The sequence below is a fragment of the Micromys minutus genome, assembly GCF_963924665.1.
Source record: "Micromys minutus genome assembly, chromosome: 1".
In the NCBI taxonomy this organism is placed as follows: domain Eukaryota; kingdom Metazoa; phylum Chordata; class Mammalia; order Rodentia; family Muridae; genus Micromys; species Micromys minutus.
The window spans coordinates 169295747-169439925 of record NC_137969.1 but is presented as its reverse complement, the minus strand read 5'-3'; the positions used below and the strand labels follow the sequence as shown (position 1 = coordinate 169439925).

Here is a 144179-nt window from a genome sequence, read left to right as displayed (position 1 = left end):
GCTTCCAGGTTCCTGCGATGTTTGAGTTTCTGTCATTACTCCCTTCAGTGATAGACTACAATGTAGAAGTGTGAGCCAGATAAACCCTTTCTCCTCAGCTTGCTGTTTCATCACAGAATTAACAACCCTAATGCTTCTTGGAGTCTGCAGATGCATGACCATAGCTAAGGCAGACTGTTTGACTGCTCTGGGGATGGAATCTCCCCCTATCTCCAGAACTTCCAGCATCAAGATTTACTTGTAGTCTCCAGTCTTTACCCCTCTTGAGATAGAGAGAGGTCTCATGCATCCCAGGTTGGCTTTGAACTTGTTACTTGCCCAAGGATGACTTTGAACTCTTCATTTCCTTGACAGTATTTCCCAAGTTCTGGGACATGTATCACTATTCTCGGTTTATGTGGGGCTGGAGAACAAATCTAGGCAAGTCCTCAGTGTTGTCTTAAAAACAAAGTGTTTATGTTCCTTTAAATTAGTGAAAGAATGTGTACATTTTGAAACAAAATTGTATAATAATCGATAATCTATTAAACTGAGAAATTTAAGAGTTGTAATTCCTCCCTACACACCAGTTTGGCTATGTACTCACTTCTCTTGCTGTTGTAAAGCAAGCTGTCAAAAGCATCTTAAGGAAGGTAGGACTTGTTCTGGCTCACAGGTCAAGGTTATAGTACATCATGGCTATAGAAGCCTGAGGCAGCTGATCACATTGTATCCTTAGTCAGGAAGCAGGAAATGATGGGTGCTTATACTGTCCTAATTCCTGGGAGACCAGGATCCCAGCTCAGTATGGTAGCTTGAATTAGAAACACTGTCTCCCACCCCGAGGCTATTGGTGAAGCCTAGTTGCAGCAGAAGACAGCAGTGTTTTGGAGATGCCAGTATCATGAGATGACCACCAAGAACAGCAACAGCAGTGGAGTACAGACAGCTGGAGCCTAGAAGACAAGGTGTGTGCTACAAAGGGAGGAGCTGGAGAAGTGACCCAAGTCCTTGGAGGAGTCCAGAAGATCGTGAGTGGATCCCAGACATTGGATGGTTAGAATTTAAAATTTTGGTTTTGATTGAGACTGTTCCCTGATATTTTTCCCTCTTGAAGGAAGAAAGTATTTCAGTGAAGGAAGAAAGTTTCAGTTAAAAAACTTTGAATTGTAAAATGCTTTGAATTTTAAAAGAGATTGGATATTTTAAAAGGATTGAAATTTTAATATGTAAGAATTTGTAAAGACTGCTGGATCTGAATTCATTTAGCTCTTAGGGATGAATAAGAAAATAAGGGTTGAGGCTTAATAGTAATGTGTTTGTGTGTCAAGTTGACAAGGGGTCAATTGTACTGGCTGGTTTTGTGTGTCAGCTTGACATAAGCTGGAGCTATCACAGAGAAAGGAGCCTCAGTTGAGGAAATGCCTCCATGAGATCCAGCTGTACGGTATTTTCTCATTTAGTGATCAAAGAGGGAGGGCCCCTTTTGGGTGGTGCCATCCCTGGGCTGGTAGACCTGGGTTCTATAAGAAAGCACGTTGAGCAAACCAGGGGAAGCAAGCCAGTACCATCCCTCCATGGCCTCTGCATCAGCTTCTGCTTCCTGACCTGCTTGAGTTCCAGTCCTGACTTCCTTTGGTGATGAACAGCAATGTGGAAAGTGTAAGCTGAATAAACCCTTTCCTCCTCACCTTGCTTCTTGGTCATAATGTTTTTTTGTGCAGGAATAGAAACCCTGACTAAGACAGGGGCGTAAATCTCTTTAGACTGCTTCCTGCTGATTAGGGGTGTCAAGTTCCTTGGGGCAAGTCAATCTTCATCATTAGGATATCTCCAACCAGCAATCTAGCAATCCAGCAAAAGCACTAGGAACCAGAAGCAGTGGGAACAACAGCTGTTGCAGCATCTTGGGGTGCTGGCATTTTTATACCCACTCAAGAGTCCCCAAAATGCTAAACATACCCTATCTTTGTCTAGCAGAATCATGTCCCTATCAGAGCACAAGACAAATCATAGCTGCCGTGGACAATCTGAAGCAGTCCTGGATCCCACACCTGGGATTAAAACCAAAGCATATTCATAGAACATAACTAGGGTTTAAAGAAACCAGAATTCTCCCCTTCAGGGAAGAGCTTTGAGAGTTCATGCTCTCACCCTACTTCCAGTGGGTGCTCTCTGCTTCATGTTTGTGGTTAGACATGTGATCTCTTAGCTCCAGCCACCTGATGCTGTGCCTCCCCTGCCATTATGGGCTCTCCCTTTGGAACTGTAAGCGAAACTAAATTCATAAGTTGCCTTGGTCATGATTGTTGTGTTTTCTATAAAAGATAAAAAAGTCAGGGCTGTGTTTGGAGGCGTGGTATGGTGTTGGAGAAGAGGGTGCCTCTCATGCTGCGGCTTCTCTTCCTCTGAGGTACTAGCCACACAATGGAATAGTAGAGAATAGAGGGCATGGGGAGGGGAGTTGGGGTGGGTAGTTTAGGCAGAGAAAAGCAGAGGGAGAAAGAGAGAGAGAGAGAGGGGAGAGAGAGAGAGAGAGAGAGAGAGAGAGAGAGAGAGAGAGAGAGGGAGGGAGGGAGAGAGGGAGAGAGAGAGAAGGAGAGAGAGAGAAAGAGAAGAGCATGTGGAGAGAGAAGGGGCGGGGAAGGGAAATGGGGAGAGGGGGGAAGAGGGTAAGGGAACAAGAGTAAGGAAAAGAGAGTAAGGAGGGAGCAAGCATCTCCTTTTATAGTAAGTCAGCAACATCTGGCTGTTGCCAGGTAACTGTGGGGGCAGAGCCTAGATGAAATGTTAACAATGGTAATTTAGCACAACAGTAGAAAACAAACACACTAAGGAATGATACCACACCCAGGGGAATGGTCTTCTCACTTCAATTTATCAAGATAGTCAACTTTCAAGTGATTCTGAATCTCAGCAGTTTGAGGTGAGACTAATATCACAGCAGATGTTAAGTGTTGGTGTTTTCTGGTGATGAACCACAGTAACAATGACAATACTAGCTATGCCCCAAAATTGACTTTTTGGGAGTGCTCCCTGGTTTGATTAGATACCTTACATTTGGTATCAAGAAACCAACAGAGAATAGGCACAATGCATTTAACAGTCCAGTTCTTGTGCAATGGGTATTATTCTAGCATTGGAGTCTCCTGGTTCCAGGGTCCCACCTTGCTCTTTAGAGCTCCTGTGCCTCTTTGGGGGTTTGTGTGGTCCTCTGCACTGGTCACAGAGGCCATGAAACTCGTTCCTTAGTTGTCATTCTTGCTCCCACATTGGCTTTGCAGTTACAGAAAGAATAGTTTTCTGTTTCCCTTGAGTTATTGTAGCTGAGGATCCTGGAAACTTCCCTAATTCTTCCACAAATTTCCCTAAGATCGTGCTGTATTATTTTATGGTAGTGCATTGGAATGGCCTCAGGAAGGAGCAGTAGTCTGCCAAGCATAAGCCCTTTACTATGCCAGGTGGGAGTGGCAACTATGCTGGGTGGTGATGTCATACAGCATTCAATCTTTAGAGGATAGGAGGTGGGGGAGTGGGGGTGGGGCACAACTTTAATCCCAGTGCTCGGGAGACAAAGTCAGGCAGATCTCTGTGAGTTTGAAGCCAACCTGGTCTACAGAATGACATTCAGGGCTACATAGACAAACCCTGTCTTGAAAAATCAACAACAACAATAACAAAACACAAACCAAAATCACAGATGGAACCCTCTCACCCTTTACTAGATGGGGTTATTTTCAGAGCTTTTTACGCATTAAGAGCTCATATCTCTCTGGGACAGATCAGTCCTCATAATGTAGAAGGCAGAGAAGCGTCCTCTGGGTTCTTCCTGTATTTCTAGTTCCTGTCCCCAGCTTGACCTCCTTGGATATTTTCCATCACTAGACAGTGCCCTCCAAGAATTATTGACAGTTGGAAATTATGTTTCCTTGAGCAGATCCCCCAACTCCCTACAACTTAGAGCTTGACTCCATCTTTCTTTCATTTCTGTGCACCCCTCTATCTGGGGTCCAGGAGTCTGGCACTGTCTGTTCTTCTGAGCCTCCTCTTCTTGTCTGAGCCGGATGAAGCCCTGTAGCTTTTTGGCAGCATGGTCTCAGCCTCCTGCTTCTGCCCTTCCTCTGGTCCTCACCCATCCTGCCCAAAGCATTGTTTTTCCACCCTTCCCTCTCTCCACTTGCTTCTCCCTGCTGTATGGCAGTCGCCTGAACAAGAACACGCACAGCCTTTCAAGAACAAACAGTTATTTTCCAGGACAGCTAGTCTAAACTCAAATTTAGAAGAAAAGAAAACAAAACAAAACATTCCTTTAAAGCCAACATAAACGATAGAGATTTAGCTTCAGAGAGAGATTTGGCAAAAGATGATTTTTTTTTTCTATCTAGATCTGCCACATTCACATTTCTTCCAAACTAGACTCTCTACCATTACTCTTTCTGTCTCTCCCTCCTTCTCACCGCCCAGTGCACATTGGGTGTGGGCGTGGGCATGTGCCTTGGTGCTGACCTTCACTTTCTTTATTGTTTTGAAGTCCTGGGTTCAACCCTCAGGACTTGAGGAAACTAGTACAGTGGTAGATGCCTATATTCTCAGCACTGGGTAGATAGAAGCAGAAAGATTAGAAGTTCAAGGCCATCCTTAGCTACATGGATAGAGCCTTGGAGGTCAATCTGGGCCACTTGCAACCTTATATTAAACAGATGATGCTCTCTGCCCCTAAGAATCCAAGGCCAGTGAGATGACTCAGAGGGCAAAGGCTCTTGCTGGTGTGAACCTGACAACCTGAGTTCATTTCACAGGACCCACATGGTGGGAGGAGATAGCTAACTCCCACCATGTGCACTCCCCATGCACACACTAAATAAATAAAGCAGAGGTAATAAGGTAACTTTAAAATGCTACACATTGGAAGCTAGTCCCCAGGATGGTGGCATTGACAGGTGGGGCCTTCGGGGATTGATAGTCCCACCAATATGATTGGCATTTCTTATAAAAGAGGTCTTGACTTTGTGCTGTGTGTGGACACAGTAAGAAGGTGCTGTTTTTAAATGGGAGACTGAGCTATTGTCTGACATGGATGGAGCTGTACTTTGATCTTGGACTTCTGGCCCCCGGCATCTGAGCAGTAGGTTTCATTGTCTGAGGTGCTCTGCTATCTGTTGAATGATAGGATTAAATGAGTGTGTCACCACACAAATATTTGGGTTTTTTTTTTTTTTTTGATTTGTGTGTTCCTGTGCATGTGTGCATGCATGTGCATGCAGGTATGTGTGGCTCTGTGTACACATGCGTGTGGTGGCTAGAGGCAGATGACAGACAGGTGTCTTTCTCAATCACTCCCCACCTTGCTTTTTGAGACAGGGGCTCTGGCTGAGCATGGAATTTGCTGACTTGGTTAGATTAGTACTCAGTATCCTATAACTATGCACAGGGACAGGGCTGACCTCTGCCAAACAGAGATTACAGGCACAACCCAGGTGCCTGGCTTTTATAAGGTTCTGGTGAGCTGAACAGGTCCTGTGCTTTCTTGGCAGGCTTCCTATTGACTGAGCCAGCTCCCCAGCCCCAGGCACTGGCCTTGTTACTAAGTTGAATAGGCTTTTTTTGATCCATAGCAATTATTCCTTGACATTTCTTTGTTGAAACCACCGGGTCATTGTTCCCTTGGAATTGCTGAGTTCTTTCTCATTATGTGCCTTTGCCCGTGTATATTAGGCAACACTAATTAGATATAGAAGCTTGATCAGATTTAGGCTCATTGTTGGGATGGTAAATGTCCGAGTGACACTGGGGGCTTACATTTCAGAATGCTCTATGTCAGCTTGCTATCTTCGAGGTACTAGGACTGGCCAGTGTTTAAGTAAGTACACTGTAGCAGTTCAGACACACCCGAAAAGGGTATTGGATCCCATTATAGATGGTTGTGAGACACCATGTGGTTGCTGGGAATATAACTCAGACTGCTGAGCCATCTCTTCAGCCCCATCATTCTGATTTTTATATTTAAAATTTCCCCACCAATCTAAGCCTACCATCACAGGTTGATAGTCCTAGTGACTCAGGAGGCTGAGGCAGGAGGATCTCAAGTTCACAACCTGCCAAGGCCATATAGTGAGTTCAAGTTTATCTTGGGCATCTAAATGAGTTCCTGTCTCAAAATTTAAAGGTTAAAAAAAAAAAAAAAAGGTCTGGGATAGTGGTCAAGTACTTGCCCATCATGGAGGGAACCCCTAGGTTTAATCCCTAGTTCTACAAAAATCACTCAACCCTCCATCCCTCCTACCGGATCAAGGCACTATTGACAGTGATTTCACAGAGATGGTAATATATCCTGATTTACAATTCTTTCTCTTTCCTTCCTTCCTTCCTTCCTTCCTTCCTTCTCTCCTTCTTTTCTTTTTTTTCTCCTTCCTTCTTTTGGGAAGGTGGCTCACGTGCCACAGTGTGCATATGGAGGTCAGAGGACAGCTTTCAGAAGTTTGTTCTTTCAACCCACCATGTGGGTTCCAGGGACCGAGTTCAGGTTGGTGAAACACCCTTCCCCACTGAGTCATCTTACCAGCTCCATCCTTTGCACTCATTACAAAGGCCTTTTTCTGTAGTCCCCGTGGGCAAGGTAGAAGAAGTGTGCAGCTTCTTTCTTCTTCTAGAACAATCTTCACAAGCTGACTCACCATTGTTAGCTCGGCAGCTGGCAGTTAGTTAGAATCATGCCCTGTGTTATGCTTTAACACATCTGTTGTGTCCAGTCTTGCAACATAGCGATTCTTCTTGCTCACCAGGGACCACTGGCTACTGTACACTCAAGCATTTGGCAAGAGCACAGGACTAAGGGGCTGGACTCACTGTCACCAAGCTGAGAACAAAGCTGTCCTCTAGAGCAGTGCTTTTCAACCTAGGGGGTGTCATGACTCATATTCTACACATCAGATATTTACTTATGATTAATAACAGTAGTAAAACTACAGTTATAAAGTAGCAACAAAAATAATTTTATGGTTGGGGGGTCACCATAACACGAGGGACTGTGTTAAAGGGTTGCAGCACTAGGAAGGTTGAGAAGCACTGCCTTAGTGAATGTTTGGCTGTGGACACCCATGAGTTGATGGAACAGCATTAGCAGGTCACATTGTCCATTTCTCAGAAGACATTTTTCTAGAGGTCATGACATTCATGACATTGTGCAAGCTCCTCACTTTATGACTGGAGAGCGGAGACACGGAAAACTAAAGCCCCCCCTTCCTATTCCCCAGCTGGGGGAGTCAACAAAGACATCCGGGCAAACAAACTTTGGCCTTGGGTTCCTGGGAGCCAATAAAGGAGTGAGCATGGGGTGGGGAGAGCATACCAGGTATCAGGAGACACTTAGTAAGCTCAACAGAGAACACAGGAGTGAATTCAGAGCAGGCTGCCTTCAACCAGGAACAGCCCTATGGAGTAGGAGAGGCAACAGCAGCACCATATTGGAAAACTGGGATGTCTCCATGACAAAGAAGTAGCTTACAGACCTGAAGGTGACTACTAGGGCCAGCTGAAGGGTTTGTATAGGTAAACACACTGGTTTCCCATAGACCTCGTTTATGGATTTGTTAGCCGCTTACCTCCTTGGGGCCTCAGCACCCTGAGAATGGAGAGTTCCCAGTGACTCAGTGGCTCTAAACAAATACCCCGTACCATTCTTAGCTGTTCCTACGTCTTGGGGTTGTGTGGTCTAACACCTGCCTGTCCCCACCAGGGGTACCCTTCTCCCTTCCTTTGCTTTGCTCTTTGTATTTCTAAGAAGGGTTGTCTGTTCCCAGGTGGTTTCTAACTTGCGGCATGAAGGTGTCTCTGTGGGGCAGAGTACAAACTTTTCTATTCAAAAGCAGTGTTGGGAAAGTCTCAGTGAGCCACTGACATCTCTCAAGGTCCAGTCTACAGCAATGACCTTGAACACTGCTCCCGGACAAATTGCTGTAATCTCAAGCTGCATAAATTGAAGTTTTTAAGTATGAGCATTATATTTATACTATATGTTATAATTTATACTATACACTGTATATATAGTATAATTTATACAGCTTATAATTCTTATGGCATAAAATTTATCATTTTGAAATGAAGAGTTAGGGGCTCCCGAGTTGGCTCAGTGATTAAGGGTACTTGTTACCCTGGCCGAAGACTCAGCACCAACACAGTGGTTCACAATGGTCTGTATTAATTCCAGTCCCCGGGGATCTGACACTCTCCTATGACCTCTGAAGGCATCAGGCACGAGCAAGGGGCACAGGCACACAGGAAGGCAGAACGCCCATACAAATAAAGTAATACAATAAACGAAGCTAAAGACCTTGAAAATGAGTGAGCAGCGAGCGGTGTTTCATGTGTTCACTGTGCTGAGCCACGGCACCTCTAGCAAAAGCAGCTTCTGTATTTACTTCTCATTTAAAAACTTATTTAGGGATACAGATGTACTAAACTTCTGGGGAACCTTGTGAAAAAGCAACGACTGTCTCAGACATGATCACACCACTTTTTTTTTTTTTTTTTCTGCCAAAGATCACTGACCAACCACTGACAAATGACAATTATCTTGTGCACTGCATGGCCTTTGGCCACCTTCCTCCTTCCTGGTACACATTCCTTTCTAGGAACTGCATTTAATTTAGGAGAGCCTGAAGAAGGAATTTATAATTCTTTAAAAGTCATCTTGATGCAATTTAATTCTGTGTATACGTATGTCTCTGTGTGGTCCATGCTTGTAAGCATGAGCACACATATGTCTCTGTGTGATCCGTGCACGTGAACATGAACACCCGTAGAGTTCAGAATGAGGCTGCAGATCTCTGGGAGCTACAGTTCGAGGTGGTTGCAATAACTAGAATTTTACATGAAGTTGTGAGCTGCCTAATGTGGGTGATGGGCGCCAAATTCAAATTCTCTGCAACAGCAGCGATTCTGTTTGTTTGTTTGTTTGTTTAATTTACATTTCAAATGTTATCTTCTTTCCTGGTTTCCCCTGCACAAATCCCCAATCCCACACCCCCTTCCCTGCTTCTATGCGGGTGCCCCCTACCCACCCACCCACTCTCTCCCACCTCCCTGCCCTGGCATTCCCCTACAGTGGGGCATCGAGTCTTCACAGGACCAAGGGCCTCTCCTCCCACTGATGCCAAGTAAAGTCATCCTCTACTACATATGCAGCTGGAGCCATGCATACCCCTTCAGCTCCTTCAGTCCATTCTCTAACTCCTCCATTGTTCAGTCCAATGGTTGGCTGCCAGCATCCGAATCTGTATTTGTCAGGCTCTAGCAGAAGCTCTCAGGAGACAGCTCTATCAGCAAGCACTTCTTTGTGTCCACAATAGTGTCTGGGTTTGTTGTCTTTAAATGGGATGGATCCTCAGGTGGGGCAGTCTCTGGATGGCCTTTCCTTCAGTCTCTGCTCCATACTTTGTCCCTGTATTACCTTTAGACAGGAGCAATTCTCGGTTAAAAATTTGGGGATGAGTGGGTGGCCCCATCCTCCAACCAGGGGCCTTTCCAAACCTATGGATATGATCTCTACAGGTTCCCCCTCCCCTTTGTTCGGCAGTTTAGCTAATCTTATCCCTGTTAGGTCCTGGGAGCCTCTTGCTTTCCTGGCAACTGGGACTTTCTGTAGGCTACCCACAGTTCCCCATACCCCTTTGCTACACACCTCTGTTCAATCTCCTGACCCTCTGTATATAATCCCTGTGTCCTCCTATACCTGATCCTGTTTCCCCTTTTCCTCCCCCCTTCCTCTCTTTCTCCCAAGTACCTTCCACCCTCTAACTCCCGTGAGTATTTTGTTCCTCCTCCTGAGAAGGACTGAAGAAGCATTCACACTTTAGTCTTCCTTCTTCTCGAGCTTCATATGGTTTGTGAATTGTGTATCACAGGTATTCCAAGCTTTTTGCCTAAAATCCACTTAACAGGGAGTGCATACCATGTGTGTTCTTTTGTGACTGGGTTACCTCACTCAGGATGATATTTTCTAGTTCTATCCATTTGCCTGTGAATTTCATGAAGTCATTGCTTTTAATAGCCCAGTAGTACTTTATTGTGTAAATGTACCACATTTTCTGTATCCATTCCTCTGTTGAAGGACATCTTAGTTCTTTCCAGCTTCTGGCTATTATAAATAAGGCTGCTATGAACATAGTGGAGCATGTGTCCTTGTTATAGGTTGGAACATCTTTTTGGTATATGCCCAGGTATGGTATAGCTGGATGCTCAGGTAGTATTATGTCCAATTTTCTGAGGAACTACCAGACTGATTTTCACAGTGGTTGTACTAGCTTGCAATTCCAACTGACAATGGAGGAGTGTTCCTCTTTTATCACATCCTCGCCAGCATCTGCTATCACCTGAGTTTTTTATCTTAGTCATTCTGACTGGTGTGAGGTGGAATCTCGGGGTTGTTTTGATTTACATTTCGCTGATGACAAAAGAATGTGGAACATTTCTTTAGGTGCTTATCAGCCATTCAATATTCCTCAGTTGAGAATTCTTTATTTAGCTCTGTACCCCATTTTTGATAGGGTTATTTGGTTCTCTGGAGTCTATCTTCTTGAGCTCTTTGTATCTATTAGTTATTAGCCCTCCATCTGATATGGGATTGGTAAAGATCTTTTCCCAATCTGTTGGTTGCGTTTTGTCTTCTTAACAGTGTCCTTTGCCTTACAGAAGCTTTGCAATTTCATGAGGTCCCATTTGTCCATTCTTGATCTTAGAGCATAAACCATTGGTGTTCTGTTCAGGAATACTTCCCCTGTGCCTATGTATTCAAGGCTCTTCCCGACTTTCTCTTCTATTAGATTCAGTGCATTTGGTTTTACGTGGAGGTTCTTGATCCACTTGGACTTGACCTTTGTACAAGGAGATAAGAATGGGTCAATTTGCATTCTACATGCTGACTGATGGTTGAACCAGCATCATTTGTTGAAAATGCTATCTTTTTTCCACTGGTTGGTTTTAGCTCCTTTGTCAAAGACCAAGTGAGCTTAGGTGTGTGGGTTCGTTTCTGGTTCTTCAGTTCTATTCCATTGATTTACCTGCCTGTCTCTGTACCAATACCATGCAGTTTTTTTTTTTTTTTTTTTTTTTTTTTTTTTTTTTTTTTTTTTAAATCATGATTGTAATACACAGCTTGAGGTCAGGGATGGTGATTGCCCCAGAAGTTCTTTTATTGTTGAGCATAGTTTTACTATCCTGGGTTTTTTGTTATTCCAAATGAAATTGTGAATTGTTCTTCTTAACTCTATGAAGAATTAAGTTGGAATTGGCATTGAATCTGTAGATTGCTTTTGGCAAGATGGCCATTTTTACTATATTAGTTCTGCCAATCCATGAGCATGGGAGATCTTCCCACCTTCTGAGATCATCTTTAATTTTTTTTTTCTTCAGAGACTTGAAGTTCTTGTCATACAGTTCTTGCACTTGCTTGGTTAGAATCATACCACAATATTTTATATTATTTGTGTCTATTGTGAAGAGTGTTATTCCCCCAGTTTTTTTCTCAGCTGGTTTATCCTTTAAGTAGAGGGAGGCTTCTGTTTGTTTGAGTTAATTTTATATTCAGCCACTTTACTGAAGTTATATATCAGATTTAGAAGTTCTCTGGTGGAATTTTTGGGGTCACTTAAGTCATCTGCAAATAGTGATATTTTAACTTTCCAATTTGTATCCCTTTGAGTTCCTTTTGTTGTCTAATTGCTCTGGCTAAAACTTTGAGCACTATATTAAAAAGGTAGGGAGAGAGTGGGCAGCCTTGTCTAGTTTCTGATGTTAGTGGGATTGCTTCAAGTTTCTCTCCATTTAGTTTAATGTTGGCTACTAGTTTGCTGTATATTGGTTTTACTATGTGTTGGCATGGGCCTTGAATTCCTGATCTTTCTAGGACTTTTAACATGAAGGGGTGTTGAATATTGTCAAATGCTTTCTTAGCATCTAAATGAGATGACCATGTGGTTCTTTTTTTCTTTGAGTTTGTTTATACACTGTATTACATTGATGGATTTTCTTATATTGAACTATCTCTGCATTCCTGGAATGAAGCCTACCTGATCGTGGTGTGTGATTCTTGGATTTGGTTTTTATTGACTATTTTTGCATCAATATTCTTAAGGAAGAGTGGTTTGAAGCTCTCTTTTTTTGTTGCATCTTTGTGTGGTTTAGGCATAATCATAATTGTGGCTTCATAGAATGAAGTGGGTAGTGTTCCTTCTGTTTCCTGTGTGCAGCAAAATGCTGTATCCTGTTTATGCATCCTCTTAGTCGATGTCCTTTTGTTGGGGAATTGAGTCCAATGATGTTAAGAAATATTAGGGAAAAACTTTTTTGTTGTTTCCTGTTATTTTTTTGTTGTTAGAGGTGGAATTAAGTTTGTGTGGTTATCTTCTTTTGGGTTTGTTGAAAGATTACTTTCTTACTTTTTCTAGGGTTTGGTTTCCCTCTTTGTGTTGGAGTTTTCCATTTATTATCCTTTGTAGGGCTGGTTTTGTGGAAATATATTGTGTACATTTGGTTTTGTCATGGAATATCTTGTTTTTTTATCTATGGTAATTGAGAGTTTTGTTGATATAGGAGGCTGGGCTGGCATTTGTATTCTCTTAGTGTCTGCATGCCATCTGCCCAGGATCTTCTGGAGTTTAGAGTTTCTATTGAGAAGTCTGGTGTAATTCTGATAGGTCTGCCCTTATATGCTACTTGACCTTTTTTTTTTTTTTTTTTTTTTTTTTTTTTTACTACTTTTTAATATTTTTTGTTTTGTGCATTTTGTGTTTTGGTTATTATGTGATGAGAAGTATTTCTTTTCTGCTCTAATCTATTTGAGGTTTGTTGGCTTCTGTGTGTTTATAGGCATCCCTTTCTTTAGGTTAGGGAAATTTTCTTCTATAATTTCGTTGAAGATATTTACTGGCCCTTTGAGTTGGGAATTTTTGCTCTCTTCTATACCTAATATCCTTATGTTTGGTCTTCTCATTGTGTCCTGGATTTTCTGGATGTTTTGGGTTAGGAGATTTTTGCATTTTGCATTTTCATTGACTGTTGTGTCAATGTTTTCTATGGTATCTTTTGTCCCTGAGATTCTCACTTCTAGATCTTGTATTCTGTTGGTGATGATTGCATCTATGCTTCCTATCTCTTTCCTAGGTTTTCTATCTTTAGGGTTGTCCCCCTTTGTGATTTAATTTTTTTTTCTATTTCCATTTTTAGATCTTGGCTGGTTATTTTTCAATTCATTCACCTGTTGGGTTGTGTTTTCCTGTATTTCTTTAAGGGATTTACGTGTTTCCTCTTTAAGGGATTCTATTTATCTGTGTTCTCCTGTATTTTTTTAGGGGAGTTATTTATACCCTTATTAAAGTATTTTATCATTATTATGAGATGTGATTTTAAATCAGAATCTTGCTTTTCTGGTGTGTTGGTATTCAGGGCTTGCTGTGGTGGGAGAACTGTTTTCTGAAGATGCTACGTAGCCTTGGTTTCTGTTGCTTAGATTCTTGCACTTGCCTCTTGCCGTCTAGTTATCTCTGATGGTAGGTGGTTTTGCTGTTTCTTACTGGAGCCTGTCCCTCCAGTGAGACTGTGTGTCTGTGATCTAAGGTGTGTCAACACTCCTAGGAGACCAGCTCTCTCCGGGTGGGGAATGGTGAGCTGTGACACAGGTTTAGCTCTAGGGCACAGATGAAAACCAGAAGCAGCAGGAATACTTTTAACCACTGAGCCATCTTTAGAGCCCCAAATTATAAGTCTTATGTAAATAAAGAAGCTAGTTAACATCCCACACCACGAAACTAACTCTATACATAAAAGAACTAATAATAGTAAAAGAAATTAATTCATTCACTGTATATGTATTTAGATTTGCCATGTTATATACTTTCAGTCTATAGTAATGAACAAAGCAGACATGAATTCTGCCAACATTTTCTTTACAACAATCAAGCAAGAGAACGTATATGTTTACTAACCCCCCCCCCCAAAAAAAACAAAAACAAATTTTGTGCCTTTGCTGTACAGGATTGTTGATGACAACTTTAATTGGCAGTAGATGCTGTGAGTTATAAGTAGGTAACCAATGTCTTAGTTTTATCGCTGTGAAGAGACATCCTGATCATGGCAATTCTGATCAAGATAAACAATTTTCGGACAATAGTCTTTTTCATTATTGCCATGGCTGGAAAAGGCACACATGGTGCTGGAAGAGCTGAGAGTTCTACATCTGGAGCAGCAGGCAGTGTAAAAAGAGTGATGCTATGCCTGCCTTGAGCTTATGAGACCTTAAAGCCCCCAGTGACATACTTCCCCTAGCAAGGCCACACCTCCTGATAGTACCACTCCCTATGAGCCTGTGGGAGCCATTTTCATTCAGGTAGGGGTGTTTGGGACCTTCACTGTTGCAGGAGTCAGGTTTTCAGCCTCAGGAGCATCCTTCACATTGAGTGACAAAAGGAAAGTCTTTGGGTCTCATGTGTCAAGTGGAAGGTTTCTGTAAGACACAGCTGTGCCTGGCACAGGAATAGTGTGTTGTGACCCTTCTGGAATCCAAAGAATTCTCAGGATGTTTTACGTAACCTAACTAGTTTTGAGTTTTACTAAATTATCATTTAAGATCTGTAGACAAGGCTGGAGAATTAGCTCAGTGGTTAAGAGCACTGGCTGTTCTTCTAAAGTACCTGGGTTCAGTTCCCAGCATTTATATGACAGCTCATAGCTGTCTGTAAGTCTAGGTCCAGGAAATCTGAGACATATACATGCAGGCAGGACACTAAAACAGCAAGATGATAGTCTGGCACACCTTCAATCCCAGTACTCAGGAGGCAGAGGCAGGTGAATCTCTGAGTTTTAGGCCAGCCTGGTCTACAGAGAAAGTTCCAGGACAACCAGGGATATATAGGAAAAACTCTTGGGTGGCAGAGGTATGGGATTTGTAGACAAAGATAGTCAGGTCTTTCAACTACAGGGCAGCAAGGGAGAAGGCATCTATGGGGGCAGAAAGAATGTCAGATGCCTACAAGACACCCCTGGGATGGAGAAGTAGATGAACAGACTGTCTCTGTTTTTGAGCCAAATGGAAGAACTTTTAAAGGTTTTTGTGGGGTCAATATTTTTCCTCTTTGTAGCTCTAGTGGACAAGCAGCCCAGGGCAGCTGGTTGATCTTGGCAGCTGCCTGACATTTTCTGTTTTTTTTCCCCAGTGGTTCTGGGGGCTTCTTAGAATTCCTAGATCATCTTGGAGGGGTGTGATTTTGTTCTAGGATGTGAAGAGTTGGAGGGTGGGGTCTGGGGAAGCTCCCATCAGCCGGAGCTCATTGTCTCTGAGCTGCCTCAGGCAATCTTTTAGTCCTTTAAGGACAAGTCATCCAGGAAGATCTCCCTGGTTCCCTTGGGGCTGGGGGTTTCTTCTGATTCCCAAATGTTTCGGTGAACAAGAACATCCATTTCCTGATCATTTTGGATCATTGTTAGTTCTTACTCCTACCTAATAAATGTAAGAACAGTGGCTTCCTTGAAATAATTCACATCTAATAATTTCATGCCAAGTGTTCATGCTGTACTATTCCTAGGTTTGGTCCTTTGTGTATCAAAAACTTAGATGTTGGCTGAGGACATCCTGGCTTGGTATTTGTAGCCTCCCTTACCCGGGTTTGTGGGGCAGTTACTCTATGTTTCATTTAGCCAGCAATGCATGCAGCTCTCCTGCCTTCTCTTCCAGAATTCATGCATCACAGACAGCCTTAGACTTGTTATGTAGCTCAGAAAGATCTTAAACTTCTGACCTTCCTGCCTCTACATTTTTGGTGCTAGGATTACCAGCATACACCATCATGGCCAGTTTTATGCTGTTCTAGGGGTTCAGCCCAGAGCTTCATGTGTGCCAGTCAAGCATTCTGCCCACTGAGCTACAACCCCAGCCTCTCAGCCAGTGATTTCTGAGTGATACTCTGGCAAGTGCTGAACTAAGCTTTAGGGTTGAGTATAGCCTGGGTTCATCTGTAAAGGAACTCACAATCTAAAGGAGGATGGCAAGACAGGTGGGGTGAGAGCAGGGAGTCCTTATGATTGGGAGACTGGGCCAGATGAGATGGAAGTGATCTATATGCCAAAGGCAGTGGGAAATAAATGATGTCCCCAAACCCAGGGAGTGGGATTTAGGCTTAGATTAACATGGAAGCCAAATTGTGTGTGTGTGTGTGTGTGTGTGTGTGTGTGTGTGTGTGTGTGTGTGTGTGACACTGTAGTTATTTGTATGTAATTCCCACAGAATCCTTATGCATGTATGTATGTATGTATGTATGTATGTATGTATGTATGTATATGTATAGACTGGATCTCACTATGTTACCTTGGCTGGTCTGGAACTCAAAATGAAAGCCAGGCTGGCCTCCAACTCACAGAGATCTGCTTGTGTTTGCCTTGGTGTGTGCATGTGTGCCATCATATCCAACTTCTAAAACTTACTTTTTGAGACAGGGTCTCATGATGTGATGTCATTGAATCCTTTAACCAGTGTTGTTATATATTTCGGCACCTCTTCGTGCCTTCATGTGCACAAGGGACTCAGGGTCTGAGAAAATATTTTCTCCAAGTCAGAGATGGCATTGTTGAACCTGGCCTTCACTGGTTTGGAGACCATGACTCCAAATCCTAGATCACCCCTGCACCCTTTGTCAACCACCGTTTTACCGTGTCACCTCCTATTACTGCTGCTACTGTTGGTGTGGTGTTCTTGGGTTTCTATGCTTCTTGGTTACTGTTTGGGGAGGAGAAGATAAAGAAGATAGGTCTTGACTGCAGAAGGCTCATTAGTGGTGAAGAACTAGAGATTACAACCAAAGGAATGACTCCAAAGGCTCAGGAAAACGAGAGACAACCCCCAAAGACCAAAGAACACTTGCACAGTCTTTGTGGCTCAACCTATGTAGTTTTTCTCTGTGCTGAGTCCTTTGCTCCCTCCTCCATGTTGTATGACTTACTATGCACTGGTTTATCAGTGGTGTTTCCCCTCGTTATGCTATGAGTGCCTTTGAAGTTGGATTCAGGTGCTATCCACTGGGGCTCACACTGGGCTTGGCACACGATAGATACTTGAGGACCATTTGTTGAGCTCATTTATCTACCCTCCCTCCTGCTCATCCATCTGTCATCCATCCACCCACCCATCCACCCACCCATCCACCCACCCATCCACCCACCCATCCACCCACCCATCCACCCACCCATCCACCCACCCATCCATCTACCCACCCATCCACCCACCCATCTACCCACCCATCCACCCACCCATCCATCTACCCACCCATCTACCCACCCATCCACCCACCCATCCATCCACCCACCCACCCACCCATCCATCCATCCATCCATCCATCCATTCATCCATTCACTTATTATCCATCTATCTGCATGCCCACATGCCAATTCCTCAATCAGCTATTTAATATCTACCCATCCATATGCATCCATTCAGGGTTTATTTATTTATTTATCTTTAAAAAGGATGAGGATATCAGTAGTGACAACCAGAGGGAACAGATCAAATCCGACACAGACTGTGCTCACGGAGAGCTCACAGGGGTGAGAGGAAAACCTTATGAACAGAAGAGAAAGTGTGGTTGGGATGACTGGAAGACAGTGTTTGTTCTATACCTGAGATGCTTCAAGAAGAAATCATTTTTTAAAAATTCATTTTTTGTCCTGAGTGAGGCAGCTCTGACCCCATCCTGCTCTCTCCATACCCTCCCATGGAGATGGTGGCAGCACCATCTGGCCCTTAGCCTTGAGTGAGGCAGCTCTGACCCTGTTCTGTTTCCTCTGTACCCTCCCATGGAGATGGTGACCACACCATCTGGCCCTCCCTCAGTTGGAATCCCAGTATGACATGTGGCTCTCCATGGGGGCTTGAGTATGGAGGAAGGGGAGGGGGCCATTGACTTGGTAGCTTCAAGGTGGCCAAATCCCTGTCTCCTTCTGTGTCTCTCAGGAGGGATTCTGTCTGAAAGGACCAGGCAAATGTTCTGTGGCTGGAGTGATCACTCACTAGCCCTCTTCTGGGAACAGAAGGTGACAGCAAACTTTTCTGCCAACAAAGACAGGGTGCTTTGACAGTATGCTTGATCCAACCCACTAGGCGTTTGTGACACATTCAGACTCCCAGAGGTAGAGGAATTCTTTTCCCTTCCCTGGGCTTTGTGAAGGAGAGGCTCACACGGAGCTGCCCACTAAGACTGATTCAGCCACTGAAGACACTGCATGCTTTGGAATGCAGCTAGGAAAACCTCCCTGGGACCCAGCGTCTTATTTTTAAAAGGGGCATTGCATCAGGTATTAAATTGGAAATGTGTAGACAACCTAGTAATGGGAACAAAAATTATCAGTGGCTTGTGCAAGTTCTCTGTGGTGGAGTTAGACCTGCAGTTTCCTGCTGGGGTTTCCCAGGACATCATAGGCAGGTGATTACCAAGTGTTAGAAATTTTCTTGTGAGTGCTCTCTCTCTCTCTCCCTCTCTCTCCCTCTCTCTCCCTCTCTCTCCCTCTCTCTCTCTCTCTCTCTCTCTCTGTGTGTGTGTGTGTGTGTGTTGGGGTTGCTGGGAGAGGCAGTCTACACTCTCTCTCTCTCTCTCTTTCTCTATCTCCTATCTCTGTCTCTCTCTGACCCTGACATTGGTCCTTAGCTGGGTTGTTCTAATGAGCCAGGTGTGCCACCATGGATCATATTAAGGCCACTGTAACCCTAGAGTGCTTTCTAGAACACAAATCTGGTCTTGTCATGCAAGGTCCTCAAACTCTGCTATGGTTTCTTTGGGAGTGGGAGAAGTTAGGAGGGGGGCTGAGTGGGGCAGTGTGGGAACTAGGAAGTCATCTTCTCATTCCTCCCCAAGCTCCAGCCTTGAAAATGGAGCAGATTCTCCCATTTTTTTCCTGCTGAGACTATGTAGGAGGGCCAAATGGACTTGCTAATAGACTTACCCAGGGCTTTGAGTAGAGCAGCTGGGGGTTTATCTAAGTAGCAGCTTCACAACTGGAAGAGGGAGGAGCCAAGGCCCAGCTCCCAGACCTGTGAAGTGTTCTGACTGGAGGTGTTTTTCCTCTGGAAGAAGAGGTATGACTGCCTTCTCCTGCAGGGACAGGGCTCTCCTCCTCCTCCTCCTCCTGAGTGAGGTGATGAGGTACGGAGAGGTCAGGAACCTGGCTGTTTTGTTTTGAGGAAAGAAGTCTTCCTGTCCAGAAACAACAGGAACAGCAGAGGGTCCATTCAGTCATACCTGCTAGATCAAGTCCAAGTTCCTTGATGTGCACCATGCGTAATCTGATCCTGCCTGTGTTTCTCAGTGTCCCTTTCTGCCCTGGTTTATAGAATGTGCAGGCAGAAGGCCCAGGATTATCTGAGTGAGGTTGTGTGGGTATAGAATGGGGTCACTTTGTGGTGGCTCCTGTTACAAGGCCAGGCTTGCCCTTGCCCTTGATTTCCCAGCACAGATAGTCTAAGGCTCTTCAAGGTCATTTAGTCACCTCCATCTGGAGCCATCTTGTTCCCTTGCCACAACCTGCTGTGTGGACTGTCTTTTGTCACTGCCACCTCCTAGCTGGCTCGGATGCCTTCATTTAAACAGAACCAGGCTTTCTCTGGAGGTGGCTGAAGTTAGTTACTCAGACCAAGCTGTAGCTATGAGGTGTAAGACTCAGACATTCCCAGGGATATGCCTCCGTGGGAAGTCGGAGGGATGCAAGATGAAGCGCCACCATGCTGGGGCTCACCCTTCAGGATTCCTTTAACTCCTGTAGTCCCCACAAATTCCATGAGCACCCAGTCCTCTCTTCCCTACTTCAATGAGCAGCCCTCACTGTCCAACGTGGTCCACCAACGACAACAACCCAGATGCCCTTAGCAAAGGGTTTGCTAAGGCTGCCTGTCACGTCCAGTCATTATAGACCAGGGGTGGGGGGCAGTGGTGGACAATGCTCACCCATCCGTTCTGATGGAGTTGTTATCCAGGACACATCTCTCTGTAGGTTTAGGGACATGGAAGCTCTAAGCCTTCCTCCTGGCCTCTAGGCTTACTTGGCAATGAAGCATGAACTCTATCTAGTCTTCCACGGTTTTCTCCTCATGTGTCTCATTAAAAGTTCCTTTATAGTTGCTGGAGAGATGGCTCAGGTGTTCAGAGCACCTTCTGCACTTCCAGAGGACCTAGGTTCAAGTTTTTGAACATTGGTAGCACATGAGCACTTTTAACTCCAGCTCCAGAGGACCCAATGCACTCTTCTGGCTTCTGTGGACTCTAAACTCACTTGTATCGAGTCATATACTCTCTCTCTTTCTCTCTCTCTCTCCCCTCTCCTTCCTTTTCTCTCTCTTTCCTTCCTTCCTTCCTTCCTTCTCTCTCTTATAAAATTAAAGTTTATATTATATGTAATTTAAAAATTAAAAGTTCCCCTTTTAAGTAAGATTGCTAGTCATATTGGAGCAGCGGGGTCTATGCTACTTCCCAATGACTGCATATCTAATTTTGTCTACACTGTGTTTCCGAGAAGCTTGTATTCTGGGGATAAGGACTTCAACAGGAGAATTTTATAGTTCAGCCCATCAATGATGTCTTGACTCAAGACCTAGTGACATATTAAGAGTGGAGGAAGCAGAGAGGAAGGGTCCCCTTGAAAGCCTTCTGGGCTAGGTGACTCTTCACACCATTAGCTCAGTGGTTCATTCATCCACTTAGTAGCTTGGTTCCTGGGACAAACTCGGGGATTTTGGGACAGGTATTACGTTAGATCTCCGACCTTGACCTGCCTGCTACCTTCTCCATCTGTCCTGAGGAGCCTCTCTAAATGACTCTTTGGTGCTTTGTATCTCTGTGACCAGTGGGGGTTGGAAATGCACTTGATTGGTGGGGGAAACTGCTTTGCTGGTACACAGTTTGAGACAGACAGGCTCTGTTGATCAAGCTGAGAGAATAATGATAGAGTTGCAACCTCTAGAGCAATCTCCTCCATGCTGTGTTCTCAGGGGAGTTAGTGGAGAGGAAGGACACATGTGTGAGTTTACCCATGAACGTTCAATGACTTCTGAGTCCTTCTGCAACTCTTGAGGGTCATTGTCCTCTTGGAGGTACCATGGCTATTGTCACAGAAATGTCATGTCAACCTAAGGCAATGTGTGTATAAAATCGTGAGGGACCCTTTACTGTGACTTCTGATGAATTGGTATGCATACTTGTTGACCCACTGTTAAGTCTGCATTAAAGACAGTTTTCTGGCACATTATGCTTGTCTCAGTGGGTGAGTACTTTCTCTAAAACTTCATGATCTTTTTTTTTTTTCCTCTACTTGCTTCTGGTTTTAGAAATACCCAAAAGGTCATGGCTCCCTGCAGACTCTTGTAAATTATCTGTCATACCATGCTGTTAGAACCTTTTGGATACTTGGACAATGTGCTATTTTAAGTGGTTGTTCCTTGACATTTGGGCTGTGTGCCTTGTTTCCATGTGACTGATGGTAGAGCAGATGCTGAAGGGTTTGCAACCCATCAAGGTTTGGGTTCTACTGTTATTTTCCCTGTCAGTCTTTTTTACCTGTAACCGTGTAATGAAGTAGCCACTGCCCCGCTCCCCTGTACTCATTGCAGCCACACAGTGTGTGGCATTTATAGTTACATAGAGATTCTTATACTGACCAGTGTGTTTATGTGTGTGTGTGTGTATCTCTCTGTATGTTTCTCTCTCTCACTCTCCTTCTCTCTCTCTCTCTCTGTGTGTGTGTGTTTGTGTGTGTATGTATGTCTTCAAATATGGAACTCAGAGGAGAATTTTGAGTCTCTTGCTCTATCATTCTCTGCCTTAATGCCCCAGTCACACAATCTCTTACTGAACCCGAGGCTTGATGTTTCCTATAGATTGGCCATCAAGTTCCAGGGATCTTCATCTCACTCCCTGTCAGTGCTGGGGTTCTAGACACAAGGACAAACATGACCCAGCTTTTCCATGGGGGCTGGGGATTCAAACTCAGGTCCTCATACTTGCACAGTAAGTTTGTACCATTTTCCCAGTCTCCTACCCTGTTTCACACACCAGTTTTTCTCCAGCCCGTGCTTGTTTGTAACACTTATTTCTGTGACACTGGAGAACCAGGACTGATGGTTTTAGGAACAACCGAAGGGAACTGGGACTTGATGAGATAGAGAATTTCCCAAGGAGTAGTTTGTTTTCTTTTCTGATCATTTATTTTCAGTAGGTGTTTTATTGCTCATTCCTCATGAACAAAAGAACTAAGAAGTCTGTACTCTAACAAACTGATGCATGCACATTAAATTACTGGCAGTTACCTTCCTCTATGGTGAAGAACCTACAAAAAGAAGTGGCCTCACTAGCCAAGGTTTTTTGATGAAAGGTTGGTAGAAACATGAAAATATTTAGGAGGAAATTTATAACTTTATAATCAGTGAAAGTGGAAAGGGAATACATTTGAAATGCATTAGGCTGCTGCATGTGGTGTCTTATACCTGAAACTTTATTATTTGGGAGGCCAAGGCTAGAGGATTGCTGTGAGTTTGAAATTAGCTTTGGTTACCAGAATAAGTGCCAAATCAACAAAGGGTTATATAGTAAGACCCTGTCTCACTCTTTTTACAACCACCATCAACTATATCAACAACAAAAACAACAGCAACAACAGCAGAAGGAGCAGCAGTAGCAGCAGCCACCTAGCAGTTGTGGTGGCTCCTGCATGTATCTAGCTCTCAGGAGGCTAAGGCAGGTGGATCATCTTGGATTTGAGGCCAGCCTGGGCTACAAAGTGATTTTTGAGACAGCCTGAAAACTATCAAGTGAGACTATCTAAAACAAACTAGGAAATACTATATAAAATTTATTCTTTGGTATACAGCCATAGTAATTTTTCTTTAAAGGTAAATTTGGCTGTTCTCAGGGGTTTTTCATTATGTCTAGACACTAGAGTTCTAAAGCTAGGGCTCTAACAGGACACATCTTAGCTGAGCGGCAGAGTTAAGGAACAGTGAGAGACAGCTGGCTCTGAGGAGGGTGATCTAGTCCAGGCCCAGTCTTTCTCTGCCAAAGCACTCTACACCACTGCTGATAGTTGGGGTCACTTTGAATAGGTCTCAGGCAATCCATTCTATCTCTAATACAGAAAGAGATGAAATGGGAAAGAATATTCATAAAATATAAGAGTGTAATTTTTTTGCATACAAAATGCCCTCAGAAGTTTTATCTTTTTTTGTAGAAAATTATTTTTTTACTTTGTGTGTACATGTGCGTGTGTGTGTGTGCGTGTGTGTGTGCGTGTGTGTGTGTGTGTAGGTCAGAGTTTACTCCTCTTCTTTCTACTGGGTAGGTCCCAAGAATTAAACTCAGGTTGTCAGGCTTGGTGGTAAATGCCTTTACCCACTTGACCATTTTGTCAATCCCAGACTCATCTTTTTGATGACAAGTCGTTGGCTGTCTTTGTCAGAAGGGATGGGGTGATTACTGGATCTCTTAACCACACTCGCTGCGTTGCACAGTCAGGTCTGTAACAGTGTCTAGAGGAACTGGAGAAGCCAGGAGGGCAGACAAGCGTTGTCAGTTCCCAAGCTGGAAGGTCCAGCCCATGCCAACATATTATTTGTGTTTCCAGGGACAGGCTCTCCTGGACTCCTGCTAGGCTGCTTGTCTAGCCTGCTCCAGGTATCCACGTGTCCCCACCTCCCCAGTGCTGGGAAGTGACTCGGGTCCTTATGCTTGCACGGTAAGAACTCTGCCCACTGTGTTGCTCCTCTGCTAAATCGACCTCTTACATGCTAACATCAATTCTAATGAGAAGGAACCCTATGGTGGACACTAGCAGAGAACTTCTTGCGGTACATGCATTTTAAGCCTCTGTATTTGAGCTCTGAGGAGTGTTTTGGATAAGCTGGGACTGCTTTCAGTTAGATCAGACCTAACAGACCTGGCGGTGTCACCAGAGACCACAGTGATGAGATGTCAGGACAAGCAGAGGGCTCTGAGGCTCTGGAGGGCAAAGCCACTGTTAGAGCAACCAGTCATCCTGCCTCCCAGGAATGCCTCAGCTCTGGAACAAACAAACAGATGGAGGCATGGCTGTGTCCGGCCTCTCAAGATGAAAGTGAACGAGAGAAGGTGAGGAGACCATGGTTTGGGAGCATAGCAGGTTCATCTTGTGCCTCCTGCTTGGGTGACCTTGAGTGAGCCCACACACTCCTTCTCCTCTTTGCCTCCTGGGATTATGTGGTGATGGAGTGAGGTGATGTGTGACACCCAGGAAGGAGTGTCCTGTGTGGACAGTCTTTGTGTTATGCTCACGAGCTGGAAAGAGCCACTTCTGCGGACTCACAAACTGTCCTCACACAGTGCTGCGAGCGGCCTGTCTGAACATCCTCTTCTCCCAGAAGGGTCAGCGCGACCTCCAAGTCTGGGGTGGGTTTGGCCTTGGTCTGTTTGGTCTTATCTTGGCTTCTCGTGTCGTGTCGAGCTTTCCAAAACACATCACTCATCTCCTCGGTCACGGGCTGAACAGACGCTGCTGGGCTCCAAGGCTGCCATACCGGCGTTCCCGCTTCTCCATCTTGAGCCCTGGTTGTATTAGCATAGAAAGTACCCAGCTGAATGCCCTTGGGAACTGAAGTGGCTGCGAGGCTTCTGGCAAGTGCTTTGTTAGCAGAACCCACTGGGCGGGGCTTCTGGAAAAGCAGTTTTTTTTTTTTGCTATGGAGTCTTTCTTGCTTTCATCCTTTGCCCTTACTCCTCCTTCTGGTCTAGAGTAGGAAGCAGCTGACTGCCTGCAAACAGCTGAAGGAGCTTTGGTCATTGAAGTCATTGCAGGACAGACCCTGGAGTTCAAGTCACCAGGGTTTGGTTCTCATCCCATGCACCTGACCTGACAACCCATAAGGGAGAATTTCCCCACACTCAGCCTGACAGCCCACTAAGGATTTAGTACTGCACATTTTAACAAGTGTGTAGGGTGTTTTCTTGTTTCATGCGTATTTTCTGTTTAGAATGACAGCCTCTCTGGAGTTCCATGAGCCTTTGGCCAGGACTTCTGCCAATTGCACCTACACAGACATCTGCTCCTTGTGATGAGATGAGGTCACTATTCTTGGGGGGCCCTGCTCCTCCTGGGGCTTCACAGAGTTGAAAGGATCTTGTGAAACTTGAATGCAAAGTAGTCAGGCACTGGTGAACAGCATGTCTCTTGGCCTAACTAGAGTTTCTGGTTTGTGGGATGACAGAAACAGAATAGGAGTTATTAGTGAGACCGGTGCTGCAAAGAAATAGGCAGGCTGGCCCAAGATGTGTCCCCAGTCCCTAATGCTGAAGTCTACTGTCTCCATTGTTCTGTACATACAGCATCCCAAACGTTGTAGGGTCATCCAGCCCCTCTGGCCCTTTAGTTCTCTTTCCCTTTAGCTTTTATAAAGGCTAATCTCCTTTCTGCAAATAACTATGGAACCGACACACGATCTCCAGATCAGTTGTGTTGGGTTGTAAAAATCAGTTCTTTAACCAGGTATATAGCTCAGGAAAGTGGTGCACAGAGGTGTTGTTGGACAAGTCTGGACCTTGCTGTGTTTGCTGAGCAAGGGTCCTGAATAAAGGTCTTTACTCTTGTCTGAAACACACATCACGGAAATCCCAGGGGGCACTGTTCTGATAGGATGCAGGCTCGTAGCTCCTTTGCATCAACTCCAAATTCAGACACGCAGAAGCTCCTCATGGGAGAACACTTACCTAATGCATCCCAGATGGCAACTTCCAAAGTACACACATCCTAGCTAAAAGCAGCAAATTCCTGGGATTCAGTGCTCTATTCTCTGCCTCTGACATAATACCGTTCCTATTATAAGACCAAAGGGCTTGGACTGGATAGTGGTTTTCAGCCCTTTGCTGTCGGAAAAACCTACAGGGAGCATTTAGATGTACAGAGTTTGTATGTCCTGGGAGAAAGCTGGACTACGAATACTTTAATGAACCGATATATGTATGCCAAGGTGTCTTTTTCTAGCCAGGAATATAGCTCAGTGGCAGAGTGCTTGCTTAGTATGTGCAAGACTCTGGGTTCAAGCCCCAGCCTCACCAGTAAGTCTGTAAGTTAAATAAAGTTTTCGAACTTAGAATGGGGTTAATAGAGGTGCATGGGGTGGCTCAGGTCTGTGACCCCAGCTCTTTGGAGGCTGACACAGGAGGAAAGTAAGTTAGAAGCCAGCCTGGGTTATATGGTGAGTTTCAGGCTAGTCCTTTCTGCAAAGTGGGTTCCTATTTCAACAGGTAGGCAGCAACAATAAAGTAAACAGACAAAAAAAAATCAAAACAAACAGAAGCATCAAAAAGTAGGGATAAATACCTATCTTATAAGGCCATTAGAAGATCAAACAAGGAGGGTCACTTTCCTGTGTGTATGTGTTGGTCCTGAAAGAGTATTTAGGAAGAGTAGACGTGGCTAAGTGACTGAGGATGCCGGCTGCTCCTGGGCTCAGTTCCCACAAGGTGGCTCATAAGCCTCTGACACTCCAGTTCCAGGGGAATGTGATGCCTTCTTCTGTGGGCATTGCATGTGTGTGTGTGTGTGTGTGTGTGTATTGTATATACCAAATATATATGTGTGTGTGTATGTGTGGGTACAGGCAAAATATTCATGTACATAAAATAATAAATAGATCTTATAAAAAGAAAAAGGACTGCCATACAACTTTGCAGAAGCCATTCAGTAATCAGGTGGAATGAAGGATTAGTTTCCCTCAGTCCCCAGAAACCATATAAAAGCCAGATGTTGTGCTGTATGACTGTGATCCTAGCCTTGCCACTGTGAGAGATGAAGACAGAGACAGGAGATTGACTGGAAGCTTGTGGGCAGGCTGGTCTGGAGTGCACGGTATGGCAGAGACTAGTGAGGCCTCAGTAAGGTGCAAGTCCAGAGCCAGGCTTCTCTCTACTAAAGAAATTGTTAAAAGGAAAGAAATGGTATTTTTAGCTCTAGCTTAGATCTACTGAAGCAGAATTTTAACAAGACACCTCAGGCATTCCTACACATATTAAAGTTGACCTTGGCAAACCAGGAAAAAAAATCAGATCAAGTTTATGTTAAATTTTAAGCTAAGAATTAAACGAGTCAAGAAGGAAAACAAGGGACCTATAAGACATAAAATTCAGGCTGGGCATGGTGATGAACGACTTTAATTCCAGCACTGGGGAGGCTGAGGCAGGCAGATCTCTGTGAGTTCAAGGCCAGCCTGATCTACAGAGTTTTAGGACAGCCAAGACTACATAGGGAGACCCTGTCTTTAGAAAACTAGCATAAAGTTTAGGCTCCTGATCACTTGGGATGATGGGCTAGATAAGGCGTGTGAAGGTGTTTGCTGGTGGGGACCAGGCCTTCATTTTATGCCAAGCCACTAAGTCTTCACAATATCCATCTATACAAATACTCATTGCATCTACTTCAATAGAGCACACACTGTTTTTTAAAACAAAGAGTTTAGAGGGACAGAGGTGGTAAAGTACTTCTTCTGTAGACACAAAGACGTGAGTTTGGTCCCCAACATCTACATGAAATCCACCTGTGGTGGTGATGTATGTCTGTAATCCCAGCACTGAGAGTCATAGACAGCAGGATTCCCAGGGTTCACTGCACCCCAAGTTTTGCTGAATCTGTGAGCTCTAGGTTCATCGAAAGCCTCGTTTCACAAACGAAGGTAGAAAGTGATTGAGGAAGACACCTGACATTGACCTCTGACCTTCGTGTGCACTTGCACATACGTGAACACACAGGTGCACACAGTGAACATGTACATGCACAAACAGAGAAGGAAGGAAGGAATCCGTTACAGTGAGAGTTACTGGGTGGAAGGTGAACTGAGGTTGGCCTGGAAGGGCTGGGGAGCACGGTGTCTGTGGGGTAAAGGCTGCCCCAGCTGCCTTGGCTCAGAGAAACTATGTACTAGGCTATCTGTCTGGCCTGCTGCTGTAACTAGGGGAAGCATTACTCAGTGGTCTCATGTGTCTCTGGTTGCCTCTTACTGACTTAGTAAACAGCTCACACGGTGCCCTGCTTCCCATATGGCTCCTTACAGATCTCCCCGTGGCTGTGTGTGTGCAATTTCTAAAACATACTGGTGATTGGGACCAGAGAGATGGCAAAGTGGTTAGAGCATGTGCTTCTCTTTCAAAGGACCAGGGTTTGTTCCTGGCACCTCCATGGTGCGGAACCAACTCTAATTCCAGTTCCAGAGGGGTCTGATGCTCTCTTCTGGTCTCTGCATGCACCAGGCATTACATGTAATACACATATATACATACATGAAGGCAAAACACTCAGAAACAGTAGAAATGTTTTAAAAAATTACTTGTGATCATTTGCATAAGCACACACACACACACACACAACAAATAAAGTCAGAGGATACAAGTTAGGAAGAAGAAATAAAAGCGCTTGCTATTCTGCTTCACTAAATATACCGTGTTCACACTTTAGTGTATCTCCTTCCAGCTTTTCCCCTATATATTAGTGAACAAGAGAGCATGGTGGTACTTGGAAAGGAGGCGATCAGGAGTTTAAGGTCAACCTTTGCCATACGGTTAGTTCGAGGCCAACCTGGGCTAATAAGATGTGTCTCAAACGGACAACTAACAAGTACGTAGTGTGCCGAAGGTGTGAGCGCTGTGGTTTCCCACCTGAGTGCACGCCCGCTGCTCCCACCAGTTTGAGAATTTTGCTCTTTAAATATCTCGCCTTAAATGTGCAGAAGCCAGCAATGGTAATGAGTCAGCGCTAGCAAGAATACTGTGGAAAACATTAATTTTTTTCCCCCTTGGAAAGTTTTGGCGTGAATCTGATGTTCAGGATCATTAACTGTCTCCCCGTCTTCCTTACTGCGTGCCTCTAGGAGAACCTCCTCAGACACACTTGTGCTGTTTATGTGTGCTCTGTGTTGTTGGGTGATGGGTAAAATCTTTTGCAAGAAATTCTGTTATTGAGAAGTTGTGGTGTCTCTGAAAATTATACTCATGGTCACTTGTAGCCAGAGATATAAAAGTGTTCATGGTTTCCTTGACTAGGACCTATGTCTCAAGGGCAGAGTTCATAACATTATTGCTCTGAGCAAAAGCCACCGAATCCTTATCTCCTCTGAAGCTGTTGTTGGAAGATCCACTGCAAACTGTATCAGTGGGAAAAAGACCAAAACACAACACAACACAACACAACAACAAAACTGTGGCAGCTGGGTCATTCTGACCTAGAACTGCCTGGAATGCTTCTAATTGTGGCAATGTGGCAGCTTGCTGTGCTGAGTCACCTAAGCAGCCCGAGCCTCTTCAGCGGTAAGAGTTCATAATCAGCCTCCTTGTTTCACAGCCAGGGATGCTTGCCCGAGCCTGTCTGGGTTTGTAGGAGGAGGGAGATGGTGCATCTTCCAAGCAGTGAGTTGTGTGCGTGTGCGTGCTTATCTGCATTGGTGGGGACCGAGGGTGTCACATTGCTGATGCTGGCGATCTGGTGGGACAGGGCTGTGACTTATGCGGTTCCTTGTGGGCTGTTTCCTTGTCAATTGCCTTTACAGAGCATCTAGGAGCTGACAGGGTTTGTCAAAAATTTGGTAGACTCTACCTCACTGTCTTTTAAAAACTCTGGCTAACATTCTGCTAGGAGTATTTTAGTCCTCATTTTGCTGAGAAAATGAAGGCTCTGAGGAGTGGCCACTCATCTCCACTGTCTAGAAGGTGCCTCTAAAATGTTTACCTGAGGGAGAGTCAGCGAGGAAGGAATTCACACAGTAGTGGGAGAAAAAGACCTTAAGGGGTGAGACTGGCTATGGACCCCGTGTGGGTCCCAAGGGTTCAAAGGTTTCTTCACTTCCCCATGACCCAGTTTTTAAGTTCTAGGTTCAAAAGACAGAAGATAGGGGCTTCAACACAGGCAAACAACACAAGACAGATGAAGTAGTATGTTTATGACTGACGGAGGGATTTATAATCTTCATTTTAAATAATGGCCAGGGACTGGAGGGATGGCTCAGTGGTTCAGAGCGATGGTTTCTCTTGCAGAACACCCGGGTTTGATTCCCATCGCTCATGTGATGGCCCATGGCCATCTGTAGCTCCAGTACTAGGGGGTCGGACCCCCTCTTCTGGATGGACAGCACAGGCACCAGGTACACACGTGGTACACAGACATACATGCAGGCAAAAATACTCAAACACATAAAAGAAATTAACCTTTAAGAAAAGGACAAATGCTGACGGCATCCACTGCCAAGTACGTCATTCTACTTAATCCCCACAGAGCCCCCATAAAGCATTATTGTCTTCATGTACTGCCAAGGAGGCTGGAGGGCAGAGACGCATGGGATCTGTCATGGGTCACAAGGTGACAGTGGGTGAGGAGGTTGGGACTGGAACACAGGCACTGATGTCCCAAAGCTTTCCTGAAGACTCTTGTTTTCCTGTAATAGAGTAAACCTTTGCCAGGGGCGGACATTTCACTGTGAGGTCTGAACTTTTATTTTATATTTGATGGGGAAAGAGACCAAGTGAGAAGGGGCTCCACGACTTTCTTTTGTAGAACCAGACCTCAAGTATCGGTCCTGCTTCCATGAGAGGCTCCGTGCAGAGAGCCAGGCAAGCAGGGAGGGGGCTCTGGTTAGAGTAGGAGTGTGTGGGCTGGAGTTTGTGTGCCATCCTTGTTTGTTTGTTTGTACTTGTCAGTGTTGTTTTTGTTGTTAAAGCCCACACCAGCACGCTGTCATCCTGGCCTAGATTCATACATTGGAAACTTCCAAGTTCCTTTGCTTTTTGAGTATCTCATATCTGTCAGACTGGCCTTGAACTTGCTGTGTAGCATCAAAGATGACCTTGAATTCCTCACTCTTGCCTCTAAAGTGCTGGGATCATGGGAACATAACTATACTTGGCTTCTGCTGTGCTGGGCTTGAACCCTGAGCCCTGTGCATGCCAGGCAAGCACTCTGTCTACTGTTTTGTTGTATGAAAGAGCACTGCTATACTTTCTTACTCCAAGCAGGTGGTGGGGGAGGGGGATTCATTTATGATATAATACAGCACATGTGTCCTTAAGACCTATGGCTCCATGGGAGACTGTGATAAAAACCTGTTTATTGGGATGGGGTTAAGGACACAGAGTTCAAACACATCGGTGGCACATTTTAAAAAGAGATAAAATACTAATAAAAAAAAGATAGCATGTCTTACCCATGTGGAAATGGTTAAACACACACACACACACACACACACACACACACGGAGTAAATACAAATAAATACCTTGAAGAACACAGGTAAATTTGATGAATTCATACACATGCAGGTGGTCACTGGCAGTAGTCTGTGTTACTGTGGTACAGAGGAAGAAAGGAGGTGTAAAAATCTGTGGAAAGTTCTAATACCCCTTATGTAGGGCAGATGGTATAATTACATGGTAGCTGGAGTAGCTGGTGAGTCAAAAGTGTGCTGATGCATGCATGGTTTGTGTGTTTCTATGTAGCTCAGTCCAGCTAGGTGCTGTGTAGACCTACACACTTGTTTAGTATATCAAAATCATTCCTATTTAAAAATCCATCCATCCATCCATCCAACCCACCCACCCACCCATCCATATCTATCTATCTATCTATCTATCTATCTATCTATCTATCTATCTATCTGTCTGTCTGTCTGTCTATATATCTATTCATCCATCCAGAAAAGGAAGTGGCCCAAGACTTTGTGAGATCTACATTGTGAGTTCCAGGCCAGCCAGGGTGAGAGACCCTGTCTCAGAAAGAACTTGTTTTAGTGCAACTGATGTGTGTGTGTATGTGTGTGTGTGTGTGTGTGTGTGTGTGTGTGTGTGTGTGTGTGTTGGAGGGGTCTACACATAGGCCACAGCAGACAACTGTGGGAACTGGTTCTCTCCTTCAATCATGTGGGTCAGTGGGGACTGAACTCAGGTCTTTAGGCCTGGCAGCAATCAGCCTTATTCTCTGAGCTATTCCGTGGGTCATAAAACTAGATAGTTTTTTAAATGATGATTTCAGGAGGGGTCAGGTATGATGGGTGTGAAGGTGGAGCTTCATTGTCAGACCAGATCTTTATGTTTCTGCTTGTTAATGTCTTTCAGTGGACCACATTTCTAGAAGGAAGAACAGCTCTCTCTGCTCTTTGATCCTGGCACCTAGCCCACAGGATGACAGTTGATTGAGTTCTGTATTAATGAAAGGTAAATAATTTATTTATTGATTAATATGAGTTGAATGATTTCTTTGCCACTTCGAGACCCAGAACTCTGTAATTCACCAATTCAAGGGAAAGGACTGAGCACAGTCTAGTTAGACAGGGAAGCTAGAACCTTGACTTTTGTCTCAGTCAGGGTTTCTATTCCTGTACAAATATCATGACCAAGAAGCAAGCTGGGGAGGAAAGGGTTTATTTAGCTTATACTTCCACATTGCTGTTCATCATCAAAAGAAGTCAGGACTGGAACTCAAGCAGGTCAGGAAGCAGGAGCTGATGCAGAGGCCATGGAGGGATGTCACTTACTGGCTTGCTTCCCCTGGCTTGCTCAGCCTGCTTTCTTACAGAACCCAGGTCTACCATCCCGGGGATGGCACCACCCACAATGGGCTGGACCCTCCCCTGTTAATCACTAGGTGAGAAAATGCCTTACAGCTGGATCTCATGAAGGCATTTTCTCAACTGAGGCTCCTTTCTCTGTGATAACTCCAGCTTGGGTCAAGTTGACACAAAACCAGCCAGCACAACTTTCCATAAGCACCCCCAACGCTTACACCAGTTCTGTGTACACTAGTTATTTTGTCTTCTTAACTTTCTGACTGTGCTCAATACATTTGTAGGACTATAACATTTTTCCTAAGTATGGGTATTGTAAGTGTTCATGCTTTTTTGTTTTTGTTTTTGTTGTTGCTTTGAGCTCTTTGCTCCTCCTTTCCCCGCCCCCTTCCCCTTCTTTCCCAGTAAAAGGCACTGCAAATAAGCTCTTCCAAATACTCTGTGTGTGTGTGAGGCTGGAGCTCAGGGGCCAAGCACTTGCACAGATCTCCTTTACTCCCCAGGCCTTTGACGGACACGTGGACATTCTCTTGTGGATCCTTCTACATTAAGGGAGAAGCACACAGACTGAGTGTTCTGAGAGAGCAGAACATGTGTGGCAGCCTATACTGGGAATAGTGGGGCTCTGAAGGAAGAAGGTGAGGGAGGGGATTCTGTTCAGTGCTAGGAGCAGGTCCACCACACTTTGGAAGTGGTGCTCAAGCTGGGTATTGAATAATCATAGGAGTTTGTATGTTGAGTAGACAGTAAGGTCTTATATCAGAGCAGAGGAAGCATCTCCATCTTCAGGAAGCGGCTGATGGTTGCTGGGTGGCAGAATCTCCCCGAGTGTGTTTCTGTGGAGCTTTGTGTCCTAAAGTGATCTGGAAATAATTGCTCAGGGACGTGTTGAGTAAAACTCAAGGCATGTTTACTTGTTGACGGTGGTTATCACCGGTTTCTGGAGCATTCTGTTGTATAAGCAGAGACTGTGGTGCCTCTTGAAGGTCATTACTGCGTCTTCGTGGTTGGGAGAAGAAAAAAAAAAAAAAGCTAATGTGGTAGTGGCTGGTGGGATGGCTGTGCCCATGACCTTAGTGTTATGTTTATGTGGAAGGGGCTTTTCCAGGGCAGTGCAGTGTTTGAGATGGAGAAGGGAGAGGCTGAGACTTAAATCAGGACAATTCCGGGCACACCCTCAGCAGCACTGCATAATGGTGGTGGTGTCAAGGGGTGCTCTCTCTGCCTTGCCACCCTTCCCCCACGCCTCCCCTCCTGAATCAGGCTGTAAGTTGATCTTCACAGGGAGGGAAAAACAAAACCCTGTTAGGTTTGCTAAATTTCTCTGCAGGCTAATGTAACCCAACTTAAAAAGTTAACTGCAGGGCTGGAGAGATGGCTCAGCGGTTAAGAGCACTGACTGCTCTTCCAGAGGTCCTGAGTTCAAATCCCATCAACCACATCGTGGCTCACAACCATCCGTAATGGGCTCTGATGCCCTCTTCTGGTGTGTCTGAAGACAGCGACAGTGTACTCATAAATAAATAAATCTTTAAAAAATATTAACTGATTACAGCAAAAAATGAGAAACACCTGCAAACTCTTGAACTCTTCTATGTAGAGGCGACTGCAGTGTGTTTTCTGTCAGTCCCTTTATGAGTTCTGCATATCCACAGGCTGAGGGCTCATGGATGATATTCATGTCTCTACCCCTGTCATGCCTAGTGTTGTAATGTACCAGGAACTTCTGTAAGCACTGTGTGCGTAGTTTCCTACTGAATCCACACAGCACCCCTCAAAAACAGTTTTTTTTCCTGTTTTCAGGTTGGGGAAACTGAAGTGCATTATCATTCATTCGCTCAACATCTAGTAACTAAGGGCACAAACCTAGTCGTGGATCTGGAGCGCATGGTGTACAAACTGCCGTTTGATCATCCCTGGGTTACAATTGAGATATTACAGTGGTCGGAATACAGTATAATATATGTCTAAACACGTATAATAGTTTAAAGGATACAGTTTACAGCTATGGAATTGTTATATGTATATCTGTGCGCCATTTCCCTGTGACTTCGACAGTGGCCAGAGGAGGGCACTAGATTCCCCTGCAACTGGAGTTACACTATGTTGATGCTGAGAATTGAACCTGGGTCCTCTGCAGGAGTAAAGTGTTCTTAGCCACTAAGCCATCAGTCCAGTTCACAGTAGGAGTGTTAAACCCTTTTTGTTTTCTTCCTTCCCTCTCTCTTTTTCTCCCTCTCTTATACCCCCCACTCCCGTTCCTTTCTTTTTTCTTCTTTGTATTCTTGTATGGGGACTGAACTCTCGTCTTCTAGGTAAGTCTTCTACCCCTGAGACATAGCCTCAGCCCAGAAGTAAATTATTCTCTTGCTGAATGTTGCAGCCTAAGGGTTATTTGCAATGTCTTCATGCACAGCTTTCATTGTATGTGAGTGCTGTAGGTTGTCTGAGATATTCCTCCTCCATAGACATTTCTTTAGCTCCTGGTTTCCCAGCAACACCAACAGTTCTGGCAGAAGGTCACAAGTGCATCATGTAGGTTTTTCTCTAACCTCCCTTGAAGGATAATGATGGGACAGAGATCCCACAAAGATGCCTCAGGGCTCCTGAATCGCATCAAGCAGGACCACCAGGGGGCGCTGTACCATAGTTGACAAGAACTGTGGGATTGTGTGGTCTGGATGCTGCCTTTCCTATGACCATGGTTTAGGTAGGGCCCAAGGTGATGGGGGTATGCAGGTGTGTGTGTGTCTTAATTCCACCCCGCAGTACCTGGTGCTTGGGGGATGACATTTTGAAACATCTAGAAACTGCCTTTGCTGACTTGAGCAATATTAAGTCTAATTCAACGTTTTGATTTTGTCGTATTGGTAAATGGCATTGAAATCTCCAACATGTATTCAAGTAAGTCATCATTGTAGGCAAATAAAGGTTAAATAAGTTGTCTACCAAAAATAGAGTTGTCTCTCACATTCCTTCTTTCCTTTCACAGTTAGGAATTGTGAAGAGGCCCGGATTCATAGAAGAAATGCATACAGGGCTCTAAATACCAGCAGGGATTTGCTCAAAGATTTGTGGAGCAGTAAAGCCAAATCGATGCGAATGAAAGGGTCGATGTATGTCCTTAGGGCCAGGGAGATGCTCAGTGGGTGAAAGTACTTACAGTGTAAGACTGGCAATTTGAGTCCAGATCCCTGGAACCCATGTAGAAGCTAGGTGTGGTTTGTCCCCACACCTTTACACGAATGCCTTGTCCTATGAGCACACAGATATAGGCACACCTGCACACATAGAAATAAATAAAAGCTATGCACCTCGTTTTGGGATTCTGTAAACAACACCCCTCAGTTACCTAGCAACAGCCAGGTATGCTCCAGTATGACCTGACACTATAAAAGGGGCTGCTTGCCCCCCCTCTCTCTACCACCCTCTTAACTCCCCCATGACTGAAATAAACTCTATTCTACACTATACAGTCGTATTGCTGGTCCCTCAGGGGGAAGGGATTCCCAACATGGATCCCCCAGAGGCCTCGCCGCACCTCCATGGGCCATATTCCCCCCACTCTCTTCATCCTTTTCCTAACATTGGTGCCGAAACCTGGGACGTCATCTTTTAACAACACTATGTGATTCTCAAGAGAGTTCCAGGTGCCCGGATGCACCTGTGTTTTGGAGGTGGTGACTCGGAGGGACACTGGTTGCTTCTGGCTCATGCCAGTGCTGACATAGACCCTGCACAGCTGAGCTCTGACCACCACTCTCCATTCTCCTCGCTTGTATACATGGTTTCATACTCCCAAGGACAGTAACTTCTATGTTGTTGAAAAAAGACCAGTTGAACTGCCTGTGATTTGACCAATGGCTTGTTATGTACCTGCTGGGAGAGCATTGTGACCCATAAGTGCTTCAGTTCTAAGACCATTGACCCAGCAGGAGCGGGGCAGATGGAGCTCCAAATTGCCAATTCCCCCTTCTGTGGGGAGCGATTGCAGCGCTGTGTGGCTGCAGATACCAGCTTTGATACCATTCCGTGTCAGGACTCCTTAACTATGGTGTCAGGTCGACACCCCCCACTCCCACACTCCCGGGCTCCCTGACATGCATCAGGGTGGAGGAGAGCAGCCCACTCTGCCCTGTCCTGTGTCCTGTTCTCCCAAGCAGATCAAAGGTGCCGGCTGAGGGAGACGGTGAGCCACTTCGTGCTTCCTGTCATAAACGGGGATTTGCAACCTGCTCTTAGCTGTTTGGTTTAGGGACTGCCTAAAGTGACCAGCTTTCAGTAAGGTATGGTGGATTTGACTTTGGGGTTGAAGAGGTCTGTGTTGGCTTGTATTTATTTATGGCAGCATTGGCTGGGATAAGCAGATTAGCTGAGGGCATTAGCCTTTTGTAAGGTGGGGGCGGTATATAACCAGAGGGAGAACGATTAATTACGTCTTTGCCGTGGTATCTAAGAAGGAGGTAAATGGTTTGTTTTATGCAGGGTGGATACAAAAGCCACAGCCAGAGCTGTCACAAAGGGCAGGCTAAGGAGTCTTAAGACACTTCTGGAGCCCGCTTTGCTGGCCCTGGAGAGGGGGCTTTCCAGGGACATCTCAGCTGTGTTCCATTCACTGTTCACTATGGCCAGAATGAAAAGCTGCCCTTTTTTTATGTCCTTCTTTTCGAGAGCACTCGAGATCTCCAAAGACTCACCCTGACCTTCTGTGAACAGATGTCTGCAAAGGGCACAGTAGATGGGTGGAGTTTCCTCACAGGCTGGGCAGGCTCAGGGGAGGAGGGCTTGGTCTCTAGCCACCTTCCCAGCCCCCCTGGCTTTCCTCCATAGAACCTGCGGAGGAGTCAGTGAATTCCTGAAGGACAGACCAGGGAATATACATTCGAAAGCCCGTTTCCTGCCAGCAGGGCTGCCAAAGAGTTTATGGGATGCAATTCTGCAGTTTAGTGCCTTTATTGCCATATCATATATTCAGGGCTTGCTACCCTATAGCATCAGAGCCCCTGAGCCTGCTAGGAATGACTGGGGGATGGGGGGTGGGGTGAGCATGTCATCTTCAGAGGGAATTGCTTTGTTCCGTTCTATTCTTCAAAACTTTGCTCTCAATTCGGCAAGATGGCTCAGAGGGGTAAAGGCTCTTGCTGCTGAGACTTACAACCCGCCAGGCCCACATGGTGAAAGGAGATAACTGACCCCTGCAGGTTGTCCTCTGGCCTCCACATGCAGTGTGCAGCATGCGTGTCCATATACATAGGCGGGCATGCATGTATGTGTAGCAACGTGTACACATACATGTTCACCCACTTTGAACTCCTGGGGCTCAAACCCCTCCTATTTTTGTTGTCTGGAGGATCCTTCTGGTTGGAATTTGTTCGAAAGTTGGAAGACGGAGTCAGAGTTAGTGGTGACTGGAGTGTGGGGTCTATACTGAGACTTTGGGTGGCCTGTGGCCCTGTAGCTGTCTCTTGTCCTCATGTATGGTTCGGGAAAGTGGGCAGAGAGAGATTCTGGAGGAAGTGTCTCCTGAAAGAGCTAGAACTCAGGCAGGTCTGGGAATGATTTGGGCTGCGTTTAGGAAAGGCAGGGCAGGGGGAAGAGTAAGAAGGGAGACCAGTGGAGAAGAGTTGTGCCTAGGCTCTGGCCTTGGAGCCTGGCCTTTCTTCCCAAGGTAAAGGGGACACTGGACAGTGGTGGGTATATGGGACTGGGCCCCAGAGGCCCCATGCAGGGAGTATTTCAGGTCTGGGTGAGGACTTGGAGGGTTAGGAAGGTCTGGTTTGCTGCTGTGACTCACACCAGTCTTGGTATGTTCTGCATTGCTGAGAGCACTGCAGGCTTCTCACCATTTTCCGAACCAGCTGAGCGCCCTCCATGATCCTACACAGGGTGAAGTCTTTATGTTTTCCACACCGCCGTCACCTCTCTGTGCAATCTCACTGTTCTTCCCCACACTCCTGTGGCTCTACACGGCTCTTTCTGAAGGCTAGAACTGTGTCAGGAGGCCTGAGTAACCTGAGAGTGTTTTCTTCTTTCCCTTTCTCTGGGAGACGTCCTCTGCCCACCCATTCCCAAGGAAGCACGCACCGCTGATGCTCACACTGACTATCTGTATGGTCCGACTGAGGGATGTTTTGGGACAGGATTGTGACCTGTCCATGTTCTCTTAGCTTAAGGTGGGAATGAGATAGTTCCGCTGTGCACCAGGCTTAGATCTTGAGATCACTGGACTCTTGTGATTCCAAATGGGAGGAGAATGACCTTTGCTTCTCATAGGAGGAGGGCGGGGCAGGGCAGCCAGGCCAGGCCACAAGCATCTATGGCTTGAGCACACCAGCTAGCTGAACTTGGGCGTTGAGACTCTTCAGGCAAACTGTGCCATCTCTAGAAGCCTGGGTGGTGGAGAGAACCTGTCTCCATGGGAAACCATTTCAGGCATGGAGGTAGATGGGGACAGAAGTGAGTGGACAGGAAGAGTTTGAGCTCACGTGTTTGCTGTAGTCTGTTGTTGTTCTTTGGGGTGCTGGTAGCCGTAGATGATCTCTGTGGCTTTTGGAGAATAGATCCAGGCCCGAGTGGAGATGCAGGCAGCTCACTGGGGTTTCTGGTGGTAATTTTTGGATGAAGATTGAGCTGAAGGATGACCAAACAGAAATGGTGGCTGAGCAATGCTGCGTGTGCTCTGGAGGGAGGAATGCATCCCGCGTTCCAGGTGCTGAGGAAAACGCTTCTCAACTGTGATTGGAGCCAAGAGCAATAAGGTCTTCAGGTACTGCCTGGGGGAGAAAGGTCAGCCAAGAAGACTTCTTAGATTGTTACTGAGAGTCATCCTGGGGACATCCTGAGGACCTAAGTTATAACCCAGCTGTGTTCATCTGATGCTGAATGCTTGTCAACCCCATCCTCCAGATGGTTGAGCTCTCTGTCACCTCCCTTCACTCCTGCCTCTTCTCAATAGTTGGTGTCTTGGGTCTACAGCAGCCTAGCACCATGGGACCTAAAGAGAATGAATATAGGTGTATGTTCATATTTATACCTATGGCATATCTACTGATTTATAAATTTAACACACGGACTAAAGCGACATTAAGTATTATTTATACCATACAACAAATTATGGACTGGGGAGATGGCTCAGCTGAAGAAGTTCTTGCCATGCAGGCATGAGGGCCTGAGTTTGGACCTCAGGGACAGACTTAAAAAGCTGGATATTATGATCTGTAACCAAGGTGCTGAGGAGTCAGGGACAAGAGGATTCACATAGCCCGATAGCCTGTTGAACAAGATGGAGATGCTCCGCTTCATGTTGAGCAGGTGAAGAGGGACAGAGGCAGGCACTCAACATGGACTTCTAGCTCCTATCCAGGTACACGCAAGCATGCATTGCACATCCCAAAGTATTGAAAAATACATACTGAAAAGTGATGGACGGGAATAGCTAAAATAGCCAGACTGAAGGCTTGTGCATCTGCGTGCTCTTTGGGGTTTGTTGCTGTGATGGACAATTTCTGCAATCGGGACTATGTGGGCTCTGTCTGGAGAGTCCAGCAGTGTAGGTAGAACCTTATTCTCTGAATAGTTGCAGGATTTTCTTGACCCTTGTTGTGACAAAGAGGTAGCCTACCCAGAGGAGACCAAGCTTTGAAGTGTGTTTAGGTTCTTTAGGTGTATACCACCTTTTGACATTGTCATTTGACATGATGTTCTCATCTCTAGTCTGTGCTGAAGAACCCCAAAAACTCGAGTTACAGAAAAGATGACAAATGTCTCTCACAATGTTTTAAGTAAGTCTACAATTTTGTGCTAGGTCACATTCATAGCTATTTAAGGCTGCACACAGCCCACAGACTGAGTTTGCTTTGCTAGGAGCTGTCATAGCCTTCTATAAAATGTGATGTCACCACTAGAATAAGTACTGGCAGGGATGGTTATGCATAGGTTTAGCCATGAACACAAGTGTGTCTGGGATGCTTTATTTGCTGTTTCATCTAGTCAGAGACACTTTTCCCAGAGAAGATGTGTCCGGCGTATGTGTGTGTGTGTGTGTGTGTGTGTGTGTGTGTGTGTGTGTGATTGTAGGGGTAGAACATCAGAGTTTAGCTTTCTTAAGTATTCTGTGGCAATTATATATCTTTCTTTACACACACACACACACACACACACACACACACACAAACACACACACACACGAACACACTCTGAAAACACACACATCCAACCACCCTATCAAATACATGTGCATCAACATGTGTGCATTCTGCATGCACCTGAACACACACATCCAACCTACAATGATAAGCACGAATCCAGGCAAGCCTGCATGTATCCAGACTCACACGTGTACAAGCACATATTCCTTCCCGTTCCCTCATCTTTCAAACCGGGTGAGTCAGTCTGTCCTGTGGATTTACAGTCTGAAAACTAACATGCCCATGTTGTACAACTCTTTTCCCTGCAGGTACTGACTGTTTTTCTAGGCTTCAGATTCTAATAAACCTACCAATACTCCATCCCACATTTTCACAGAGCTCAAAAACTTCCAGTGTCCTTTCACTTTGGGACATCCTTCCTGGAGCTCCCATGTCCCCTGGTACCGTGTGACTTTACAGCTGTTGTCACTGGCACTTGTGAGCCCCGTTGCTTGTCTCTTGTGTTGGGCTCTCTGTTTGTATGCTCCATGGCCACACATTTCCTATTAACTTCTAGAGACCTTGACTTTCTAAAAACGCATTCTCTCCTTTCTTTGGATCATGATTTTGATTGGGTATAAAATTCTGGGTAGGAAAGTTTCCCTTGGAATTCCAAGGCATTACATTATTATTTCAAATGTCTGGTGTTGCTCTTGGGAAATAAGAGCCACTGTGGCCATTTCAAATCTAGAATTTAATTTTCTTTCTTCTTTTCCTCACTGGCAATCTAAATATCTCCTGGCCACACACCTCAGTTCATATCTGTTTTTCTTTTTTATTGTACTGGGTACTTACAGGGTCCTTTTCATCTAGAATCTTCTATCTTGCAGTTCTGGTAAGTTTTCTGTTATTTTTTTGTGTACCACTGCTCTCTTGCCTGTATTCCTTGGAAGCTCATGGATTAGTCTCAAATTTTTTTTCTTTTCCCCTAACTTTAAGGAGTATCTTCTAGTATGTCAACAGGATAAAGATGTTAAGAGAAAACATAAAACCAGGTAGTGGTGGCTCATACCTTTAAGCCCAGTACTTGGGAGGCAGAGGCAGGAGGATCTGTGTGAATTCGAGACAAGCCTGGTTTATAGTGAGTTCCAAGACAGCAGGGCTACACAGAGAAGCCCTGTTTCAAGCCACTCCTTCTGAGAGAGAGAGAGAGAGAGAGAACCATTTAAACACTTTCCTTTGGTATTGGTGTTGGCTAGGATCTTTCTCAGCTAAGGTCTTGACCACCTTTCTCAAATTGAAGAGGTGGGGGGTGTTGATTAAATATATGAACATTCTCAGGGACTTTATGAGATGTTTTAGAGAGCCTAAAAGCAAAGTTGAAGTTAAAGAAACAGAGGATACTCAGCTATTAGGAACAATGACTTCATGAAATTCACAGGCAAATGGATGAACTAGAGACTATCATCCTGAGTGAGGTAACCCAGTCACAAAAGAACACACATGATATACACTCACTGACAAGGGGATACGAGCCCCAGAAAGCTCTGAATACTCAATACCCAAGAAGCAATTCACAGACATTATGAAGCTCAAAAAGAAGAAAGGCCAAAATGGGGATGCCTCAGTCCTTCTTAGAAAAGAGAACAAAACTCTCATGGGAGGAAATGCAAGGTCAAATAGAGGAACAGGGATTGAAGAAAAGATCACTCAGAAGCTGCCTAATCTGGGGACTCACTACATACGCAGTCACCAAATCTAAGCACTATAGCTGATCCCAAAAGATACTTACTGGCAAGAACCAGATAGAGATGCCTCCTCAGGGATTATGTTAGAGTCATATAGATACAGCTGAGCATGCTTGCAGCTAACCATCGGACTGAACTCAGGGACCCCAATGAGGTTGCTAAAGAAAGGACCTAAAAAGCTGAAAAGGGTTGCGACCTCATGGGAAGAACAACATTATCAACCAACCAAACCCTCCAAAACTCCCATGGAGTAAAACACCAACCTTTGTGAACACTTGGAGAGACCTATTGATCCAGTTGCATATGTAGCTGAAGATAGCAGTGTCTGCAATCAATGTGAGAAGAGTTTTTTGTTCCAGGGAGGGCATGCTTTCCAGTGTAGGGGAATGACAAGGCAGTGGGGTGTAGAGGGGGATCAGGAGGGAGTGCACCCTGTGAAGGCAAATGGAAGGGGAGGGGGAATAGCAGCGGAGCGGGGTAAAGGAATAACATGTCAAATGTAAATGCAGAATATCTAATAAAAACATGTAAAAAACATAGCATTTATCCAGTATTTTCTCTGCTTGCAAACCCTAACTATATTTATAAAAGAAATTCTAAGAAACATGGGAAAACTTTTAATAAACCTTTAAAGCTCATAAAATAATAAAAAAGAATCAGAATAGAAAAGATACGACCATTTGAATTATTCAATTATACACTCAGACAGTTATAATATTAGGCTAACGTTTTTTAGTAGTTAAGCATACCATTGTCCTGTCGTACTTTCAGGCTTTCCTACTGAATCTTAAGTTTCCGATACTTAGGCAGCTTAGATGAGTTCACTGTTGCTTTCTGCATGTTCTTGTTTTGTAACATTCTGTTCTTGTTTCGTGAGTACAGTGTCCCAGTAAGAATCCCAATTGTGGTAGGTTTTATTTTCTCTGCAGTTTTGTTCTTTGCTGTTTGGCTGTCTCTTTTGTCTTGATGTTTGAGGGTAAAGAATTTCCCAATAGTCTTTGTGATGTGCATTTTTTTCTCTCTTATATCACATATGGACTACCGTACTGTGTCATTTACCACATATGACCTATAATTATAATCCTTTAAAATGAACGAATGCTCTGATTTAGCTAGAAATGAATGACTACCCATGCTACAGGTATTATGCTGGACACTTCCAGATACTATCTCTCTTTTTGTTTAGCTTTATTTTAAAAAACAAAGATAAATGTACAGATTTTTAAGCATTTTTGCATAAAAGTATACAAACCCATTTTTTATAAGGTTGTAATTAAGTATTTGTGGGTACCTATACATACACATATGTATATATGTAACAATAATATAGGAAAAGAGGTTATTAATTTGAGGAGATAGGAGAAAAACTGGGAGGGACTTAGGAAAAAAGGGGTATGTGATACAGTTCTATTTTAATTAAAATATATTCTTTTTTTTCTTTTTTCTTGATCTTCACACAGTCTGTGGGTTGTTTCTGGGTGTTCAGGGCTTTCTGGTGTTAGTATCCCATTATCAGTGACTGCATGTTATGTCTGTTCTTTTGTGATTGGGTTATCTCACTCAGGATATTCTCTAGATGCATCCATTTTCTTAAGAATTTCGTTAGGCCATTGTTTCTAATGGCTGAGTAGTACTTCATTGTGTAAATGTACCACAATTTTTGTATCCATTCTTCTACTGAAGGACATCTGGGTTCTTTCCAGCTTCTGGCTATTATAGATAGAGCTGCAATGAATATTGTGGTGCATGTTGTTGTATGTTGGAGTATCTTTGGGGTAAATGCCCAGAAGTGGAATAGCTGGGTCTTCAGGTAGTACTATGTCCATTTTTCTGAGGAACCACCAGACCGATTTCCAGAGTGGTTGTATCAGTTTACAGCCCCACCAGCAGTGGAGAAGTGTTCCTCTTTCTCCACATCCTTACCAGCATCTATTGTCATCTGAGTTTTGGATCTTGGTCAATCTGACTGGTGTGAGGTGGAATCTCAGGGTTGTTTTGATTTGCATTTCCCTGATGGCTAAGGATGTTGAGCACTTTCTTAGATGTTTCTCAGCCATTCGATATTCCTCAATTGAGAAATTTTTGTTTAAGTCTGTACCCCATATTTTAATAGGGTTGTTTGATTCTCTGGTATCTCACTTTTTGAGTTCTTTGCAGATACTATCTATTATACGCTCTTTCATGACGGATCCCTGCCTGTCTAAGCCTTCCAGATACTATCTCTTACACGCTCTTCCATGACGGATCCCTGCCTGTCTAAGCCCTTGCTTTTGAGCTGAGCCTTTGCGGACCGTTCTTTGCTTTGTCCCAGCTTCTGTGAACCGATGAGAACTGTGTTCTAATGCGGCTACCACCCTGCCCGTCAGAGTTCCCACTTCAGATTCTGAAGGTCAAGAGCACTGAGAGAAACTGCTCTCAGCATTGGCATGTGGGAAGTGTTGTCAGGGCAGTGAGGGACTTCAGGGGCCCTTTGCAACCTTACATCTATGCAAGAAACTAACAATGCTGTGTATGCAGAGGTCAGGGAAGGAAGGAACCCAACTCAAGGAAGCCTTTTGCAGCTATTGAATTCCATCCATCACGCACCGATCAGAAACTGTAAGTTGTATATACTTACTGTGTGTGTGTGTGTGTGTGTGTGTGTGTGTGTGTGTGTGTGTGTGTGACACATGTATCATGGTACTCATGTAAAAGTCACAGGACAACCTTTGGGATGATTTTACTTCTACCCTGTGGGTTCAACTCAGGCTATCAGGCTGCTGAGCCATGTGGGCTGCTCTACAGAGCAGTTTTTAAGTGCTAGTGTTGGATCTTATGCTAGGCTCTTACGTCTGGGCCTTTGGTTCTCCCGGGAAAGTGAGGCATTCTAACTAGGTTGTTTTCCATCTCAGGCCAGGTCAACCCATCCTTAGCTGGCAGGTGAGATGTCCTGGCCATGACCTGTCTGTAAGGCAGAATGTTACCATGGTATGTGGAAAGTGCCCACACTGGTTGGTTGTGGTCCAGTAGGGAAAACAAAAAGGGCCATGACATTTCATAACATCCTTAATGCTGTTCCTCCAGTCTTATCTACCAGTTCTTATTGCTGTGATGCCAGAAATGCCCGCAGAGAGGGACTGCCGTGTATCATCTCTCTTGCTATCGCTTGCAGATATTAAAACTTCAGTGTTTGCTTAGGGTTGTAAGATAAAATTCTCCTTTTCTACACTTGATCTTAGCCAAAAGGCCGAGAAGCGAGAAAATTCTCTTTTTCTCTTTAAATTTATTTTATGAGTATGAGTGTTTTGCCTGAATATTTGTGAGCCATTATGTGCCTGGTGTCTGAAGAGGCAAGAAGAGGATATTAGATCTCCAGAACTAGAGTTATAGATATCTATATCTATATCTATCTATTTATATCTCTCCCAGTGATCCACTTGCCTCTACCTCCAAAGTGCTGAAATTAAAAGCATAAGCCAACTACACTTGGTCCTAAATTAAGATACATTTTTAATAATTATATATATATAATATAACTACATTATATATGTATACACACCCACATGTATATGATTTTCTTTGATCAAAGTCTCCCCCCCATTCTATATCTATAGATCTATATGCCATGTGGGTGCTAAGACTCAGACCTGGGTCTTCTAGAAGATCAGCCTTAACCACTGAGCCATCTCTTCTGCCCCCTTTCTTGTTTTTTTTTTCTAAAAGTTCATTTATATTTATTGTTATTATTATTGTGTGTGTGTATATGTATGTATGTGTGTAAGGGTGTTGTGTATGTGTGTGAAGTGTGTGTAATGTGTGTGTATACATATGTGTGTGTATGTGAGTGTAGTGTGTGTGTGTGTGTGTGTGTGTGTGTGTGTGTGATGTGGGTGTGTATGCTGTAAGTGTGAGTGCAGATACATGTGTACTGTGATACAGGTGTTGGAGACCGGAGGACAGCTTTTAGGAATCAGTTTTCTCTCCCACCTTGGGTTTTGGGGAGTGAACTAAGTCTTCAAGATTGAATAGTCAGTGCTTTTATCCACTAAGCTGTTTTGTCATTCCAGCCCTCAAAACTAAGAATGTTTTAAAGGTTAAATAAGGCTTAGAGACTAACTAGGCTTTCACTTAGAACATACATACATACATTTCAGGTTTTTGAGACAGGGCTTCTCTATGTAGCCCTGGGCGTCCTGGAACTTTCTCTGTAGACAAGGCTGGCCGTGAACTCAGAGCCATTTATAAATGTCAATAAAATCTATGCCTAGAAAAATTTAGAAGGATAAATGTAGATAGTCAGTGGATTTTAGCAATGAAGATACAATTAACTCTCTTATTCTTTTAAATGTTTATCACAGTTTAAAATTTTTATAGTATTTTATGTACTTTTAACAGCAGAAGTAAAACATAAAATTAAACAATCATGTCTATAGCTGAGATGTGAAAACTATGTGCGCACAGAGAAGCTTTATTTATTAATTGTTTGTTCGTTTATTTTGGGTTAGAGTCTCACTCTACATAGCCTTGGCTGGCCTGCAGCTCACTATGTAGACCAGGCTGGCCTTGAACTCCCAGTAGTCCACCTGCCTCTGCTTCCAAAGTTCTAGGGTTAAAAGCATGAGCTACCTACATTTGGTCCCAAATTAAGATATATTTTTTATAATTTTTATATAGAATATAACTTCATTATATATGTACACACACACACACACACACACACACACACACACACATATATTGTTTTTTGATCAAAGTCTTCTTACCTTCTTCCACTTCATTGTTTCTTCTTCCCAAGTCCCCCCTTACTTTCATGTGAATGTGTGTGCACACACACACACACTGCATTTACTCAGTGTTGCCTACGTAAGGGTGGGTATAGGTGGTGCTTGAGTAGAGGCAGTGTGCTGGTGACTGTATCACTGAGGAATGTAACTTAAGGGAGGGACCACTTAGTCCTAGATCCTGTCAGACCTTTAAAAAACTAGAGGGATTTACAGCCTTGCTTAAGAAGATTAAAACCTTTTTAAAAAGGCATATGATTTAGTGTGTACTTGCATGTGTTTACAGATGTCACAGGACACCTTGAGAAAGTTGGTTCTCTCTACCATGTGGGTCTCAGGAATCCAGTTCAAGCCCTTAGGTTTGGTGGCAATCAATCAGCTTCCACCACTGAGCTTCTCGCTGGCTCCCTGAGAACATTTCTGTATTTTATGTATGTTTTGTAGCAAAAGCAGGTGGTCAGTTTTACTTATACATCATTGATCAGATAGTTCCCTTGTTTTTGAGCCATGAATCTAGATGTTCTGTGCATAAATTAGTTTGCTCTGAATGCTGAAAACCACTGTTGTGGTCAGAATTCTGTGCTGTGGATCGGTGATGTTTACCTTACTGTCCAGTGTCCTGTGTCTCTGTTAAATACCATGAAGGTTACATAGTTCAAGAAGTAAGCAATGGGAGAATAGGAAACTTTGATTTACGCATGTCTGTCTTGAAATTTGCTGTCATGTCTGCTCTTTCACTCAGAGGAATCTTTCTTCTACACTAATTGTTTAAGCAGGGCAAAGTTTGATTTTGGAAAGAAAATTCTAATGTGGCCTTTGACATTTGCAAACATATATACAATGTATCTTGTTTATATCTGCCTCCCTTCCTGTAGCTGCCATTTCCTGAGTGTGAGAACGTTGCTTAGCTGTTGCTCTTGCCACAGGCAACCTTTTCCTCCCTCCCCCCTCCCATTTCAATTCTTCCAACAAGGGCTTCCTCAGGCCCGCCACCTCCCGCATTAATTTATAGTCAGTAAAATGCACAGTGTTAATTTTAAGGAAACAAAAATCCCTGCTCCCTGCCACCACTTCTGGGAAGAAGAGAGGAATTCTGGGGCCTGGCTTCCGAGGATGGCTGTTCTCTGTTCCCTTTTACTGCTCTCTTTGTCTTAGGTATCAATTGTCATGGGCTGTAGAGTTCCCAGGGCTCTGGGTGCCAGTGGGTGGATGCGGTTTGCAAGGCTCCATGTTGGTGTGCTAACAGAAACTCCTACTGTGTGCTGGGTGCTGTTCAGACAAGGAGGCTGCATAAGCAGGAAGGTTTGTGATGTTATTAATGGTGGCAGCTTAGATGGACCACTTGGAATTGAGTACTATAGAAGTGTCTACCCCTCCCCCCAGTGTGTTCCTGACCCTGAATTGAGAACCACACACCCAACCCCAACCCCTCATGAATATCCTGAGTATGAGACAGATAAAACAAGTCAGCAGCAAGCGAAAGCAGCCTGTGAACAGGAGGCCAGGGCCCTTTCCAATCATCTTCCAGTGTCTGCTGCTGACCTCTCTCCACTCTGGAGCGCTCTTTGTTGAATTCCTGAAACATTCTTAGGTCATTTCCCTGACTGTATGAGAGCTTGTGGAGGGCCCGTGGGCAATAATTATCGCCACAGGCAGGAAGTGGTTAACAGGGAGGGTCTCTTGACTCAGCTGGAAGAAGAGGGCTGTTGTTCCTGCAATAAAAGCAGGAAATCCACAGACTACATACACCATTCATTTCCCCTTCTGGTAGGAAGTAGAGCATCTTTATTCCCACAGTGATGTGCAGCCAGGGACAGGAGAATTGACAGCACATGTCTTGCTGGGTGGTGAAGCTGAGCTCCCAACTAGTATGTATATTATATATTAGTGTGTTACAGATAGAGACTAGGAACTCCTGTCTGGGCTGCCACTCTTGACATCTGGTGTGACTCTGTGTATCTTAGGTTATTGTAAAGTTTAACACGATTCGAGAGAAGCATGCCAGGACGTAAAAGAAAGGGGTTTGACCTGCTTCCCGGAGCACTCGAACATCACAGGGTCTGTGTATTCTCTTCTGTATGCAGTATTCTTGTAAACTCCCTCAGTCAGTCAGAAGGAGGCCTTTAAGAAATTAAAAGAAGTAGGGCATTTGAAGACTAGCCTTAGTTATAATTTAGTTAGTAGTCCAGGATTCCCACCTCATCTTGATTATTTAGCATTTAAACGCTCTTTGATAAACACTGGACAGAGGGAACCTAAATAGAGGACATACCCTGCCCAGAAAGAAACGAAAAGCTTGGCATGGTGGTGCACATCTGTCATCACGAAGTGGAGGCCGGGGCATCAAGAGTTCAAGGTTGTCTTTGGCTGCATAGCAAGCTTGAGTGGGAGGCTGGGCTACTCGAGACCCTACATCAGTGTGTGTGTGTGTGTGTGTGTGTGTGTGTGTGTAGAAGAGAGGGAGGGAGAAGGAGAAGAAGAGATTGATTGGCTGGCTTTATGCCTAACTTACATGCCATAGCAAGGAAGTGGCCAGAAAACAGTGTGGCCATACATTGTCTCTTTTGCTGAAGTCACACGAACAAGTAGTTATTTTCTAGAAGTTGGAAGGAATTCAACAGATGAGACTAAAAGGAAGCAGAAAGGAAGAAACATAAGCCCTAAGCTGACATTAATGTCAGAGCCGAACACCAGAAGCCATCAGAAGGGTTTAGGACACTGGGTGCTTGCTCTTGGATCAAAAGCAGACATTTAACCACAAGTACAAATCGGAGAAGTGTTTGGACAAGTGTGGGTTTTCTCTCAATGGGATGTCATGAGCCATCGAAATTATGTTAAAAGCATGAGTAAGGGGGACGAGGGACGTGTATCTCAAATGAGGCAATTAGAGATGATTGTCACCCTGTGGATACAGTCCCCATCCCTTCCTAGCCCAAGTTCTTCAGAGAATTAAATTTGCAAAAACACATCACAGTGACAGGGCTGGTCCAGGCGCTTTTTGGATGCACTCTCCCTTAGCAGGTGAGAGGCTGCCGGTTCCATCCTCAGGGCTGCAAACAAAACACAAGGAAACAAATCCTCACGGCAGCACACTGATGAATCATACTACCATGCCTTTGGGGTTTTTTGTTTTGTTTTTATTTTTGTTTGTTTTTTGCCTTTTTTTTTAAAGACAGGGCTTTTTTTTTTGGTAGCTCTGAATGTCCTGGAACTTGCCTTATAGACCAAGCTGGTCTCAAACTCACAGAAATCCTCCTGCCTCTGCCTCCTGAGTACTGGGATTAAAGGTGTGCCTAGCCTCTGCCACCTGGTTTCCATGATGCATTTGTGTCTTGGAATCTGTATGCTGAGTGGAAGAAGTGGTTGGCAGAAGGCTTCTTTCTGTAAGTGCAGGAGACAGAACAAGAGGGAGGGGAGCCATGGTGTCAGAGCAACCTTGTTGCAAGGCTGGGGAGTGACAGCTTCTTACTGGGATGAGGGACATGCCAGACTGATCATGTCACAGTTGCACAAAATGGAGAATATGGTGCAAACCAACGAGTTGTCTGCTGTGTGTGTGTGTGTGAATTAGTTATAAAGTTGCCACAGATAAAGCAAGAGTGATTGTCTTGGGGGGATGGGCATATCAGTGGGTTCCTTTTTTTTTCTTTACAGAGATTCTGGGATTGTTCTACATTATTTTTTATGATAGACTTTAAAAAGCTAAGATGCAGTCTAAATCAGTCTTTCTCAACTTGCCCAATGCTGTGACCCTTTAATACAGTTCTTCATGTTGTAATGACCCCCAACCATAAAATTAATTTTGTTGCTACTTAGTAACTATAATTTTGCTACTCTTATGAGTTGTAACGTAAATGTCTGTTTTTTAATTCCCCCCTGATGGTCTTAGGCAGCTCCTTAGACCTTAAAGTGGTCAAGACGCACAGGTTGAGAACCCTTTGGACTCTAAAGAGAGAATTTTAATAGCTGGCCTTTACCAGAAACAGCAGAGATGGAGTTTGTTAATCCTACCTTTAGGGGTGTGTGTGTGTGTGTGTGTGTGTGCGAGAGCGCGCGTGCACACGTACGCATTCATGCTTATGTGTCTTCTGTAATCCTAAAACCTGGCCTCGTCCTCATGAATACGAATAGCCATTCCTGGAAAAAGTTTTCTCATTTGCCTGAGGACCCTTGGAGGCAGGATCCTATCTCTGGGAAAATCAGGAAAGCCTAAACTCTTCCTTGTGGGATATTCTAAGAGGCAGTGGGCTCTGTGAATGTGGAATCAGTGGGGGTTGTAACTTATATAACTTCCTGTAATTGCCTGGCAGTAGCTGGAGAGCCGCCCTCTTCTGTCTGGGGCTGAGCACAGGCTGCATCCCATTCCTTCTTGCCGCTGCTACTGCTGTTGCTGCTGCTGCTGCTTCGGCTGCTCTGTTTATTTCTTCGTTCCATCGGGCATTGTGTGGAGTCAGTCCTTCTCCGAAAAACTGAAATGTCATTTTAACCAGAAGACTCTATCCTCTTTGTGCTCTGGAGATGGGCAATTCCTATGCTGGACAGCTAAAGAGCACGCGGTTTGAAGAGGTCCTCCACAGCTCCATTGAAGCTTCCCTGCGCTCTAACACCCTGGTGCCCCGGCCCATCTTCTCCCAGCTGTATTTGGAGGCTGAGCAGCAGCTGTCATCGTTAGAAGGTAAGAAACACGCATTTCTTATGTCTCTGTGTGTGCAGTTTTTCTTATGTGCGGCTAACGTGAACGCCCCCGTTCAAAAATCTAGAGTCTAGCACAAAAGAATTAAAGTTGCGCACAGATTCTTATTTGTTTAAAAGTAAGTTTCGGGCCAAAAAAATACGAAGAAGAAAAATTTTGGACTCATAAGAGACAGAGCGAATACTGCCTGCTAGGCTCTCTTGAAAGCATTATTTATGTCTGATGTTATGGTTTGTTGGTAAGAGATTTTAATAAGTCTGACCCTCCTTTCTTTTTCTTCTATGACTCATGGTTTTATCTTTTGTAAAAATCGTTTAGAGGTTGTCTCTGTGTGGTAACAAGTGTAAGAGCCTCACAAAAGTTTAAAAGAAATTAAGAGCAAGCCTTTATGAATTTTACATGTACCAAGACTTAATGAATCTGTAAGTGTGGGGCAGACTTGAAAATTTCCCTTATCTGGAAGGTAACTGTGTGTGTTTTCATGTCAAGTAAGTAAGCCTGAAGCAATGCATAGAATGAAGTAGCTGTGAGTCTAGAATTATTTATTTACTTGTAAGTTCATGTTTCTTGCTTGAAATTACATGCATATGTCAGTCGTTTTTGAAGTAGAAAAGGTTATGGTTTTAAAGTGAAAAAAAATATCATTAAACAAGAAAGAAGAATGTCTGCCAGGTTTGCACTATGTCGGGCTTCAGGGGAGCTGTGTATGGCGTGCCTGTCCTGAAGCAGCCCGGTGCCGAACATGCTCATGGATGCCAGAAAGCCCTTATTTTTATGAGAGGACACCGTGAGCCTCCTGGCAAATGGCACAGATAAAGACCTAAGCAACCTGAGTCTAAGTCTAAGAGAGACTAGATTGCGCCCAGCACCATCAGTTAGGACACTATGAAATACTCTGATAGTCATTAAGAGAGTGCCAGTGTTCTCTGCCACAGGAAGTGTCCCTATGACTTCACGGGGAGTAGAAAAGTCCTTAGATACTATTTAATTGATCCCATTTTTTCACCAGGTGAAAGGCTTCTGTGAAATAGTTTCCAGGGACATCCATAACTACTTACTGAGTTGACAAGCATTGTTACTGTCAAACTGAGAGCAGCAATCACGCTTGTAATTTAGAACACTCGGACAGTGTCCTAAACTCTACTGTCTCCTCACCTGCTAGTGCTGAGAGGCCCAAGGTGTCTTGGAGATTTTGAGGGGTCTCAGAATTGCTTTCTCAGTGCTGGCTGTCAGTGTTGGCACAATCGTTTGAAGAGTCAGTACACAGCTGCTCACAGAAACAGAGAGCTGCAGAAAGTCCCATGGGGCCTTCCAGTCACCTTTTGCAACCGAAGATCTCCCTAAGTGGCCCAGCTGGCCACCTTGAGTTGTGGGGAGGTTGCATCTTCTTAGGATCTCTTCTTTGTTCAGTGGGTGGTATTTTCCAGTGATTCCCCACCCCTCCCTGCCCCTGCTGCCCTGACTGTTAGAACCCAGGAGTTCGTTCTTGCTTGTTAACGCTCTGCCCCTCTGAGCATCATCCCAGCTCCCAGGGACAGTGTTGAGGCTTATGAATTTGATTACTTGGCTGCTGAGTGTCCCAAGCTCCTAGCCAGATGTCAGTAAGATTGCTCAGCCTTTGAGTTTGGGTGATGACTTGACCCAGTCCCCCTGTGCTTTTCCTTTCTGCTCAGCAAATAGCCTGGAACCATCCCCTGGGATTTTGTTTGTCCAGTTGCAAAAGTCAGCTGGAGGATTTGGTGGAAAATGGTGGTGACCTTTGGGTTTGTTAGATGCCACCATAAACCAAACACTAAGCTTGGGCCATATCTTCTGCATCATAAACCTTGGAGCAGACAGGCATTTTTTGGACCCTATCTTGTTTTGTCTGTCTGTCTCTTGTCAGGGTCTCTTATCTGATGACTGGCCTTCCTCAGACAATACCATGGTTGGGGGTGCTTATGACCAAGGTGCTGGGACACTAAACACCCGGGGATCTGGTAACCTTTTATGTATTTGTGGGGGGTAATTTAGCAGGGGCCTTATTATAGCTTTGTCCTTTGAATTAGGGCTCTTACCTACTACCCCTTTGGGAGAAAATCCTTTTACACAATACTGACTTTTCAAGAGAAAACCCAGCAAGTCAAATAACTGCATCAGCTCTGTGCATCAGAAATTTACTATTGGAATGCAATTCCTATAATCCTGCCTGCTCAGAATGGTGGGCATCTCAGGGCATGAAAAGAGAATTGAGCATAAACCCCAGAGTAATTAGCCTTATATGCCTGTAGCCAGGCGCCGTGGGGTCCTTGGGTTTGCGTTTTATTATTACTGCACTAAGCCCTGATGGTTTTGTCTAAGACCACTTTAAGGCTCTCACCCTTCCAGGAGACCTCCGTAAACATGTCTGTTTAGTCTGCTCCAGGCTTATGCTGGCTGAGGAGCCCATCAAAGTCCGGAAAGTCAGCCGCAGACCTTTGACCTTTAACCCTGCCTGCAGTTTGAGCCCTTTGGCTCTCTGAGGCCTAAGACCCTCTTCTCTTATTTCTTTCTAAGCGTGTTGAAATGTCTGTTCATTGGACTTAGCAGAATAATGCATAGCCCATTCTCTGTGGCTCTGGCTTTGTGGGTGCTCGTTCTGGTTCTTGGGAAGTCTTGTGTGAGTTTGCACTCCAAGGCTGGTGTCTGTGACCCTCTGGGTCTGCACAGAGCTAGATCAGAGCCCCATGTGACCTGTGCCATCTGCTGTCGTGCTGGTTCCTGGAGTCTGGTGGGACCGTAAGACCTGGTGCCTACATTGAGCACAGGAAGATGCCAGGGAGATAGGGTGGTTGGGCTCAGTCCTCCCACTCTGTGCGTTTGTCTTGTGTAATCTTTCCACAGTTTTCTCACCACTTGGTGTTTGTCCTGTGCACCCACAAGGTCCAGGGCATCAGGAAGGATAGAGAGCTATTATTTCCTTCTCAAGGTCTTGGCTCCAGTCAAGTTATAGCCTCAGTAGCTTTATAGTTATCACAGGTACAAAACTGGGTGTCACTCTAAGGTGCCACATTTTCTAGCACAGTGGATCTTAGTCTTCCTAATGCTGTGACCCTTTAATTCAGTTGCTCATGTTGTGGTGACCTCACCCTTTCATCGGTACTTTATAACTAATTTTGCTACTATTATACTGTTGTATCAATATACAACCCCTTTGGGGTTGTGACCCATAGGTTGAGAACCTTTGTTATAGAATATTGTATTGTCACTGTGGCCATAGGGCTTACCTCGGAACCAATGTGCCTTGCACAGAGAGGTAAGTTGAGTGTCCTGTGACCACACAGGCAACAGTAAACTAAGAGCTGACATGTGGCTTCCCAGAGCTGTGGTCTAGACTTTTCCATTACACATAATTTTGTTGTTAACCTAAAACCTTTGAAGGGAGGGAGGATATTAAAGCCAAGTATGAGAACAGCAGGAGGCAGAAAATAAGCCAGCAGTGAGAGACAGGGAAACAGAAAGAGAGGAGACAGTCATATTTAAGGATACTGGTAAGGACCCTTCCCACAAGTTAATCTGTGTGCTGTTTGGTACTTGAAATTTGAAGACATACTGAAAAGTAATTTTTACTCAAGATACTATGAGAAATGACACTAAATGCCAGCAGCCTTGAAAAAGTTAATTTTTGTGACCCTCCTGCTTTCCCCAACTGTGGGAAAGGCTGACACTCGCTCGGAACAGAGAGCTGCTCTTTCCTCAGCATGACCCCTGCACTGAGAATCGTTCTGGGTGCTGGATCAGTGAGGGCAGACAGGAATCAGGGGGTCTGCACTAAGCTTACCACTTCGAGGGGCGATGCTCAAGGCCAGGGCTTTCACATCAGTTTCACATTTGCTGTTCCTCCTTTCTTAAAACAAACAGCATGTCTGCCCCTATTCTAGAATGTTCTGGAATACTCACTCCTCTTGTTTGTATGCTTGCATTTCCAGCAATGAATATATATTAATTGTATGTATATATGCATTCTTTGGATGAGCACTAATGAATAGCTCAGCAGCCCCCTATGCAATGTTGAGGCAGTGCCTGCTACTTCTGTTTGCAAGAACATCAGGGTCACCAGCAGACACCTAGGCTCAGCTACAGGCCCTGGAACAGCTGTGGGTCAGTGACTCTCTCTCAGCCCCAGGTTCCTTATTTGTGATACTGGTTAATGTTACATGGTGGTACCTCATACATGTTTTCGGAATGCCTACTATATTGTGTTGAGGCTTTGCGTCCAGTCTTTAGCAAGCTTCCATATCCACAGCAACTCCCTCGCACCGGGGCAGACGGGCACAGCGGTGGTGGCTAGAGAAGTGAACTTGAGCCTGAGTCTGTGGGCATCTTGGGGAGTTATCCTCCCTGAGACAGCCTTGGCTTTTCCTCCTAGTACAGAAGATTAGGATGCCCAACTTCCTAAGGACCAGTGAGTTACAGGGCAGCAAGGGACTGCTGAATGCTTCTGAGAGCAGCGCAAATCTCATTTCCTTTGCATGACCAGTTCCTCAGGCTCTGGGTCTTTATTGAGCTTGTAGCTTCAGGTGGAGGGAAAGACCCCAGGGCAGGCTTTCAAAGCCCCACAGCAGCTGCTTTTCACAGCACCTCTGTTGTCCCCCAAATCTAGGTGGCAGCCGAGCAGACAACGAGGAAGAAGAAGAAGAGGGAGAAGGAGGGTTAGAACCCAGCAGTCTCCCAAATGCTTACCAGCTGCCCCCTCCTCCTGAAGGCTGTTGCACCACGGACGGTAAGACACTGCACCCCTGCTCAGGGTCCTCAGCTGGGTTATAGCACTCCTTGTCCTCTGAGATGTGAGGCCGTTTCGTGTTCCTATGCAGGCTATAGGAGGCTGAGAGGTTGCCTCAAGGGTAAGAATGGCACAGGGCCCAATAGTCATTGTTTTGGGTCTGTTGTTTGGAAGTCAGAATATACTTTCTTTACTCAAATTGACCTTGCAGGGTATTTGATTTGGAAATGGGTAGGAATGACCTTTTTCGTCTTGTCCGTTCTTGGCTGTGAGGCCAACATATTTGTATTATCTGGAATCTGGGCAGGCAGCAGTATCATTGCTGTTTTGCTGATGAAGAACGGAGGCAGGGCACGTACAATGCACTGGCGAGAGCTTATGTTCTGTAATCGGAGAGGCCTGCAGGTTCACATTCTAGACCCCATTACTCTGCAAACCAAGGGTTGTCCATCACTGTTTGAGTAAACAGCAGTTGACTTATGGAGCTCTTGTTCTGGAAGTTCGGAGTTTAAAGATGAAAACTTGGGGGGTCACCTGGGGAGACATGTGCTTTATGCCCAGTGTGTGGGTGGTAAGCTTGGCCACATGGGGACTGAAGGGAAACTCCAGATGTAGGCAGAGAACTTCAGGGAAGTTCCCTGGAGAAGAGGGTCTTCCCTCTGGGTTTTAGACAATCTGTAAGAGTTAGCTTAGGGCACTTCCTTGGGTTGGGCAAGCTTGGAAACTGCAGAGGAAGCAGTGGTGCAAAGGCTGATGGGGTGAGAGAAACTGCAGAAAAATCAGTGATGCAAAGGCTCATGGGGTGAGATGCATGTTGCCTGGGAGCTGCAGGTGACTGAAGAGGGCATTCAGGCATGGCCTGGGAGTGGTGACAGACTAGGACAGGACAATATCCAGGGTAGCTGCCAATGCCCTTTGCACTCTGAGGCCTGACCTTGATCCTATCCCTGACCCTGACTCTGAGTGCCAGCTGATGCTACTGGGATGAAGTTAACGGTTACAGCTGTTAACAGGACTATCTAGTGTCCCCAGAGGGAAAGGGTGAGAAGGATGGTCACTAAAATGGCCTTCACTGGATTTCTACATCACTATGGTAGACCCCAACTGCCCCAGCCCTAAAGTGGGATGCTTGCTGGGCTGAGAAAAAGACTGATGAGGGACCAGTGCAGACAGCCTGGAGCAGCCAAAGAAAGAGAAGCTTGAGTTGTTTGCCAGGGCCCAGAGTTGGCTCCCGGGGTGGGGAAGGATTTCACATCACAGTTCAGGAAGCCTGTGAAGTTAGCTTACCCTCATCTAAAGCAAGGCTCAGGAGAGATCCCGAGAAACTCCTACTATCCCTCTCTTCTTATCTTTTCTTGAAGACTTTGAGAATTTATTTTTTCATATGGGAAATACATTTTAAAGTTTTGTAAATACAAGGTTCAAAAGGTGTAGAGAGACTTCTGTGTGGGCCTCAAGCTGCCACTGAGGAAGCTAAGGAGGCCCTGTTCTGCCTCTTCTCCTGACTGTTCCCATTCTGCAGCCCCATAAAATATATTAAGTGAAAGATGAGAAAAGTCACTTTCTGATGGTTTTGTCTTGTCTCAGAGGTAATTAACGTCAGACCTTAACTTCACAGAGACAAGGGTTCTTAGGTGTTCCTTCTGCCCTTAGAACTTTGGTTTTGGGGGATCTCAGGACAGTGTGTGAGCCCTGTCTACCCCTTCTAGGCTTCTGTCAGGCTGGGAAGGACCTACGTCTTGTCTCCATTTCCAATGAGCCCATTGAAGTCCCTTCAGGCTTTCTCCTGGTGGGTGCCAAGTCTCCCAGCCTGCCGGACCACCTCCTGGTGTGTGCAGTGGACAAGAGGTTCTTGCCTGATGACAATGGTCACAATGCCCTGCTCGGTGAGTTCCTTCTTTTTTTGTGTGGCTTTGTCTGCATGTGGTGGGGTAGGGAAGGGAGGCCTCAGTTGCTGGTGATAAGGGTTACTTCAATATTCTATACATACTTCCCCCCCCCCTTTTGGTACGTTTCTTTATGGAATGGAAGAAATATGGGGATTATTTAAAATATGACTGGCCGGGACTAGTGAGAGAGTTCGGCCAGTAAAGTGTTGCCATGCCCCAAGTTTGACCTTTATCAAACTACCTACGGAAATTACCTGTGAAGCCGAGGGAATCTCTGCCTCTCGGCAGGAGCTTGCTCACCCTGGGTGTGTGGAGCTCTTAGATTACAGCTTCACACAGCTGGATTTTGATGCATTCATGTAAAATGCCAGGTCTGATGGTTGTGCTTTTAATAACTCCAGACAGACAGATACTTGGGGGCTTACTGGGTAGCCAGTTCAGCTGAATTATCAAATCCAAGGATATCTCAAAAAGCAAGCTGAACAGTTCTTCAGGAATGAGAGCTGAGGTTGACCACTAGGATCCCACACACATTATGTGTTTGCCCCCCTCCACCCCCCAACTTAAAACATGACTGGTTGCTTTCCTCCTGAAAGCCTGCCATTTATTACTGATCTTTTTTTTCATAGTTAGCCTTTCAAACCTACCTTTGCCTGCCTGGACCAGAAAGGGCTTAAACACCCAGATAGTGTCAGCAACTAGCAGACAGGAGAGTAAGTGTGTGTGTATGTGTGTGTGTGTGTGTGTGTGTATCTCTGCCACTGGGTGGTCCCATCTGAGTGATTACTGCCTCTCTAGCCATCTGCTTTGATTTACAGCTCCCCCCGGAGAGGTGGCATCTGTCACAATTCTGTAGAAGAGCTTAGATTTGTTCATGAACTTGCCCTAAGTCATGAGAGTAAAGAAGACACCAGGAGCCCAAGCTCAAGTCTTTCTGGCTCTGAGTTCTTCCCCGACTCTCTGTGCCCCTCAGGCTTTTGCTGTGGTCAAAGTTCAGTTGGGGTGGCTGCTTGCCCTCCTGCATGTGGGAACCTGTCCACAGTCTTTTAAATAGTCATTGGTCTACTCAGGTCCCGACGACGACTCATTGTGATGATGAGACCAAACCTGACGTCTTGCTCAGATGACATTATTATATTCTTGCTGTGTACCACACTCCCTTCATATGCAGTATCAAGGAATAGCAGGGCCGAGAGATCTCTGTTTACTGATTTCCACGTGGCCTCCTAGGCCCCCTTCACCTATGTAGTAGAGGGAGCTTTGTATATATGTTCTGGCTTTGGGCAGTTTGTTTTTGTCTAATGACTTTGGATTTGCCCATTTATCTCTTTGGAGAAATGGGTAATGGGCAGTGGTCCATTTTTACATGGGGTCTCATCATGATAGAGGAGAGAATTAATTCCTGAGACAAAGTTATGGACTGAGAACCTTTACAACCTCCTCTGTGTTCTCCATATGTCTCAGTCCTTTAAACACCCAGTTTTGCGCTTCTTTTGATCCCAAACCAGGAGTGTGTGTGTGTGTGTGTGTGTGTGTGTGTGTGTTTACTACAGAGGAAATGGAGGGAGGAGAGAGTGGGAATAAGAAAGAAAGCAATGAATAGTTACTGCTTCCAGACTGGGATGGGTTACAATGTGTGTAAACTCTCAAACAAGGAAGAAGAATGCTCCCAGGAGGGGACAGCATATCGTGTGTGTGTGTGTGTGTGTGTGTGTGTGTGTGTGTGTGTGTGTGTGTGTGTGTGTGTGTGTGTATGTGTATGTGTGTGTGTGTGTGTTGTCCCAAGACAGGCCTATGTACTCACTAAGATCAATTCTTTAAGAATAATGCTGGAAAATTACCTATGAAGCAGAGGGAATTCCTGTGTCTCGGCAGGGGCTTGCTCACTGGTGCACGTAATTCTTGGATTACTGCAGTGCTTCTCACAGCTGGCTTTTGATCTGCTGGTGGGATGGGGTGGAATGAGGTGGAACAAGGGCAGGGAGGGGGATCTTGTCTGAATTCCACCCCTTTGTGACTATAAGGGAATTGCTGGGGCAGTAAATCAGGGAGGTTCTGCCTCTTGAGCCTTGGAGACAGGAATCTTCCAGCTCCTTCTCCTCTAGCCCCTAATAGTCTGGTTCCTCCCCAGTGGCTGGAGTGCCCAGGAAGGAACTTTGTTAATTGCTGGCAAAAAGCCATCTGGAATGAAGAACAAGGGCTGGCTGGAAATCGCCTGTGCTTTCTCCTTTGAACATAACTTTATGCTCTCAGCTTGGACACTTAACACTGTTTTGGTTTCCTGCTATTAACCCGGGTGGCTTCCCAGGACAAGGTGGTCCCCACATCTCCTGCAGTAACCAGGCTTAGCCCTGTTTACTGATCTATAAAACAGGGTCTGTGGGTCATCTTGGAGGAAGCAAAGCCTTTAGGAATATTGTTTTAGCAACTTTGAAGCTGTTGAGGGTTTTTGTCTGAGAAAAAAATGGAAAGGCTCACATCCTAGGTGTGTTCTTCAGATTTTGCCGCCGTTGTTGCCTATAATTAATCTAAGTTAACCAATACCTTACCTATCAAAGAAGACAACAGCTGTCTCCATGGCATGCTTACTTTTTAGGTGAAAACAAGTCTATAGTATAGTTAGTAGCCACAGCATTCACACATTTGTTGAATGTATAAGGTCAAATAAAGTCTGGTGTTTAGGTATATACCAGGGAGCTCAACACTTCCATTGGAAGCTTCTGGTTTGATGAGGAGACACAGGCAGAAAAAAAAATGGGGGGGGGGTGTTCATTGGAATCATAAGGTCCATAGCAAGTAGCCATGCCAGCAAATCTTATTTTCATCCTATGGGCCTTGTGCCCTCAGAAGGTCACTAAGGTGTAATCTCGGAGTGTTGGTGATGGGGAAGGTGTTTTTAGTAGTACTGGGTTCAAGACAGGCCCTGAAAAATGAATAAAAATTTTCTAGTTGGGAAGAAGCAGTCCCATTGGCAACAGCAGAACCCACATAGTAAATCTTATTCATTGAAGACGTGGCCTGGAACTATCCTGAGGAAGTCAAAACAAAACAAGTGAGGGAGAGACAGTGTAGTCTGGGGTTCACATGTGACACACAGGAAGCACAGGGTGACTTGAAGAGGGTCACCCAGGTAGCATCTGGGAAGCCTTTGATCTTGAACCCAGATGATGTAGTACAGTCATAGAGAAATAAAAGGGCATCTCAGATATCATGGTGTAGACACTTGGAGAGATGTGTGAAGCTGGGCCTTCACTGGGTCCTGCAGGGAAGCCACCTTTGACCTTGAAACATGGGAAAAGAGCATAAGAAACCTCTACGTCCTTTGCCTTTAGTGGTTTTAGTGTGGGGTGCAGCCAGCCCTGTGCTTTGCGGACCCCCCTTCTTTCTACCAGGATTATCTGGAAGCAAATCCCACCCCCATGTACTTTATCTGAAACTATTGCCGTGTGTATATGTCTCTAAAGGACAAGGATATTTTTTTTTTCTGGGCAGCCAGTGTATTATTTAATCTAAAAAGCTAAAGCATTTATAAATATTGTTAAATACTCATTGAGTTCAGATTTTGTCATAAACTCTTTTTTAAAAGTTGGTTTATTAAATTCAAAGACCCAAAGTTTTCTAATAGCATTTTTGATTTATTTTTTTTCTCTTTTGGATTTTAATATGTATTTATATTTTGAGACATAAGGCCTTGAACTTCTAACCCTTCTCTTCCTCGGTGCTGGTATGCAGGCAGGATTCACTTATACCCAATTTTATGCCAGGTTAGGATCAAACCCAGTGCAAACCAAGCAGATGCTCCCCTACACAAGGTGCAGCCTCAGCTCCTGTCTTTTAAAAAATTATATGTTTTTTCTTCTTCAATTTTTTTCCTTCCAATCTACACTTATAAGAAACATTGGTGGTGTTATGAGTAAGGTGATTAGGGGCTGCAGAGACACCTAAGTGTTCAGGAGGGCTTGCTGCTTTTCCAGAGTTTCTGAGTTCAGCTCCTACTACCCGCTCCAGGTCTAGGAGATTCAATATCTTCTTATGGTCTGTGGGGGTTCCTTTACACATAGGGGCAATCCCTTACACAACCACACACAAACATACACACATGCATATGCGCACATATGCACACACATAAACAAAAATAATAAATCTTCTAAAAGTAAAGCAATTATTGTTTTTAAATGACTTCTTGGGTCTTACACATATAATTGGTTTTTCTCATAAAAGAAACAGAGACAGAGAAGGAGTTGGAGGTTAGTATAGGACCCAATGTAACTATGATGTCCTCACCGAGATTTCCAGATCTCCACATTGTACTCCAGCATCCTGCCCTGAGTCCTGTCTCCCCCGGGGCCAGTCTGACTCAGCTTTGCCTGCTTTTTCCACACAAGTAGAGTGTTTCTGCTTAAGACTGGGATTGGGCTCAAACTTCACGGGGAAACTCCAAAACTCTCTCTCCCTTCTCTGCTCTTAGAGTGTGTTCACACTCGCAAACAGGAATGTTTGTGATTTCTCACATCTCTCACAGGACTATCTCGGAGGTTTTCTGTAGACTGTGTGTTAGTGGGAGTCCAGCCTGTTCATGAGGGTTGGATGATGGAGACCTCCTTTCTACAAGGGATGTAGTCCCAGAAACAAGCCCACATCCTAACCGGCATAAAGCTATGTGCTTAGATGCCACCCACCAAGTCCAAAGGAAGCCACTGTCAGGGCTTCTAGGAAGAATCATGTCACTCCAGTCTGGAAGGAATTGGCAGCTTTTGTCTCTGCCTTCACTTCTGTCTTCTGTGACTGGGTAATGGAAACCCAGACACAGTCAACTTATCTCTTGCTACCTACACTCTCTTCCCTTAGTCCAAGGGGAAGGAAAGGGCCACCATGCTCTGAGTCTGGGACCTGTCAGATATCCAGGGTACAGCTTAACCCCTGTAGAGTGCCTGTGGGTAGTTTTGTGGCGTCATAGAATACGTCAAAGCCGGGCTCAGCCCCTCCCACCACTCCAGGCTGTGTGTTAAGTCACTTCTCTGTGCCTTGATTACCCTCTAACTGTAAACTGGAGACATTATGGATTATTCGTAAGATTCAGTGTGGAGCATGGACCTGGATAACATACAGGGCTTCACACACACACACACAGCTTAACACATAGTGACTGTACAATAAATGTTAGCTGCGGTCATGTCTGCTGACGATGAAAATGAAGCTCAGAGATGTGAAATAACCTGGTATGTTTAAGTCAGGACTCAAGCCTGGGTTCTACTGACATCTATTTTTCTAGCATGCTTGCTACATAGGAGGGTGGTGCCCTCATAGGAGGGCACGCTTCCCACAGCAGCCTGCAGGTGTGACATCCATTCAGGGATATGGTCCTGAGATAGATAGCCCTCTAGTTGTCAATGAGCTCCATGGAAAAGTCCTGGCGTGCTTGGGGTTAGAAGGGGGTTATTTGTGTAGACCACTTTTGGTGGCATAGTAACTGTGTAGTCCCTTTGTGCCCATCAAGAGTCTGAGACTTACCAGATACCTCACTTTCTGATAAGGTCTTTATAAACTCTTAAGTTCCAGGGTCGATTCCCCAAAGGGAGAGCTCTGTGTTATAGTCTTTCTTGAAAGTATTCATTGCCCTTTGAGGAATTTCCTGAAGTCTTAGGATGACATCATCTGCTCATCTGATGGTTTGAGCCATTTCTTTCCTCAAGGCTGGGTCCTATGCTCTCGCCCTGGCTTCTTTGCTTATCCCTAAGGTGTTTCTCAGAAAAGCTATGTCCCTACCTGGAGGCAGTCTGCTTGCTGTCACCCAACTGTCCACTGTGCAACTGGACCAGGAGCTTACTCTCACCTCTGAGTCACCAGGAGCCGCTGCACATGGCTACAGTCACTTTCTGCTGGGCATGCTTGCTGATACCACGAGGCCTCCACGTACATGGCTTGTGACCTGGCTATTTGGTCTCTCCAGCATCCTTGACCTTGTAGCTCCTGTCTCTTGCTCAGTATCCTTTCTATGCTCAGGCTTAGAATTCCTTCTCAGGAACTCTGGACATTTCTCAAGACTGTATTCTTGAGAGCCAGTCAGGCTGTGTGTGTCTCAAGGTTTCTAGGTTGGAAGCCAATAGATATATAGAAGGGTTAATTGTTGTTAATTAATCGGCTAATCATGCCCCCCTTTCCAACCTTCTTGATAATGTTGCCACGTGGTGCTCTCAGTCAGCACATACCTGCTTACAGCTCAACACATGAACAGCCACACCAGCATGACCCTTTGGAAGAGCGCTACTAGAGACAAGACACACATCTTCCTGATGCTGGGCAGATGTTGGAGCCTGGGAAAGTGCCAGTTCTCTGAGTCAAGGAGCTGAGTACTGAGAGATGGCTAAGCACGTGTAGGGGGTTTGTAGAAGAGACCCAAGTAGAGACTGGGCAGGGTAAGGGTAGTTGGAATGAATGAGTTAAAAGGCTCCCATCTTAGTGAGAAGATGAAGCTAGAGGTGGAAAGAGAAGTCTACAGCCTTGGGTGTCTGTGGACCTGGACTTCATCCTTTGGTTGAGGTTACATGTCACTATGTGACTGATTCGAAGGATTTCACAAGAACCTTTTGTTTTCCATAGTGACTGCCGATGGGTCAGTTAAGCCGAGTCCCCCACACACTTGACAGTGAATGGCAATGTGCCTGGCTCTGTGTGCACATTAGCCTCTCCCGAGTCCCACGCAGCATTGTCTGTGTTCTGCTGTTACCTGTTCACACTGTACAATGCGAGTCGGATTTCGATGGTCGATTCATTTTTGTACCTGTCCCGGACAGGCTGGGGTTTTCCCTCTCTTCTAAGGCCTTTTTTAATAATAGAACATTAAAGTGCTCAAGATGTTGCTGATTGCAGATTTTGGGCACTATGGAGTCTTCTCTGGGGCAATGGTTTCAACTTTCACCTCACCTACTGCACTTCTCTTGAATACTAGCCAGAGTTCCCAGGGACAGCCTGTTTAAGAGCAGTGCTTATGTAGAGACATGTGGCTTTTATGGCCTCACGCAAAATGACCTCTGGAGACCATCAAGCAGAGAGGGTGATAAAGTAAGTAAATCTGGCTCTGCCCCAGGCCAGGGCCTCCCTTGACCCAGGACCTTGGACTCACAGGAGCCAGACCAGCTATTGACAGAGCAGGGTTGTTTTGGGATGGCTTCCACAGGGGCAGCGGGTAAATAGAGAGGCTGAATCCTCATGTGTCTCTTGTATTAACCAGTGCCCGTGGCTTCATTGGAACGGCTCTGTGCTTTGTAGAGGTCCCTTTAAACACATGCCCTGCATGTCTGTAGCTCATATAAGGAGGGTTCTCATCACTACCCAGGTGGCCTGTCTAGGGCTGCAAGCCACCAGAGGCCTGTCTATTGAGACCCAGGCTGCTGAACTTTGGGTCTTGCTACCAGTGTCCCCACCATGCATTTGGTATTTCTTAGCATATAAAACAATGGGTTTTATTGTGATGTTTTCAGGCACATACATCATATTTGCCCTCAGCTAACCTTCCTGGTCCTTCCTCCTGTCCTCTCACTGGTTCTCTTCCTCCTTTCAGTGTTATCCCTCTATTATAGATCTAAAGATATCTATATATCTATATCTCTTTATATATATATATATATATATATATATATATATATCAGCATGCATCATGTATGTCACATATATAAAAATATCCTGATTCTGCATATCAGAGAAAATATATAATATTTTGTCTTTCTTGTCCCATTATCCTCTTATTCCTCTTTCTCCCTCTTTTAAAGATATATACATATATATACATATATATATATATATATACACACATATATACAAAGATATATATGTATGTATAGCCACTCACATACATAAATGCATACATCTACATATGTTTAAAATATAGATCGTCTTTCAGAGTCTGGCTTATTTCACTTAACACAATGACCTCCAGTTCCATTCATTTTTCCCCCTCTTCAGATGATACCATGTGTTCTTTACTGTGGCTGAATAAAAATCCATTGTGTGTGTAGACCTCGTTTTTTTCATCCATTCACATACATGCGATTTTCATTATGCCCCCAAGAGGGTGAAAGCTCTCATGCTTGCCCAGACTCATTTCTGTGGCCCAGTCTCTTTGGTCCTGTTGAGCTAAGGGTGTCTTGACCTTCTGGCCCGATTCCCATGACAGGTCCTCTGCCCGTGGCACTCCCTGGGTGATGGAATGGGGAGCAAGTTGTTTGAAGAGGATGCTGGAAGGGTGTTGAAAGGGAGACAGAGAGGCTCATGGCTTACTTCCTCCTGCCCAGGTTTCTCTGGGAACTGTGTTGGCTGTGGGAAAAAAGGCTTCTGCTACTTCACCGAATTTTCCAACCACATCAACCTGAAGCTGACCACGCAGCCCAAGAAACAGAAGCACCTCAAGTACTATCTGGTTCGAAACGCACAAGGGGCACTGACCAAAGGACCTTTGATTTGCTGGAAAGGCTCTGGTGAGAGAGGGGCTTGAATCTGGAGGGGCAGAGTGATAGGGAGCTCGGTATGCACTCTCAGGGCCATTGTGGGGCTAGGAGTGGGTGGGACCTCTGTACAGTGGTACAGGCCATAGCAGGAGCATGGCACTGAAGATGCCCCTTGGGGTCAGTGGTACTTGGACAGCTTATGTGACAGACTCACTGGGCTGGGCAAACAGCAGCAGTATTTGGTCATCTGGTATTGAGCCAGCCTCTTTTTGGTGTTTATTGGGGACAGTGGATTTTGTTCCCAGGGGACATTTATCACTGCCTTGGGATACTCCTAATCATAAAAACTAGAGGTTGCTGCAGGTTCTTCCAATACTGCTGACTACCCCACAGTATGTAAGGTAGCCCCTCCCCCTCCCCGCAAGAGGCTTCTGTTCACAAGGAGGAGGCCAAGAAAGCTGAGCGTGAACCATCATCGTCCTCTGCATCCCTGAACCCTGCTCCCTGTGACCATAGACATCTCTGTGGTGCTGGTCTCCAGGGGTGAGCTCAGCTTTACCAGGAAAAGGCTGCACTGTGTCCCCTTAGTCTCCTTTGTATCTCTCCTATCCACTGTCAGCTGAGGAGGAGCAAGGGCATTGGCTGTCCTGAGTCCTGCTCTGGGTGGTGGAACATGTCCTCGAAGGAACGTCTCACAAGTAGTCAGGAACGCTGTCCTTCTGTCCCCTACTTTCCCGAATCTTCTGGAATCTTCCACACTAGTTCTTTGAGTGGAAGTGGTCTCATGTATGAGCAACTGGGTGCTGTTCCTCTTTTTCTCCCCCACCCCCCATTTTCTCTTCCTCCTTTACTTTAATCTTTGGTGGAGGGAGGTGCTGACTGGTCTGTGGCCTGAGGCAGTACTCTGTGTCTCCTTGAATGTTCAGCCCAGAGCTGAGATAGCTCAGTTGTGTAAGTTTTGTTTCTTGTTACCCCCATTGGGCACCTTTATTCTTTCTGTTGCTAGAGCCACCCTTAGGCAGGGAACTGTTTATGGAACATGGTACCTCTATCCTGCAACACTCGGAAACAGAGATGCCGGTGCCATGCTAGTGAACTCTGGGAAGTCACTGGAGAAGAGCCAATTAGATTTCACATGTACTTGCTGTTTCCCTTAGAGTTCAGAAGTCGGCAGAACTCCACCAACACCTGCTCCAGTTCCCTGTTCCCACCGCTGGAGAGCTCGGGGTCCCTGGCTGCCTTCCCTACTGAACCTGTTCCTGGGACGAACCCCAGTGTCCCAGTGGGAGCTCAGCAGGCAGGTGAGACCTCAGAGTGGTGTCCCAGGTGCTAAACCCATGTGCCTGATGTCAGCACTCTTCAAAAATAAGTAAAGGCACATTGTGTGTTGTCTCGTTCTATGTCGTTTTGAGTCTAAGTTTTGCGTTACATGTTATTGTTCTGTGTCGTTTTGAATCTGTAAGTTTTAGTGAAGTGTACATGTTGGCTTTCATTGGGAAAGCTTACCTGCTCTCTTGTTCGATAAAGAATGTGACTCCCCCATGGTGGGATTCCCTCTCAGAATTCATCTGCATGCTCAGATCAGCACACAGCCCAGAGGACGACAAACACCAAGCCAGCAGTTCAAGTGCGTTTTTAACAGGGACTGAGGTTAGATTCCTGTCATTTATCCTACTCTGTGTGTGCACCTCACTGAGGCCCACCATGCCCTGTGACCAGTGGAGTGTTTGGAAATGGAGGCCAACGGAGGCTGAGGCTTGCCTAGAACCTCACAGGGATGGGGAATGGGGGATGGGGAGAAGGCAAGTTTGCACATCAGGTGTTTCTGTTTCACACGTGGCCCTGAGTCATACAGAAGATGTCTGTAAGTAAGCAAAACTACTGTTACCTAGAGACACCAGCCTTCCTGAGCACTCAAAGGCCACTCACTGGTGGTTTTCATTCAGAAAGTCAATGTGGTACATCGCCTAGGGAGTGACGTCAGAGTCCTGGTCTCTGCTCCAGCACCCATCCATCACTATGACTGGAACATGCTGTCCTCCAGAGGCCTCGTCTCCCTTCCTCAGGCTGGCCTCTGCCTCTTCCTCCAGCGCCCAGGCCCTTCACTCCCCTTTTCACAGTGGGCTGGGGAGCCCGATGTTTTGGGGTTTAAGTACCGGATCTAGAGGCCAGTGCCACCACCCATGCTGGATGGTTGTGCAATTCACTTAATTCTGGGAACTTAACTCTCTCCCCTGCTCCAACCTGGGAGTCCTTTCCCATCGGGATCACAGGGTGAGCTAAACGAGGTTACAGTGACAGCCACGCTTCACGGTACTTGTTCCGTGCCAGCTCTGCTCCACATACTGAATGTTACCCACCTGGGCCCTTTGCTCGGGGCTCAGTCAGTTGTTACGCTGACCCCCCTTCTATGGAGGCAACACTGAAATTTGGAGAGATAGTGTCTCAGGCCACATGGCTCATAAGTAGTGTGACTACGGCTGGACACAAGGTGATCATTCTGCAAACGACATTGTAACTGTCACAGGGCACTGTCCTTATATGTTGCTTCAACCTGAAAGCCTTCCAGTCTCTTCCAGCCAGTGGAGGCCTCCTTATGACCAGAATCCATGGCTGTCCCCAGAATTATTCCCAAGACTTAGGGAACCTGAACCCTCTAAGTAGTCCAGACGCTGTCAGTAACCAACCTGCCAGCCTTCCTTGACTTGCTTTTTGTCTGTTTTCTTTTGTTTTTGAGACAGGGTTTCTCTGTATAGTCCTGTCTATCCTGGAACTCCCTCTGTACACCAGGCTGGCCTCGAACCCAGAGATCTGTCTGTCTGCCTTCTAAGTGCTGGGACTAAAGGTGTGTGCCACCACCAACCAGCAAGGGAAGACATGAAACCTGGCTGTATTTGGTACAAACTGAACTCCAGAGGTGGAGGGAGGTAACTGCATCCATCTCAGACATGGGGCTGTGTGTTAGGAAGCCCAGCCACACATGCACCTCAGGTCGTCCCTTCACCCCACTAAACCCACTGGGGTGAAAGCAAAGGTTCATGGTATCTGTATGCTCATTTTGTATGTGTCTGTCTGTTCACATATGTGAGCAGGAACATATATGTATTTCTAAGTGTGCATACATGTATTTGTGTATATTGGTTCCTTGTACATTTGTGTGCTTATTAAGTATGTTTATGTACTCTTAAATAATGTAAACAGGACAACATGCATATGATCATGTGCATACCCGTGCATATATATACATTTGTAAAATCAGAAATGTATTTTCATTCACATGTGCACATGTATGTCCACGTGGGTAAGAATGTCCACCACAGGTGTGCATGTGTTTCTCTATGAACACATGCATGTGTTTGTGTGTATAAACAAATGTGCACATGTAAATGCATGTGTGTATCTGTGTGTGCCTATGTGTTTATGTGGCAGAATCACTATGTCAGGAACCCTACTTTCCTGATGGGACTGACCAGCACAGAGCTAGTATGTTTTCCTGTCTCTAGTGCAGCCTGTGATCTGACTCCCTTTCCATCTTTTCTGCTTTCAGGACCAGCCTCTGATCACCCCTCAGTGACAACGACAAGTTCTTCTGTCTTCAATGGCAAGGATTCCCCCAAGCACCCACAGCTGGTGAAGACTAGCCTATCTGCCCTGCCGCGCCCCTCAGCCTTAGGTATTGCTGCTGCCCCTGGGGGTGCTAGGGCCCCTTATTTTCTCTAGACCTGGGACAGAGGGGGTACAGGGGCTATGGGACTGGGGACATGAAGTCTCCAGAGTCTAGTGTTGTATATGTGAGCATCAGGGTAGATATCACATGTCCTCCTGTCTGTGCCTGGACCAGTACTGTGTGAGCTGTATGTGGGAGGCATCATGTGTGCTGAGAGGCAGTGAGGGCTCTGTGCTGACCTCTTCTGAAGTAGGTGTCAGGAAGATTTGGAGTGTTGGGGGAAAGTGGATGTCAGAACAGGTAAGAATGAGCTCAGAGCCCAGCTCTGTCTTGTAAGCCACAAGACCTTGCAGCCTCTTCAGCAGTCCCTCCTTGGAAGTTAGTATACAACCCTGAGGACAGTAAGACACTCTCCAGATGCTACTCGAAATCACTGCCCATCTGGGAGATCACTGAATGATACTGGCCATTGTTATCAGCATCAGCCCCCACCTCCAAGCTTGCCTGTTCAGTGAATCCCTGGAGGAGGAGATAAATGAGTTCTAGAGACCTGTGGGAGGATGGAGGCAAAGAGACCCAGGGACTGCCTTCAGTCCAGTGCTCTCCTGCCATTGTTCCTGAGAACCAGTCTTAGGGACAAGACTGTCTTCTCTGTTCCCCTCCCTTCTTGCTTGGCCCCTCCCCTCTCCCCTGATCCTATGAACACAGATGAGCTGGAGCTTGGGGTCTGAGACACTACATTGGAAGAGCCCTTAGAAAATGTCCATCCTGGGGATGGAGTTGCAGCTCCTGGGTAGGATGTGGTGCCTGAGTTTTATTTTTACCACCGAGGAAAAGACAGGTCCAGAGGAGCATCCTGGGCTGAGATATAATTTTGTTGTGCCTTCTCTGGCCAAAATCTGTAGCTTCTGTAACCATTTGCGGAAGAAAGCAATTCTCCTGCCCCAAATAGATCCAAGACTCTTCAGTCTTGACCAGCTGCCACATTCCTGGAGCCTTTATTATCCCCCACCCTGCCCTCAGGACTCCCACCTTCCTCCAGAGGCTGTCTCTTCTCCAGGTGCTAATGCAGGCAGCCCCAGAACCGAAGACTGGTCCTTGGTCATAAGGACAGGAGGCCCCTTGCTGTCGATGGCTTTCTCCCTGAGCTTAGCTAGAAGACACTTAGTCCTGCTGTCATACAACTCAGACCTCAGACATCAATGCACCAGCTCCGCTCAGCCTGGGCCCCGACCTTGGCTCTGGGCAGAGGCTCCTCCAGGATGGGACTTGAACTTCTCAAGCCTACTTTGTGGAGTTGTGTGGAGAATGGAGATCTTTACATTCCACACTGCTGGAGCCTTAAAGGTTCCTAGAATCAGCCTGATGAACCTCATTCTCTGCCTTCAACTGCTTAGGGCCTTGGTGGCCCCAATGTGATGTCCACACATGCTCCTGTCTCTCAGTGCTCACCCCACCTCTGTTAGATGGCCTTCTAGAGCAGATTATAGTTTCCTCTCCCACCAAACAATTCTCTGCAACCTACTGTAATCTTTGACTTTTGAAGGCACCTTCGAGTCTGACAGAGAGTGACTGACTAAGTCAGAGACATTGGCTGACCTGTGTCGCAGAGTTGAGCACAGGCGTATATATCAGAACTACCACGCCTTCTCTGTCTGGGGGTGCAGGGGGTGGGGGCACTCAAAAGCTGTGTGTAGGAAACTCCTTCCAACTGCTCTCAGTGAAATGCTGCCCCCTGCTGGAGGATATGTACTGAGGATCCTTGTCTCAGATGTGGGTCCAAGTAGTCGGGACAGGAAGCTAAAAGTCCTGAACTTCCTCCTCAGAAATGCCAAACAGGGTCTCCTCTACCAGATACGCTGGTGTCTGATGATTTGAAAGTACTTACTGGTGTAGAGTCCCAGTAGAGGCATTTCTGGTTGACCTTCTAGAGGAGGAGGAGGAGAATCCTCGGCTCCAGCCCTGCCCTCTAGTAGTTCAGGACCACCTCCTAGAGGAGCCAGCGGTCCTCTCTTAGGAGCTCTTCCTCTGTCTCTGGGGCCAGTATTGTGTGAGCTGAACTCCTGGTGCAGAGGCGAGAGTTCTCCTTCTGAGGTAAAGAAGTCTGCTGGTTTGAAGGGGCTTTGTAGGGAACATACTTTATGCCTTTTAACTCTGTGATATTTTCCCCCTCTTTATTTTCTTCTACTTCGGTTTGTCCCTTTGGAGGGGCTCTACTGTAGTCAATCTCAAACTGCTGCAGGCTTCAGAATAACTTGGGCCCTGGTGACAGGGTGTGCTCTTACTGTCACTTCAGAGGCCCCCTGTAGTAGGTCTAGGAAGAGCCTAGGAAGAGACAGCTCGGATGAGCATCTTCCTGGGTACTCTCTGCTTATACTGAAGGAGATGTTACCCTCAGCCTGGGTTCCAGGATGACTCACTCCCCACAGGCTGAACTTCTTGAGTTCTTTGGAATAGGTTTGTGTGTCCAGACAGGCGGGTTTTTGTTTGCTTACCTTGTTATTAAAGGCATGGTCTCACCATGTAGCCCTAGCTGGCCAGGAACTTACAGTGTAGACCAGGTTAGCCTTGAGCCCAACAAAAATCTGCCTATTTCTTTCTTCTGGGTGCTGGGATTAAAGGCGTTCACCACCACCCTTGGCTAAGTAGTTTTAAGTGTCCAGGTGAGTTTAAAGTACAGCAGGGTTGAGATGTGAACATTTGTGTCTGGATTTTCAAGAAAATATGGTAGCCCATTCTTCTTGGTACTTTGAATAATTTATCCGTGGTTTTAAGTCATGAGCATCTTGCCAGCTAGAGTGAGTCCAGCCTCTGGTCTTGCTTTTCAATGTTAGCATTTCAGGTAGGGTGGGTTGGAGGGCAGGAAGGGTGTGTGCAGGTGGATCCGCACTGCACTCAAGTGGCAAAACTGTGTTGGTGCACTGAGCGCTGGATGTTTAGGTAATGAACTTGATGCTGGTGGCTGCAGCTTACTGAGCCCAAACTAAACGTTTCAATTAAGTGTTTTACTTGTATTCTCTTTTCTTCTGATTAAACTGCTTTCTCGGTAGACTTTATTATTATTTTGGCCTTTAAAAAAAAAAAAAAAACCTTAAATGTAGAGAGATGCAGCCTAAACACAACCCCGGAATGAAACATTTATAAAAATCAACAGGGTGTTTACTTTGCCTAGATGCTTGACTTGAGCCGAAAACCCATTGTAAAGCTGTGATTTAAAAAGAATTACCAAGGGTTTAGGGTGTAGCACAGTGGTAGAACATCTGCCTAGCATGTGCATTGAGCATTGAGCCCTACCTTTATAAACAGAACAAAAACAGATGTGCACTCCAAATCAGGGAAGGTTTTTATTGACACCAGTTTCCAATGGTGGTCTAACTCACGCTCTGACTATTGTCTAGGTATCTTGCCAAACTCTGGGCCTCCCAAAAAACGGCACAAAGGGTGGTCCCCAGAGTCTAAATCAACCGTGGATGGCGGCTTCATCCAGGGTGGTGGCAACAGAGCTAAACATGGTAAGTGGCTAGGGCCTTGCCCAAATCCCATAGTTGGGTGCCATTGGTGGTGGCCTGCCAGCAGCATGTGTGCACGTGTGGGCATGTGTGCACGTGTGGGCAAGCAGATGAATGAGAGTTCTGGGCAGCTGGACCTTAGCATTAGCAACGGAACCTCTTCTCATGTGCCTGCTGCTTCCTAAGGTCTAGACTTTCATGACACTTCTGTATTAGCCCCTGACTAAGTAAGGTCTCCAAGCAGCTTCTCACCTGACAGTGAAGACTATTTATTGGTAGAAAGGCGGGGCTGAGTGAGCCCACAGTTTCTGAGTATGGAACTAGGTCAGGCAGCAGTTTTGTGGGGCAGGTGGATGTTGGGTGGGCTAGGGACAGACGCCTCATTTGCTGTGTTTTACTAATATGCTTGCTGTGTCCCTAGAAGGTACCAATATGCCTTATGTGCCCCAGGCTGGCTTGGTGGGACCACCTTCAGTCACCTTTCCGGTGATGGCCTCCGGTGAACCAGTATCTGTTCCAGAAAACTTGCTGAAGATATGTAAGGCCAAGCCAGTGATATTTAAAGGCAAGTACAGCTGTGCATCCAGCGGTGGCGGTAAGGAAGCACGCAAGGACTCCCACACAAAACCATGACCACATCTCAGTCCAGCTCCAAAGGCATCCTCCTGAGCCGATCTGGACGCTATCCAGGGCAATGACCAAATGATTTGGAGCTGGTATCCAGGGTGCAGAGAAGGACGGAACATGTCTTTGTCCCAGCAGGAGCATAGTGACTCTACATAGGACACTTGCTTGTTTGCTGTCTTTTCCTTCATTCTCTCTGTCTCACCAAACTCCTGCTGCAGTTGCCCAGCTACTGCCCAGGACTCAGGAGATGGACAAAGCCACCCGTGGCTCCTTCCGTTGTCACCCAAAGCCACGAGTCATTTTGGGCTGTGCAGCATCCATCCATGGCCAGTGCCCCAGAAGCATTAGTTATGATAGGATTTGATCTCCTCTTAGTACACGTTACGTGGAGGTAGCACTGAGGCTCAACTGAAGGGATCTTTTTGGAATGAGGTAGATATTTTGAAATGGGGAGCTGTGTGAGGGTTCAGCAAGCAGTACCTGAACTGCTGGGGTGCACAAGACCATATATCTGCTCCCCTACTTGTACATTTGGCATCTAGTTGTACATTCTAGGAAGTGAGGCGGAAAACATGACAGGAAAATGCAGAAGCAGCAGCCGCTCATGTTACAAGGTTGTGCCTTCTTTTCTAAAGTAAACCAGTACCCCCAACCCCAGGAACAAAACCGGCACAATATTCAGAAAGAAGGGTGCAAAGCTGAGCTTCAGTGCCTTGACCTTCCATGAGCCCCCCCAAAGGCTCACCTTTTGTCAAGATGCATGTTCTTTCAAGTGTTCTGTGGGTGAGTGGGTGAGAGAGACAGAGCGTGCAGACTTGGGACCCTGCAGGACTCAGAGGTGGACCCCCAGCACCTGTGCTGAGCAGGATGCCTCATGAAGAGGGCTGTGCAGACCCTCGGCTCACACTGAGCAAACTCCACAACAGGTCACGTGCTTTGCTCCCTTCCCTGACCCCCACCTAGGCTTCTCCGCTCAGCCAGAAGCTCTGTTACGTAGTTTTCATTTCGTTCTCGGGGCAGCTTCCAGCAGCCCTTTTCATGACAAGTGTGGCATCCCTTTTCTGAGGTGACCATATTGCTTCTTGTCAGTTGTCATTGGTGAGCAGTGCTGTCCAGCTGATCCTGGACCCCAGCATCGGAGGAGGGTAAACAGATATTCGAACTCATAGGCCTGCCCCAGAGACAAAGCACACCTAAATTCTGAACTTGGAGATCTGGGTGGGGCCCACATGTGTCTTCACAAATCTGTCACACTTTGAGTCCTAGAAATTGTTTTTCTTAGAAAGTGGCCTATGGAATCCCACATGATGCCTAACCACAGCTCTGCATAAGTGAGATTCAGAGAGGGACATTCATTCTCATCGTCACTGACCACCTAACATCTCCCCACTGTGCAAAGGCTTCGAGAAGGTCAAGTTCTTGCCTAGGGTCCTGCAGCAAGTGATGACAAAGAAGAGGTCAGACCCCTGCTTGGGCTATTCTGCCCTGAGAGCATCATCAGAAAGATTCTAACATCCACTCCAGCATTACTCAGAGTTGTTTACTTTCTAGGTCTCTGGGTCAAGACACCTGCTTTACTCTGCTAAAGATCCTCAGCAGGGTATAAGGCTTGGCGTTGGGACACAGGTCTGACGAACACACATGCCAGCTGTTTTGAGGTCATTGCCATTTGGTTCTGGGCAAGCTTCTTTAATTTGGGCTTGAACTTGCTCAGCTGCAAAATAAGGGGGTCAGACAGCATGAACAAGCAAATGCCCTGCCTCTGGCTGGACATGGCAGATAACATTTTTGTCCTGGATTCTAGGAGGATAGAGTAGGTATACTCATCAAGGGCTGTAGGAGGGCCAGATCTCACAGAGAAGACGCCTCTGAGAGACCTAAGAGCTCCCTGGCTCCTCTGCTCAGGAGATCCACAGTGGCACCTCACCAAAGCCGAGCTTAAGACTAGTCGCTGAATGGGCGTTTTTCTCTACTCTAGGCCATGGGAACTTCCCCTACCTCTGTGGAAACCTGAATGATGTGGTCGTCAGCCCCCTGCTCTACACCTGCTACCAGAACTCACAGTCGCTTTCCAGGGCCTATGAGCAACACGGTGCCTCCACCATGCAGCCCATATCTGAGGAGACACAGCTGCTGCTGACCGTCTACTACCTCGTCCAACTGGGTGAGCCTGTTGGTTAGGGATGGATCTGACTGGGTGGACCAACTAGACTCAGGAGGCCAGAGAAGAATATGAACACCAGGTTTCCCCTTCCCTTCCCAGGGAGGGGGGTTAGCAAACAGAAGGGTTTAATCAACCAAATGGTTCAGAGCTGCTCACTCACCTGCATTCCAGAGTTCCATACACAAAAGACACAGGCACTGAAGCCAACACTCTGTCCCCCCAGAGAGAGTCAGCTCAACCGGAGAAGAGGAATTAGAGGGAACTTGATGGGATTGTGGGCATGTGGGGTTCATTCAGGGTCATCAAGAAAGGTTTTGACTGCCAGAAGAAACAGCCTTCTGAAGAGCTGAGGAGAGAGCACAGGTGGGGGTGTGTAATTAGGTGAGAGTACAGGTGGAAGGCCGGGTGTGAGAGAGCACAGGTGGGGGTGTGTAAATGGGTGGGAACACAGGTGGAAGGCTGGGTGTGAGAGAGCACAGGTGGGGGTGTGTAAATGGGTGGGAGCACAGGTAGAAGGCTGGGTGTGAGAGAGCACAGGTGGGAACACAGGTGGAAGGCCAGGTGTGAGAGAGCACAGGTGGGGGTGTGTAGGCAGATGGTAGCACAGATGAAAGGCTGGGTATGAGAGAGCACAGGTGGGAACACAGGTGGAAGGCCAGGTGTGAGAGAGCACAGGTGGGGGTGTGTAGGCAGATGGTAGCACAGATGAAAGGCTGGGTGTGAGAGAATACGGGTGTGTGGGGGGGATGGGGTGGACACAACAGGTGTGTGGTGGTAATAAGTGAAAGATTTGTTGGTTACTTCTACTTGTATCGCTCTCAAGGCCAGCTGCCCTGAGGAACGAGAGTTATTAAGTCCCATAGATACTAAGGATCAATTCAGAAAACACGGCCTTGGTATAGTCTATGTGGAAGTGTCCAGGCCAGCTGTGACCCACTGTCAGGAGTCACTGGTGGACATTGATGAGCTCAGGCTTGACCCTCAATGCCCAGGTAGTCAGAGGCTTAGTGGTGAGGAGGTTCAAGATGGAAGCACAGGATGGTCAAGGTTCTGGCAGACCCAGCATCAGGTCTCTCTGAGGTTCCTTCCCAAGATCCACATATCTATCAACCGCCATAGCTTTATCCAGGATCTGGCCTCACCATCACCACCTTTCCCATCTCAAACCTCCATGTTTTTGAGCACCATGGACCAGACCACAAATTCTTCCTCCTTGGAGCTCATTGGTGTTTTCCCAGGCATGGTGGCAGCTTGCTTTTCACTCCCATCTTCCTACTCCGCCCCAGCTGCTGCTCCTGAGCAGTGTTGGCCGAGCTGGAGTATTGTGGACTTACGACTTCCCTGTAAAGTGCTCTGGTCTAGCACATCTGTGTACCTTGCCCTTTCTTGTCATTTGAGTTTTGACCCTCTCACTACCTCCTCAAAGAGACCTTGTTGCCACCACCACACCCAGGCCCTCTAACATCTATCTAGTTTCCTTTGTGTTTAGAGCTGAGTCACTCCAGGAGTACATCCCGGGCTGTGCTTGCCCAAGCATCTGTCCTAGGTTAGGATGCATCCTGTTGGGATGCATGTGCTGCAGGACGAAGAATGCTGCTCTGCTGCTTTATGTGTGGGTGTAGCCTCTGGAGGGACAGCTTGGTGTCCACTGAAGGTGTGTTGGGGGAATGGGTTAGGTTGATAACGAGGCCACTGAAGGAAAGTGTGCCAAGGCCGAGGACTGTACACCGGTAAGCGTGGCTGGGAGCAGAATGCAGGGACAGCGGTGAGTAACCTGTGGGTTAGCTGGGCCGCCTTGATGAAGGAGGAGGGCAGTGACAAGAGCCCTGTAAGAGCAGGACAAAGAGAATGGAGACAAGGAAATAAGGGTAGGAAATATAGACCATCTCTAAGTTTTGCCTGGAGGTGATGCGTTAGAGAGAGATGTGGGCTTCAGGGATCCTTCTTAGAGACAGGGGGTCTAATCTGCCTATTCTAACGTGATTATCCCTTCAAATCACAATCAGAAGTAGTTAATAAAAGTCAAGACAGCAGGGCCGGTGAGAGGGCTCAGGGGGTCAAGGTGCTTGTCACCAAACCTGAAGATGAGTTTGATCCTGGAACCCACACGCTGAAAGGAGAGACTGTCCAATTTTGACACATGTTCTCCGGCATTCACAAGAAATAAATGGGAAGATAGGGGAAGCTATATATAAGCCCATCGTATTAAACTCTGGCACAGCCCTGAGCTGCTAGTACAAGCTGCCCTTTTCAGGTTGGGAAGTTGTAATAGGCCCTACGACCTTTTGGCGTTTGCCAACAACAGCATTGCAACCGACAGAGTCCACTGGAGAAGTGAGCGTGCAGATTTTAAAATAGCAAAAGTATCGTGGTGTAAGTTTATGATGTTTGTGTTGGGCTACATTTATAGCTGTCCTGTGGAAGCTAAGGTCCCACAGCTGGGTTGAAGTCAGATGGCCTCCCTTTCAGTCCTCAAAAGCAATATTAGACTAGAATGCCCAGATACTTAACAAAGGAAAACTCCCATAGGGACGTCTAAAAACTGTTTGGCCTTAGTAGCCATTCAAGAGAGACAATGACCCATGAATCATTTTTTCCCCTCAGTACCCAAGAAATGGTACCCATGGATGCTGAGGATACTGGACCAGAACTGCCACAGCAATCATGCTGGGGGAAGCTGACTTTTGAGAATTCAATCATAGTCTTTCTATTGCTGTGATAAAGCTCCAAGACCAAAAGCAGTGTGGGGTGGAAAGAGTGTTCTTCAGCTTAGTGTCACATCACGGTCCATCACTGAGGGAAGTCAGGGCAGGAACCGATGCAGAGGTCACAGGAGAGTGCTGCTTTCTGATACCATCCAGGACCACCTGCTTGGGTTGGGGCATCCACAGTGGGCTGGGCCTTCCCACATCAATCATCAATCAAATGCAGCATAGGCAGGCTTGCCCAGCAGCCAGGGCAGTCTTGTGGTCCTATTTTCTCAATTGAGGTTTCTTCTTCCCAAATGACTCTAGCTTGTGTTAAGTCGACTTAAAACTACCTAGCATGCTTGCCTGGGAAGTAACATGGTGTACTTTAGAAATGCACTTCGGAAGTACCTAGAGAGAAATTTCTTGAAGAAATACAGAGATCTGCATTAGCAACGAGGATGACAAATGACCCCTACACACGAGTTTAATTTATATCCATCAGCAGTGCCATGCAAGGAGACCATAACATAGGAAACCTGTTTGTAGGGCGATGGTTAAGAATCAAGTTGAGTACCCATAATTCTTGCAGCTGCAGACCAGGTGCCACTGATGGAGGACCTGGAGCAGATCTTCCTGCGCTCCTGGCGAGAATCACACCTGACAGAGATAAGGCAGTACCAGCAGGCGCCTCCACAGCCCTACCCCCCAGCCACCAGCACGGCAGCACCTGTGACTTCTGCACAGCTGCCCTGGCTGGCAGGCCTGGCTGCCAGCTCCTGCAATGACAGTGTGCATGTTATCGAGTGCGCTTACTCCCTGGCCGAGGGCCTCTCTGAGATGTTCCGGTTGCTCATCGAGGGCAAACTCTCCAAGACCAACTATGTGGTCATCATCTGTGCCTGCCGAAATGCTGCCATCGACTCCTGCATTGCTGTCACGGGTGAGTCCTGGTCACCCCTTGGCCAGTGGGAAAGCCATACTGTTGATTGCCCACTCTCCCAGCGTGGTGGGCCCCCCTCTTTTGTCCTTGTTCTGGGTTGTAGAGGCAGTTAGCTCCTTAGTCCATGCTGGTGGCTTCAGAAGGCAGCCTTGGTCTCAGCGGCTCATCCCTGGGAACATGCTTAGTTACAGACATTCCTGCCATCAGTGGCTGGGTTAGCATTGTCCATTTAGTCCCTGGAGTGAATGAGGCCAACAGATACTGCTTCAGAAAAAAATGCACTCGCACTACCACGTTGGCCTCTAGTTATTTAAGGAGCAGACTGAGATAAGAAACAATGATCCATTTTGCTAGTTAAGTATTAAAATATCCCTGAAAGCTTACCATGTGCAGCCTTTGCTCCTGGGCCTGAGACTCAAGATGTCATGCTGCAGGGGATTTCCATGGTTAGATAAGCACTAAGCACGCAGGCTTTGGGCGGGGGGTTGCTGTTCTATTCAATTTACTCCTATTTTATGTGCATTGGTGTTTTATCTGTATGAGGGTGTCAGACCCCCTGCAACTGGAGTTACAGATGGCTGTAAGCTGCCATGTGGATGCTAAGAATTAAACCCAGGTCCTCTGGAAGTGCTCTTAACCACTGAGCCATCTCCCAAGACCCCTTGGGTGTGCTGTCTTAGTACTCATAAATGGGATATATTTTCAACCCGAGGTTTTTGTATCACTCATAATTAAAAGTGCACATTGGTTCTACGCAGCATCGTGGTGGCTTCTTAACATTTCTGCTCCTAAACTGACTGGTCTTTCTTAGTTAATTTTCTGGGTGTGAGTCCTACCATCTCCAACAAGCCTGTACTTATGCAGTGTGTCCAGCACTATTGCCTGTGTTCTGTGAGGCCAGCACTGATGTTAACCACTTGGGACCAATGAGGATGGAGGGTCTGGAAAGGCAAGGAGACTTGTCTGTGGCGCACAGCTGGGGGTGGAATACAGAGTCAGGCCCGGGAGTTCTCTCTAAATGACATTGACCTCTGTATTATTTCCCCTGCCCTCGGCCCCCTAATCAAGGTGTCGAAAGCCTTTGATTCATTCTTCATTAGCCATGGTTCTGGTACTTGGGGTAGGTCAGATGTTGTGCCATCTGAGAGCTCATGCTGAGGAGCCAGTGACAGCTGTTTTGTTTCATTTTTTTTTTACCTTTCAGGGAAATACCAAGCCAGGATTCTCTCTGAGAGCCTCCTCAGTCCTGCAGAGTACCAGAGAGAAGTCCACTATGAGCTGGTCACTGGCAAAGTGGACTCGCTGGGGGCCTTTTTCAGCAGCCTCTGTCCAGGTGAGCTTTGAGAGGCAGGTGCATGCGCACACACTGAGCAGAAGTAAAGGAGGGGAGGAGGTTGCTGGGCGACCTCACACCTGGGATCTGCTGCAGCTGAGCTTTGGAGTCTGCATCCCACATTCTGTGCTCTGACATGTCCTCTGCCTCCTTCCCAGGGCAGTGCTTTGTCTGTCTGTCTGTCTTCTTGCTCTAGCTATAGGGTACCAGGGTTGGGAAAAGGCTTTGTGCTTCTCATCTTTGTCTGTCTGTCTCTTTCTATTTGGGACAGGGTCTCCCGTTATAGCCTCGACTCGCCTTAAATGTTCAGTACCCCTACCTCATCTTCTTTGGTGCTGGGATTACAAGGGATGGGCCTCAGCACATGGCTCTCTCTGTGTTTAGCACCCCCTTGTAAAGACCCAATTCAGTTGCTCGGACCCTCCTTCTCACTCCAGCTTCTGGTCCCTCAGGAGTCATTTAATGCTCTGTAAGAAAGCTCTGTAGACCAATCTTGCCTGGGAAGGCTCAAAAGACCTTCCCTTCTGACCTTTAGTACCCTATTTCTGTTCGGCCCCCACCCCCTGTGGAGCCACGGCATGCCCCACCCTGTGGATACAGTTTCTGGATAGGAAGACCATGTTTTCTCCACACATGACTTCTGGCCGAGACCAGACACAGTAGCTGGTCCAGAGAGGTTTGCTCATTTTCTCTGAGATGCAAAACCCACTTCTGTTCTCTGTTTTGGGCAGAGGGTGACATTGACATTTTGCTGGACAAATTTCACCAGGAAAACCAAGGCCACGTTTCTTCCTCATTCACTGCTTCCTCTACCAAGAAAACAGCCGCGCTGGATGCCGGTGGGGTTCCCGTGTGCACAAGTGAGTGGTGAGGAAGGGGCACAGGTAGGCACAGTAAGTGACAGACGGAGAGGACACAGGTGGGCGTAGTGTAAGTGACAGAGGGAGTGGCTGTCATGTGCACAGGCAATGGTGGCTTGTTCGTAAGTGAGCCCAGCCCAGTGAGTGCCACCGGGAGCACGCACAGGTGTGGACAGCGAGTCGTAGAGCGAGGAGTCTCAGGTGCGTTCCGCATGCGAAGAGGAAGCTTGAAGGGATGGGTCTAAATTCTGCAGCCCTTGTCCAGAATTTTTGAGACCTTGAAATTTCCGAGGGCCACCTGAAGGCAGGCTGTATCATTAGCATTAAAACAGAACTACTTCCAGTTTTTAAAGGGAGGTTTTGATACAAGGTTGGCCTCTAATGGTTCTTCCTGCTGATTCTCTTCCCCAGTGCACCGTGAGCATCATTCCCTCAGATGAGGATTTATTTCTTTCCCTTACAGGGAACGTGATGCTCCCTCCATAGTTAATTGTCACTGCCTGAGTGTGGTCTCTTTATTATCTGAGGAAGGAGGGTGTCTGATAGGATGCCCCCGGGTCTGGCTGAGAGAGCACTTGATGAATATGACAGCACCTCTTTCCCGGATTGCTTTGTGTGGCTAGGCCTCCCCTCTTGCACTCTGGGACTCCAGTCTCCAGTCTCCAGCTGAGGGTGGGCGCTGCTGGCTGTGCTCATTGGGGATCTGGCTGCAGGTTACCATCAGGAGCCACGGGGCATCCGGCCCTTTCAGCTGGCGGTGGCGCAGAAGCTCCTTTCGCACGTGTGCTCAATCGCAGACTCCAGCACCCAGAATCTGGACTTGGGGTCCTTCGAGAAAGTGGACTTCCTCATTTGCATTCCACCGTCAGAGGTGACCTATCAGCAGACCGTTTTCCGTGTCTGGCATTCAGGTAGGGGGACCCGTCAAGAAGGTGTGAGGCCCGGGGGGAGGGGGCCTTTATCCGCCCACTGTCACAGAATGGATGTTGTCGCCATGCATTGCTGTAGATGGATCAAGTGCTATCGTTGCTCGTTTATTATTGATCACAAAACATGACGGCGACTTTCCGCAGGATTGAAAGTAGAACCATTAGCTGGCTTTTCGGTATTTCTCTCTTCCGTTCTGTGACCAGTTGCTGCTAACTGGCTCTCATGAAGCATGTCTTACCTCCTTAGTGCCATGGTGTTGGCCCTGTGGCTTGAACCTGAGATACTTCTGTCAGGAGCTTGGACATTTCCCATCTCTTGGTGTTACCTGTTGGAGAGTTGTTGCTCTAGGGGCTTGTTTAGTTGGCACCCCTGGGAGAGGGAAACTATGCCCATAGCCAGACCGTTGCCCAGCTACCTGGGCTGAAGAGTTTGGAGATACTCTCCTGCCCGTGTATCTCTTCTGTAGGCCCTCCTACTCTTACCTTCTCCCATCAGGGCAGGCCACACAGGCTGACCCACAGTGTGTTGGTGGTGAATGAACCCAGGAGCTCCTGAGGTGTTCTGCTGTGTTGCAGGGGTTCTGCTGGAGCTGGGCCTGGAGAAAGAGCCTGTGACCAAGCAGAGGGCAGAGCAACACGTTCTGAAACTAGACACGGAGGCCCAGGCAAGATTTAAGGCCTTTCTGCAAAACTCCTTCCAGAACCCACATACGCTCTTTGTCCTCATCCACGACCACGCCCACTGGGATCTAGTGAGGTCAGACCTCCTGGTCTGTGACGGTGACATTATTTCTCCTTGGGGATGAGGGCACAAGACTTTCGTGAGTTACTAGGGCTCAGTGTTTGTAAGCAGAGGATGTGGGGGAGTTTTCAGCATCTTAGAGCTGTGTGAAATCACTGAGACCACTCAGTATTGTTTCCAAGGGCTGAGTGTTGTAGAAGGGGGAGCATCAGGTGGAGTTGGGATCCAGGTCAGAGATTTTGATGGAAGAGCCAGGCCTTTAGCCAGAGCTTCCGAATTACAGCCTGAGGTTGTTGGGTAAAGCATTCCCTGCTAGAACTCTGGTCTAGGACCATGGATGGTGGTTGGTTTGGCCCTTCCTGAAGGACAGCCACCTTTTACTCATTTGAAATGGGTCTCCTCCTAGATGTGTGTGAGGCTGCTCAGTTGGATACTGCTGGAGGCTGGTTACCTTCAGGGGTTTGCCTAGCTATGGCCCCTGAAGTTCCTGGGCCAGGTCATAGAGCAAGGATTTGATCCTTATACACTGTAGCTGTTTAGGCCTGGCAGGACCTGGACAGTTGGCTGTCTAGAATCTACATGTGTGTTTGGAGGAATGAAGCATCTGGAAATGGTAGAAACCAGTGTCTTTTGGATCTTTCCTTTGGGCACATGTGTCTCGGGTAGCTGCCTGGAACTTAGAAGATGAACCACTGACTTCTTTATCCTGCCCCCTAGATTTAAGAGAGTGCCAAGGCCATTGTCTTACAAAGAAAGCTTGGGCCAAACCTGGCTTCCAAGACCCCAGATCCAAAATGCTTCCCATTCCTTTAAGATTGTCTCTAAACAAATGTAGAATTTGTCCTCTTAGGTTATCTTTCAATCATCATCTCAAGTCAGTAGGGCTTTATTTGACTTTGTAAATATTATTATTATTATTATTATTATTATTATTTATTGTCATTATTTTAGGCAAAACCTGGTCTCCTGTAGCTTAAGCTACCCTTGAACTTAGTATATCACCAAGGATGATCTTGAATTTCTGACCTTCCTGCCTCCACCTGCCAGGTGCAGGGCTCACACGTGTGCACCACCATGTCCTGTTTTATATTTGCTGAAGATCAGATGAGGGCTTTGCACACAGTAGGCAAATTAGTCCCCTCCCAGCCAACGTCCTCTGTATGTCATCTGGTCCCCTGAGTCTCCTCCCTCCCCACTCATATCCCCATCGCCTCTTGGTGGGAGTTACTGTTCTAGAGTGCACACAGTATCATGCAAGAAGTCCACCATAGCTCCTTCCCTGATAGTCAGGTTTTTTTGGTATGTATTGAGGACTGTTAGAGCTACAGATACAAAGTCTAGTCACTTCTTCTTTTCTAGTCATGGGCCGAGCAATAAGCTTCAGTTGTAGGTTCTGCTGGGGGAACTAGTTATAAGCATAACCAGCTGCCTTACCCCGGTAATGTTATCCAGCAGTGTGAGTCATTCTATTTAACATGTTTCCTTTTCCTCCTCAGCAGTGCTGTTCATAACATCTACTCTCAAAGTGACCCGTCTGTGGGATTAGTAGACAGACTGCTTAACTGCCGAGAGGTGAAAGAGGCACCCAACATTGTGACCCTCCATGTGACCTCTTTCCCGTATGCGCTGCAGACTCAGCACACCCTCATCAGCCCCTACAATGAGATCCACTGGCCTGTCTCCTACAGTAACGTGAGTGCTGCTGGGTCATAGTGTAGCCAGTGTGCTTAAGTTTAGTCAGTTGGGAATGAATGGCTTCCAACTCCTAGGACCTTTGGTTTGGTCTGGGGTTAGATTTAAAGCCCTGGCTTTTGGGAGAAATGTCTGAAGCCAGTCCATGGGTTGTCCCATCTTAAATGTCTAAGTAGAATAGTTGATTTGACATTTTCCCCAGGAACTGAAGCTCTGAGTCTCAGGCACTAGAGCCCTGGGAGATAGGAGAGGTGAAGTGGCTTGGTATGCATCCATGATCAAAGCTTTTTTTTCAGACAGAACTCACACCCTCTAGCCTGGGAGGCTTTTTTTAGATGGCTACCTGTCATCGTTTATGAGAGTAGATGCCCAGAGTTCTGGTAATTTGAGAATTCTGAGTGGGTAGAGTCTAGCTGGGCACACAGGACTAAGTACCTTAGAATTCTGGATTTTTTTCAGAATGCTTCAGTCTTTCCACAAACTTCCAAGGATACGGATGTCTGGCTTTCATCCCATGACATCAGAATTAGTATTTTTTTTTCACTGTCTTCAGACACATCAGAAGGCATCAGAGCCCATTACAGATGGTTGTAAGCCACCATGTAGTTGCTGGGAATTGAACTCAGGACCTCTGGAAGAGCAGTCAGTGCTCTTAACCACTGACCCATCTCTCCAGCCCCAGAATCAGTATTTCTGTGGCACTTCCAATGAGCTCCACTCTAAGTGTGCTTTATTCCCACAAATTTATGCAAAAGAGCCAGAGGGTCTTCTGATTTACAAACAAGAATGGGAAGAAAGGGGTGGGCCACTTGCACAGGACTCCTATTAGGGGATGACCCAGGGACAGGCTCCTCTGCCCTAGTGTTTACCCTCTCTGCTATTTGAGAGCAGGGTCATGCATTTTGGACAATCTCACCCAACTTTGCTTGGCCCAAGTCAGAGGAGTTCCTGCGTTCATTTGGAAAATGTTTTATGTCAGTCTAAGACAACATTAGATAAAGTTGAGTTCACCCATTCATCAGTCCAAGAACTGGTGGGAACACACCATCTCTGTTCTTTTTTCTAGGCCTGCAGGATGATGCTTACAAAGAACCCACCCCATAGGACCACAGGATCAGTTCTGTTTAGAACCAATAGTTCTTAATCTTCCTAATGCTGCAACTCTTTAATACAGTTCCTCATGTTGTGGTGACATTTCATTGCTACTTCATAACTGTAATTTTTCTACTATTATGAATCATAATATAAATGTCTGATATGCAGGATAGCTGATATGCGACCCCTGTGAAAGCATCATCCAACCTCCAAAGAGGTTGTAACCCACAGGTTCAGAACCACTGGTTTAGATCAAGCTGCCAGTCAACACTGTCCACAGACCTGAGCTGTGAACCTCCAACTTTCCCTGTGAATGTGACATTTGAGTGATGACTCTCTTCCGTTTAGGGAGTGGACCTGTATCATGAGAGTAAGAAGTACTTCGGGCTGTCTGAGTTTATTGACTCCACCCTGTCAGGACACAGTCTTCCTCTGCTACGATATGACAGCTCCTTTGAGGCCATGGTCACTGCACTGGGGAAAAGGTACGTTTCTCTTCAGAGTTGCTAGAAATGCTAGGTAGCTTCAGGAATAGGTGGAACATGGAAGTCTGCACAGATGGGTCACAGAATTCCAGGAGGGAGTTCACCTCCCTCTCTCCCTGGTAACCCAGTCCCTCCATCTTCTGCGTCTGAATCACTGTGGGCCAGTGACACTTCTACCATGATGCTGCTCCAGAACATTGTTGGGTGTCTGTTTTATTCTTGTTAACCTAAATTTTATTCTGGGATACAATGAAGCATTTGAGAAGCAGCTAAAACCTTCCAGGTCTTGTGCTTAAGCTCTCTTGGCTTATCTCTTGTTTAATAACTTGGCTCATGACCAAGGCAAGACCCTAAGTTCTTGACAACTTTCCACAACTCTTGGGGCTTCCATGTAGCCTGTGGGAAAGGTTCCTATGCATAACCACATGTGAGCTCAAGTCAAATGCTTGCTGTGCGGGCAAGAGGGGCGGAGGCTGGATCCTCAGAACCCACAGTAGAAAGTCAGCGGTAGCAGTGTTCATTTACTCTAGTGTGAGTAAGTAGAAGAGAGTGAACACTGAGGTTTGCTGGCTAACCAGTCTAGCCAAATGGTGAGCTCCAGGTTCACTACCTAAAATAATAAGGTGGAGTGTTGTTGGCTCATCCAAAGTTGACTTATGGCTTCCATGGGTTCATTCATGTGCATGTACACCTGCTCATCCTGTGGATCTCTAGAACTCTGTCAGTGACCTGAGATGCCTCAGTGTTCTGATACCTCTCCCCAGCTTGTGTGGACCACTGAGCTTTGCCTGCCTCCCACTTCCTGAGCCCATCTCAGAAACTCTGGGAGGAAGCTGAGGGTTCACCTCCTGGTGTCACAGGCCCAGAACCAACCTCGCTCATTGTTTGATATGTTCTGTCTTGAAAACACTGCTTTGTGCATTTCTTTCTCATGGGAAACAAAACTGATTTCTGTCACTCCACCTTGGCTGGGAGCAGAAGTCTCTACTTGTCCTTCAGTTGGAAGACGTTTCAGTATCACACTTGTGATTTCTGTGTATCATTTGCCTAATGCACCAAATCAGAGCAAAATAATCCCTGGGCTACTCGGTACCCTTTATGCCCAAATCCCCAGGGCTGCTTATACCTCCCTGCAACCACAGTGGCCTTTTCTCAGGCTACCTCTCCAATGCACATAACCTCTAAAGTCACTGTGGTGCTGAGCCATGAAAAGGAGGTTTGGATTGAAGGAGTGGGTGACGTCATGGGCTTGGGGAAAGTGCTGTTACTAATGGTAGGCAGCAAGATAGCTGCCCCGTTGGAACCCAAATGGTAGCTCTGCCATGGTGTGGCTCCTGAGGACTTAGTCCAGCTAGAAGAACTCACATGAGCATCATGGATATGTTTGGAGACCAGAGAACAACCTCAGGTCTCTTTTTTACCTTCTGCCTTGTTTGAGACATGGTTTCTGGTTTGTTTGCACTAAATATGTAGGCTAGCTTACCTGGGAGCTTCGAGGAGTTCTCATGCTCATGGAAGGACTGAGATTACAGCTGTGGGTGTGCCTGGCTTTGATGTGGGTACTGAAGTTTGAACTCAGGGCTTTATGAATGCACAATAAACATCTTACTCACTAAGCCACCTCCCTTGGGTCTGATACACAGGTTAGAACTGCCAGGTAGTCATGGGAACAATCAGGGCCATTGTGGGGAGACAATGTGGTAATCATGGTTTCTGAAGCAAAGGAAGAGAGTCTTGCCCGTTCTGTCTATGTCCTGGTTTGTAATTCTGTCAGCTTAGACATCTGGTCATGTCTCTAAGAACTCACTATAATTTAAATGGCCACAGTGTGGCCTTTAGGGTGGTCCCCAAGTCTGGGGACTTGGCAGCTCTGTGTTCTCCCATTTCTAGTGGAAGCCTGGGACAGACTGCCATTGTACTAGTTTCCTTTGTCACTGCTGTGGTGATCCACTCGATGAAAGCATGCCAGGGAAGGAAGGGTTTATTTTGGCTCACCATTTGAGGGTACAGTCCCTCATGGCAGAGGGGTCACGAGAGGAGTGTGAAGCGGCTGTCTCCATCACAGCTACAGGCAGAAAGCAGAGAGAGATGAATGCTCTTGTCCAGATTGCTTCTCCCTTTTTATTGAGTGTGACTCCAGCCTGTGGGTCAGGACTTCTTTGGAGTTGGACAATCCTTTCACAGGGTTCACCTATAACCACTGGAAAAACACAGCTATTTACATCACAACTCATAATAGTAACAAAATGACAGTTATGAAGTAGCAATAAAACTAATTTGGGGTTGGGGGTCACCATCACATGAGGAATTGTATTGATGGGCTGCAGTGTTAGGATGGTTGAAAACCCACTGCCCTACCGATTTCTGTCCTATCTGTAACTTGGGAATTGCCTATGGCTTGGTGCAAGCGTGGCCAGCCCCGGGGTCATGGGCATGGTCTCTTTGTGTTCCTTGCAGGTTCCCCCGCCTGCACAGCGCGGTGATCAGGACATTTGTTCTTGTGCAGCACTATGCGGCCGCCATGATGGCTGTGAGTGGCCTCCCGCAGATGAAGAACCATACATCCGTGGAGACCCTAGAGATCACCCAGAACCTCCTCAACTCCCCGAAGCAGTGCCCCTGTGGCCACGGGCTCATGGTCCTGCTGCGTGTGCCCTGTTCACCCCTGGCAGCTGTGGCCTATGAGCGACTGGCCCATGTGCGGGCTCGGTTGGCTCTGGAGGAACACTTTGAGATCATTCTGGGCCACCCCAGCTCTGGCATCACTGTGGGCAAGCACTTTGTGAAGCAGCTCAAGGTGGGTGTTGTACTCAGGAGCAGAGGGCTTTTGCAGGAGCCACTGAAGGACAGCAAGAGGGGGTGGTGGCAGCAGGCCCTTGAGATGTAACCACCCCTCCATCTCCTTTCTGGGTCCCCACTTCTCAGCCCCAGGATCCCTATGCCCCCCCCCAGCAGGCCCACAATGGTGTACTTGTGAACATTCACTTACATCTCTTGTATATACAGATGTGGCAGAAGATTGAAGATGCGGAATGGAGGCCTCAGACTTACTTGGAGTTGGAGGGCCTGCCCTGCATCCTGATCTTCAGTGGTATGGACCCTCATGGGGAGTCGCTGCCACGGTAAGTCAGGAATCAGAGCTCCTGAGGTCCTAAGGTGATCAGAGGTGGTGGTGGGGGACATCCTGTGTTACTACTGTTTAACCCCAGGTGGAGAATTTCATACTCCCAGTCAGCACGGGTGGTATATTTGGGCTGGTTTTTCAGAGCAAAGTATCCTAATTGTGGACAGTATTTTCCAGTTCTCAGAGGATACTGTTGGGTGGAGGCTAGGAAGAGAATGAACCCAGTTTGAAGGATCTTTGTTTGTTAGAGAAAACAGTCCATGTAGGATTGTGACCATCATCCCTAGAGCTGGGGCCAGTCATTCTGGTTCCTTGACTATTGTGGTAAATTTCTGGGGGTCTGGGGGTGGGCTCCTGATGCCACTCAGAAAGAGTAGGTTATTGAGTACAAAGAGTAAATGTCTTTCTTAGTGTCCTATTGCTGGTGAAGAGACACTATGACAAAGGCAACTTATAGAAGAAAGCTTTTAATTGGGGACTTGCTTACAGTTTTACAGGGTTAATCAATGATCATTATCATGCAAGGAAGGGTGGCACCAGGCAGTCAGGCATGGCACTTCACTAGATCAGTAGCTGAGAGCTTACATCTGATCTGAGAGATAGATAGAGATAGAGAGAGAGAGAGAGAGAGAGAGAGAGAGAGAGAGAGAGAGAGAGAGAGAGGGAGAGAGAGGACAGAACTGCCCTGACATGAGCTTTTGAAAGTTCAAAGCCCAACCCCAGTGACAGTCAGGCAACCTCTTCCAACGAGGACACACCTCCTAATCCTTCCCAAACAATTCCACTAACTGGGAAATAAACATTCATATACAAGCCTGTGGGAGCCATTCTCATTCAAACCTTCCTGTGTGTGCGTCTGCAGTCACCACAGACACTTGACCTTGGAGTGACTCCCCTCACTTTCTAGGCTGCACACACTAAGAACAGGAGGTCACTTGTCCTCCTACCAGGCTTTCATAGCAGTGACTATGTCTGATTCCATTGCTGTCATATTCCTAGCTTTCAGCACAATCCGGAGGAAACATTAAGTGTGGATGGCTTAATTGAATATCCAACATTCAGTCTCTAACAGTACACATAGGTCCTGATGAATATTCAGTTTCATCTAAATGGATAAAAACATTAGAGCCTAAGTGTGGGATGAGCTCCATGGTTTAAAGAGGGCGGCAGGCATGGCCCTATTTTTCTGTCCTCTAGCAGCAGAAATAACCTTCTGGGTACGGGAGAGGCATGGGATGAATATGAACACCTTCTGTCCTCCCCAGGTCTCTGAGGTACTGTGACCTTCGTCTAATAAATTCCTCCTGCCTGGTGAGGACAGCCCTGGAGCAGGAGCTGGGTCTGGCTGCCTACTTTGTTAGCAATGATATCCCTTTGGAGAAGGGGCCCAAGAATGAGGCCTTGGAGAGTGATGGGGAGAAGCTGAGCAGCACAGATGAAGATGAGGAGGCAGGGACAGAAGGTGAGGGTGGCCTGGCTGTACCTAGGTTTTCTTACCGCACAACCCCCTGGGGTATCTGCAAAGTGACAGCATCCTTAAAAGATTTGGATTCTGCCTTTCTCCCTGCTCTGTCATTCTTGGTGGTCTGGGAACTTGGGAATTCCTACAGGTTCTTCTATGATCTAGAATTCGGAAAGACTGGGAGAAAAGTGATTTCCTAGGGTTCAAATTCATGCTTTGTTTCAGTGAGGGTAAGTTCCCCCACTTGTTGCCTATGTTGGAGATCAACTCCCCCACCATTACGCTGAATGCTGTTGAAGTTCATGAGACCAGGCAGCAGCATCTGTAGACTTCAGGAGTCTCGGGTCATATTTTTAATATGATATACAAACAGGAGCAGTATCTGGTTCTAGTCCATAGTACAATGGGAAAATAGAAGCTGAGTGTTTGCGGGTACAGAGGTCAAAGAAATGAGTGTAAAGGGCTCTTACTCCACTGCCTGCTGATTAGGCCATGAGACAGGACAGACAGAAGTCCCTCCTGGCTGCAGCTTGTCCTTCAAGATGGCAAGACCTTCTCCCCACGACTTTATGGGTGGTGGCTAATTTTATCATGACTGTGACCATGGTATTAAAATTTTTCATTTCCCTGTTTTCCGTGGTGTGACTACACTCACTGGTCTTACCTGACCTAGTTCTTGTTGTAGTATCCTTTCAATCCAAATAAACCCATTCAAAGAAAACACAATTCAGTAATTAGGAACACAAGCTGCTCATCTATATTGGGCAGATTTACCACTACACTCTCTATTCCCCTCCTGTGTGAGCCCTTATAACTTGCCGTTTTTCCAGGCCTCCTGTTCCTGCTCCTTCTTCTCCTCCTCCTCCTCTCCTTTGACTCCTCCTCTTCCATTTTTCTCCCTGACTCCTCCCCTTCCATTTCCTCTCCTTTTCCCCACCTCCTCTCCCTGTCCAGTCATGTACTGACTTAACATAAATCTACAAGTTCTTCATGTTCTGTTCTTAACTCTGTTCTTGGCTCAGTCTAGCTAAGAGTGCAGTGTGGTGTTTAGTGTCTGGTGTGGGTATGTATATGGGGGGAGGGGCTAAAATGGCAGCAAGGTGAATGAATGAGAGAGAAGAGACGGGACAAAGTGTGATGACTTCCTGACTTCTGGATGCCAGGCTGCTCAGGGATGGTGACTCCTCTGTGTTCTCAGGGTGTTTTGAAGCAGGCTCCACCTCAGAGCAGAGGGGCCCTGTGAAGAGGGAACGGTCCCACTCCCATGACTCTGCATCTTCCTCCCTCTCCTCCAAAGCATCTGGTGAGCCTTCATTTGGAAACATCACATACGGGGCTGCCTCTGACTTCAAAGACTAGAAAGAAAACACACTGGGGTGTCTGCTTAGACTAGGCTTCCAGTCAGGTCCTGTGAGAGCAGATTCTAGAATAGTCTAGAACTGACTCTAGAATAGGCTAGAACTAAACCAGACACCCGAAGCCTTGAAGGCAGGTTAGCACCCTGGCATCCAGCTGTTCCTGCTGGTAGGAGAGAACAAGGTTGCCCCTGGCTGCAGAGTGGGCCACAGCCCTGGCCATGTGGACGCATCTCTTTGGTGTCCCTTTCCTAGATATTGCTTTCAAGGATACTGTCTGGAGAGAGCAGGTGACCCAAGATATGAACTTAGGAGTCTTCATGAGAAAAGCAACAAGAGCTCACAGTGCCCGTACCCAGGAGGAGATACTATGAATAAAGCCTCATGTGGGCACCAAACTCAACAGATCCTTGGTCTTTGAGCTCATCGAAGACCTCATGCACAGGAAACAGCATTGCCCATCTTAAAGTGTGTACCATGCTGGGCGTTCAGTGTAATCTGAGCATTGAAAGGTGAATTCAGTATGAACTCTGCTCTTAAGAAATGTCATCTATGGGGCTGGAATGCCGCTCAGTTGGTGGAGCGCTTTCCTGTCATTTACAAAGCCCTGAATTCAGTCCTCAGACCCACACACATTGGATTCAGTGACATGTGCTTGTGAATGCAACACTCAGTCAGGCAAAAGGATCAAAAGTTCAAAGCCATGCTCAGCTACAGAGAAAGTTTGAGGCCAAACAAAATAATCAGTGTTATGGGAGTGGGGAGAGGTGGGAAAAAAAGGGAGGGTCAACCAAAACTAAGGATGTATGCTTTATGGAAACCTAGTACTGCTTAAGTGGCATAAGAAATACGATTGAAACGGAACAGAAAAACATTAAGATCATCTTTGCTTGTAAACACCGGTGCTGTGTTAATCCTCTCTGGTACAGAGTCACAGCAGCTCCTTTGCATTGTCACATATCCTGGACAGATTTAAGGCAGTTGCTTATCCCAGATTCCAGAGAATAGTCTTCTCTGTGTAGAGCCTTGGTGAAAGAGGTGTTCCCGGGTAGGGGGTATTTTAGGATGAGAAGCTCAGGAGCATGTGGACTTGTGTGGGCTTCCCTATCTGAGATTAGGGAACACCAGTCTGTGGTCTGGAGTAGGGAGAGCTCAGGGCCCAGCAGATTTGATTCAGAATCCCAAGAATGACAGCAGGTGCCATGGATGGTCTGTCCCATGGATATGCACACCCTTTGCATCAGCATGGCGCTCTGTAGCTAAGGGAGGTTGGTTTGTGGAAGAGAAGCTGGCTAAATGTATGTCCATCAGCCTCTGCTTAAATCATCCCAGCATTCCTGGGGTAGGCACAGGAGCAGCTGTGAGATTGACAGGTTGTTCCTGGGGTGCCTCTAATCTTATTCTGTTTTATAGGCTCGGTGCACTATGGTGAGTCCCTGGCTCAGCCCTCAGGACCTCCACAGGGAGAACTTGCCAGATCATCTCCACCCTGTGGCCCTGCAGAGGAGAGCAGGGCCCCTGGGGAGCAACAGCGGCTCCGAGTGAGTCAGGGACCTACAGTCATCAGTAGGCACAGCCCTGGCCTGGTCCCCCAACCTGATTCTAGCCTCAGGACTGGCCGGAGGAGCCTGCAAGCCCCATCCTCCCAGCTGTCCTCCTCCTCGGGCTCATCATCCACAGGTGCGGTGCCCACTGCCAATGTACTGGTCCTTCAAGCTTCTCAGTGCTCCATGGCCAAGGCCTGCCGACAGCCACCCATTGTCTTCCTGCCGAAGCTTGTGTATGACATGCTCCTGTCCACTGACAGCAGCGGCTTGCCCAAGTCTGCCTCCCTCCTGCCCTCCCCTTCGGTTATGTGGACCAGCTCTTTCCGCCCCCTCCTCAGCAAGATGATGACATCAACTGAACAGTCTCTCTACTACCGGCAGTGGACAGTGCCCCGGCCCAGCCACATGGACTATGGCAATAGAGCCGAGGGCCGTGTGGACAGCTTCCACCCACGCAGGCTGCTGCTCAGTGGGCCACCTCAGGTGGGTATCATGCCTGCTGCCCCTGCACAGGTCAGGCCTCCGGGGTCATCTTTGGTTTCAACTATCAGAGGACACTCACGGAGCTGAGGGCCATGTATTCACTTTGTGTGGCTTTTGTGGACATCCTGGCTTCGTTTCTGTTGCTGAGATAAAATACCCAGACATGAAACAACTTAGGGAAGAAAGGGTTAATTTTAGCTCACCATTCCAGGTCACAAACCCAGGAAGGGATGGTGCCCATGTCAGGCTGTGTCTTCCCGTGTCAACTGACATAATTAGGACAAACCCTCACAGACCTGTTCACAGGCTAACTCGATTTAACCAGTCCTTCAAAGGACACTCTTTCCAGCCAGGTATGGTGGCTTTAATTCCAGCACTGGGGAGCAGAGGTAACTGGCTTTCTGTGAGTTCGAGGGCAGCCTGACACATACCAGGATAGCCAGAGCTACACAGTGAGACCCTGTCTCAAACAACAACAACAGCAACAACAACAGACTTCTCAATGCAATGTCAAGTTGACAATTAGTTATGGCAATGAAGAACCCAATGACCCAGAGTGAGCAGAAAGGTGAGGAGGGTGATATTAATCTGTCCCTTGCTAGGTTCCTCCCAGTTTTCTTCTCTGTCTGTCTGAGGCATAAGGATGGTGTCTGTATAGGAATTATTTGTAATTTCACATTGAGTTCGACCTTTCCCATCATACAGAGTCTCTGAATACTTTTCCAGTTAGATACCAAGTGTCAGCATGGGCTGGAAGGTTTCCATGAACTGCTAATGGAGAGTTGGACTCAGGCTATTATCAGTTCGCCGAACATCCTTCAGAGATCACTTTACCTGACAAATCTGCTGAAAGCAGGATTGAGAGATGGCTCAGTTGGTGAGGCGCTCACTGTGTAAACACAGTGACATGTTTTCAGCACCTACATAAAAAGCATCAACACCCATTATCCCAGTGCTGGGGACACACACACAGGATTCCTGGGCCTCACTGACCACCTAGGAGAGTTGTATTAGTGAGCTCCAGCTCAGCAAGAGACTGGGGTCAAAAATAAGGTGGGGAGCAATTAAGGAAGGTACCCAATATTGACTTCTTGTTTTCACGCACACTTACACATACACACAGACAGACACACCCACACACAGAGCCCCAAGAGTCTGTGTGTTTCTCGTGGTGGGCATGAGAGGAGGGTGGTGTGATCTTTAGAATTAGTCACAGACTGAGAGAAGACTCTGGGGTCCAAGTGCCTGAGACCACATTTTGTCCAAATAGTTTCTGACATACAGCAAATTTTGGTCTTCCCAGTTAGAGGTGTTAGAGGCTTAGAGTGCACAGTGACTGCTCTGTTTTATTACCAGTTTAATGTGTACCGTCCTTCCACTCAGCATCTTCATTGCCAGCAACCTATCTCAAGAAATCCAAGTCCAAAAAACACATGTAAGACCACTCACTTTAGTATTATTTATAACGATGAGACATGGTCCAGATTGAAAGCCCCCTGGCTAAGTCTCACCTGAACATCTTTTGGAATACCTGTATCCTAGAATTCAGCCACAGAAAATTTAAGTGGTCTCTCTACTTTGCCAATGAGCTTTCTCTAAGAAGTGTAACTTGAAATCAACTTTTGAATAATACACCCCCTCTATAATGTCTTATCAGTTAGGAAAAAAATCACTGTATATGTGAACATGTCTTACGAAGGCTAGCCCCTAACTTATTGCCTTCAGAGGAGAGGAGAGGCAGGATCAGCAGCACTCTATTTTATTATCAGTCTGTAAGTTTCCTCATTGTCTGAAATGACTATACACTACTTTGTCTAGTTGAAAAAAATAGGAAAAGTAGAGTTGGGGTGATGGGCCTGTTAGCAAAGTGCTTGTCATGCAAGCATGAAGACCCGAGTTCTGTGCCCCAGCACCCACATAGAAATCCAGGCCTGGGGTTCACACCTGTAATCATAGTGCTGGGGAAAAAGAGACAGGTGGGTCCCTCCTTGGACAGCCTACCATAATTAGCAAGTTCTAGGCCAACCGAGAGACTGTCAAAAATGAGGATGGTATCTGAAGAATGACACTCAAGGTTGACCTCTGGCCTTTACATATGTGAACACACACATGCAATAATAAGATTAAATATATTGAATGTGACCAATGATCATTAGTTTTTTAAAAATAATTTTATTTAGTATGTGTATGCATGCATCATACACATATTCCCTGCCCCAGATGAAGGTCGAGTGCTCTCTCTCTCTCTCTCTCTCTCTCTCTCTCTCTCTCTCTCTCTCTCACACACACACACACACACACACACACACACATGTGCATGAGAGTTCATGCACATACATGCCATGGCCCCTAAATGAAGGCAGATCTAAGTACACATTCTTGCTTTGTTCAATGCATTGGTGAATCCACACATCCACATGGTTCTCATTTCTATAATGTGCCTTTCAGTGAGACTGCAGGAGGCAGGAGAATGTTCTACTTGGTGTTCAGTACAGGGACGGGCTTTCTGTCTCCGGGCTCTGATTCTAGTGTCTTCACAGATTGGGAAGACAGGTGCCTACCTGCAGTTCCTCGGTATCTTGTCCAGGATGCTGATTCGGCTGACAGAAGTGGATGTTTACGATGAAGAAGAAATCAATACCAGTGAGTTGTGTCTGGTGACCCTTGGGCTTGGGCAAGTATCCTTCAACCTTTGTCAGTATCCTTGGTAACTGTCTCCCTCCCCCTTTCAGGATGGACTCTCAGGTTCACAGTTTGGCTTATCCCAAGGGTCTTTTCTTTCTTGTAGTCATTTTTTTCTTAATATAGTATTCTTTTGAGAATTTCATAGGGATAGAGTTACTAATGCTGAAATGATCTATGCTTATTTATTGAGTACTTTCCATGTGTCAAACACTGTGGTAAGTACCATCTCCATTTGCTCTTCAGTAAGCAGACCTGTGAGCTGGGCTACTGACTTCTTATGTTAGGAGCCCAGCTTAGCAATAACAAAGCAGGAACTGGGCTTCACTGGCTAGTGGCCTATAGAATGTGGAATTCTTCATCAGGGAGGGGTCCCCAGCTCAGGCAACCAAATATCCAAGACAACATTTAGGGAAGAAAGAATTGTAGAAACCGGGAGAAGGAGGTGTCTCCCATTTGCTGAGTAGATTTGATTGGAATAAGGCAAGCATCTTTCTGCACATGCCTGTGCTGATGGTCGAGCTCACTCTGTTTCCTCCTCATATCCTGCCCAGGATGCATCTGTATCTTCCTCATTTGGCCTTGTCCTGCAAATAAACCTGTGCCTTTGTGTAAGGGGGATTGGCCGCCATGCAGAGGTCACTAGCTGCAGCACATAGTGTCAGAGGCTCCTATGAGCACTGTCTAAGGTTGAGCTTAGGAAAACTTTGAACCCAGTATTTCCACCCAGCCCTGTGCTTGGGGTTTCTGTGGTTTTTCCACACCAGGAGCTGTCGAGTGTCAACTTGCTTTCTTGGATAGAACAGTGATGAAGATAAGATTTGAACACACTTCATCAAACCTGAAAGGGTGCATTTTTTTTTCTTTCTTGCTCTCTCTCCCTCCCTCCTTCCCTTTCTCCCTTCCTTCCTTTTTTTTACTGATTTTGTTGAATATATTTTATTTACATTTCAAATGTTATCCCCTTTCCCAAATTTCCCTCCATATTCCCTATCCCATCCCCCTTCAGTGTTCACATACCCTCTCCCTCCTCCCTGCTCTGACATTCCCCTACACTGGGGAATTGAGCCTTGACAGGACCAAGGGCTTCTCTTCCTGTTGATGCCCAATAAGGCCATCCTCTGCTACATATGCAGCTGGAGCCATGGGTCTGTTCACTTGTACTATTTGGATAGTGGTTTAGTGCCTGGGAGCTCTGGTTGGTTGGTGTTGTTCTTATGGGGTTGCAAACCTCTTCAGCTGAAAGGGTGTTTTCTTAACTACTCTACTTTATCAGTTTTTTTTTTTCTTGCAAAATATGGAACCTTCTTCTTTCATGGGGTATGAAGTGCCTATTAAAGATCTAGTAAACTCCTTCCTTCTTGTGGTCATGTCTACAGCCCCAGGCATATGGCATTTACTTAAATTTGCACCTATAACTTATCTATGGTACACAATCAGCATAATACATATTGATACATCATGCAGTTGGAATTGGACTAATTAGACATTTTGGCTAGCTGTTCAGCCAGCAAACCTTGCTGATCACCAGAAGGCTGTACCAGGTTTGGCATAAGAGGATTCTGGCAAGTGTAAAATGCACTATGTTGTGAATGTTGCTGACCTCTGCAGGGGAAAGTCGTAGCTCATTTACTTTATAGAGGTGAAGCAACACCAACTGAGTCACACTGTCTGGGGCAACATAGATGATAGAAAGAGTCTTGCACAGATACCACCATACAAGGAGCTCAGACTATGTGTGAGGTAGTTGTTTCTTGAAGGCAGCATAAACTCAAGATCAGGATTCTGGAGGACTAGAAACCACTGTGTGGGGCAGAGAGCAGACCTGCATCTGTAGGAAGCAGACTGAAGGCTGTTCACCTGGATGGGGACAGATCTCAGTGCATGATCTTGTCTTGTTAGAGCCATCTTGAAGTATGGCTATGTCAGAAGCTTTCTAGATACAGTAGGGGTCCCCAGAAAGCTGTAGATTGACAGTGATTTGGTTCCATGCATCATCCTTGGGCACAGTTAAATAACTCAGCCTTATCTTGTTTCTTGTGTGTCCCTTTTCCTGCCAATCTCACAGGCCTCCAAGAGGAATCGGATAGGCATTACCTCCAGCTCACCGACCCCTGGCCAGACTTGGAGCTCTTCCAGAAGATGCCTTTTGATTACATCATTCATGACCCAAAGTATGAGGATGCCAGTCTGATTTGCTCACACCATCAGAGCATCAAGAGTGAAGGTCAGGGGCTCAGGAGATAGCTCGGTTGGTAAAGCGCTTGCTGCCCACACATGAAGACCTGAGTTTAGATCCCCAGCATCCACATAAAAAGTGGGGCATGGCATTACATGTCTATAACTAGGGGAGTCAGTTGACACAGGTAGAACTCAGGGGCCTGCTAACCAGCCAGGCTAGCCAATTGGTGAGCCTCAGATTCAGACAAAATCATATCTCAAAAAATAAAACGGAAAAACTCTTGAGAAAGACATCTGGTCAACCTCTGGCTTCCACACACACCTTTGTGGGTGTGTGGATACATGAGTAATGAACACACGCACAGACCACACTAGATATTTTACTTCACCCTGGTCCAAACAGACTAAATTGCTTATGTATTAATAGAATTCAGCTGGCTTGAGATGTATCCTGTTAGTGATGCTATTTGGTATTAAGTGAACAATTTACCAGAACCTGGTTCAGCACTGACACTGCCCCCTGCAGGAAGAAGGAAAGAACTACCACAGAGCCCATGAGATTCCCCAGGAACTTGTGATGGGAATATGTTGAAAGTTGGTTAGTGGAAGCTAAAAGATCTGCATTTCTATTTATGAACTTGTCACCAAATGGGTGTATGTGTTCCCCTGTCCTCAGTTTCCTGATTTCTCCTCAGGGACACTGACTTCTATGGTATATGAGGGCAGCCTTAGCCAACAATGCTGGGAGTGTGTATTTGGATTATTGGTGCAGCCTGAGAAAACATAGTAAATGTCATGTCAGGGAAAACATCTTACCTACGAATTGGGTATTGTAGTGAACAGCTCTAATCCCAGCACTCAGGAGGGTGGGGTAGGAAGTTCAAGAGTTTAGGATTAGCCTAAGCTATGCAGTGAGAGTCTGTCTCCAAAAAAGATAAAGGAAACCACTGACCTGGCTTCCTGTCACTAGTAGGAGTGTGTTTGTGTCCTTTCCCATGATAAGCCCTAATGAAGGGCTAGTGTTGTAATCTTAATTCCTACCAAGTTGCTTGAGGAAGCTGGGGGCCACACATGCTGTTAATTTCCTTTCCAGACATGTAAGAGTTCCTTCAGAATGTTCATGAAGTACTTTTAGGTCCGTGAATATGAGGCCATGCAATCTGAGTTCTCTCCTTATTAGCTTCCCCACTTAGACACTGCCCTCCTCTGACCAGAGCCTAGGGATGTAACACACAATCTTCAGGGCATGCACAACCTGTTCATGGGCCACTGCACTCACTTGAGTTCAGCAGGCAGGGCTCGGGATGTTTGTTCTGGGCTGCTGCTCCTTAACTCTTGGAATATCTTTGCAGACAGAGGGATGTCCAGGAAGCCAGAGGACCTGTATGTGCGGCGTCAGACAGCACGTATGAGACTGTCCAAGTATGCGGCATATAATACGTACCACCACTGTGAGCAGTGCCAACAGTACATGGGCTTTCATCCCCACTACCAGGTAGGCCTCAGGCACTGGCTGGCTCTCTGGCTGCTCCAAGCAGCTCCTGCTGGTACATCACAGCCCATCTGCTTATTTCCCTGAGGCTTCCTGATAATATGTGATATTGTCAGGGTGAGGAAAGAGAGTTCTAGAAGCTCTTACTTCCTGAGTTGCATGCATTCTAGCTTCGCCTCATATGTTGTGAATATACTGTGGACCCTACAGGACAGTGAGTCCCCTGAGTCATCAGTAGCCAAGACGAGGATGTCATTCCTATCTTTAGGCTCTAGAAAACCTAAAAATTACTTCAGTGCTAGCGACACTCACTGAGTACTCACTAAGGACCTGGGAATGCAGACACAAATACATTTTGTTACCATCCTTTGGGTTCATGGTCTCGGAGGGAGATGGGCACCTGGGCAAGACTTCAGAAGAGCAGGAAGGAGGAAGGAGAGTTATGTGGTTGAGGCATAGAGATCACATAGATAAGAAAGAATTTGCTTTATTGAGCACCCACTCTATGCCAGCAAGATGTTTGTCTTTCACATGCATCAGCCCTTTCTGCCATGAATAAGCAAATGAATCCTGGGCTGGGCCTCTGGTGGGCTCAGGCTCTGGCTGGCCCTCAGGGAGCTGTGTTAACACCACACCAGTCATTCATTCAGGTTGGATAGAAAACTATCCTTGCTAGGCTCTTACCTAAGCACCATCATCCCTGCCTTACAAATGAAGACAGTTTGAGCACTCCTCATCAGAAAAGCAAGTCATCACTAACATGATGCTCAAAATAGTTCATACTTCAAAGCCTTTGGGATTTTAGTTTACAGATGCCCCACTTCAAGGGTCCATAAAAATGTTATAAAATCTGGAAAAAAATTCTAATACCCTCCAGATCAAGCATTTCAGATATGGGATTTTCAATCTTTATAATTCAGGTGGAGTATCGAGAGGGTTTTGAATGATCAATAGGACTTTGCCAAAGCAGGTGAAAGGGAAATGGCATGACCAAAAAGGGTTGGACAGACTCTGGGAATGAGAATGGATCTCAGTAGGGTGTGGCTGGAGCACAGAGTAGAAGGAGTGGGTGACCCGAGGAAGCAGTCGTGCACTGGGATGAGGCTTCTTCAGAGGACTCTAGGGAAGGTTGCGGCTTCGATGGGCTCTTCCTAGCTCATTGGTCTCTGCAGAGGACTGAAGGTTAGCTATTAAACATAAACTCCAGCAGTTTAGATTTAAAAGTTTCATCTTAATTCTGACCAAAGTAGGTGAAGCAGGAGGACATAGAGGGCTGGAGAGGTGGGAGCCAGGGACACCTGCTCCTGGTAGGGAAGGGAAGACTGTGGTCTTTCGGAAAGGCCCCAAGGCAAGCATTCCCATTTGCTGTCTGTCCTATTTACAAAGGGAAACACCATCTAGTGGCTTTAATTCAGCCTTGTCTTAAGGTTGGTCACCCAAGGGATAGCAAATGCCTTTTGTAGAACTACATTTTTAAGTATGTTGCTTTACTATAGATGATATAGAAAAGCATTCTTAACAGGTCAAAGTACTAATACTATTCATATCCAATAGAAAAGACCATTTTCCCCATGTTGGATGAGGTTTTTGTTTTAAGAATTTACAACAACAACCATGTGAAAACATTTTCTTTTCTTTCTTCCCTTAAAAAACAAGTCCCCGTATTTCACTGAATTTATTTTTTTCACCATTGGGACGGAGTCTGTTTAGGCAGAAAAAGTTTCTATTTTCTTTACATTGAATTTTAATGTCTTGGTACAGGTGGTACAGTCTCAGGCTTATGCCTTAGTTTCTCCCTGCTTAGTTATTGTATGTATTGCATGTTAAACTGTTGAAGGCATTCAAACTCATAACCATTTACTCAACCAATGCTCTAAAGTTATTATTCAGCATGTTTCCTACTTAATATATTGGGGATTTTCCTACCTAAATATGGAGATTCTTTTTTTTTTTTTTTAGATTTTTCTCCTATGCATATAGAAAATTTATAAAATGTCAAAATTATAAAAGCAAATTTTCATTTCTGTATAGTCTTGACAATCAGAATACCACTTACTGAGACTATTTGCTTAACTTTTGAACTTTAATAAATGGAAAAGAACTCACAAGTCCTTGTCACTAGTTATGGCAGTAGCCTTCAACAATGAATTGTTACTTAAAACCAAGGGTATCTCTCTTTCTTCTCTGCATCAGTGAAAGCCCAGAGCACAGGAGACAGGAAGCAGAAACACCCTGTGTTTAGATGGTGGGGTTACCCCTGGTGCATGCGCATGAGGTGTGTGGGTCTGGGGGTAGTTAAATAGGAGCAAGCTTAGGATGGTAAGGGGATTTGGATCCATTCTGGTGAGGGATACAGAGGCACCAGCCAGCTGCTGTCATCTGAGTCTGGCCCCCATGTCTTTGCTTCTTCTCTCTTTTGCCTTCTGAGAGCCAGTGTCTGTCTGTCTGTCTCACTCACTCACAGTTTCTCTTTTAATGACTCTTCTTCCATTGCCACCCTTACTGCATAGTCCCCAGGTCTGATCCCCTTGCTCCCCAGAAGGCTCTATGGCTCGGGTAGAGCCTGAGTAGAAACAGAAGACAGTGTGTGCTGGTGTGTGCCTTCCTCTGCAGATCCTGGCATGGAGGGCAGTCAAGTGGGAAAGACAAATGTCAGGAGGGTCCAGGAGGCTGTCTAAGCTGAGAACAAAGCTAGATGGAGGCGTGGGCCACTCCCAGCAAAGAGTGCACACAAACAGTCACGTGGGCTAGGAGGAAAGTGCAGTTAGACCTGGGGACAGAAGTGAGCCCAGGACCTCTGGATGCTAGTTTCTATGCCCATACAGTGTTCTTGACTTCTAGGGATGGCAGTCCTTCCCAGGGTTGTTAGTGACAATACAGAATAAACTGAACTTTTATTCAGTTCATTCTGGCACAAGGCTGAATGTATAAAGTCATACCATGTTATTTTTCTGTTATATGTCAGTTCTTACGACACCTATAAAAGAAAATGCCCCACTAGAATGAAAAATGGAAGCTGAGCTTAATGGCATAGACCTGTAATCCTAGCTACGCAGGTGACTGAGGGAGAAGGATCATAAGTTCAAGGCCTGCTGGGGAAACTTAGGCACTAACTCAAAACACTGAAGATGGCTTAGGGCTGTAGCTTAATGGTGGAGTGCTTGCCTAATACATGTGAAGCCTAGGTTTAATATGCCATAGATTGAAAGAAGAAAAATTCAAAGCAAGGTGTAGGGCTGGTGTGCTGGATTGTTTAGTTAATTGCTTGCCTTGCTAGCTTGAAGACCTGAGTTTGATTTCTAGAACTCACAGAAAGAAAAAGCTGGGTGTGGTGTTGGACACATGTCATCCCAGTGCTGGGAGGATAAGCAGGCAGATGCTGGGGCAGCTTAACATTGCAGGTTCTCGGCAAATAAAATTAATGAAAGAGCTTGTCTCAAAAAACTGAGGTGCCCAGTGCTTGAAGAGAGATGCCTAAGGTTGTCCTACAGTCTACACGTACATACACAAACACACACACACACAAACACACACATGAGCATCTACATGCACACTCACACACATGAGCATCTACATGCATACACACACAAACACACACATGAGCATCTCCATGCACACACACACACACACACACACACACACACACACACACACCCCACATATGTACCATGAGATTTGCATAAAAAATGCTTTATTTGCTGACCCTTGATGGGTCTCTAGGTCAAATCTCAAAGGCAGAAAATCTTGCTGATATAAGTGGCAGGGATTCAGTGTGGAGCCAGGCTCTAGCTCTCCGTAGGTGATCTTGGGTGTGCTCATCTGATCTGAGCATCTGTGTTCTATGCTGTGCATCTTTTGCACTTTGGGGAAAGGTGGGTATGACCTGGGTGTAGTCATGGCCAGACTGGGCCTGGGTTCTTTCGGGAAGCAAGTTGGACTGTGATGCTAAGCTCTGTGCTCTCCCCTCGCACCCCAGCTCTCTGAGTCCACCCTGCACGTCTTTGCCTTCTCTTGCTCCATGCTAGGAGAGGAGATCCAGCTACACTTCATCATCCCCAAGTCCAAGGAGTACCACTTTGTCTTCAGCCAACCTGGAGGCCAGCTGGAGAGCATGCGCTTGCCCCTCGTCACAGACAAGGTACTGCCTTGGAGTTCCAGGGGGATAGACGATCACTGAGTTGGGAACTAGACACATAGCTGCCTGAATCTAGGGCATTTGGGGCAGGGCACAGAAATAGTATGGTGTCTGAACCTGGGGGATGCTGCTGAAGGTGTGGTCTTGGAAGTCACTCACGATTGAGCCTTGTGATAGTACTTGTTAAGTATGCTGTCCCTCGATATAGCTGAGCCTCTGCTTCCTCACTGGTGAAAGTGGACAGTAATAATTCCTTTTAAAAAACTTGCCGATGGGCTTGGAGAGTTGTTAGACTCCTTGCCTAACATGCACAAAATCCTGGATTCTCCAGCATCACATAAGCTGAGTGTTGACTCATTCTGTAAGCCTAGTTGCTGGGGAAGTGAAGGCAGGAAGATTAGAATTTCAAGGCCGCATAGGTATTCAAGTCCAATCTGGGATGTATCAGATCCCATGTCAAAAATAGCCACAGCAGTTGCTTGCTGTAAGAGTTACTTAGAATAATCAACATGAGGTGACTACAGTACCTGGGATACACCACACGTTGGTGAGATGTCCACCCCCTCCTCTTCTTGAAATGGTGAAATGCTAGGCTAGACTGAGGTAGAAGGAGTAGGAGAACAATTCCAAGGTTCCCTTAAAGCCTTCCCCACAGTGTCCAAAATGACTGACCCACAGCCACCCGTGTTTTCTTTCTTCTCTTCTCTTTCCCCATGTAATTTGAGGAGTGAGGGAGGGAACATCCCCCACATCTCACGATTTCTCCCATAAACAGTTCAGGGCAGTTTCTAAACCTCTCCTCACCATCTCTCCCTCTATAGAGATGTTCCAGGTAAGTTTCCTGGCTTCCCAGATCCAGGCTGACAACCTCAGGATTGATGTTATTTCCCAACCCTTACCAACAGACATGAGTAGCAGACACTGCTCCTGCCCCTCCAGAGTACCAGCTGACAGCCAAGCTGGACTTGGCCTTGCTCACCCAGCAGTCTGTTGCTAACAAGGCAAGGGGTCTTGGCTACTAAGATGTCTCCACCCCGGGATCTGGTGTTGCCATAGCCTTTTAGTAGGTGTACCAGACAAGATTGTTCCGGACTCAGCTCACTCTCCCAGCCTCCCAGCGGTACCCACAAGCACGAGTTGTGTATGTAGCAGGTGTTTTGAGGAATTCAGAGGCAGAATGAGCCCTAGCTCAGTCAGAGTTGCTTATTGAACAAACGGCCAAAGGAGAGTTGTTGACATGAGACTTTACCACTCGAAAGTGTGGTACCTAGGCTGCATCAGATGTCAGTGTCCACAGCGATTGGAGTGCTTGAACATAAAGGAAATAACACCTGCCAAGACCAGATCGCACTATGAGGTGACAATGGGTTTGGTTAGCTGATGGATACCAGTTAAGTCTTACTGTATAACACCCATTCCTGAACCAGGCAATATTTGACCTGTCATTCTGAGGCCTGCAGGTGAAGTTTGGACAGATAGGTATTCTGAATTTGATCACAAGTACCCTTGTGTCTGGGTTAGCAGTCACTGGGTAGTGGCCAGCCAGAGGCATCTGCTTAGAGTGGCATCGCTGGGATGTTCTTCTTTACCTTGTACAGCTCTGAGCCCCAGCAGGCGAGCCCAGGCTTAATAATGGGCACGCTCTGAGAAGACACACTCTGCTGGACCGGGCACTGAAATGGGACAGCATCCTTTCCCCTACATTTTTATCAGCTGTGACCAATCACAATGCTTTCTGATTAGAAGTAGCTGTATCTTTCCATGAAGGCTGTGAGAAGCTACAAGGAGTTGAGCCAACTTTTACATATATCCTTCTTCTCTCTTCCACCACTTTGCAGAGTCATGAATACATCAAAAGCCCGACCTTCACGCCAACGACAGGCCGGCACGAACACGGCCTATTTAATCTGTACCATGCAATGGATGGAGCCAACCACCTACATGTGCTGGTGGTCAAGGAGTACGAAATGGCCATTTATAAGAAATACTGGCCCAACCACATCATGCTTGTCCTCCCAAGCATCTTTAACAGTGCTGGAGTTGGTAGGTGACTTTGGCACATGTGCCAGGTATGGTTTCCACAAATACTCTGGAGGATGTTTTAGAGGGAGAGAGCTGATTGGTTGACATCGGCTCTTGGCTTGTGGAATGTCCAAGTTTATGGGTTTGAGTGTGCATGTACATGTGTGTACCGGTGCACAAGCATGCATGTGGAGGCCAGAGGGCAACTTTGGTGTCATTTTTCTGAAGCAGTCCATCTTGGGTTTTGAAACTAGGTTTCTCATTGCCTAGCACCTCAGAGATCTGCTGGATTCTGCCTTCTCAGTGCAGGATTATGCAGACAGATCACTTTACCCCAATACCCACCTTTTTAATAGGCCCTGGGGCTCGAACTCAGGTCTTTGAGCTTGCAAGACAAGTACTTTACCAACTGAGATATCTCCTAGCCTCCAGGTTAGAATTTTCTTATGAATATCCTTTTCTAAAAAAGAAATGTTTGGTTGCTTATTTAACTCATTTTTTCAGCTGTTAGAAAAAGAAAGTAGATGTGAATATGAACTATAGAGGGGTGTTTCCTTGTTGGTGGTCAGTGGTCACTGGAAGAGGGATATGTGCTTTTGTTTCTGGTTTGTCTGGTGTGGGCTGTCTTGTGTGTGTGGGTATAGGATGGGACCCTGAGTCAGGTTACTTGGTCATCTCAGGGGCTGCCCACTTCCTGATCAAAGAGCTATGCTACCACAACCTGGAGCTGGAGAGGAACCGACAGGAGGAGCTGGGGGTCAAGCCTCAGGACATCTGGCCCTTCATTGTAATTTCTGATGACTCCTGTGTGATGTGGAATGTAGCCGACGTGGACTGTCCTGGAGAACGGAGCAGGTGAGGTACCCGGGGCACACTTTGCCCTTCACCCAAAGCACCATGAAAGACAGTGATGGGAAGCCCCCTTTCAGCCTTGGGAGCCACAGTGTGCCTCTCATCACAGGAAGCCAGGGCTCTGAAGATGGCAGATGTAGACCCGATTCTTTTGTTTTTAAGTATCATTAATGAAAAAAAAAATTAATGGGATATATAATACGTACAAATGTAAGGGCTGGGAAGGTGGCTCAGTTGTGAGGAATACTTGGCTACAGAGTCATTATGATGGAGTTCAGGGCTCACATAACAAGAGATCCATTCAGCAAATGCTTGTAACTTTCACTGTAAGGGTTCATATGGCTGCCACATGGACACAAATATATGCATATGTGCATTCAAGTACACACACAGACACATATGTGTGAAATAAATCTTTAAAAAACAAAAACAGGGGCTGGAGAGATGGCTCAGTGGTTAAGAGCACTGACTGCTCTTCCAGAGGTTCTGAGTTCAAATCCCAGCAACCGCATGGTGGCTCACAACCATCTGTAATAAGATCTTCTGGTGTGTCTGAAGACAGCTACAATGTACTTATATTAATTAATTAATTAAAAAACAGACAGCATATACTTAGTGGGGTACACACTCACAGAGCAAATGTGTATACATGTATACAGCTTTTCCATACCTCAAACATATCCAGTTAGCTAACTTCCTATCAATAAATGGTCATTGCAGTCTCCCAAGATGTCCCTCACGTTGGACTCTGGTTCTGATCCCACCCCTAAACCCTTCACTCTTGGCACTTTACTTGTGATTTTGAGCAAGCAGATAAATCTTTTGGAGTTCTAGGTTTATCATTCATTTAATCTCTAGGTTAGAGTTCATTGTAAAGATGAACTAAACCATTATCTATATGTGGACTCATATAAACTATATGACTATATAGTTTGACTGTGTTCTGCACATAGAAGTAATAGTAAACATGAAATACTTGCTAGGATACCTGGAGTGCCTTTGGTGGGTGGTGCTGGGCTCAGTCCGTATCAGTTCTGTCTGGCACACTCCATGCAGTTAGGAAGCCATGCTCTGGCTGGCTTGCTCCTGTCTGCTTGTTATCCAGAGACATTGGCCTCTCTCCTCCCAACAGGGAGTTTTCCTGGTCAGAGAGAAATGTCTCTCTGAAGCACATCATGCTGCATATTGAAGCGTCCCCTAACATCACACACTACGCCCTGATCGGCATGCGGAAGTGGGCCAGCAAGACCCGGGGCCGTGAGGTGCAGGAGCCTTTTTCCCGGTGCCATGTGCACGACTTCATCATCCTCAATGTAGACTTGACCCAGAACGTACAGTACAACCAGAACCGGTGAGCACGGGGTCCTTGGGGGTTGGGGAGGGGGGCGGAGCTGGCCTTATAGGATGCAGCCTCAAGTAAGCCTGGACCTGCAGCATTGTGCTGTTGCTGTGGTAATTATGTCACCAAAGCAACTGGAGGAAGGAAAGGCTTATTTGGCTCGGAGTCTGAGAGTGAAGTCCACCAGGGTGGGGAAGGAATGGTAACAAGAGTGTGAGGCAGCTGGTCACATGGCCTTCTTGGTCAGAAAGCCCAGAGAGATGAAAACTGGGTTCTTTATTTAGCATGCCACGAGATGGTGCTGCTCACAGATAGGGTAGTTTTCCCATCCCAAAGAACCCATTCTACAAAATCCCTCAGAGACATGTCCATAGGCTTGTTTCCATGGTGATTCTAATGCCTGTCTATCACATTGATGATCAAAGTTAATCATCACAGTTACCAGAACAGCAGCTCTGCCCACAGCACTGGCCATCCTCAGATGATGTATAATTGTTCTGAGTTCATAGAGTTACTCAACTCCATTTCTTCATTCATAGATGCTTTCCTTAGTGAGCTACCTTGTGTTGGGTGTTTCTTTTGCTTGGGCTTCCTTACCAAGTAAGTCACTTTTCAGATAATTTTGCCATCTGTCTTAGTTAGGGTTTTATTACTATGAAGAGGTACCATGACCAAGTCAGCTCTCATAAAGGAAAACATTTCATTGAGGCGGGCTTACAGTTTCAGAGGTTTAGTCCATTGTCGCCATGGTTGGAGCGTGGCAGCATACAGGCAGGCATGGTGCTGAAGAGGTAGCTGAGAGATGTACAAATCGGCAGGCAGCAGAAAGAAAGAAACACTGCACCAGGCTTGAACATTTGAAACCCCAAAGTCCACCCCCCCCCCCCAGTGATACAATTTCTCCAACAAGGCCACCCCTGCTACAACAAAGCTATACTTCCCAAACCTTTTCAAGTAGCACCACTCCCTAATAGGCAAGCATTTAAATCTATGGGGGCCATTCCTATTCAGACCACCACACCATCAAAAAAAGCTATGAGGTAATTTGAATGAGTTACTTTCCAGCCATAAGTCTGTTGATTGAGTGTGCTGTATGCCAGGCAACCAGCCCTGTAGAACTGGCCGTGATGGGTGGTTTCTCTCTGAACCTTTTTGTCTCAGCTATAAAAAAAAAACAAACAAAAAAAAACCCAATATTTTTACACCCTGGGCTGTGATTGTTTCTTTTTTTAACATTTGAATAGAGACCTGGAGGTCTGACTTGCCTAGCACACATAAAGACCTGGATTTGATCCCGAGTAGCACATAGACTATATACAGTCCCAACTCTTGGGAGGTAGAGGCAGGAGGATAGGAAATATGAGGTCACCCTTGCTGCATAGTAAATTCATAATGGGAGAGTGGGGGGTGCAAGATCGAGGTCATTTTCTTTGCTGGTTGAAGAACGAAAAGGTAGTGAAGAAGTCACTGGAAATCTCGGAGAATCCCAGCAATGCCATCATATGACCCTGGGGGAAATCGGTGTCTGCTCTTGGGGTTCTTAGTCTCTCTAATAAACAGAATTTAAGAGCCGGTGCAAGTGAAGGTTTGGGAACAAAGAATAGACTCCAATGGAAACGAGGCTTGCTATGGTTTCAAAGGAAGACCTGAAGGCAGGCAAGATGTAAATCTCAGAGGATGGAGAAGAGCTGGCGTGGAGGTCAGTCATCTGGCAGCAGACAGCCAGACTGTAGGCAGCAAGGAGAAGCCTTGTATGGATTAAGGTAGTTTAAAAGCATATTTACTGTGTGCATGTGCACATGCACACACACACACACACACACACACACACAGAGAGAGAGAGAGAGAGAGAGAGAGAGAGAGAGAGAGAGAACATGTTTAGGCCCTGGCTAGCATCCACAAGAAAAGAACAGAAGCAAAAGAAATAGTTATGCCTTTCTGAGGCAGGGCTCTAAAAGGCAGGCAGACCCAGCAGAACCTCACAGTAGCTCATAGGGACTGAATCAGAGAGCCGTAATTCTGGGAGGGCAAAGAATATTAAAGTGAACCTGCTTCCTAGGTGTGGTCCTGTTATCTGATCACCTCTCCTCCCTGCCCACCCCCATTAACTCTAACACTTGTAGCCCTGATGATGGGTGTCTGGGGGCATGGGAGTTGTGCCCAATCAGACCTGCTCTTCTTCTGGCTCCGAGCAGGTTTACATGTGACGACGTGGACTTCAACCTTCGGGTTCACAGTGCTGGCCTCCTGCTCTGCCGGTTCAACCGCTTCAGTGTCATGAAGAAGCAAATTGCGGTGGGTGGGCACAGATCCTTCCACATCACATCCAAGGTGAGTGTCACAGCTCTGACAGGCAGGTGCTCAGGCCAAACCCAAGTTTCCCTGGTATCAAAGCTGAAAGGAAGAGTCCAGGGGCGGAGGGGGATGCCTCATCATTTAAGGGAGTCAGAGCATGGGGCACTTGGTACCGAGCTACTCTCCACTCTCTAACATTACATAGCATCCAGTGAGAAGATGCAGAATACAAGACCACAAGTGAGCCTTTCCTGTGCACGCCTACGCTCCCACCCAGTCAGGGGGAGCACATGAGACTTTTCTCCAGACCACTGGATAGCACTGGCCTAAAGAACTGTTGGCACACACCTGGCTAGCTATCTCAGTGGCCACATTTGTCTGCCCAGGAGCCAGGGTGTGTGAGAGAGCTGTGTGTGGCTACAGCTGTCCTCGCTTAGCAGACCCAGATGTTGAAGAAAAACCAGAGCAGACACCCCACAGAAAGCCAGGTTAGCTGGCCAAGCCCTGCTTGAAGGTCCCCCTGGTTCTCATTTATGTCTTGTTTATCTTGAATCTTATCCTGACATGTGACATCAAGGTGTCCTTTCCCAGTGTCTGTCCTTCCTAGTCTTCACCAACTCTTTGCAGTGACCTAACGTGAGCTGATACACATCTGGATCCAAATAATAGTATCCATGGTCACCTCCGCTGGTGGTGATCAGAGCGTTCTCAGAGAACAAAAAAGCTTAGCTCACAGTAGTAGGACTTTCAAGTGTGAGGCCTGTTCTACCCAAGAACTTGAAAATCAATGAGTTAAGTCACTACCACTTGATTTTTTTTTTAAATTGAGTGTGCCACACTTGTTAACCGTAGGGTCCACTAAGGTCTTTCTACCAAAGGCCCTGATGCTCCTTTCAGATTCTCAGTTTATTTTATTTCCCCATTGTTGTTTTTAAGCTCTTAGGTTTGATTGTGTGTGTGTGTGTGTGTGTGTGTGTGTGTGTGTGTGTGTGTTTGTGTGCGTGCTCACATAAACTATGGTACACATACAAATATCAACAAAGAAGACAACTCTCCTTCCACCATATGAGTCTTGGGGATTTAACTTAGGTCCTCAAACTTGGCAGTAAGTTCCACTATTTGCTGAATGATGGAACACAGCCCTAGGTGTGGTGGTCGTGGTTGTTTTTGTTATTATCTTAGATCTTTATTCTACCTACAACATAATCTTAATTGCATGTTGGTTAAATATAGGGAAGCTACTGATATATTTTAAAAACTTTTCATGTCGCTAAAGTCACTTATTTTCATTTGTTTTGTTAGACATATTCTAGGCACCTAGTAGTCCCTTGTCTCTCACGTATATAGCTGAGGAAGAAGTCAGCCAGACCCAGTGACGCCCCACTGTTAAAAGCACCGTGGAGCTGAAGGAGATGTCACAGGGTGACCTAATGTAACATCTGGGTGATGAGGAGTCTATGGGTACCCTGGAGAAAGAAGCATGGTGCACCAGGAAGTGAGGTAGAAAATAGAAGTTTCTGTGACTGCCCACAGGAAAGAGTTAGACTTGCTGTAGGAGTGACAAGAAGCCAAAGTCCCAAGAATTATTTTGCATAGCCAGGCTTAGTCCTAACCACAGCCCCATTTAACACAAGTTCACTATGTGAGCTAGCTCTTGTGTCCTGTGGGAAAAAGGCTAATGGAACAGCTTAAGGTAGAAAGATTTCTTTTGGCTTCCGGTTTTGGAGAGTTTGGTAGTGGGATTGCCATAGTGGAGCTGTCAGGGTGAAGGGTTCAGCCTGTGGTGGGAGTGTGTGATGGTGGTGAGCCGTGATGTAGAGAGCAGGGAACTTAAGGCTGGGCTGTAGCCTTTAATGGCCTGCCCTTAGGATCTACTTCTACTGGCTGGGCATCACTTCCTGAAGGATCCATGGCCTCCCTAAACAATGCCACTAGGCAGGAACGAGTCCTCAGAACAGCCAGAGAAGGGATTAGAGTGAAACTATCACAGAATCATCAATGAGTTCCAACAGGGGTTTCAGATTCATTTCCTTTATTGAGCAGTCTTTGGCCACAGTAAGGAAACTGTAGGTAGATGGCTGGATAGTAAGGTGGAAGGGTTGTGGGGGAGGATGCAGGGGGATTTGGGGATCAGGGAGAATCTGGTTTCTTCTGGAGCAATGGTTCGCAACCTTCCTAATGCTGCAACCCTTGAGTTCAGTTCCTCAGATTGTGGTGACCCCAGCCACAATATTATCATTGCTACTTTAAAACTATAATTTTGCTTCTGTTATGAATTTTAATGTAACTACTTTTTTGGAGATAGAAGATTGCCAAAGGAATCACAACCCGCAGGTTGAGTACCAATGCTTTGAATGCTTCTGTGGCCTAGGTGCTGAAGAAGAGTTCCCCAGGCCCACATGTGCTTTTGTTTTCTCTGCAACAGTTTTCTCCATGGAGTGATCAGGGTGTACAAATCAGTGTGATCTCATTAGTCAGTTTTTGTAGGCTTATTGTGTGTGTGTGTGTGTGTGTGTGTGTGTTCTCACACGTGTCAGCTTGCAAGTGAAGCTAGATGTTGGAGGTTGAGGTTGGTTGTCTTGGACTACTGCTCTCTTGCTTATCCTTTGAGATAGATACTATCTAGCACTGAACTCAGAACTCTCTGATTGGCTGGCCCGTGGGTTCCCGGGATGTTCCCTGACTCTGTCCCTCTCCCAGCCCTGAAGTTACAGATATGTGTGACCATACCTGGCTTTTACATGGGTGCCAAGGATCTGTGCTCAAGGCACAACAAATGCTTTACCTGAGACGCCTCTGAAGCCTGTCCCTCTTCCTGGCAGGTGTCTGACAGCTCTGTGGCCATTGTGCCTTCCCAGTATATCTGTGCCCCGGACAGTAAGCATACGTTCCTGGCCGCTCCTGCCCAGCTCCTGCTGGAGAAATTCCTCCAGTACCACAGTCACCGTTTCTTCCCCCTGTCTCTGAAGAACCATGACCACCCCGTGTTGTCTGTAGACTGCTACCTTAACCTGGGACCGCAGGTAACCCAGCTTGGGATCTATAGACTAGGTGGCTGAATGCCAGGATCTTGAGACATAATTAGTATTTATCAGGGATCCATAGAGATCAGCCCGGGACTCCATGGGTAATGGGAATTTGCATGCTCTCACATCCCTTGCATAAGGTGGTGTTATATTGACATTACTCATGTAATCCTCCTATACACTCAGAATCACCTTTAGATGACCTATATCCATTACCACGTATGTGTTCTGTACATACTTGTGCCGCACTGTTTAATGAAACAAGGATGCAGAAGTCTGTACATGCTCAATACAGATTCAGTTCTTCAAATACTTTTGACCTGTGGTTCAATGAATCTGTGGCTATGGATGGAACCTATGGATCCTGAGGCCAACTTGTACTCAAGCCTTTATCTCAGATGCTCACCCTTCTTGACCTCACTCCAAAATTGAGGCAGAAGGATGCTGTGTTAGTCAAATAAAATTTAGGAATCTAACCCAATTCTGATGGCAAGGCATTCCTGACTCAAATCAATGTACGGATATGATAAATTGAAACAAACCTCCTGGAACCTGTTTTCAAAGGATATGATTTGGAAATATGATGTCTATCTTTATCCCAACCCCCAACCTTCAGCTCAGCTAAGTACCAGGTACTTACTAGATATTAGTCTCACAGTGACCTAGTACTTCCTAGACGGTAACACCTGTCCTGGACTTCTTCTCTTTCAGATTTCTGTTTGTTATGTGAGCTCCAGGCCCCACTCCTTAAACATCAGCTGCTCTGACATGATGTTCAGTGGGCTCCTGCTGTACCTCTGCGACTCTTTTGTGGGGGCTAGCTTCTTGAAGAAGTTCCATTTTCTGAAAGGTACCCTATACTCCTAGCCTGGATCTGGTGTCTCTTATGACAGGACCTTAGGCCTGATACTTTTTGGCCAGTGGGTAAACTGAAGCTCAGAGAAGCAGAGCAACAGCCTCAACTCTCAAAGTATCAGAAAGCTGGGACTGAACCCTAAGTTTATTCTTCTATGAAGTTCAGTAGAGAGAAGACATTTTCTTTTGGGGGAATGGCAGGCATTTCTTTTTTCTCTGTTCTTCTCCCCTGTCTGCCTCCATGTCCTTTATGTTGGTGTCCAGAGCCCCTCAGAGGTTTCTCCAAGGTGCAGAGCACCGTGTGACCTCCTTCACTTCTCCAGTCTTCCTCCTTTTCTGGTTAATGGTTGGCACTGGAAAGGCTTATAAACGAGCGCTTGTCAGCCTGGGATTCCAGGCCTGCTCCGGCTCCTTGCTGGCACTCCATGGACCCTGCCTGTTTTCCTTACTGTTATTCATTTAATTAACAAGAGTAGAGGGTCAAGGCTTTGCTCTAACAACTTGTCTAGCTTGTCACCCGGGACTCCATGAGCCTAGGTTAGCTAAGAATGTGCCCCCCCCCCCCAAATGGTAAACTTACTTAAAATGTTGAGGTAGGGCATTTTGGACTTAAAAAAAAAAATCCAAACCCTTGATTATTCAGAACTTTGTAGGTGTTAGCAAAGTGATGTCTCAACGTGAAAAGGTTGGACACTCATGTCAGGCCTAAGAGGATGACTGAACACAGGTAAGGAGGGAGGAGGAGACTGTGAACAGAGCCTGGTTGGATTACTGCAGGCCGGGATCTATGGAAAATTCCTGTGGCTGACCATGTGGCAAAAATGAGAGCTGCCAAGGCCCACATGATTGGAACCAGGGTTGACCTGAGATAGAGGAGAGCCCAGGGCTGGAGCTGAGAGAGCTTCATTGGGGATCAAGCCCTCATCTCTCTTCCCGTCCTTTCCGTCTGCCCCATTCTCCTTTTCTGCTCACATCCCTTCTGCCCAGCAAGCCTGCCTCCCATCCATGTCGCTGAGATGATACTCACTCAGAAGGGATCGGAGGTCACTGGGCACCTGGCATTCCCATCCAGGCGTTCGGTTATTGTGAGTGGGGTCCCCGTGTGGCTCTCCTGGGAGAACTCACCCCTTTCTCTCCTTGCCCTCTCTTGTTGCCTTCTTAAAGGAGCCACCTTGTGTGTGATCTGCCAAGATCGGAACTCACTTCGCCAGACGGTGGTCCGCTTGGAGCTGGAAGATGAGTGGCAGTTCCGACTGCGGGATGAGTTCCAGACAGCCAATGCCAAGGAAGACAGGCCACTCTTTTTTCTCACTGCACGGCACATCTGAGAGACCCTGGAAAAGCTCCGAAGAGTGTGGGGTCATCAGGACTCACCTGCCACTGAGGCTAGTGAAGGTCCCAGACCAAGGGGTATAAGAAGTCCAGCACACCCAGAGGTGGTCATGCACAGCCTCTTGTGACTCATGTCACAATGTCTTGTGGCAGATAATGATTTAGAGCCACAGGCATGAATCCTTGATAGGCAGGACTGAAAACCAAAGACTACTGTGTTCTGAGGCGGACCACATGCCCTGAGCTATCTTGAAGTCTGCTATTTGCAGAGTGAAGTTTTGCTAAGTCATTCATATGCTTCCATGAACAAAGTTGACTTGCTCTAGAGAACCTTGGCTTATCATGTGCCTGTGACTATGATTTCACAAACTCCGTTTCCGACAACTTCCTGCAGAGCAATATTCCAAAGGAACATCTTAACTGTAAAGGTTGGAGACAAGAAAGCAAAAGAGTAGATCATTTAAATAAGAATTATTTAATCACCTACAAGTTTTCTTTGTAGGAGCTAGCCTAAAGGCATCAAATTTAATATGATAAATGAATTGTTTAACCTTAGAAACAATGTGACTCTATTGAAGTAATATGGGGTAAATACCCTACCTCTTATAAAGGGCAAAGTGGAAAAAATTTTCTTACAAACCAAAAGGGCTTTAGGGAGGAAATTAGGTTTGTAGCTGTGGACTGAAGAGCTGCCTTCCAAAGGAATGAAGACCAAATTGCTTACATGATAAGTAGTAAGAAAAACCAAAGTGGTACAGGAGACAACAAAGAGGACCGGGGCCACGGCTCAGCTGTGTGAGTGTGAGCAGTCGATTCCTGAGGACTGAGTGTGTGCAGTCCAATCCTCAGGACTTAGTGTGTGCAGTCCAGTCTTGAGGACTGAGTGTGTGCAGTCCAATCTTGAGGACTGAGTGTGTGCAGTCCAATCTTGAGGACTGAGTGTGTGCAGTCCAATCCTGAGGACTGAGTGTGTGCAGTCCAATCTTGAGGACTGAGTGTGTACAGTTCAATCCTGAGGACTGAGTGTGTGCAGTCCAATCCCCAGGACTGAGTGTGTGCAGTCCAATCTTGAGGACTGAGTGTGTACAGTTCAATCCTGAGGACTGAGTGTGTACAGTCCAATCCTCAGGACTGAGTGTGTGCAGTCCAATCCTCGGGACTGAGTGTGTGCAGTCCAATCTTGAGGACTGAGTGTGTACAGTTCAATCCTGAGGACTGAGTGTGTGCAGTCCAATCCTCAGGACTGAGTGTGTGCAGTCCAATCCCCAGGACTGAGTGTGTACCGTCCAATCCTGAGGACTGGAATTTGGATCCCACCACACACATAACAAACCACAAATGTCTGTAAGTCCAGCCCTGAGAGATTTGATGCTTCTGTCCTCTCTGTATGCTCAGGTGGGCACATGCACACACACTCTCTATCTCTTAAAAAACAGCAACAAAACAGTTAAGAACCAGATTTATAATTTCTTGAAGTTCACTTTTAAGTGACCAGCCTGTGTTCTCTTATTTTTCTCAGTTAATTTAGGGTGTAGTCTGGGCTTCCCAGAAAATGTGGAACCAGAGAGAAACCAGTGAATGTGTGTTAGTTGCCATGATGATGTTTAAATCAACACCCTAGAATGCCACGTGTCAGCCTGTAAGGGAAACGCTGAGATTGATGTTAATCAGGACAGTTGCCTGTGCACACTTAGATTCGGCCAAGCACCACGCATGGTAAGAGTTCAAGGAGAAACCTGTCCAAGTTGATGCCAAAGATTTACTGCCAACCCTTTTCCCCAGGGAAAAAAAATAGACAAGTATAAAACATTTACATCGATGTTTATAAAACAATCGTTTGTGAATGTCATGATTCCCGTTTCGTAACAAAAACTGATCTCTAGTTCAGTTTGTCTTCTGTGAACAGTGGCTCCTGTGCCGACCTCCCCATTTTATGCATTAATTTAAACAAACACTCTCGACTGTTCTAGTCTTATAAATAAAACGTATAGTGCACTTCTTGTTTGTGTGGTGGGTACGGATTGTATTGTTCTGAGGAGACAAAGTCTGCGCAGTGATTTCCCGGGGCGCCTGCTTAAAATCTCATGACATGACAGAATAGTTCAGCGCAATGAAAGACCCAGTCTCTAGGTGGAAGGTGAGGGCCGGCTGTATTAGTTCGCTTTTGCTTTAACACTGGTCTCAGACACAAAGCAATCTAGAGTCAGTGGTTCTCAATCAGTGGCTCCTGACCCCTCAACTTTCCTGCATATCAGATACTTAACATTTTGATTCATAGCAGTAGCGAAATTACAGTTATAAGGTAGCAACAAAACTATTTGATGGTGGAGGGTCACCACAGCATGAAGAGCTGTTTTAAAGGGCCATAGCATTGGGAAGATTGAGAACCACTGAGCTAGAAAAGAAGAGAGCATAGTTAGCCTCCACAGTCATTTGAAGTACACAGGTTGAACAAGGTAAGGAAACCGGAGCTGCAGAAGTAAACACGATAAAGACCCAGAAAAAGACTCAGGAAATGCCATTTAGTGAGAGGGAGGGGAAAGTCGCGTGGAGATGGAGAACCGCATCTCATGAAGCAGGTAAGGTCGGGACTGGGAAGGAGGAGGGTGGAGGTGGCAGTTTGGGATATAAAGTGAATAAATAAATAAATAAATTTTAAAAAGTCAGAAAGAAGTGAGGTGACAATGTATTCAAAGCATAAAGACCAACTACAGGTCAGAGAAAGAAAATCAAATGCCTCCATGGGCACATAAAATGATGACCACAATGCTTTGCAGACAGGGGGGCACTGCTACAAGCCAGCTAAAGCAGGAATTGTTAGAAGTACAAGATGGCCACTTAGTGACACGGTGACACTCCTGGAGAAAATCGATTTTCTCTCTCTGCACAACTGAGCAGTTGGGCTCTGGGAGCAGGGAAAAAAATGAAATGAAAGGAGGGGGTGTGGCCACTCCTAAATCGAGGAGGACATCCCTATTGTACAAGGGAGTGAGTAGGCAGAGGGAAGAGTCCAGGTTGAATGTGGCTGCTGACTAAACCAGACCATGAGAGACGGAGGGAGAACAAGAGAGAAGCCACTGACCAAGATGTGGTCCAAACCAAGAAACCTGGTGTAGCCAAAATGGCTGGATTATGTAGGGAAGGGCAGCCCAGCCTTGGGCTAGAGAGTTCAGAGTAGGGGGGCAGGGAATGACAGCAAAGAGGGCCCTGTAATAGGGTCTGAGGGCTAAAAGGAGAACTTTGCAGCTGGGTCCTATTTGATATGTTAATAGGCATCTCAGCTTTTTGCCTAGGGTTTGAGACACAGCAATAGAAAAAGTGCAAAATGTTCAGCTATGCATACCATTTCCTCACGCTCCAAATACCATGAACTAGGTTAGTACTCTGCCTGTGGGGAGCGGTCAATGAGGAGGCGGAGAGAAACTACAAGTGTACTGTTAATGATATTCCCATCAGGGAGAGGAAGCACCTGAGGTTGGGAATCTAACATCCAGGGCTGGCCCCTTGTGTCTGTGATTAACATGGGTGATCTCTTGGGAGATGAAAACCTTTTATCCCATTTTTAAGACTGCTCACTGCAAACCTAGTGCTCTCCTTTTGACAATTCTGAAACCTGTGTGTTAACCAAGCATGTGGCTACATATTTAGGAGGGAGGCCCAAAAATGTAAGGGACCAGGACAATAAACAGTCATCTTCTGCCTCTTAATGGTGTTTTATGACAAGAACCCATGACACCTCCACCCTACCCCGAGCCCACTGACCCCTGGTCAAGCTCCTGAGTTCACTTGTTGTTTGAACATAGTCTAATTGTTGGTTCACAGATTCTGTGGCCTCACAGATTCAATGCTGGCTGCTCGCTCCTGTCTCAAAGGACTCCCTGTGAGGCTGAGAAACTCGGTGTATTACCCACTTTGCTTGTTGCTATAAAAAGTACCTGACAGAAGGCACTTAAGGGAGAAAGGGTTTATTTTGATTCAGTTTGAGAGGATAGACTGTCATGGCGGGGAAGACAAGGCTGCAGATGCATGAGGCAGCCAGTCACATTGTATCCAGTCAGGAGACAGAGACATGGATGGCAGTTCTATTTCTTCTCTTCATTCATTCGCTGTGGAACTCTAGCCCATAGAATGGCGTCATTTACATTTAGTGTGGACAGTCTCGCTCAGCTCATCTAGTCTAACATCTTGCCTGCAATCATGCCTAGAGCTTGACAATATTAGCCTAGGTGATTCTTGATCCTACCGTGTTGACAGTATTAACCGTCAGACTTAGCAATATGGCATCCTATCCATTTTATCATGGGCCCACCTGTTGTGGCGGATTGGCTGTCCTCAGACTTTAGCACCCATGTAGGTACTTCATAACTGTAGCTCATCAGCTGAGAAACTGTGTGGGACCATGGAGTGTGCCTCCCCAGGAAGCTGCCCACTTTCATGATTGCTTTTGTGCAATCACCTTCCCAACTCTGGTGAAGGCCATAGCTCCCAGCACCCCTTTCCTCATTCTCAACTGCACCCCGCCTTCAGTGATCTTCCTTTCTGCCACGCCCTTCTCTCTTAGCAGAACAAGCCTCTCCTGTCTCCTTTATACCAAAGGCTCAGCCCTGGTTTTTGCTTCAACCTTCTTAAGACAACCTCTCTTCCTTTGTATCGGTAGCTCTAGGACAGGAATGGGTAAGTCTAGATTGGAGTACTGTTTAAATGTTTGCCTGTCTATTTGGTTGGCTTGGACTCCTTGAGTCAAGAGAGATGACCTCCAGGTTTGAGGTCTGCCAATTTTATGTGCCAGGCAAATAAAATGTGTATGTTTTCACATAGTTAAGGAAACACACACTTAACTATCATTTATATAACAATTTCTCCACCCTATTCTAAGTGCAAATGTCAACTTCTCCCCCTGCATGGAATAAGCCATGCAAGGAGGTACTGGATAGCTCAGTTTTGTACCCCAGCTAGGACTTGATCTATTCACATCTGTCTGGCTCTCTCTGGTGGCTTCATCCTGCCTGGGCTTTCCTTAGTGTTGACCCATCTTCCAATCACCTATCAGGGGTGCTTCCTCAGAACACAGCCACTTCCTGTATTTTTACATCTCTGGAAACTCAGCAAACAGTGTTTCAAGAGTTCTCGTTAGCATAGCAGGGCTTCTCTTAGACACATCTAGACTGGAACCTCTTGCTATAGTTGTCACATGGTTAAGTTCTTGGGACTTTACAGTGCCCAGCATCTAGCCATGATTCACACATGCTATGCAACTGTTCTGTCTTGAGCTATCTGCCCAGTGCCATGGCTGTCCTAGTTTTAAGGAGTTGGCTGTCTTCCTTGCTCCTCCCAATTCTCATTTGAGAGTATATCTGTAACCTTTAATGTGTCTCTTCAGAGGCTCCCAGATCCTGTTCCCCTGGCAGAAATACGCCTGCTGTTCTTACAGGAGATTTGCATCCAGCCATCATTTCTGATTACAAACAGAATAACATCACCCCTGGATTTCCTTACACCTTCACAAAGGGCAGCTGGATCTGGGTTGATCTCCACCCCTGTTTCATATTCACATCGACCCACAGCACCTCATTTTCATTTGTAATAAATCTGGTCTAGTCCCCAAGAGTTCTCAATACTGGTAAGAAAGAACATCTCTCCTGGTCTCTGTTTCATTCTGGTCTTATTTGTCTCTGTTGGGAACACAGAAGCTCACATGTCAGGCCACTGTAGTCCCTCCAGGGTGAGCCAGAATCTCTACAAATAGTTGATTTATAGCATTTGGTTTACATTCAAGTTACGTGCAATTCTTCATGTGCTTAGAGATCTGAACACCAAGCTGTTGACAACAGCTTCAGTGGGGAAGATTCAGGGAGTCTATCCAGAAACAACGAAGAGGGCCACTGAATTCCCCAGTCTGTTCAGAGCATGCCGTGAGGATTCACTGGAATCTCACACGAAGGTTGGAGAGATACCTCAGTGGTTATGAGCATATGATGCTTTTCTGGAGGACCCAGGTCCAGCGCCACCAGGCTGTTCATAACTGTTGATAACTCCTGTACCTGGAGATCCAGTGCCTTCTTCCAGCATCCTTGAGCACTGCACTTGCACAGTGTGCATACATAACAGTCAACACTCATGCATGCACATAAAAACTATCACACTGAACTCTATTCATGTGTGTCATTAATGTTGGCCATTTTAAAACTTCCTATCAAGGCCTTGCTCTTCTGTCTCAGGGATCCTGTGATGCCTTCTTAGCACTAGGATTGTCCCTCCACACCTCCCAGCTCTTGCCTTGCTTTGTCTCTTTGTTTCTCTTTCCTCTTCTAGAAAAACTCCCAAATGGATCCTAAAGCCATGACTCCATGTCCCTGCTGTGAGTTCCTTCACCCTAATCTTGCTTCCAGGGTCTTCCTTTGGTCCCAGCATCTTCCTTCCTTCTTAGCTCTTTGCTGTGCCATGTTTTTTGTAAAGTATGAAAGTCATGTCACCATCAACTCTGATCATAGTCACCTTCAGGAGTGTGTCCCAGCATGCCCTGCAGCACCTCTCTTCCAGGCCCTGTGTTGGAGTCATGCTCTGTATTCATAAATTAAAGAAGGCTCTGAGGAGATTGGTTTTTCTAATGGGCAAAGCTTGTCCTTAGCTTTGCTGTTTGGTTATTTTGGAGGCTTTGCCTGTTCCCCAGGAGGCAGGGCTGGTGGGTGCACACTGCTCCTGGTCTCATTTCTCAACAGAATCCAAATCTGCTCTCTTGGATCAATACTCCTGCCAGCTTCTTTCTGAATTAACACTGAAGAGGGAAGAAATGGGGAAGCAGAGACTAGGGATACAGATTCCATGTGAGCAGCTTCTATCTGCACTTTAACGCCAGAAATCCAACCAAGTGGCCCCTAACTTACTCTGTAGCTGTAGCTGGTCATGAACTTACAGTAACACTCTTGCTTCTGCCTCTGCAGGTTGAGATTATAGGCATGTGCCCTTATGACTGACTGATTTATGTGGTCCTGGGGAACAAACCCCAGGTATCATACATTCTTGCCAGTCTATCAGTTGAGCCTCTCCACTTGTTCTGAACTGGAAGGCTTAGTTTGCTATTTTGGTAAAAGAGAATGTGTCATATATTGATTAAAAATTTTAGTAGCTATATAGTTAGTGAGGATCTAAAATTTTTAGTTTCCACCTCGATTTTTTGTTTCCCCTGATATCTTGAGTTCTTCCCACTCTGTGGACATACTAACATGACATACAGTGTCATAGACTCTTAGCCATGTGCCATCTTGCACAAAAGCCACACTCAAGTGTCTCTGACAACCACAATACAACCAACTGTTAAATACCCAATTTTTTTCATGTAGGAAGCATTCCAAGATCCCTAAGAATCCTTGCCATGATAGTCAGCTTGTTGAGATCTCTAATTATCCTAAGCCAGTTACTCATAGTCCTGGAGGCCTCAGATTCTAATCTAACCAAATAGAACATCCTTAAAACCCAAGTATAATGCTCCACGCTAATTGTGGGACTCACTGTCGCCAGACTACAACTCACCCTGGGTCCCCAAAGGGATGGGGCTTCAAGTATATGCTTAATGGACTTTCATGACTAAGTGACATGAACATGCATGATGACACAGAATCCTCTAGTTCCTGACTTTAGAGATGCATTCTCCATCCCTCATCATCTGAGCTCAAAATTACCTTTCTGGTATGTGCGGCTCCTAAAAAGAGACTACCCAAATGCGCTCAGTAATGTAAGCACTATTACGAGGAAAGCTGAGAAATGCCAGCGACTCAGCATTTATGACATTAATTAAGTCAGATTTCTCATGGCACCATGTTGGAGTGGAGAGAGGGATAATGGAAGCCATAATCCTTGGACTCATCCCACTACCCTTTGGCCAGTTATCCAGCTCTCCAGAACATTTGTTAGCCACAAAGCAAACCCCAAGGAGTAGCAAGTACTGTTGGGCATTTGCTGAGTGCCAGGTGACTAACACCCATTATGACATTCAATCAATGCAATATTCTGAAGTAGGTATTATTGGGATCATGTTAACAAGCAAGAGGCTAAATTACCTGTGGAAGATTACCCTGTTAGATGAGAAAAAGTACACCCAGACTCTCACCATCAAGTTCAGTAGCTCCTGTTAGCATCATGGCTGTTTCCCATCTTAACTTACTGCTGCAGATGCCATTTCGTTTTAGAAGACACTTCTGCCTTCTCTAGCTCTGTACTGGATAAACATGTCGGTCCCATATTTTTTTTCCACTGGAAGCTCACTTGCAGGGCTTCATATCAGACATGAGTCTACAGCAAACCCACTAGATTTTACATCTGCTAAGTATCTGGTGTTGCCAGCACCGAAGTGTGTAAATCTCTTTTCATTCAGAGATTTGCACCAAAACCATGAGGTCTGGCTTCAGCTTCCACAGACAGTGTTTATCTGAGGGAGGACCATGAACCAAGGCTGCCTCAACTGAGTTCATTTCTTTTTTTTTTTCAATCTGCATGCCTGGGCAGATGTCCCAGCTCAGAAAAGATTAGCATCTTAATGAACAAAACCGTCGGAAGGGCCAGTGCAGATTTTTAAAAACCCTTCATGTCCAGAGAAGAAACAAGAATTCTGTGACTGCATTTGTCAGTCGCTGAATATACTGTCCCAGTTTCCCTTTTTTCATTAAATGTTGGCAAGCTCTTGTATTCTCCCCGGAGACCTGGGGCCAGGATTGTGCCTGTCCCTGTTCAATAGAAGCTCCTCTCCAGGGTTACAGTCCTGCCCTCCAAGGTGGGGTTTTTATGATCTTTAAAAGAGATATTGTGCCCTCAGTGACATACTTGTCCCACCTAACGGTCAGCGTCTCAAGACTCTGGCCTTATGTGGGAATAAGCCATTAGTGTGTAACTGGCTAAGACTGTGATAGAGCAGAGTTTCTCAACCTGTGGGTCCTGACCCCTTTGGGTTGGTGACCCTTTCATAGGGGTTGCCTAAGATGATCAGAAAACAGATGCTTTATGTAACAATTTATAACAGTAGCAAATTTATAGTTATGAAGTAGCAATGGAACTGATTTTATGGTTGGGATCACCACAACACAAGTAACTGTATTAAAGGGTCATAGCATTAGGAATGTTTAGGGCTAATGCAGTAGAGTAAAGATAGCCCTAAGTGACTTGTTCTCTGAGGAGCCACAAGCATACCAAGATAATGGAAAAAGGAGGTACAGACTGGAGTGATCTGTCTGTTCCCAGTCCAGAACATTGTCTTAGTTAAGGTTTTACTTTTGTGAACAGACGCCATGACCAAGGCAAGTCTTATAAAGGACAATATTTAATTGGGCTAGCTTACAGGTTCGGAGATTCAGTCCATCATCATCAAGGTGGAAACATGGCAGTGTCTAGGTAGACATGGTGCAGGCAGAGCTAAGAGTTCTACATCTTTATCTGAAGGCTGAAGACTGACTTCCAGGCAGTTAGGAAAAGATCTTAAACTCCACACCTACAGTGACACACCTATTACAACAAGGCCACACCTCTAAGTAGTGCCTTGGCCAAGCATATTCAAACCATAACAAACATCAAGGATCATCTGCCACAAACTGCAGGAGCAAGGACACATCCTATCCTGGAGGCCGAGCAGGACTGGTCTAGCTTTTCTGTTTCCGTGGTAAAATGTTAATCTAAAGCAACTTGTAAAGGAAAGGATTTCTTTGGCTTATTCTTGCAGTTCAGAGCCCATCACTGAGTGAACTCAGGGTGGGAAGTAAAGGCAGGAACCTTGTAGAAATGCCATTTATTGGCTTTCTTCCAAGCTTCTGTTTAAATACCTTTCTTATACAGCTCAGCTCTACCTGCTGCCTAGGAATGGTACTGCCCATAGTGGGCTGAGCACTGCTACATTAGTTAACAATAAAAATATGTCCCACGGAGGATATGATGATAGGTTGATCTGATCCAAGGTAGCCCTCCAACTGAGACACCTGCAGGTAACTCTGAGCTGTTTCAAGTGTACAGCTGATGTTAACTAGGGGACCAGGAGACCTGGCTTTCAGTTCTGCAGCCTCCACAGCTATGAGAATCATTTGGGGTTCTTATAGCCATGTTATTTGTGTTACGTGGTCTCAGCAGCCACACACAGCCAGTCCCAGGTAAACAATACTGCTTCATTTCTATCCTGAGCCAGGGTCTTATGGTCACACAGGCTGGTGAGATATGTTTTCAGTCACCTTCTAGGCCACTTGAGCCTTCACTGTGAGTCACTCCACCTTAAGGGACTCTGTGACCCCTCGCTTGGGTACAGGAGACTAAGGAGCCCAGCCTTGGCCAGAGGCATGGAGATCAAGACTGTAACATCTGCCAGAGTTGCTGAGCCTATTTTAGGTCACAGCAGTTAGAGAGGGCTGAGTCAGGTGTAAGAGTTGTGGAGCATGTGGGGGAAATGTTATGTGAGGGAATGTTGGGGATGTCTTTTCTATCTGTGGACAAACCCATCTCAGCCATGGCAAAAATATGAGGGCAACAACTCTTCTAGCCCAACTCCTTAGGCGGGAAGAGGCAGATGGGGGAGTGGCCTCATAAGAATAAGCTCTAGGAACCATGTTCAGCCCCTCTGGCTGGCTCTCAAGGCCTCTGGGGCTGGAGACCAGTCACCTCCAAGTATATAAAAAGCTCAGCATAGTGAGCCAAGCTGTGCATCAGGGCAGCCTGCCTCCTGGTTTGCATGCTTGCCATTCTCCCTTGTCCGGGCCATTTGTTTTGCTCAGGCAGTTAATAGACCGTGTGTGTGTGTGTGTGTGTGTGTGTGTGTGATATGTATGGTCATGTGATATTTATCTGTAATAGTCATCTAATGACTATTGTTGTGTGTTTGGTGCTTGTATGTAATTAATGTATGATAAGGTATGTAAGGGGTGTGGGGGACATGTATGTGTGAAATAAGTGTGTAGTGTAGTGTTGGATGGTGTTTGTGTGATATGTGCACTTAATGCATGCATAAGATGTGTAGCAAGTGTAATGCATGAGATTTGGGATGTGGCATGTATGAAAGACATATGACCTGTATTATATAGGTCATGTATATGGCACATGTGTATATAAATTGGTGTAATAAAAAGGATCTCTGGTAGATAAAGGGTAATAGTGGCTACTGAGCTGGATAGACTTGAGGGAACAGACAGGCTGCCAGAAGGAACCCCCACTCTTCCTACTCCTTATAGTCCAAAGCCCTTCTGCCTCCCATATAGTGTATTCCACATCCAGGAAGACTCACCGTTTCTTCCTTGACTTGACAGCAGGTCCACAGTATGCAGTGGAGGCTTGTGCTGACTGGCAGTCCACAGGACTTAAGCCTGGCAAATACACGCAAGGCCTGGATTCTAGGGTGGTGCTGCTAAAGTGTAGGGGGCCAGCACAGCACGCAGCTGTTTCTCTCGGCCACAAAGCCATTGCTCCGTCAACTCTCCTGGCTGCCACAGATAAACATCACATAGGCAGAGGCTGGCAGAAAGTTTGGGATACCCTAGCATTCCAAAGCCTGTAGAATATGTCTGTCTTCAAGCAGCTGTCCCCAACTAGAAGGGACTGTAGATAGAGCTCCTGCAATGCTACTGCCCAGCCAGCACCCGTGTGTCACTTGGTTGTCATTTGAGGAAACTTATAGCACATTTGTGCCTGAGCTTTATGAGCACAGAGCAGCACAGGACTGTAGATGTCCAGATAACTTACACCAGTAGTACTACTAATGCAGGAGGGGTAGCCGGCCTGAGGGGGTGACAATCAGCAAAGTCTTTGTCATCGAGCAAGAAGACCCAAGTTCCATTACAATAATTTATGGGGTTTTGTTGTTGTTGTTGTTGTTGTTGTTTTTTTTTTAAGCTGTGTGTGGTGGCATGCACTTACAATCCTAGTGCTAGGGAGACAGTGACAGGACCCTTGGGATTCTCTAGCTCCATAGCCTAACATGTTGAGCTCAAAACCAGTGAGGGACTATGCCTCAAAGGAAAGGTGGATGATTAACCTCTGGCCTCCACATACACAGACACTTGGAGATACCCATGTATCTGCCTACACATGAGACCACACAACACACACACACACACACACACACACACACACACATAGAGGGGGGGGAGAGGGAAAGGGAGAGGGAGAGGGAGAGGGAGAGGGAGAAGGAGAGGGAGAGGGAGAGGGAGAGGGAGAGGGAGAGGGAGAGGGAGAAGCACAAAAAATAGCACCAGGTAAAATTTATTGAGTACTGTGTACCAGGCCTGGTGCTGGGCACCTTCCTCACTAGAATAGCAATGGCTCCTACTCTTCGTCTCTGCTGCACAGGTGGGAAGCTGAGGGCAGGAGGTGTTATGTGGCTTGCCTGCAGTATGCACTGCTCAACAATGGCGCTGGGTCAGTAGGTCCACTTGGACGGTTAGTGATAGCAAGGCTTGTCTGATGGGCGTGTCTCAAGAAGCCACTTCTTCTCTTCATACTTGGATTTCTCCCAGGCTGGGGTTTCTCGGGGATCCCCAAAGCCGGAAACTGGATGTACTAGTGGCTGACTCTGGGACTTCTTGGGATAAGGGCGCCACCGAGTGCTGTTCACCACACAGGGAGCTGAGAGATTCCAGGAAGAGCTTTCTGAAGGAGGAAGACACGGCGTTGTAGAGGATTGGGGTCACTGCTGAGCTGACATAGAAGAGTGTGTTGGTCACCATGTAGAAATAGTGATAGAAATCATAGAGCTCACTGGAAGGCAAACCCAGAGGTCCGGTTAGAGGCTGTCACCTCTCACAGTGCCCTCAAGTCCCCTCTGAAGTGCCAGGTGAGCAAGGAAGTTCTTTCTGTTGACAGGGTGCAATGGAAATAGTACATATTTCTGTTGCTGCCCCTTCCCGATGATTCTATCCTGCCCCTGTGACTTCCTGACTATGATTACTGATCATCTAGAAAGCAGGTGACAGCCCTGTTAACAGAAGCAATCTGTTTAGGTCAGTGAGATGCTGGGAACCCTGGGCTTCTTGTATGGTCTAGGAGGTACGGCTTCACTAAGAAGGGAAGTCTCCCCACACTACTATCTTCATGCTCCATGTGGAAGATTCTTTGCAGTGTATGTGAGAGGAGTCGCTTCTGAGGAAGAGATATTTGTGGACACAGCTAAGTCATTATGGGGTCTCTACTCTCTTGGGTGTTTGGCTTCCATTTATAACCACAGGCATAATGAGTTCCAAATGACTCTCATGTAGCTCAGGCTAGCCTTCAAATTTTATATAGCCAAGGATAACCTTCCACTTCTGATACCCCTGCATGCACTTCACAAATGTTGGGAACACAGATGTGCACCACTGTGCCCAGTTTATATGACGCTGGGGATCAAATATGGGGATTTGTTAGGCAAATACTATATCAATTGAACTATATTTCCAGTCCATAAGTTTTCTCTTCTCTATCTGTAATAAAAGAGGGTTCACTGGTCTCCATGTTGCCTTAATCATCTCATGGAACTATGTTGAGTCTTTAATAACATGGCTGTCACCACCTGTCTGGGGTGCAGACTTTGGTCTGTTCTGGTGTCAAGATGTTCATAGCCCTGACTTCTCTCTATGAGGCCTGTCATCACCGTGGCCTTTAGAGAATACCCTGACCCTGCCAGGCGTGACACATGCTGTTATTCCAGTTCTTGGAAAACTGAGGCAGGAGGACTGCCATGCTTGGCCACAAAGAAGGTAGTAGGCAAGCTGAGGCTATATAGCAAGACGTTGTCTCAAAACAAACAAGAAAACCCACAATACCTGTTCCCCACCTCCACCTGGAAGATCTTTTAAAAAATGTATTTGTTTTATATAAGTACACTGTAGCTGCCTTCAGAACACCAGAAGAGGGCATCAGATCCCATTACAGATGGTCATGACCCACCATGTGGTTGCTGGGAATTGAACTCAGGACCATCTGGAAAAGCAGTCAGTGCTCTTAAGCACTGAGCCATCTCTCCAACCCCCAGCTGGAGGATTTTAAATGCATAGCCTGAGCAGGACCAGATAAACTACAGGCCAAAGATTCAGGAAACTTGGCAGCTGAGGCTCCATTGTTTCTTCTCAGTGGCCGGCGAGCCACAGCACACTTACTTAGTCCATCCATCATCGGGGATGTAGCAGTACATGAGCCTGCGGGCGTGGTACGGCAGCCAGCAGATGACATACACAGACACGATGGCTCCTGAAGGACAGTGGGAGAGAGACAGAGAGGGCATAGCAGACATAAAGCAAACATGTTCTCAGTTACATCAGTGTTGAGGGAAAAGCGTGCCCAAGGTGACAACAGCCATTCCTGTGGTACCTTCTGAGAGCCAAAGGATGGGAAGAGAATTTTAAAGTTATTGGATACGAAACAAACCTTCCATGTCCTTGGACACAACAGACTTCCAGAGTCTTCCAGTGACTACTGGCGTCCACTCTCAATGTAGGACTAGATATTCCCACCCGGCTGACTACATAAATGACTTTTGTGCACTGCAAAGCCTCTCCCTGAACTCTTCCTTTTCCTTCAGTATGGATGGCTGTACCATCTATCATCAGACCTCGAGCTAGAATCTTTTTAGCTCTCTATCCCTCCACATCTTGCCTTTAAATGGGATCTTCCTCAGTGTTTCTTCCTTTCTCACAGATGCCACCGTATGAAGCTTCTGTCTCCTTCCCATGGGACTCTGACAACCTTCTCTCTCCTACCAAGAACAACCATCCACAGGTTACCCAGTGTGGCCCCTGCGGCAGTAACACTAACTGGTATTTTGGTAGAGATGCAGATTCATCAACCCACTCAAGACCTCTTGGATTGGAATCTCAAGGCTGGACCCTGCACTTTGACTTTTACAATGTCCTGGATCACTGCTGTACACCTTGAAGTGTGGGAGTACTGTTTGGCCCATATGCTAAAGAGCTATGAAGGCCACAGATCTTCCAGACATTGGCTTGGGGACTATAGTGCGAGGCCTGACACCTTCCTGGGCTGATTTTGTGTCACTCCTCACAGCCAGTGCACTTAGCACTTACATCTTTTCCCACAAGATGGCGATGTTGTAGAGAACACAGATCTGTCTCATTGGACCCTCCCAGACATCAGCTAGTGCCCAGATTTCAACTGGGGCATGATGGGTGCTTGGAGAGACCCGTTTTTTTCTGTCCCTTTAAAAAGAGTCTCTCACAAGGCCAGATTGTTCTGCTTCCTCACAAAGGCAAGCAAGTAAACAGATGAATGTTGTGATCAGGAGAGGGAAGTGCTAGAGGAAAATGGGATTTGGGGACCCAGCCAGTCTGAGAGTCCATAATAGTCAGACTTCAGCCCTTCACTGGACTTTCGCCTTTCCACACAGCTCAACTTGCTGAAACAGAGCCAAGACCCTGCCTGTCTGGGTATGCTACTCCCTGAGTGGATCTGTACTTTCACACAGGAAATTCCAATTCTTTCTTTTAACTATCCCATCGTACTTTTGAGGTACAGGAAGAAGGGGGCCCAGAGAGAGGCAATAGCTTGCCAAGGTCATCTAGTCAGGGACCGATGGAAGCCCTGGTACCTGGGCTCTTGTCCCTCAAGGTATTGTGGTAGAGGACTTAACTGAGAACCTGGGCGCTGTGCTGGAGGCTGCGGATCTGGCTGGCATCCTTGTGTCTCACCAGGCTGGCTTGGACCCCCAGGGAGAGGGTCTTTCTCCATGTGATGAAGCCCAGGAGGCCTTCCTCACTCAGAAGCTCCAGGCGGCTGGGGATGGAGCTGACTTGGGCAGAAGCTGATGGTACCTGGGAGTAGAGGGCCATCAGGTGGTTGACAGTGATCCCGTTCAGGAAAGCAGTGAGTGCCAGGGGGAGGATGAAGGAGACCAGCACATTCACCTGTGAAGGTAATTCCCACTGTTATGGGAGCAGCCACCAGAGGCCTGAGGGTCTGGACATCAGGTTTGCCTGTGCTAAGAGTCTGCATTAGCAGAAGTGGGGGAAAGGCCTGGAAGGTAAAGCTAAGGAGAGTCTCAGAACTGTGATGCCACAGTTCAAGCCAAAGGTCACAGAGAAGCCATACTTCCCTATGGACAGGAGTCAAATTCTCTCCAAGGAGACAGACACATCACCGGATGCTCAACCTTCTCAGACTACTTTCTGAGTGCCCTAGCCTGCTTTGCAGTCTTTATATTCAAATGGTGTCTTCAAGTGGCTACCACTCGCTAGATACCTTTATTTTAATAACAACAGTCTGTAGGCTGAAGAGATGGTTCAGTGGTTAATAGCCCTGCTGCTCTTGCAAAACACCCCAAGTTCTGTTCCCAACACCCCATGGTGGGCAGCTCACAATAGCTTATAATTCCAGCCTTAGGAAATCTGATGCTCCCTTTTGGCCTCTGCAGGCACCTGCACTCATGTGGACATACATATAGTCCCAGACATATACACATGATTAAAAATAAAATAACTTTAGCCTCAGATGTTGGGAAATGGGCCAGGAGGTTGCCATAAGTGTTAGCTCTGTGGGACGCCTCTCAGTCTGCCAGGCAAAGGAAACAACTGTATTTTGAGCCATGTGGCAAAAGGAAGCCCATGATAGCGCTGGGTCACCATGAGTCTCAGATGAAGTGGAGCCTCCTGGACACACCCAGAGGGAGTGGCTTGTGGGTACTTTCGCTCTACTTATTTTCTCAGTGGTTGTCCTGGAGGTCACATGGGCAGCTCCTGCAGGTTGTACATCTTTTTTGTATGCTTATGGGAGGAAAACATGAGGACAGGGTGCAGAGAGGGCCAATTATCTGAGCATGAGTGGGGAAGGAGAGAGGAGAACACAGCCCGAGGACTTACTGTGCCGTATCCCTGGAACTTGCATGGGGTCACATTTAATTATTCTTGTGACACCATGCCACACTTTTGGCATCCAGGCAAACACGAGCACATGAACGACACCCACCAGCAGACAAGCACTCCTTTCTGCCTCAGCTGGGACAAAGACCAGAAACAGGACCTCCTGGGGACCAGCAAACTGATAATTCTGACTCAGGGTCCCGGCTCTCCTCACCATCCTTTCCCTGAATCCTCCTCTAATTAGTTTCTTCCTGTGTTTCAGTCACTTCCAACAGAGTCCTGACTAGAACCCTTCAGTTCCCTCCCACTCCCTCCTTCCCAGATAATGGCTGAACTCTCTTTCTAGAGATGGGAAAGCTGTTTCAAATGCCAAACTCCTTTTAAATCAAACCCATTACAAAAAGACCATTGTTAGGCATTTGATCCCTTTATTCCCCATTCAAGGAGAACCTGGACCAGATAGGGGTAAGGCAGCCCATAGAACATGGTTAAGCATGGGCACAACTGGCTCTTCCCATAGGTTCTCCTGATTCCTCTTGGGTGAGAAGGAAGTGAAAGACTGGTGAATAGGTCCCAGACTCCTTCCTTCTTGCCCACCAGACACAGCTGATACGCACAGGATGGTGCAGAGGAAGAGAGGGAGCTTCATGCCATGGGCTACAACCTTGTACTGTGGCAGAAGAATAGGGCAGAGAGAAAGAGGTACCGAGATTCATGAAAGAAACCGATGACAGAGGAAGGCTGGTGACCCTCACCACGGCTACACAAAAGAGACAAAGCAAGCAACAGAAAAGATCATGAATTACAAATGTGGGAGAAGGCAGGTGCTATATAAATGACACATAAAAGGTCACCCCCACTCTACTCTCCCGGTCAGGGCCCTTGAGCTTCTCACAGCCCCTCCTCTCCGGTTCTCTATCCACCTTAGTTACACAAGTGCTTTTCTTCTTGACGAGCCACTCTGTTCTACCACCATATGTGTGCCCCTAGTCTAGCCCATCATTCTGGTACACAGGACTTGAAAATCCCAGCAGTACCCCCCAGACTCCAGCCCACACCTGGCCAGGAACTCAGTGCAGAAAGATATGATGGTCCAGTCATCTATGCCGCCTCCTTAATCCCACACATGTGCCGATGCACTGGCCAGCCTTTCTGCACTTTCATAGGTAGTGGAGGGATGCTGGCTGTACCCTGCTTTGGTCCTTGGGAATTCTGGGGAGGACCTCAGAGGGGTTGCTTTAGTTTCTTTCACTGTTACAGTGTGTGTGTGTGAGAGAGAGAGAGGGGGGGGGGGAGAGACCTAGGACCACTGCCTACTTGAGCAATTGCAGGATAAGCCTAGAGGGCCCTAAGTTATAGAACCACCACTGGAAACCTGTTACTTGAAAAGGTGAGACTTGCATATTCAAAAAAAAAAAAAAAAGTGGGGGGTGAACTGGAAAGCGCTGGGAGTGAGTCACAGGCTGGGGTGGGGGTGGGGCAGAAGAGAGGTCTTGGGAGCAGAACGTTGAGAAAAGACTTTCAGATAGAGGTGAAAGTATTTCTAGGGTTAAGAAGAACGAGAGGCCAGGGAGAGCTAGGGGAGAAAAGCGGGTGAGAGTAAGTGGACAAGGAAGGTCCAGGAAGTGAGGCCAGACGCCCCATCAGCCCCCAGAATACAGACTCAGAAAAACACCTCTCTCGACTTCTGGGAGGCTTATTCAATACCTACATCGTTGGAGTGGTTAAGTGCAGAGGACATGTCTAATAGGACATGAAATTTGCATTTTCACCGGCTTCTCTTGTTTCCTTTTTAAAAAGGTGTGTGTGTGTGTGTGTGTGTGTGTGTGTGTGTGTGTTAAAGGCTAACTTTAGGAAGTAGGTTTCCCCCTTCCACTGTGCTCCTCTCTCCACCCTTTTACCTGGATGAAGACCTGGAGCGTTGCGCGGCTCACCAACACCGTGCACACACGTGAGGCAGGTTCAGGCTCCCCGTCCGCGCTCTCCACTTCGTGCTTCTGTCCCATGATAACCGCCATGGGCAGGGCAAGGCCCAGAGAGGAGATCCAGACCAGCGATAGCAGACGGCGGGTGCGGCGCGGGGTGAGCAGGCGGCGGGCGCGCAGCGGCTGGCACACCGCTAGGCAGCGCTCTGCGCTCAGGCTGGCTACGCTCAGCACCGTGGCGTAGGCACACAGCTCGCGCACGAAGTAATAGCCACGACAGCCCAGATCGCCGAAGACCCAGGGGTAGTGGGACCACACGAAGTTGTAGAGCTCCATGGGCACGCTGACCAGCAGTAGCAGCAGGGCTGACAGCGCCAGGCTGAGCACGTGGTAGCGCAGGCGCCCGGGGCGACCGGCCCGCGCCTTCAGCACCACGTGCACGGACAGCGCATTACCCGCAGTGCCTAGTGCGAAGATGAGCGAGTAGAGCGCGGTGAACAGCACCTTGGCCCAGAGGCGAGTGTCCACGCCCAGCCGCGCCTCCAGGCTCAACCCTACGCTGGGGCTGGGCTTCGGGGGGCACGGACTGCTGGTCTCCATCTCTGTCTTGTGGTGGCCTGAGCTCCCTCCCTCTCACTGCCCAGAACCTGGGCTCGCTGCCCGGTGAGCCAGCCCCACCTCCTTTCTGGGAACCTCCAAGGCTTGGAGGACACGCCCCTGGAGGGAGTTCCAAAGCAGAATCAGCTTCTATCTCTCTTCCTTTCGGCTCCATCTAGAAAAATCACATGTTGGAGGGGAAAAGTGGGGAGGGCATCCTTTGGTATTTACCTGGATAGCATCTCTGAACTGTTGGGTAAGTTTTTAAAAGCCCTCTGTGTTCCACCTGATTGTTTTTCAACTTTAAAATACTAACCATGCTGCTGATTTTCTCTGGGGATCAAATGAGTTAATTGGCACATAAATGCTCAAGCTACAGTACTGACAGACAGACAGACACAGAATTTGAACTTTGCCTCCCTCATCCCTGTCTGTTTATTGTCATTTCTGTGAGCAGTCAGAGGAAGAGGTGACTCAGAGAAGGCTTTGCCAGGCTCCAGCAACTTTGCCAACCTAATTGCTCTCATTAACCTGGCTGCCTCTGTGTGATGGTTTTGTAGATGCTCGGCTCAAAGAGTGGAACTATTAGGAACTGGGACCTTGTTGGAGTAGGTGTGTCGCTATGAGTCACCTTCAGATGATGATGTAAAACTCAGCTCTGCCTGCACCATGCCTGCCTGGATGCTGCCATGCTCCTGCCTTGATAATTATAAACTAAACCTCTGAACCTGCAAAGCCAGCCCCAATTAAATGTTGTCTGTATAAGAGTTGCCTTGGTCACGGTGTCTGTTCACAGCAGTAAACCCTGACTAAGACACTCTGCTCCAATACTAATCTCAAGAAGGTGACCAGTGCATGCATCCTCCTGGTATCACGCTGTCCCAGTCCTATGAGGATGTCACTTTCAGAGTAGAGGAATGGGTGTGTGCTAAGCCTGTTTATGACATTTTATTGTGTGCATATGTGAGCTCAAGAAGAAATGATAACTCTGGAGCTGGGAGACTTTTTAGATAACCATCTTCCAATCCAGAGGAGGCCTAGTGTCTCCTGGGGACAGAATTAGATTGACACCCAGACCTCCTGATTCTTTTTTTCCCACCCCACAGGTTATGGCCCAGTTACAATATAGTTTCATCTTCTTCTGGGTCCATATCCACAATGAGACTGAGATGAAGATTTGCTTTCAATTTGCTCCTACACAGGAAGGCTTTTGAGGCTGGGGAGTTGGCAAGGAACAGCCACTCCATGCCTTTACTGAACAGTTAAATTTGAGCTGGAGAGATGAAAAGTACCCATCACAGACACGCAGGCAGACACAGAGAAGCACAACATTGCAGAGCAGAAACATCTCTTCCCTGAGGTTTCTGGTTTGCAGGTTTGTCGTAGCAACAACGAAAGTAGCTAATTCATTGAACTTGCTCAGTTCAAACATAATCACATCTTAATGGACTCTTTACTGTAAGTACCCCGACTAAACAAAACATTGGCTTAACCCCACAAAGCTGCCACCTAGCCATTCTTCTCCTACAAGGACCTTTCTACCAACTGGGATCAAACACTGGCTATGTGAGTAGAACCCATGAAATATTTCTGGACTTACCTCATGAAAGCCATTCTCTCCGGTCCCCTGTGGGACCCATTAAGATGTTGGGCACTGGTTGATTCATGTACCACTATTTGCTCAAATATGCCTTGAACAGTGTAAGTGTGTGTCAGTTTGCAGTTGTACAATGACAAAAGTGAATTAAGTCTGGACCTGCTCCCGAGAGGCTGCTGTGCTGGTTATGATGTGAGACATCATAAAAGACCCTCCTTGGTACATTCTTAGCATGTAATGAGGGGACTAAATGTGAGAGCTCTGTTGCAGTTGCCCCACTGTGGCCTGTGAATTCTCTGACTCTTTACCTGAAAAAGTCCCATCTAACACCAAGAAAGTCTGTGGGGCGTCATGTGTAAAAAAAACATGTGGCTCCCCAAACACTGACCTTTTCCCCTCAAAGGTCAGAAGAAGAAGAAATTGTTCTGGGATGGCCGAGCGGCCTTGGCCTTGGCAGGGACGAGCATGAGAAGGTTGAAATCATGGCAGAAAAGGCTCTGAGTGCTTGCATCTGGCTCCCAGGTATGGCTGCCAGAGCAAGGCCAGCATCCTGTGGGTTCTTGGCATCTGTCCAGGCCCTGGTCTCTAATACTGAGAGAGGGGTGGAGAACTTCAGTGTGCTATCCTAAAATGTTAGAGCCTCCTGCAACTGACGATGCTCAAAATTAAATGGAGCTTTTAGGGCTGAGGACATAGACTTGAGGGGTCCCGATGGTGGTGGGGATGGCAAGATATGGTCTCACGGATAACAGCCCTCCTTGGCACAGTCTAAGTGTCACATAAGAGGAGCTTTTGCCCGGCAAACATGAGGACTCAAATCCCATCTCCGAAGCTGGAGTGAGAAAGTCAAATGTGATAGCCCACACCTGCGACCCCAGGGCTGTGGGGACGGAGGCCCGAGGCTCCCTGAGGCTTCCAGCTGGCTGGCCTAGTTTGCTTGGTGAGCTTCAAGCAGAGAGACCTTGTTTTTAAAAAAATGGTAGATGGTGCCAGAGGAATGACACTGTGACACTAAAAGTTTTCCTCTGGCTCACATGTATGCATATATGTATACTCCATACATGTGTGTGAAACACACACATACAAACACATGGTCATACACATGCATACATATGTACCCTATACACATGCACACACATGGTCACACACATGCATTCATATGTACTCTATACACATGCACATACATGCATTTGTATGTACCCCATACATGTGCACAGACACATACACATGTATATGTAAGTACCCCATACATGTACACACACATGCATACATGTGTATCCCATACACATGCACAAACTCTCTCTGTTTCTGCACCTACACAATGGTACCCTGATATTAATCTCAAGGCTGTACTAAGATCAGGAATCACTCTGTTTTCCAGGGATCTCACTGTAACTGGACTATATTGAGACCTTTCTGAGTATGGCCTCAAGTCTCCCTATGACCTCATGAAATTCTTTTCTTTTTTTTTTTTTTTTTTTTTTTTTTTTTTTGCCCAGGATTGGCCTTGAGCTCACCACAACTCAGGTCGGCTTTGAACTTGTGATTCTCCTGCCTCAGTTTCTTGGTTACTTGTACACTGTATACCACTGTACATGCATGGGGGGGGGGTCTGATTTTAATCTGTTTTTCCAGATGGGAAAGAAAAGGCTGCTGAAGGTGGAGCTAATCCCCCTAAGTCCTGTCAGCTTTTAGGGGGCAGAGTTGGATAACAGCTGCATAATTCTGGTTGTGGCCTCACCCCAGTGCTGAACAGTGCTGAGCTGAACCCATGTGTGAGCCTCATTGCTGGTCACTTCCCCATCTTGGCATATTACCTAACTGTAGCTGTACCCAGTTCATGGTACTCAGTCCCGTCCCGGCATTGGCGGCTGTGCTCATTGTAGCCACTCCAATGTTCTGGGTTCCCAAATGAAGCACACACACACACACACACACGCACACACACACACACACATATACCACACACACCTCACATACCACACACACACCTCACATACCACACACACACCACACACACACACTTCACACATACACCACATACACACACACACCTCACACACACCTTACACACACCTCACACACACACATCACACACACACCATACACACAGACACCTCACACACACCTCACATATCACACACACACACAGTGACACCCCACACATACCACACACACACAGACACCTCACACACACACACCTCACACACACCACACACACCTCACACACCACACACACACACAGACACCTCACACACACACACACACACACACCTCTCTCTCTCTCTCTCTCTCTCTCTCACACACACATACACACCTCTCTCTCTCTCTCTCTCTCTCTCTCTCTCTCTCTCTTTCACACACACACACACACACACACACACACACACACACGGCCTTTATATTTATATATGCCTTAAACAGCTCAACGGCTGGACCACTACCTAACTTCCATGTGGCTAGTCCAGCCTCCAATATTCCCTAGTTGTTACTAAAATCTAGATTCCGTCTTTGCTGCCCTAGACCCGACGTGCAGCCGTCCTGGGCAGCGATCTCCTGACTGCTGTACGGCAGTTATGTTCTCTGCCCTACACCTCTCAGGCGTGGCGTCTAGGTTTCTTATCCCAGCGTAGCGGATCTCTCTCTCCCTTCCTCTTTCTGTTCCTAGCCTGGGAATCCTAAAGGTCCTGCCTCTGTCTGCCCTGCCCGGCTATTGGCTGTTGGCATCTGTATTTACCAATCAGAACCAACTGTGGGTAGGGTCCTTCCATGTCTCGGTTTTGGGGGAACATAATTAGCACAATGCACGCAGCATTAGATTAAACCCACAACACCTAGTGCACACTCCCAGCTGTCTGATTCAGCAGTGAGACAAGTGCCATCACACACTGTCTCTTTTAGCATGCTGCCAACGTGTGTGAAAACCCCTGGGATAGGCTTGGAGCTTCGGGGACCAGTGGCCAGGATGCAGCCCACTGTGCCTTCCTCACAGGGCTGTGTATCCAGATGCACGTTACACGTGCTGGTGCCCTCATCGGACTGTGGGCCGGTGTTGAACCTGACAGGTACAGCGCCTCATAATCTTATCGCCTGTCAGTCACGAGGCTTTAAAAATAACTTGACAGAGCAAATTAAAAATAGTAAAAGGAGTGGTGACCCAGATTGGTGGAAGTGTCCTGGGGAGTTGGCATTTTTTTTTCTCTTGCACTTAAGGGCCTTTCAGGGCATTCAGATGTGGGCACTAGTCCATGTCATAGTGGTTGGGTGTTTCCTCTGAATTGTGCACACCCATTCTCCCCAGGGTAAGGAAGGCCCAGGGTGTCCCTGCTGAGTGGTTAATGTCAGAGCTCAGTGGGTAAGGGTAGAACCCCAACCTGACTTTATAGATCCCGTCCCTGTACGACCAGCCTAAGGGCACTGTCTCTGAAGTCACCTGGCCTGCTTTGCCACATTCTGCTGCAACAGCTACCGCAAGCTCTTGAGCTCTTGCTTGCTGTGTGTAATCTTTCAGGGGCTCTGTAAGAACAATACACAAGTCGTAACCAAGGGGCAGAGCTAGAGATGGCAGGGGAGGTCAGCCTCTGGGGCTGCAGGAACATGAGGAAGGAGGTACACACAGGGGATGCTGAGGCAGGCTGCAGTTTCTGCAACCCACTGTCCTTTGCTGACTCCTTTTCTGTCTTGGATGAAGAACACAATGACCGTGGCATACCTGAAAGTCCGATTCTACACTGGGCCCCCCACTTCCTCCCACTCTCATATTCTTTCTTTCCCGTCATCTGTGGTGTTTCATGAGTCTTAGAAAGGTTGACATAGATAGATGTCCTACTTATGGCTGGGCACTTAGCAGTCACGCATTCTTGTCATTCTGACCAGTTATGAGTCTGCATTTACCACTGCCCCCGCATCAGAAACATTTCTGTCCAAAGCTAGGTATAAAAATGTAATTATTTAGAAAGCCATTTGACAGAGATATTGTGTCAATTTAACAAGCCAGTAGCAACAGCTTTTCTCCTGGGGCCTATGACCTCCCTAGTCACTAGCTTTTGACTAGTCCTACAAGACCAGATGTGAGTTTCTTCCTGTGGAGTGGTCTTCATATCCTAACAGAAAGCAGTTGGTTACCCCCATAACAGTTGTGCCACTGTACATCAATGACCAACATAGTGCTATGCACACAGTCCACATCTAAGTACAACATAATGATGACATTTTCCTCCTAGCATCCTACATAATTCTTTTTAAAAAAGATTTATTTACTGTATGTGAGGACACTGTGGCTGTCTTCAGACACACCAGAAGAGGGCATTAGATCTCATTACAGATGGTTATGAGCCACCATTTGTTTGCTGGAAATTGAACTTAGGACCTCTGGAAGAACAGTGCTCCTAACCACTGAGCCGATACTTTCCTCACTACGAGGGCTACTCAGCAGTAAGGAAGCTCTCATCTCAACTCCAGCTTGATTTCCCTATGTCCTTAGAGCACAGAATGTAGTGTTTTCAGCAATAGATCTTGCAATCTAGTTCTGGGCACCCAGCACTGCGGGCTTGTTCATCTGCGGCTTCCTTCACCCAGCAGCATGCTAAGTGACTGTATTCTGAAGCCCCTTTCCGAGGCCCTGTAAGCAGGCATGCCCCTTCCCATGTGCCTCTGACCTCAGCTTTGCCTGGAATAAGTCTCAGTAAGCCTCCCTCCTTGCAACCACAGGCTACCTGAGCCTAACAGAATCCAGGACTTGTGAGAATACAAGAATCTGCTCAAGGGCTGTCTCTTAAGTCACCTGGCCTGCGTTGTGACTTCCCACTTCTTGACCCAAGGCCAACTCTTGAAGCTCCTATTTTTTCTGTGTAACGTTAGAGGTATGCTGGCAAACTGCACATGATCATGCAGCCCCCATGCTCAGCAGAGTTCCCAAGGTGTACACAACCATTGCAAACCCAGAATCACTGAAAGATAAGTGGAGCTAAGTAGCAATGTGGTACTGAAGGGTGCAGGGAAAGGGGACAGAACTCAGAGTGCCACATAGCCACATGGGCATTGCAGTCCTGCTGCTGAACCCTGCTCCCTTGACTCCAGTGGGCCGGTTACAGCACTTTTCTGGGAAACTCAGTATGATGGATGGCATGGATTACTCTTTGTTGTGTGATCTTTTGTGTGCATGGTGACCGTGTGTGTGTGTGTGTGTGTGTGTGTGTGTGTGTGTGTGTGAAAAATGGTTCATGTATGCCACAGCATGAAAGCCACAAAACAACCAACCACTTGTGTCTCTTCTTTTGCCTATGGGCATCAGTCTAGATGCCAATGAGATTCTGGGGAGTCTCCTGTCTCCTTCCCTTTCTTGTAGGTACACCAGGATTATAGATGCCCAGGATGG

The 144179-nt window shown here is 46.4% G+C and overlaps 2 protein-coding genes across 8 annotated transcripts; one reads left to right on the top strand and one right to left on the bottom strand.

Annotated features, from left to right (window-relative positions):
• Nucleotides 1–51714: 51714 nt before the first annotated feature.
• On the top strand, nucleotides 51715–117874 carry GREB1 (growth regulating estrogen receptor binding 1; the record flags this gene model as incomplete). 3 transcript variants are annotated; one of them, XM_080909544.1, is made up of 32 exons in its annotated part: nucleotides 51715–51871; nucleotides 56511–56630; nucleotides 58340–58516; nucleotides 66811–66993; nucleotides 68121–68264; nucleotides 70511–70636; nucleotides 74029–74142; nucleotides 74561–74716; nucleotides 76745–76930; nucleotides 80210–80560; nucleotides 81765–81893; nucleotides 82625–82753; nucleotides 83551–83664; nucleotides 84259–84439; nucleotides 85921–86116; nucleotides 87560–87696; nucleotides 90154–90493; nucleotides 90703–90818; nucleotides 92086–92282; nucleotides 93481–93585; nucleotides 95051–95667; nucleotides 98208–98310; nucleotides 100418–100576; nucleotides 101883–102025; nucleotides 105999–106160; nucleotides 107996–108200; nucleotides 108860–109034; nucleotides 110164–110382; nucleotides 112566–112701; nucleotides 115488–115688; nucleotides 116403–116541; nucleotides 117711–117874. In XM_080909544.1, 32 exons carry the CDS (start codon nucleotides 51715–51717, stop codon nucleotides 117872–117874), a joined length of 5781 nt encoding a protein of 1926 aa, XP_080765670.1. The 3 variants fall into 3 exon arrangements, with proteins under 3 accessions (XP_080765670.1, XP_080765669.1, XP_080765668.1); XM_080909543.1 differs by having other exon boundaries at nucleotides 83467–83664; nucleotides 93496–93585; XM_080909542.1 differs by having other exon boundaries at nucleotides 83467–83664.
• Nucleotides 117875–130333: 12459 nt separating this feature from the next.
• Nucleotides 130334–137208, bottom strand: NTSR2 (neurotensin receptor 2; the record flags this gene model as incomplete). 5 transcript variants are annotated; one of them, XM_080918265.1, is made up of 4 exons in its annotated part: nucleotides 130334–130595; nucleotides 131972–132062; nucleotides 133459–133732; nucleotides 136585–137208. In XM_080918265.1, the coding sequence occupies 4 exons, from the start codon at nucleotides 137206–137208 to the stop codon at nucleotides 130334–130336; spliced, it is 1251 nt and encodes a 416-aa protein (XP_080774391.1). The 5 variants fall into 5 exon arrangements, with proteins under 5 accessions (XP_080774391.1, XP_080774392.1, XP_080774393.1 ...); XM_080918266.1 differs by having other exon boundaries at nucleotides 130334–130535; XM_080918267.1 differs by having other exon boundaries at nucleotides 130558–130595; nucleotides 133466–133732.
• Between the last annotated feature and the right edge of the window lie 6971 nt (nucleotides 137209–144179).